General features: G+C 37.4%; 1 protein-coding gene and 1 long non-coding RNA gene across 7 annotated transcripts; both read left to right on the forward strand.

Moving 5' to 3' along the window:
- The first annotated feature begins 13,108 nt into the window (after window positions 1–13,108).
- Window positions 13,109–24,782, forward strand: LOC144283559 (uncharacterized). The gene is made up of 2 exons (XR_013352133.1): window positions 13,109–13,464; window positions 24,650–24,782. It is a non-coding gene; the product is annotated as an uncharacterized LOC144283559 (long non-coding RNA).
- Window positions 24,783–25,912: 1,130 nt separating this feature from the next.
- TAB2 (TGF-beta activated kinase 1 (MAP3K7) binding protein 2) lies at window positions 25,913–116,540 on the forward strand. 6 transcript variants are annotated; one of them, XM_077896463.1, is made up of 9 exons: window positions 25,920–26,063; window positions 49,562–49,710; window positions 58,969–59,069; window positions 67,390–67,580; window positions 78,569–80,084; window positions 103,940–104,100; window positions 104,294–104,387; window positions 105,684–105,764; window positions 114,480–116,540. In XM_077896463.1, the coding sequence occupies exons 4-9, from the start codon at window positions 67,479–67,481 to the stop codon at window positions 114,620–114,622; spliced, it is 2,097 nt and encodes a 698-aa protein (XP_077752589.1). In that variant the 5' UTR covers window positions 25,920–26,063; window positions 49,562–49,710; window positions 58,969–59,069; window positions 67,390–67,478; the 3' UTR covers window positions 114,623–116,540. The 6 variants fall into 6 exon arrangements, with proteins under 6 accessions (XP_077752591.1, XP_077752589.1, XP_077752587.1 ...); XM_077896461.1 differs by lacking the exon at window positions 58,969–59,069; XM_077896471.1 differs by lacking the exon at window positions 58,969–59,069 and having other exon boundaries at window positions 25,921–26,063; window positions 78,569–80,069.
- The last annotated feature ends 22,918 nt before the right edge of the window (window positions 116,541–139,458 follow it).

The following is a 139,458-nucleotide window of genomic DNA, read 5'->3' on the forward strand; positions in this document are numbered from 1 at the left end:
GAGCAATAGAAGACAGTGTCTGCCATCAAGGGTCTACAGTCTAACTATGAAGATAACTCATAAGAACTAAATCATTAGAAAACAAGTTATAAAGCAACATACCCATAAATTTTCCTTGAAATCACATAAATGAGGCACAACTGAGGAACAAAAATGGGTAATCTCAGCAGCCTCCCTAGAGGAAGTGATTGGCAACTGGATTTTTCAGACTTTAAGAGATGGCAAACGAATTGATCCACTGAACAGAAGCATGGTGCTTCTGATTAAAGCAATGCCTTGTAAAGAGTGAGGGTTTTAGTAAAATTTTGACAGCATGGACAAAAGAAGCTCATTTCCTGGTACCTTGTACCACAGACTAAACTCTATCAGTGTTGGCATCAGAAAACTCTTTCTTAATTAGGAGTTTGTGAGAACTGGACATGTCCAGATAAGGAGCAAAATTTTAGATTGAGTGATTGATGCAGTTAAAGTTATTAAGGATTTGGCTATAAAGTAGAAAGTTTAAACAAGTTTAAATGTCCAGTAGCATTTCTAGAATTTTTGCTTACTTTAAGAAAAAGCATTAAATAAACCAAATAGGTTCCTTTTAAATAAAGGAAGAACCAATTATTAAATTTATTTTTAAAACACTAAACTCTATGATTGACAGTGTTCCAACAGGTAAATTAAGAAGCACAAAAGCTACATAGTAAGAAATCCAGCATATTTCTCAGTGGGAACAAGAGTAACTCTGAAGTTTCTACAAATCGATATACCTTAATTAAGCAACAATGAGCTTATTCAAAAGTTAAAGTTATTTCAGAGCTAATCATATGACCTATTTCCTTAACATTCTTAACCTTAATTAAATTCCTTTGTTTTTCTTTAATAAAAATATCATATAACTCAAGCTAATCACAGAAGTTTTCATTGTTATTCAATATATGAGAATTAAATTATAATTTTGGTCAGATGAATAAATTAATTTTTCCAGGCACATATCTTTATTAGTTTCCCTGATTGAAAAGTTGGCAGGTTGGAGGTTTCCAACTGAGTTGTGCTTCCCAATGAAAACAACTATGTGAACTCCAGAAAATGTCTTCTCAGGCTAGGCCTCCTGACTACAGGGCCTTGGTTAGGGGGCTTTCTAATGACAATACAGCATTAGAAAACTTCTGAATTGTCCTTCTTTCTCTTCATTTAGAATTGGAGACAGAGAGGATGGGGGATGGGGAGGAGAAATTTGTGGTGAAAAGTAAATGGAATTGTTTTACTTAGAAAAAAAATCATTGACTATAAAATGTTCTGAAATATTTTCTCCTATGTAATGTAGTATAAATTTGTTTGGTATAAATCTACCATCTCATTCAGGATAATGAGTTAACCCACCTCTTTTAATCCTAGAAGAAGCCTGGAAAATGCAATTGAATTTTTTTTCTTTTTGAGCCATCTCCAGTAAGCTGTCATTAATTCACTTCTTATGTGTATTGCTGTTGTTTATTTGCATGGGTTTTCTGGTTTCAAAATAAAACTTGTCTCAGATGCAGCTGTCCTGGCTTGTTGTCTGAATCTTTGCACATTCCAATAGCATTTTTCACTGGAATGTTGAATTTAATGAATGAAAGACCAGATGTTCCAGGTACATTCAGCCTGAGTTGAGAAGGGTGTATATGACAGGGCCCCAATACCTTTTAGATAGTTAATAAATTAGTATTCATGTCAACTCTTCAAAATTAATCCTCTAACTATAAGCTTAACATATTCTCTTAAAGAGAAATTTGTTATATCTTTCAAAATGCTATCAGATCACTTCACAGATAATATGACTTCATTTATATCATCTGATAATACAAAAAGTCATCATCAAAGTGTTCTACTATAGAGGCACCTGGGTGGCTTAGTCAGTTAAGCCTCTGACTTGATTTTGGCTCAGGTCATGATCTCAGGGTCATGAGATCGAGCCCCACATCAGCTCTGTGCTGGTTGTGAAGCCTGCTTGAGATTCTTTCTCTCACCGTCTCCCTCTCCCTCTGCCACCACTCCCTCTAAAAAAAAAAAAAATCTACTATAAAATGATAATTTAATTGCTACAAAACCCCAATTAATCCAAAGCAATGTTATAAATACAAATGGTTTCAATGGTAAAAAGGCAGATAGAGGCTAGAGAGTATCAAATATTCAATAACAAAGTTACTTTCCCTGAAAAAGCCTTAATTAATAGAAAGTTTTTAAAACCATAAGTGAATAGCCATAAAACTTAAACATCACTGTTCAAATCTAACATCCAACCACATTTTGGTTTTTGTTCAAGAATAATGGTCTTTCTTTCCCTTCCTTTCCTTTCCTTTTTCTCTCTTTTTCTTTCTTCCTTCCTTCTTTCCTTTCTTTCTTTCTTTCTTTCTTTATCACTAGCTGTATTAGTTTGCTAGGGTTGCAGTAATAAAGTACCTTAGACTGGAGTAGCTTAAACAATAGAACTTGATTTCCAAACCATTCTGGAGGCTGCTGCTAGAGTTGGTTCCTTCTAAGGGCCATAATAAAAAATCTGTTCCATGCCTTTCTCTTCAGCTTATAAATTGCCATCTTCTCTTTCTATCTCCACATGGTCTTTCTCCTCTACCCATCTCTATCCAAATTTCCCCTTCTGTCTATGAAGACACCAGTCTGGGTGCCTGGTGGCTTAGTTGGTTAAGCTTCTGACTCTTACTGTTGGCTCAGGTTATGATCTGGGGTTTGTGAGATCAAGCCCCGCATAGAGCTCTGTGCTCAGTGGGGAGTCTGTTTATCTCCCTCTCCCATCTCCCTGTGCCCCTCCCCCCACTCCTGTATACACACACTCTCTTTCTCTCAAATAAATAAATGAATCTTTAAAAAAAGCAAAATACCAGTCATACTGGATTAGGGCCCACCCTAATCACCAAATTTTAACTTTATCTTTTTAGAGATCTTATCTCCAAATACAATCACATTCTAGAGTACTAGGAGTTTGGATTTCAACATACATATAGTGGAGGGGGGGTGCAGAATTCAACCTATGACTTGAATCTTAGCAAAGGCTTTTAACATACTTTAAGCACCTGCTCTCTTGACAAGCAAAGACACTTAAGTAAAGCAGCTGCATTTGTTAACTTATAACTTCTTCCTCCCGTCTAATTCCAAGGTCACATATGGTTTGGTATCCCTCTATAATCAATAACACCCCACATAATGTAAATGATGTTCTTGAATAAACAGATTGCTTTATGGACAATTGTTAATAACATGTATGCCATACTAAAAATGCCTACAAACTGGAAAGGCTCTTAAAGAGTTGGTAGACCTGCGTTCTAACACAGGTTCTGCTACTGACCTGCTTTGTGACCAGACCTCTCTGAATCTTAGCTTCCTCACAGAATTAGAATGATCAAATATGACCCTTAACATAAGATAGCATTGAAAATCATATGTTCAAATACTGTATATGATATTTTTAGCCTTTTAGAGTGAACTGCAACACAGATACAGAGATACAGAAAAGTACATGATTATCTTATCTAAATTTCAGTTTAGTTTCTTCCTTTCTAGTCATTACACTTTTATTTTTCTTTCTCACCTTATCATGCTGCCAAAACCTCCAAAACCATGTTGAATATAATTTTGATCATGAGTAGGTGATATGGCAGTCTTAAAACAGACATAAGATTCTCTAGATAAATTTGTGAAAGATCTGATTTATGTCTTTCATAAATGTTTAGTAGAGCTGCCAGTCAAGTCGTCTAAGACTTTAGTTAGCCCAACTATCTCTCCTTTAAAGATAATCTGTCTTTTTCTTTTTCTGTGCTTGTGTTTAGCACATTTTATTTATGTCACTGTTTTTCTGCTATTTCACTATAATGAGTTTTAAGTGAAAGCTTGGTGTTTGGTTTTGTTGACCTGGCTAAGGAATTGATAATCTGTGGATTGCATCTTTCATCAGCTCTGGGAACTTCTCTTCTATAATTTATTTAAATACTACTCTTTCCTATTGTCTTTCTCCTCTCCTTCTGAAACTCCAATTAAATATAAGTGAGATTTTCTCTCAGTATCCTCTGTGTTTCTAGTTCTCTTTCTCCTTATTTCTCCATGTTGGTCTCAGGATAATTTCTTTTGACCTATTACATAGCTTATCAATTCTATCTTGAGTTGCTTTTGATCTAGTGTTAAAACTATCCGCAAAGATTAAATTTTTCATTTATGTAATTCATCTACTTCTGGTAGTTAATATTTGATAGTTTCAAATCTGCCATAATTACTCTTCTCAGTTATCTTTATACCTGTTTATCTTTGACTATGCGCAATATTTGTGCTTGCTTCTACCAAGAATGGCATTCTACAAACCCAAGACCACTTTCTACCAAATTAAATGCTTAACATTCCTGAAGATTAAAAGGAATTCAAGATGATTAGAAAATTTCAACAGAGCTGGACATCTCACTTGGGTTTGCTCCAAGTTTGAGATCTTAGCTTATTGTGAAGTTTGTCACTAGTCTGGCTCCTCATCTTAAGCAAGCTCTAGACTTTGATATTTGTCCTTCAGATCCTCAAGTCTATTCAAATGAATCTGTTTTAATTTTCTGTATCACAAAATGATTTCAGGCCAAAATGACTTCTTCTTGCTTTCTTTTCATTGTCCTTCCATGTTTGACCCAACTATTTCTTACTGTCCTGTCATCTTGTCAATGTTTCAAGGAGATTTTTAGATTATTGTATCCCCTTTTAGTTGTTTTCAGCCAGGAGGTTGACTATGGACATCTTGACAGTTCACCCCTAACACTTCACCATACGTCTCCTAAAAACAAGGACTTTCTTCCACATCCAATACAATGATCACTCTGAAGAAAGTTAATATTGATATAATACCATTATCAAATGTAGAATCAATTTTAAATTCCTAATAATCTTAATAATATCCTTTATAGTTTTTTTTAATAGACTTGCTATCCTTTTATCTAGACTCTAGTCAAGGATAATGCATTATATTTGGTTGTCATGTCTGTTCCTTTTTATTTTATTATTTTTTAAAGATTTTATTTATTCATGAGAGAACAGAGAGAGAGAGAGAGAGAGAGGCAGAGACACAAGCAGAGAGAGAAGCAGGCTCCATGCAGGGAGCCTGATGTGGGACTTGATCTGGGGACTCCAGGATCAGGCCCTGGGCCTAAGGTGGTGCTAAACCGCTGAGCCATCCAGGGATCCCCTGTTCCTTTTTATTTTAAAAATGAATGAAAAGATCTGGTCAGATACAGACATACAAATAATGATTTGGAGTGTGAATAGGAATGTAAACTTTTCAGTTCATATTCTAATGCATTGTTTTAATTTTTTTCAATGAGTATGTAGAATTCACATAATTTTTAAACCAAGATATTTTTAAATGAAGGACTACACTTTTAGATAATTTATGATGTTCATGAAATTCATGATATTTCTGCTTAATATTTTTTCTTAGTGTACTACATACTATTTATTAAAAATATGTGGCTTTTTGTGGCAATATGTTGGATTATGGAAATTCTGAAAACAATTATTTTATCTTTCACAGTTGATTATCAATTCACTTTGTTTTGCCTAAAAACTAGGGCCACCAACTTAAAACACCCCCCCAAAAAAAAATCAGTACTAAATTATAATTTAGTTGAAAGACAAAATTAACAATTTAAGGGGATTTCAGGGGATTATGTCCAAGCTACTTTAATATTTTATACTGAAGTAGCTACTGTTCTAGATATCTCTGAGAATATGCATGTTATTCTTTGGAAATGCATTTTCTTTAGGGGTAAGACATGTAGTTTTAAAATTGGAAGACATTGTAAACCAAGATTCAGTAAACCAAGATTCTACTACTTACCACGTACAACTTTGAAACAGCCATTTAAACTCTTTGAACTTCATTTTTATTATTTATCAATTGGAAATTATGGTACTTGCTCTTTAAGATTATTCTAGGGAAGAATTCAAACATGGAAGACATTTTCAAAATCTAGGACACACAGAAACACAGAAAGCATTAATTTTTCTCATTTTGGGAGCACGTCCCATACAATGGTATTATATTCTCTTATTTGACAGTACCTGTTTGAGAATTTTGAAGATAATCTCAGCTAGAGGAATTAATTCCATAATTGGCTAAGTACATTTCTTCTACTTCTGTTGTTTTTGAATTAAATAATATGCTTAGCTTCATTATTATTATCAATCATAATCTTGGGGATTTGCTTTAAAAATCTTTTTTCATGCTAAATGAATATAGAGATTTTTTTCCTCTGGACTGGACAGCAAACTAAACATTTTTATGTATTTCACACAACACAGAAATGAAAAGTATTACAATGGAAGGAAAAAAACTATGTTAAAGCTGTCTGATTTTAATGGGAATTCTCATCTATGAATATAGCATTGGTTTGAAATATTTCTCGTCAAGAGATTATAGTAATTGCAGTAGCATCTTTTGTCAGCTACCATTATAATTCACATGAGAAAGGAAGTTAATAGGCCTGATAACACAGTGCAAATTAAGGGGAAATTATTTCTACTCTACCCCTGCTTTTGCTAGATAAAAATGAAGCTGGATAAACTAGACAATGTCTTTGCTAGATAAAGATGAAGTTTCTGGGTGAAGACAGAAGGAGGGTTTTTTTTAACTGTTGAAAAATTTTGGTCTCTAAGTATTAACATTATAGGAATAGTTTCTTGTATAGAACTAGGAAGAGAATAAACTGGGATAGATCCTATAATCCTGATAATTTGCGAGTGAATTAAGGAAGAGGAATTCATTCTAAAATGTCTGTGTTGATAATTACTCTGATTAAACTTTAAGGCTTTATTTATATGTTTGACTTGAGATAACTTAAATATCCTATTTCCCTTACATGTTAGGAAAAACCAGACAGAATGGCTTTGATCAGTAAACCACGCTGGCTGAATCATGGACTCGAGATTAACTAGAGTCAAATTGTAGAACTGGTTCTACCAATAACTCCGACCTTGAGCAAATTGTTTAGTTTTTGCAAAGGTAAAATGAAGAAGTTGCAAATAGTTTTTAAAATCCCTCCCAGTTATAAAATATAAAATTCTACAGTTCTATGGGTTATTCTAAAATTCAATATAGGGCTGAAAGAGACTCTTTTTAGAGTCATTCTCTTTCCTTCAACCTTTTCCTGACTGAATTCTAGTTCTTGAGAATTAGTTTCATGTTATGCAACAGAACCATTTGTCAGTCTCAGGTCTGAAACCATCTCTCCCCCCAATACCACATCCACCTCACCTCAACCCACCCCATTCCACCACACACACATAGTCCACCATGGTTAAAAGTCAGACCCAATGTTAGACCAGGGGCTCTGTCAGGGAATTAAGGAGACAATGACAGGGAGAAGTGGGCAGAAGGCTGAAAGAAGAGACCCAGGTTCCTCGGCTTCAAGGCCTAAGTCATTGGGGTGGAAAGTTCCAGATTTTGCATCCTGCTGCATGAAAAGGAAAGATCCTGACTTAGTCACCCAAGTACATCACTTTGCACCTTAGCAAAAATGAACTCATGTGTGGTGAGTTTTGCTATGAGGAGACTGAGTGAGGACAAGAGGCCACTCTCCCCCTCACCCCTGAACTCATGGTGAACAGCATTAATTGGCAAAGGTCCACAGTAAGATTGGCCAGAGCCACATCTCTGTGGGAGAGTGAGGGCTCTTGACAGAGTCAGCAAACATAGAAAATCACCAGTGACACCAGTGGAAAATCTCTGGCACTTGAGACCACCAAAACCAGAAGGCATGGCAAAAAGCCAACAGTCACAGTTTAACTCAAAGGACATTTGAGTTCTCTCTCCTCTAGTGGACAGTAACAGGGGAACTACAATAGTCAGGGGAGGGGGCAGCAGGGGAAGCCTGCTAATCAAGTTACTAGTTCTTGGGACCATTATAATCAAGAGTATTAAGGTCATTATAATCTTATTTATACATTGAGGTTGTTGAAGCTTGCTCTATATAGACTGTTTTCAACTTTTGTAATTTCTTACAATGAAAGCAAGCAGGAAGTTAGTAAGAGGGTGAAATGGTCATTTCTGCATATTACCCTTAAATATTCATTCCTCAAGAAAATATGGTCAGGAGAAATAAGAACCCATGTTCCTACAAGAACCCTAACTCAATGAATGCCAGTCCATATTAAAATCTCCTTTTAAAAAAAATAAAAAATAAAAAATAAAAAAATAAAATCTCCTTTTATTTGCTTTATCACCTGAGAGTTGTTTTGTGTCATAAGAACTTTACCTTTATTTGAATGTTTCCTATAATACTCCATCTTCAGTCATGTATAGTGTGACTAAAAGAAGTGTTATGTATTCAAGGAATACTTGCCAGCAAACAGTATACTGAACATGTTAATATTCTTTAAAATCTTTTTTTTTAAGATTTCAAAATAAGTCACTTTTATAAAGCTATTATATAAAGTAGTCACTGAGCCACTATTTTGGAAAACAGAAAAAAAACTTTCAAGGATTAAGGCATATTTTCCCATTATATTCATATATAACTTAATACAAAATTGTAAGTGCCATTTGTAAAACAGTTTTGACTAAGAGGTATAAAAGGAAACTTATTTTCAAATCCAAGAAGGAAATCATTTTGGCACATATCATGTCTTAAAGTTGTGTACGTTGCTAACCCCTCAATCAGCTTCTCTAAATTTGCAGCCTATTCTATTTCATATAGCCACTCACAGATCTACCCAAGACAGACTTGCGAGCAGATACCATCATTCTCACAAATGCTGGAAAATTATGATCACATGTATGTGCATATTTTATGCGTGTATGTATGTGTATATATGTATACATTATATACACAAATATATAAGTGTATGTTATATATATACATATAAACATGAATACACATTTTTTAATCTGAAAAGGCATATATCAATGTTAATAGTGTGTAATTGTAGGTTTAGAATTATTTAGTACATTTTATGTTCTTTCAGCTTATTTTCAAGTTTTCCAAAATGGCCAGGTATTACTTGTGAAATAGAAATACTTATTAAAACACTCTAGATGAATATTTTATGGCTTGGAAACATGTTTATAATAAAGAATAACTGCGGGAAAATTTCCCGCAGCAAATTTTCAACTTCAGGAAGCATAATTGGTGAAGGGTCTCACCTGCAGTCCTTTGAAATATTTAACATTTGTGCCAAGGCCACTCTCCCCATGTCTGTTCCCAGCCAATGATAACCTGACAGGATGACTAAGACAGGCCCCCTCCTGAGCGACAAGGGACTCCTCTCATGGCCAATTTTTATTCAAGGATTCCCCCATACACTTGCTGAACTTTCCCTAGACTATATGGAAGTACAAGATGCCACCACCCAACTTTCTGTCCCTCTCCCCTTCACTGGAGTCAGACTTAGGTCATGGTCTGATGCCTTGACCAGCTCTTCCCTATTCCCTCCCCATTTTCTCTCAGAGGTGTTTTCCAATGAAATTTTTACCTCTGTGCCTGCCATGGACCCTGGCACAGGGCTCAGGCATAGCAGGCATAGCAAATGTTTCTGGGAAGAAATGAATGAATAGATAAATTCTTTAATCTGTAAAGTGTAAAATTAGGTATAAATGACTCTGTCACAGCTTCAACTAAATTAGTAACATGTAACCATGAGGGACTCCTAACTCTGGGAAACAAACAAAGGGTTGCCAAAGGGAAGGCGAGTTGGGGGAAGGATGGGGTAACTGGGTGACGGGCACTAAGGAGGGCACTTGATGGGATGAGCACTGGGTGTTATACTACATGTTGGCAAATTGAATTTAAACCAAAAATATAAAGTAAATAATGAAGGAAATAAATATATCAACATAACCAAACAACTAATAATAAATTTGTTTTGCACTTTAAATAAATAAAATTAGTGACATGTAAAAGTTTACTTTGTTATATAACATAGTAATACATACTTATTGTAGAAACTTAAGAAAATACAGACAAGCCAAAAACTACCTATACTTGGGGATCTCTGGGTGGCTCAGCGGTGTAGCGCTTGCCTTCGGCCCAGGGTGTGATCCTGGGGTCCCGGAATCGAGTCCTATGTCGGGCTCCCTGCATGGAGCCTGCTTCTCCCTCTGCCTGTGTCTCTGCCTCTCTCTCTCTCTGTGTGTGTGTGTGTGTGTCTCTCATGAATAAATAAATAAAACCTTTTAAAAAAATTATCTATACTCTTTCTGTCCCAAGGGAGCCACTCTTCCTACTTCATTCTCTTTGTAAATACACTTGGATATATGTGTGTACACATAATGTATACACACTGCACTTCCCAAGGTAAAAATGAATCAATGAAGTCAAGGAAGCAGGAAGCTGAATAGAGATGAGTGGATCTTGGGCAATTTCCTGAGAGAGGCACAAAGCAAGGTCCAAAAGATAGAAAAAAGACACCTGCTTGGAGGACCAGGGAAAGTTGACAGAGATGGCATTTCAGCTAGACCCTGAAGGAACAGGCAATTATTTTTTCTTTTACTTTGGAATTTTATTAAAACAGCCTCAACAGGCAGCCCCCATGGCCCAGCGGTTTGGCGCCGCCTTCAGCCTGGGGTATGATCCTGGAGACCCGGGATCGAGTCCCACCTCCAGTTCCCTGCGTGGAGCCTGCTTCTCCCTCTCCCTGTGTCTCTGCCTCTCTCTCTTCTCTCTCTCTCTCTCTCTCTCTCTCTGTGTCTGTCTGTCTGTCTTGAATAAATGAATAAAATATTTTTTTAAAATAAAATAAAATAAAACAGCCTCAACAGTTTAGATTACAGTTTAGAAGTGCTTCAAAGTTTGAGCCTTATTTTTTATATTCTCTCATATATCTTGGCACAGGTAACATTGTTCATGATACTTTCCACCCCCATTTTCTCATGCACCAACTGTCTCCTTATGGAGGTTTCCTTGCCAGCCCAAGCCTGTACCTGAATCGAGTCATTAGCTAAGGTTACTGGACTCTTGGTTTTCTGGCCAGCTAGTGTGGCCAGAAATTATTCTCTCAGCTTAAAGAAGATCTATTTTATTTTATTTTATTTTATTTTATTTTATTTTATTTTATTTTAAATAAATATTTATTATTTAATTAATTTATATATTTATAATTAATAAATATTATTACACAAATATTTATTATTCCACGCTGGGCATGGAGCCAAATATGAGTCTTGAACTCACAATCCTGAGATCAAAACCTGAGCTGAGATCAAGAGTCAGATGCTTAACCGACTAAGCTACCCAGGCGCCCCAAGATCTCATTAATTTTAAAATTGCTTTTGGTTTTTATAGTGATTACATCTCCATTTGTACTGATGAGCACAGTGGGTTTTACCAAACAGCTTCATTTCCTGATTGTTTCTCTTATTTCTTCAGTAACAAGTCTGGGCATCCCATCTTCAAGTGTCTGTTTCAGTTAATCAACTCTGTATTTGGAGCTTCAAAAGTTGGGCATGTCCCGGTGCATCAGAGGCAGATGTTATAAAATAGGTCACATTTTGGTAGGTAAAGATGGGAAGGCGGGGAATGGCAGGCACAACAGCAAAAGGCGAGGTCCCAATGCTCTAGCTTCAGTTCATGGAAGCAGTTGACTTTACAAATTAATAACACTCACCTGGTTTCTCTATGGAAAACAGTACAGGTCTATCATGATCAGGAGCTCACCAGATTTCTCATCATTTCACCTAAAGGACTAGACTCATTTGTTTAAAAGTAGCTCAGTACTGTAGTCTTTCTAGATTTGGAAACATCCCTTGAAAATGTTGAAAATTATTTTGTCGTTAACAGAACATCTTTCTTCCTGTTCCAATATAATCCTGAAATGTTGATGATTCGTATAAGTGGGGTGGAGTTGGGGCAGCAGTGTGCATTACTAACATCATCAAACATCAAGTTCTGCTGCACGAGCCCACAATGTCCCTTGGCTCACCACAAGCTTGAAATTCATGTACTGCAATGGCCTGTTGCCTTGAATGCATTTCCTTTTTCTAAGAGTTCTATCCAAATCTCACAAGACTCTTCAGACTCAGAACCAGTAAACATATAAAAGCACCTCCTAATCACTCCCTTATCTCCAACGTCCTGCCTGTTCTTTGTTGTCAATAGATGAGCTGTTAGAAACTAAGAATCTTGACACTATCATGTGGAAAGGAAAGTAGTTTGAAGAAAAAACAATAGAACACAAAGTTCTTCAGTGAAATGCTGACTTTGAGTATAACATAGACAAAGCAGTTATTCATAAATCTGAGGTAACATTCTTTTAGATTTTATTTAAAGAACTGCTATAGTAGCTGAAACTGGAGTCTACAAGTATTTCCTTAACATGTCATTTTTTCCTCCAATTCAGATACATAGACTTATTATTATAAAGTTCTTCGGCATTCATAAGGTTTTCCATTTTATAACAGCAAGCATTGCAACATTTATTTTGGAAAAAAATGCTTAGAAAATGTGAATTTTTCTAGTAAGTAAATCAATCACAAGGTCTAGGAACATGCAGATTATCCATCCAGTGCCTCTCCTCACCCACTCCCCTCCAAAATGTCAAAGTTAGTTTTTTCTTTCTTTTTTTGAATTTACATAGGAATTTTGCTCAATGGGAAGGAAAGGTAGGGAAAGAAAAGAGAGTACTCTCCTATAGGTCTATAAAATCTGGACTAAATCGTCTTACTAAAAACTCACTGTGTGCTGGCATCATGTTTCTGCTGGGCTCACTAGGGCAAACAGAGAGGGAATGCAGGCACTCTGTGTACACAGAGATAGGAAGCCTTGAGAGATTATGCAAAGTTTATTATCTGAATTTTGTAATTAGCAAGCTTTTTAAGGATAAGAACGCCTTTTTAATCTAAGTGTATTAAAATGTGGCCCTCTACATAACAGCAATTATACTTTTGTCGGTTTAGTTTTCAGACCATGCTTGAGACCTATATGAAATCACGGAGTCTTTACAATAACCCCACAGTCCCCGGGGCAGTCTCCTCCTCCTGCCCCAGGATCTGAGGCTGAGACACAGCTCTTTTCTGTTCATTGATGAAAAGCATTGTGAGTCACAGAGGGATTCTGTTGCAAATACGATAAGCATTAGGGCCTTGAGTGTCACAAAAGAGTGGGTTGAATTAAAGATTTTCAGCCACTTTCGTGCAATAATGGCTGCAGAGCCAAGAGGACTAGCCAGATACTAGTGCAAATAAGATTAGGTTCAACAAGAATGGGAAAAGAGTGACAGCGGTAAGGGGAGGAGTTCTATGGCATCCTAAAGCCTTATTTACGTGGAAATTTACACACATTGGGCAAGATTGAGGCAGGATGGCAAACGGAGGAAGGGGCGAACTACCCCCCTCCCATTCAACTACACCCCAGCCCTACCAAAGAGACTACTGCATGTATAAGGCCAATTATTGCTCACACTTTTTGTCTTCTGCCCTGTCAAGGTTCCTTTTCCTTCAATTCTTTTTAACCATCGTGGAATGAGGTCAGTACTCTGTGATTGTCATTTCGTTCCAAATTCTTGAAATATTTTATTATTTACAAAAGATTTCCCTACTGACTTAGGACAGGAAAAAATATGAATGTGCAAACCCTGAGATTCCCAATAATAAAAATTTCAGTTGTCATGGCTTTCCTTAAAGATTATTCATAAAGGACCTTTGAAGGAAAATATTTAAGAAACATAGTTTAATTTGTTCATTTTTATTGAAGAGTTTTATTTTGTTTGAATGTGTATAAGGAATATATTTGTTAAAAATTTAGAATACCACCAAAAAAAGCATAAAGACTAAAATGAAGATTATGTCTAATGTTACTGCTCAGTGTTATATTCTGAAGTCTATCTTTCCAAATTTTTTCTACACATACCCACATTCAGGCATACACCCATCAGTTTTAAATGTGATCAGAGTATTTTTCATAATATGGCATGCAATCTACCTTTTTCACTATGTATAATATTGTGGCATCTTTTCATGTCAATGTATATAGATCTACATTATCCTTTTTATTTTTTATTTTTTTAAAGATTTTTATTATCTATTTATTTATGAGAGAGAGAGAGAGAGACAGGGGGAGAAGCAGGCTCCATGCAGAGAGCCTGACATGGAACTCGATCCTGGCTCTCCAGGATCAGGCCCTGGGCTGAGCTCTCCAGGATCAGGCCCTGGGCTGAAGGTGGCCCTAAACCGCTGAGCCACCCGGGCTGCCCTACATTATCCTTTTCAATCACTGCATTATATTCTACGGTCTAGGGCCATACCACCCTGAATGCACTCAATCTTATCTAGTCTCTGAAGTTAAGCAATGATGGATCTTGTTAGTACTTGGATGGGAAACCTTATGATTTTTAATAACTTTGTGTATTAGAGATAGTAACATTACCCTATAGAGACTGTAAACTCTGTGAGGGTCAAGACTATCTTCTTCAGTACCATACAGCCAGCCTTTAGTGTGATGCCTGACACAGAGCAGACACTGCCCATCATATACATTGAAAGTAAATTCTCCCAGTTTATGTTTCTTTTCATACTCTCTTAAAAATTTTTTTCTATCCAAAGTCTTTAAGCTTCCAATAGTAAAAATCTATTGATATATTCCCTTATGGTAGATGAATATTTGAGTCATATAGTTCCCATATGACAATTATAAAAATAACAACAAACATTTATATACACACTGCAAGTGCCAAGAACTGCTGCAAACACTTTACATATGCTCATTCATTTAATCCTTGGAACAAGTCTTTTGTCTAGTAGAGTATGTCCCAATCTGCCCCTGCCTAATTACTTGTCTTTTTAAAACATTTTGTAGCTATTCTTCTCAATCTCCTTAATTTTAATAAGCAATGATTTCATATTTTCTAAATCAGAAGGAGGAGGAGGGATAAAAGGAGATTTCTTACTCTCTCCCCTTTACCTCGGTTGCCCTCACTGTCCTCCCCAATGCATGTGTGCAATTTTCCCTTTACACAAATTATAGAATGATATACACACTATTCTGCATACTGGTTATTTGATTCGCTTAATAAAATATCCAAATGCTCTTTAAAATCACTTTATTAGGGTGCCTTATTGGCTAAGTTGGAAGAACATGCAACTCTTGATTTCGGTGTCGTGAGTTCAAGCCCCATTCAAGAATATGTTATTTCTGTGTTTTTCTGACTTTCTTTTGTGTCCTTCTGTAGTTTTTAGTTTTCTCCTTATAAATCCTGTATATTTCTTAACTTTATTTCTGAATGGTTGGTCTTTTTAATCTTTATCTGATAGGCTGGAAGAAAATATCTCCCTTTTTTTTTTTTTAACTTGCATTTACCTTATTACCAATGAGGTAATACATTTTCATACATTTTTTGGTCATTATAGTCTTTGTAAGTTGAACTTCTCATCCTTATACACTTAAAAGGTAGAGAAGGCTTGAGAGGGTCCCCAAGACAACTAAAATCATTGTTCCACACATGAAAAATTTAATTCATCATTCCCACAAAAGCAATTTGTCCACCTTACTTCTCTGTTTCTGTTAATAGGATCACAATTCCCTGTTATTCAGGCTCAGAATCATATAATCTTCATTGATAACTTTGTTCCCCTTCACCCCTTATTTTATCTCATTGGCCTAAAGTAATTTTTTAAAATCTACTATTGCAATTTCCCTTGCTTCTGTCTCTTCCCTTTCATTGCCACAGGTTTGTTCAGGTTCTCTAACTCTTTGCCCAGAAATAGTGGCTTTCTGGTCTCCTCCCCTCCCTTCTCTTCCTTCTGCACCTGAGAAAGAAGAGATGAAGTCCAGACCCAATTATATTCCATTGTTAATCAAACTTGAATGGTATACCAGTGCCTCCTAAATTTGTCTCCCACCACTATTCTACTTTTTTTCTGCCGTTCAGCAAAACCAAACTACCTAATATTCCCAAAATATTCTCTATGATTTTCTGACTATACCTTTTCTTCTGCCATCACATGCACCTGGAATGTTCTTTTTTTTTTTTTCTTTTGCAAATCCATCATTTCCTCAAGGCTCATCTGAAACATCATCTCCAAGAAACCTTTCCTGTGATCTCCAACTCTTCTGAACTCCCAGAGTAACTATGTTTCTCTTAAACTACTTACCCTATTATTATCACCACTATAAATTGTTTAAGCAAAGAGAGTATGACCTATATGATGGTATGATGAAAAATCCTGGCATATGTGGTCAGAGGATCTGTTGAAATCCCCACTGTTCACTTACTAATTGCTTTAGATTGGGTACGTCATTTAGCCTCTTACCTTAAGATCTTTAGTTGTGAATTGGTGGTGGTAGTAATCATGTCTGTAACAAAAGAAGTTGTAAAGAACAAAGAATATAATGATGTGAAGAAAAAAACCTGTAAATTGTAAAACACTGTAAAATAAATAATGGCTTAGAATTGACACTTTTAGTGTGCCTTGAGTGCCTATTTGCATATCATGCCAATGTATCAAGGTGCCATATTCCACATAAGACAGTAGCAATAATTTTTAATAAGATTTTGCATCACAGTCTAACCTCAAAAATGGAAAGTGTTATTATTAGTTGGTTGAGAAAGAACAGACTTTTTAAACACTGGTTTTATTAAAGGTAAAAAAAAAAGCCTTAAAAATACTGGACACCTATGCCCATGTTAAAAATGTGACATTGTTACAGATTGTAAACAATTGCTAATCATGCTGACAGAAATTTTTCTGAATGAAACATATTTTTATTAAAGAATCTATGATACACACACAAAAAAAGAATCTATGATACATGGTGACAGAGGGAGATAAAAATGAGATTAGCCATTCTAACTCCTGTTTTCAGGTCTAGTCCTGAGGCAAAGGGTAGCTGAGTAAACAAAGAAGACTGTTGATTTCCCATGAACTTCATTGTTATCGTTCTCCTAAAATAAGTTTTTAAATTATTCATAGTAACAATGTCTGGTGCTTCTCCCCACAGTGGCATCACACAACACATATACACCATATTTCGTACACATAAGAGTATATGTACATATACCACCTTATCTATCCTAAAAGAGATAAGACAAAAATGGATGAGTGACTCTTTCTTCCTATCACTATCTTCTTTCCATGAATTTGCAATCTCTCATCCAACACTCTTACTCTGAGCAATAGACCTTGCTTTCTGATATCTGAAAGTTTAGAGGGCCCATAACATGTCTACCATCCCTCTCTTTCTTTTCTTTTCTTTTTTTAAAAGATTTATTTATTTATTTGAGAGAGATAGAGTGCACAAGCAATAATAGAGGGCCAAGGAGAGAGAATCTGAAGCCAACTTCACATTGAGCACACAGCCCAGTGCAGAGCCCCATCTCACAACCCTGAGAGCACAACCTGAGCAGAAACCAAGGGTTGGACATTTAACTGGTTGCGCCACCTAGGTAGCCCCTATCCCTCTCTTTCTAACCTTAAATTTTCTACATTGTCATTCATATTTCTTCATTTTTATAAATTTTTTATTGAAGTAAAAAAAATATTTAGTAAAGTGCTGAACTCACGCTTAATCTTAATGTATAGCTCAATAGGTTTTTTGCAGATGTTTGAATCCAAACAACCACCACTCAGATCAAGTTGTGAAACATTTCTTGTACCCCAGTAGACTTCTTCATAACTCCCCATAATCAAACTCCTTACCCAGTACCCTCTAGAGGTAACCACTATTCTGACTTACATCACTATCAATTAGTTTTGCCTGTTCTTCACATGTACGGAATCATACAGTGTGTATTCTTTTGTGTCTAGCTGCTTTCTCTTCCCAGAATATCTATGATATTCATCTATTTTGTTCATCAGTAATTCATTCTTTTTACATATGTAACAGCTGTATTAAATATAATTCATATGCCATTACATTCACCCTTTCAAATTACAAAATTTTGTGGGTTTTGGTATATTCAGTTATGAAACCATCACAATACATAATTTTAGGACATTTTTATCATCCCCAAAAGAAACCTTATACCTATTAAGCTACTCCAAATTCCTCCCGTTTCTCCAGCACCTGGCAACCACTAATCTACTTTCTGTCTATGGATTTGCCTATTGTGGACCATTTGTATAAATGGGACCAAAGAGTATGCAGTGTTTTGAGTGTGGTTTTTGTCAATTAACATATTTAAAGTTAATCCATGTAGTAGCATGTATCAGTGCCTCATTCCTTTTTATTGCCAAATACTATTCCACTGATAGAAATACTACATTTTGTTTGTTAATTTAAGGGCTTTGGAGTTGTTTCTACTTTTTGATTCTCATGAAAAATGCTGCTATAAATATTTATGTACACATTTTTGTGTGGACACATGTTCTCATTTCTCTCGAATATATATTTTAGTTTCCAATTTTGATGAAGCCCAGTTTACCTATTTTTTAGAAGTGACAAAAGAAATAATAGTGAATGGAGGCTGTCAAGTTCAAAATCTAGCGGATAAGCTGGTAGGTTGAAGGCCTAGGAAGAGCCAATGCCACAGTTTCAGTTCAAAAGCCAGTAGGGTGGAGAACCTGAAAGAACTGATATTCTAGTTCAAGTCAGAAAGCCATCTGCTGAAGAATTTCCCCTAGGTGGGGGAAGATTGGTCATTTATTCTATCAAGTGTTTATAATGATTGGAAGAGGCCCATCCACATTATAGAGGCAATCTGCTTCACTTAGAGTCTACCAATTTAAATGATAATCTCATAGAAAAACACCCTCACAGAAACACTCAGAATAATGTTTGGCCCAGCCAAGTTGACACATAAAATAAACCAACACAGTTGGGTCATAGAGTGGGCATATGTTTAGCTTTAGTAGATACTGCCAAAGAGTTTTCCAACGTGGATGAACCAATTTATACTCCCATCTGTAGTGCATGAAAGTTCAGGTTGCTCTCTGTCCTTCTCTGTCAACGCTTGGCACTGTTGGTCTTTTAAATGTAAGCCATTCTCGTAGGTAAGTAGTGAGTGATATGTCATTGTGTTTGTAATTTGCATTTCCCCAATAAGAAAGTATTTCCCCAATAAGAAAATATGTTAAACACTTTCCTAGGAACCTACTGGCCATTTGGAAGTCATCTTTGTAGAATACTTCTTCAAGAGTTTTTCCTCATTTAAAAATTGCATTCTTTCGTTTTACTTACTGATTTATAGAAAGGTTTTTTTTTTTAAAGGTTTTTTTAAATGTATTCTGAATATGAGTCCATTGTCAATGTATGTACTGAAATACATTCTCTCTTCCTTACCACTCTCTTGATAGTGTCCTTTGATTAATAGAAGCTTTTTTGTTTTTAATTTCCCATTTAGGTCTATGATTCATCTTGAATTAATTTTTATATATGGTGTGAGGTAGGAATGAAGTATCTTTTTTTCCGTATGAGTAGCCAATTGCTCCAGCTCCATTTGTTGAAAATATTATCCTTTCCTCACTGAATTGCTGCAGTGCCTTTGTCATAAATCACGTTCTATTTCTGGATTCTCTATTATGTTCCTTTGGTATATTCATGTATCCTTGTGCCAATACCACACTGTCTTAATTACGGAGTCTTATAATAAGGCTTTAAATTTGGTAGTATAAGTCTTTTAACTTTGTTCTTCTTTTAAATTTATCTTGGATATTCTAGGCCCTTACATTTTCACATAAATATTAGAATCAACTTGCAGTTTGCATGCACATGCACATGTGTGCTCACACACACACACACACATTTGGGGACATTGTCTTCCTTTCTTACTTATTTTTGTCTCAGAAAATATCCCTTCCCCTAAAAAGTTCAGATTCTCCTTTTGTGCCTCTTAATTGTCTAGGTTTCTCTTGCACAGTCAAGCATCATCACCTCATTCCTGCACCTTCAATCTTTCACTGTCCTTTGAATTGTTCCCCTCAGCAGATAAAAGCTGCTAAATGTCTCTTATTTCCTGCCAAAGCAAAACAAACAAGCAAAAACAAATGTTTCTCTCTCTCTTTTTTAAGATTTTATTTATTTATTCACAAGAGACACAGAGAGAGAGAGGCAGAGACATAGGCAGAGGGAGAAGCAGGCTCCCTGTGGGGAGCCTGATGCAGGACTCAATCCCAGGACCCTGGGATCATGACCAGAGCCAAAGGCAGATGTTCAACCACTGAGCCACACAGGCGCCTGACAAATGTTTTTCAACCTTACATTTCCCCCAGTTTCTATGCTCTGTCTTTGTCATCTAATATTTTTAAATATATGCATATGCATTTTAATTTAAAAATTGCTGTAACATTACACAAAATGTGAAACACTCATTGCTCAACCGCTCCAAGACAGTTGTGATTATTTCATAGTATCTTTGTACACACATGCATGTATACTCTTTGGTGTTGTAATCTATGTGTGTTTTTGAGAAGTTTCCTATCTTCTTCTTTCACTTAATATTGTAAAAATTTTTCCATACTGCTCCATAATCTTAATAATTACTTTAAATGACACAATTAATTACACAATAGTATATTCATAAATTTTTGTTTCTTCCAATTTTTAGTCGTGTAAGTAAATATTCCTATAAACATGCTCATTCATGTAGCTCTCCCTTTCATGACTACCAAACCTTTTGAAAGAATAATCTGTACTTCATACTTCTACCTACCTATCTGCTCATTCTTTAACTCCTGAAATCCACCTGCTCCTACACTACTATAAAAAAAAAAAAAAAAAAAAACCTCTCTTAAAGGTCACAATGATCTTCTCTAGTCGGCAACCCAATGCTTCTAAGTCTACATCATCCTGAATCTCTTCATAGCACTAAACAACACTGTGATCTTTTTGAAACTCCATCCATTCTCCTTCATTTCTGTACTATATATAGCCCAATTTTGCCTACTTCTCTTGCTTTCTCTGCTTCTACTTCATCCTCCAGGGGTGTGTTGTAGACCCTCTCCCCTCCTCCTCTCCTTTGGCAATCTCATAGCTTCATTTATTTTCTCTTTGTTGATGACATCCCCAAGTTTGATCTTCTTTCTGAGCTCCAGTCCCATGTTTTTAGATGCTGATCATCTCCATCTAGATAGATCTTTGGCATCTCAAATTAGAAGAACTATCACAAAGATCATCATCTTTCCTTCTACAACTTCTCTTCCTACATACTACAGTCATTTAGGCTTAAACCCTGAGTTATCTTTGACTCTCATCTCTTTGTCTTTGACTCCTCAATATTTGTTTCATCATATAAACCAGGAACTGTTTCATGAATGGGCATGTGATTTAATTTTGGCCTAGGAGATGGGGTGAGGAAGTGGCTCTGAAAAATATTTTCCCTCTTAAGAAGATCTCTCTTATTCCTCTGGACATTATGACTTTGAGATATGATCATTTGAACTGCCGTTATCATCTTGCCATTAGCCAGATAATGATGTCAACACCCAACACATCAGAGCAGAGATGGAAAGAACTTGGTCTTTGATGATATTATCAAACTTCTGGATCTTTTAAACCTGAAGTCTACTCTAGTTTATAATATCCAAATTTATGAGATCCAAATTTCCTTATTGTGTAATCCATTTTAAACTGAGATTTGTTACATGCCAGTGAGAACATCCTTACTGATAGACCACTTTACATCAATTCTTCATTATCTCTCATTTGGGCTATTGCAATGCTATGTGATCTTTACACATTCAAATCTAATCTATTTCATATACCTACTGCTAGATTATCCTTCCTACTGAAATATTTCATCATGTCTTTGGTCTTGTCCAAAGACCTTTTGTAACTTCCTATTGCCTAGAGAATAGTTCAGACTCATCAGCTCAGCATTTGTGGTTTTATGTTTTACATACATCATATTATAGACACACAGAATTAAGCGTTATTCTTCAAATATGCCTCTCCCCTTCCTGCTTTCTTCATGTGTTCTTTCCCTGGAATACTCTTGTTCCACCTACTCCTTTCCATATGCAATTTTTTTCTTGAAACTCTCCCTTCCCTACTTCCATCTCCGGCAAAGTAATCTCTCCTTCCCCTAAACTACTACGGTCTTTATTACTGTCTACCTTGAATCGGCATTATTTATATAGCATAATCTCTTCTACTACCAGTGCTGTCCCATGGAATCTTCTGTGAAGATGGTTAATGAGCATTTAAAATGCAACTGGTGGCCTGGATTTTTCATTTTGTCTCAATTAATTAATTTGAATGTAAATAGCTATAGGTAGGTAGTGGCCACTGTATTAGACAGCATAATCTTAGACTAAAAGGCTCTTGAATGTAGCACACGGATTATATCTTATCTCTGTAATAACCACAGAGAGTACCGGAAAGGCACAGTATGTTTTATTCTCTCTTATTTTCTCCACAGAGCCTTGTGGCTAATAGACACTGAATATCTACTGACTCATTACATTTGGAAAACACATTTACCAAATATAGTATATAAGAAGGGTTCCTAACTATTTTTATTCCAAATTCAAGTAGATTAAATAGGGGAGAAGGGTAAGCTGAACGGACAAAACTCTCACCTATTACTGGGAAACAATGGCTAGCTAGCCCATTGTAAAAGGACCTATTTCTATTGACCTGTTCACCTTTCAACTTTACTCTCTTAATCAAGCAGAGGAATTCTGCAGTTGAAAGCTCTTTGTTTTTTAAAACCTTTAATTTCGCAATATATTTCAAATTCAGTGAGAAACTGCAAGAACAGCGCAGAAATTTCCATATTCACCAGGTTTTAAAAATATTTATAAACATTTCTTAGAATTTAAAAATAATCCTGTAGTTGCCAAAATTTGGGGGAAGGGAGAGAGAATTAATTTTTAGTTGGGTATAGAGTTTCAATGTTGCAAGATGAAAAAGTTTTATAGCTCTGTTGTACAATAATGTGAATATACTTAACACTATTGAACTGCACACTTAAAAATGGTTCGGATGGTTAAGTTTTACGTTACGTGGTTTATTTGTTTACCACACACACACAAAATACACACCACTTTCAAGCACAGGAACAGTTAAACCATCTTTGAAAAATAAGTTATAATTCTGGTATAGACTCCAAAAAATAAAACTTCCCTTATCCTCTGAATTGTTCTTCCAGAAGTCAAACTGTTTTTGTATTTTCAAAGCCTCACTTTTTAAAAGTCCTTCCCTATGGCTCATTTTGAACCCCTCGTTTTACAAGGGAACCCCTTTTTCATCATATTCCAACCTCAGTAGAAATAAAACTCTTTAATAAAAATAACCTAGATACAATAAATTCTAAATTTTATCAATGTATAGGTGTATGGGACACATGAGAAATGTGTATGTGTGCATGTGTGTGTTTGTGCATGTGTGATTTATTTTTTCTGAACCATTTGGGAGAATAGTCCATAATAATGTCCATTTACCTTTGATATTTCACTGTGTTTTCTTATGAATAAGGATATTCTTCGACATATACTCAGGAAATTTAACATTGATACAGTAGTTTTATCTATTCTGCAGTCCATATTCCAACTGCACCAATTATCCCCAATAATGTCCTCTTCTTTTCTTAAAAAGATTTTACTTATTCATGAGAGACACAGAGAGAAGGCAGAGACATAGGGTAAGGGAGAAGCAGGCTCCTCATAGGGTGCGGGATGCAGGGACCCAATCCCGGAACCCCGGATCACACCCTGAGCTAAAGGCAGACGCTCAACCCCTCAGCCACCTCCCAATAATGTCCTTTATTGCAATTTTCTCCTCCGGGAAAGGATCCAGTTCAGGGTCACATTTTGCATTTAATTGTCGTGCTTCTCTAGTTTCATTTATTCTGCAGCTTTTTTTTTTTTTTCATGACATTGACAGTGTTTTAAGAAAACAGGCCAGTTATTTTATAAGAATTTCTTCTTTATGGGTTTGTCTGATGCTCCCTCATAAGTAGGTCGAAGTTAAAGCACTTCAATGAATGTTTGCACCTATCATACTCCTAAGTTTATAAAGCATTGTTTCTATTAAAATATTTGTCTCATTAAATAAGTCTCTAAAATATCTTTGTATAAAATTCACAATTATACCATTTCAAAACCAATTGTTGGTTGTGCTTTTTTACTGATTTCAAAGACGAGGGGGAAATTTACTTAATAATAGATCCAATTTCTCCAAATGCATTGATTCAATTATTATAACATTGGGTATGGAAATAATTCTTCAGGCAAGGACTACTCAAAGTATCAAGGTTTGGTGATTTCTTATTACTCACCAGAGAATAAAACTATATCATATCCATTTTTTTTAACCCTATTTCTACATCTCTTGATGATATCAATGGGAGAGAAAATATTTAAATTGATATTGTAACAAGTACTTTCTCGGCTCTTACAATGAAGGTTTTTTGAAATGGTCCTTTATTCGAAGATTACAGGTATTTTTAAATGATGAATGAGGAAAAAGGAACTAAGAAAAGCTCTTTAACTGTATAGAAACCTGTACTTCTTAAAAGATATTAAAAAAAAAAAGTCATTATAGCTATAGCGCTCATTCTGGAAACAAAAATAAAATGGTCCTTCAGGATTTTTCTGGGGAATAAGTAAGAATCGTTTCAAGGAAGAAACTGGCAGGGATATGGACATCTTGGACAGGGACAGAAAAATGCCGTAGTGTTTTGGACACCATGAAAGCACTAGAATCTTTAAATAAATATTTTACATTGTGAGAAATGTCTGAGTGTTAAACACGTTGTCTTTTTTTTTTTCTCCTAGGGAAAATTAAACAAATATTTCTTTAAGAAGATAGAAACAAGTCTCCCCTTCTCCCCCCAAGTTGAAGTGTCTTTGGCTCTGCTTCTAGGACTTTCTAGGAACGTGCAATTAAAATAAAATCGAAACGACAAAACCCTTGCAGCATCTAGAGTTTTCTTCCGAGCGTTCTAACCCCAACCTCAGGAGTCCGAGGCTTCTCAGGTCTGCAAGGTGGGAGCGCCGGGGCTGCCGGGGCTGCCGGGGCTGCCGGGGCTCCCGCCGCACGCGCTGCGGGCGCTGCGGGCCGCGGCCGGGTCACGCCGTCAGCCGGCGGCCTCCGAGGGGGTGTGTCGCGGGCCCTCCGCCGCCTCCGCCGCCTCCGCCGCGGGCCCACCTGCTGCCCCCGGCGCCCCCCCCCCCCGCCCCCGCGCGGGCGCCGCCGACCCCGGGCCGGTCCCGCTGCCCGCTTCCGGACGGGCCGCGCAGGCGGAGCGGCAGTTCTCGCCTCTCGGCCGCGGCGGGGCGGAGGACTTGCACTTTCTCCGCACGCGCGGACGCACGAACACGCACACGCACACGCACACGCACACGCGCCGCTCTGCAAAGTACGGGAGGTCGGCATTTAAACATGTAGGCTCGCGGGCTCTCCCCGCCTCCCTGCGACCGCGGCCCCTCTCGCACTGCCCCGGCGGCGGCCCGCGCCCGGCCGCGTCGCCGAGCAGCCTCCCGCTCCGGCCTTCGCGAGGCGGGCGTGGAGTCTGCGAGCGTCGGGGGAGGGGTGCAGGGCGGGGAAAGAGCATCCCCGCGCCGCCGCCGCCGCCGCCGCCGCCGGCCGGCTGGGGGAGGCCTCGTCACAGCCGCCGCCTCAGCAGCGGCCGCAGATCTCGCGGTGTTTGCCGGCGCCGCGCCGCCATATTGTGTGGCAGTATTTTGATTTGCACTGGGCTGGCGGAGCCGCGGCGAGAGCGAGCGAGAGCTGGGGGGGTGGGGGGAGGGCAGGCGAGCGCGAGGGGGGTGGGGGCAGAGGGAGGTAGGGAGGCCGAGCGAGCCGGAGTCGAGGAGCGGGGAGCGGGGAGCGGCGACGCCACCCAGCCCGCGGTTTTGATCTGCAGCGGCCGCCGGCGGGGCGACCCAGCCCGACCCCCTCTCCTCCCCTCCCCCTCAGCCACGAGCGGCGGCGGCGGCGGCGGCGGCGGCGGCCGGAGGGAGTTGGCGGCGGCGGCCGATCGGAGGGGCTGAGCGGGGAGGGAGGGAGGACTGAGGTGTCCCCCCTGCCGGGTGGAATCGGCGGCGGCGGCGGCGCTGGCGGCGGCCGTGGTGGCGGAGGCGGCGGCGGCGGCGGCGGCGGCGACGGTGGAGACGGCTGCCCTAGTGGGAGAGGCGGCGGCGGCGGCGGCGGCCGAGGAGGAGGAGGGGGAAGCGGCGGCGGCGAAGGGTAAACGGACAGCTCTGCCGGGCCTCGGCGGGGTCCCCGGTCCCGGCTCTCCCCCCAGCTCCCCGCACCCCCCTTCGTCTGGAAGGGGCTCTGCCGACTCGCAGGGCCCTAGCGGGGCGCCCGCGTCTTGCTCTCAGCCTTCCTCCCTCCGCCTCCTTCCTCCCCCAGTGGCGAGGCGGAGTGGGAGGCCCCCCAAGTCCTCCCGACCGGGTGGGGGTGGGGAGCCTCGGGCTGGGCCTGGGCTCCGGGGAGTTAGTGGGGAGGGGGAGGGGGAGAGGGCATTCATTGGAGTCGGGAGCCGGGGAGAGCCCCGGGTAGGGGAGGGTGCCGGGGGGTGGGGAGGGCCCCCGCCTGCACCGGCGCCCCCGGCCCGCCCCTCCGGCGTGTGTGAGATGGGGGTGGGGGAAGCAAAACTCCTTTTTGGGGAGCCTTGGTTCGGATAAAGATGACTTAGCGAGGGTGTTGGGGAAGAGACTGAACGAGTTGTGCGGGGATCCGGGGAGAGCTGAGCTCGGTTCTCTTTGCAGCGCTGGTTTTCTGCAGCCTTCGGGAACTGGGGGAGCAAGCCCCGCTGTGACTGTGTGGCCCCGTGGTTTCACTGGGTCATCCCCGTGTTGTGCCCGCTCGACCTCCAGCCCCGAGATTGTGGTTGCAGCAGGGAGGCTGAGAAAGGGTGCGGGTGTTGCCGAACAGGTGACAGGTGTATCTTTCTGCTGCTGATGCTGTCGGATTGCTGGGGCAGAGCTGTATACCAAAGTTTCCGAGACCGTGCGAGTTTGTATTTATGTGTTTGGCCACGTTTCATTCCATATATAGTATATTTGAGATGTTAGGTTTCCATTCTTCGAGTCCGCTTAATTGTTGTGGAGAAATTCTTCAAATGCTTCTGATAAGAGGAGTTTCCAGGAGAGCGGCAGCTTCATGGGGGGGGGGGGGGCGTTCTCAGTAGTTCATGAAATTCAGGTCCCCACTGCGAGGCTGTTTTCCAGGGCCTTTTATTCACTGGAAAGTTCTTGAACGCTAAGGTCGTATTGGAGGCAACAGTGAGGCGGTATAATTTTGCATCCATTTTGTCTGTTTTAGGTAAGTTTGCAAAGTGTCCGATTTTAGGGGCAGGTTGATTCACTTTTTATAAAAGGAACTGGTCTGTGCTTTAGCTCACTCAAGAAAATGTTGCTCATTATGCAATATCAGATTTGGTTGGGAGTTTTTGGTGGGCATGGAACAGAATTTTTGCTTTCAGTTTTTACACTCTTAACTGGTTGCCACACTTTTCTTCGTACAGTAGCAGAGTACTGGCACCTTGTGTCTGTGTGTGTGACAGTGAAATTGTGATTGGTTTTAATAAACCCTGCAGTTTGAAACTTTAGTTTTGAAACCATTGCATTTTCTAATAAAGGAAGACATGCTTTTCATCTTATTGTATGTTTTGGCTGAGCACTTAAATTAGAAAGAATGGAAGGAATTGTCAGTTAAATGAGCTACAAATTAAAGTAGGGCCAAGTTGGTTTAAAAGGGATCCTGAAACATTTAAAAATGTGTATGGAACAAATATATTGAATGATGGTACTCTCAGTGTGTTAACAGGAAATAGAGCAAAAATTCCAGTGATTCAGAACTTCTGTTGGGTTTTTTTTTTTCTTTTTTTCCTTTTAAACTAATCAGTTTCTAATATAGGGTCTTATGATTTAAATATTTAAAGGATCAACTGAAAGTTGAATGCGTTAATTAAATGAGTAAGTCACTCACTGAATATACTCCATTATTTCATTTTTTTCTCTTGGGTGCATGGAATAACTTTCTGAGTTAGAAGGTATTCTCAAAGGATACTGGTGAACTGCCACCATTCACCCCTCTTTAATGAACTGTCCAATAGTAGAGCCTGTGTTTTTGTAACTCATTAAGAAGTGAGTAAATGATAGGAGTCTCATCTGATAACTGGTTTCCTGAAAAATATATTTTGACCTAAAGCAATCCTGTTTGATTGAAATAACTGTTATTATTAGTCCTCTTTTTAGTAGAAAGGAATACTTGCCTTCAACTACACATTGTTTTAAGATTTGCATACAATTATTACATCGATGAGGTTCTTAAACTCTGCAGATTAAGTAGACACCACCCAGATCCCCAATTATGTTAATGAGTATTTCCTCATTAGTATTAGTAACATGGATAACTATCTTAACATGATTAGTCTGTTTCTTGACAAATAAAAACTTATTCTGTCATTTTCTCTGTAAGGAAAATTCTTTTTTCAAAATACCATTCAGGATGAAATGTACACATTATGTCTCTGAACATACTGCATTTTGAAAAATAGGTGTAATACAGACCATTCACATGAAACTACAGTTTATGCTAAAAATTCCTTGAGGGATGTCTGAATTTTCTAAACATTTTTTAAGATACATAAACCAATTAAGACTAAAAGTTTATTTATTTTTAACAATCATCAACATACTTTGAGAGGATTTTGGTCTTTTATAGATCTTTTGGGAAAAAGTGTCTGATAATCTTTCCAATATGTAAAATTCATAAGTTAAACTGTAATTCAGAAAGGCTTCAATTCTATTATGTCTCTACCTGGCCAGGCTCCCATGACCCAGAGGAGAATAGTAGTAGCACTTTCCTTTGTTTTACTTATGTCATCTTTATTTGATCCATCTGAGATTGGGACTGTCTGTAATAGAAGAGTTACAAGGTAATTACAGAGGCAAATTGGAGATTGGGGCAAAATAGTAATAAGGAGAAGAAGATAAGGGATTATTAGATGAACAATTTTAAGTAGCTGGAAATAACGTAGATGTGTATAGTGGTGGCTAGGAAAATGATCATGTTGAACTGTACCAAGGAGATTTGCTCTGAATTTTTTGATAGACTCTGACCATATGTATGTCATCTTATTTTAAACCCTCTGTATCAAAATGGTAAGGATTTGGGAGACATTGAAATTAAGTGAAATTTAAATGTATATACGTTCATATTATTTACCCCTGGCTCCTATTGAGAAAACACTTAGAGTAGTTTAACATTTCATTTCTTATGATTCTGGTCCTATAAAATCAAGGACACTAGCTTAATCAGAAAGCTAAAAAACCCAAGGAAGTACTTCAAGGGATAGGTAGCTACTATTGTACTTCCACCAACCTGTGATCTTGATAAGAGTCATAGGTTAAGAATGGCTTTCTTTTTCTTTGTTTTCTAAATATTTCCATCCCTCAAAACACAATGTTTAGTACCAAGTAATACCACTGGCCTTCTGGCATTAAAGTGAAGCATTTCATTTAGACTTTCACTCTGATTTTTTATTGACTCATTTTACCAAATATGCTTAGTTTCTAATTTCTTAATCCTCAGAAAAGGAATGAGCTACTGTTCAAAGCACAGTAAAAAAGTGTCAGCTGGTAAGTTGTTACTTCAGGAGATCCAAGTCAGAATTGCCACAAACTAAAATCATCGATACTAATATCAATAAAACATACCTATGAAAATCAATTAAAGTTTAGGCACTTAAAAGTGTATTTGTTCAAAATATAATTTATATATATATCCCCTATCTCTTGATGTTTGATAAATTGCTGAATGTCTTTTTGATTTGCTTAACATTTTTAGGTAAAACTTTAATAAATTTATTACATTTCTTATCATCTGTTCCAATTCAAAATTTGATTATCAAGGGAACAAAGAAATTTTTTTTTACTTTTAATAACAATATCTTTTTAGTGTTTCTTTCATAGTAAAGGAAAAAAAAAAAAACCCTGATATTTACTAAATGCCTACTGGATGCCAAGCTTTCATTCACCTCACAAATATTTATTGAGCACTTACTATGTGCCAGGGACCTTTGAGGTGTTGGAGATGGCAGCAGTGACTGACAGACAAAATTTCTGTCCTTATATAGTTTACATTTTAGTAGTGAAAGACAAATGAGTAAAATGTATGTCTGGGATGAAAAAGTACTGTGGAGAAAAATAGGAAAGTTGGTTGGAGAATGGATATTGTTTACTTGCTGTTTTCAGAACTGTATTATCAATATTATCCTTGATTTCAAAAACAAGTTACATTATACATAAATTTTTTCTTGAATATACTTTATAACTTGTGAACACAATTACGTTTGTACTTTCGAGTTACAGTTTCCATTGATGGCAGTTTCCTTTTGTTAGTACTTGAGAAAACTGCTCAATAGAAAATCTGGAGACTGCTATTCTGATTTTGCCACTGACTAGCTCTGTGATTTGGAGAGGATTACAATTATAAATTACACATTTTGTGTCGATTATCTGATATGTAGAAGGAGTTCAGTAAATTGTAACATTTTTGTTTACACAGTATGTGTCAATTATCTGATATGTAGAAGGAGTTGAGTAAGTTGTAACATTTTTGTTTACTGTTTATTGGAAAGTTCTGTCAAACAGTTGAAATCAGTGACCCTTCCAAAAAGCTCTCATATGGTGACCCTTCCAAGAAGCTTTCATAACACTGTGGGGCATTGTTTAGTATATATTTCATTTGAACCAAATCTTTCTTGTCTGATAGCATAAGGTTAATTAAAATGCATCTGTAACTTATAGTACTATCTGGGAAATTGGTACAGTTGTCTAGTCAGTGTGATATTGGGTGTAAACCTACAGTGTTTTTCTGGTGACAGAACATTGTGACAGTCCTTATCACTTAGGTTGATGAGCTGGATCTGAGCATTTTGACAAATACAAATACTGTGGAAGATTTCAACTTACACAAATACCTAATGAAACAGTACAGCCTGGCATATTTTAAGTATTTGGTAAATGTTCACCTTTTTCATGATTTATGACTCCTTTATTGTGTGAAGAGGTAATCCAAAGAATTCACAAAGTATTAAGGAAAACTTTTATAAAGATAAAAGAAGAGTGCAGATTTGGTGTTTTTTGTTTGTTTGTTTGTTTGTTTGTTTTTTGAGGGGAAAGTGGAATAGCCAATCAAATTGCAGGGTTTTGGGTTTTGTTTTGTTTTTTTTTTTTTTCCGTTTTCTTTTTTATTCTGGAAGGTCACTAACTGAGCTTCTCAGGGACAGACTGAGCTTATTTTCATTTCAGTCTTGACTTCACCATATCATCAGTGGCTGGCCTCTGCTTAAGAGCTCAAGAAATACTGTGTGTTAAATGTTGAATGGTTTGTAGTTTTTCTGTGTATCACAACTCATTTTGGTGGTAAGCCACTTCTGAGTTTGAAAAGTGACTACTGGACTTAAGTCTTTGAATCTCTAGTTTAGTATAGTTAGTTAGTATAGTTAGTATAGTTTAGTATAATCTCTAGTATAGACTAAGATGTTAGGCAAAGTCTTCCAAATGCTATTTTTTTAAATCTAGCCAACAATTTGGAAAAATATAGAAACTGAAAGGAAGAAATCAATTCTTTGCAGCTAGATTGGCACTTACTAGCCTATTCCTATGAAGTTGTTGACAGTCAAGTGAAAAAGTAAATAGCAGTGTTTATAAGAAGAATAGAAAAAATAATTTATGCATAATTATAAATTCATAAAATTAAAAGACAAGTTTATCTTTCTCTTTAAGGCACTTTCAGTGAAACTGTAGATTTATACTGGCTTTAAATTAAATGGCACAGTCACGTTTTTACATTCTTATGATGTGGGGAATATTGGTGTTTTCACAGAAGAAACATCCCACTCCACCCTACTTTAACAGTAATCATTTTTCATATGTTTACGTCTTAATATCAACTTTTTCCTGTTTTGTGGCAAGTTATCCTCTGCCTAATGAATAGTAATTTTAGCTTTCTTAAAACCTAAGATTTCCTCAAGTTCTGAGGCATTTAGTCATTTATACAAAGTATTTCTTGGCTTTAAAAAAATGTTCTTCAAAGGTATATAGGAGCAAATTGCTTTATTCAAATATGGTATGTTACAATACTGTTTTAGAAATGAGATAGAAATATATACAATTGAGTATTTCTATATTCTTGTGGGGTTTTGTTTGCTTGTTTTGAACTGTAACCTACCACTAAAAAGGGATACTCCTACACAGTGTCAGTTTGAGTGGTTTCAGAAAGCAAGTCTCAATTTATCCACAAACATGTAGAACATAGATGAGGGCATTGTAAGAATCTGTAGTATTTTGACTGTGTTCTTAAAGAAAATGGCATTCTTGTTTCCCTTAAAAAAACAAAAACCGTCTGACCTACTATAAGTCACAGAAGCCAAATAATAGAGGTTGGGAACGTTCTACAGAGAGAGAAATAAGAGTAATGTAGAATTTAACAAAGATTTTGGTGGAAATATGTGAATACTGGTTGTTACTAATAAATTATTCAAAAGAATTAATCCATCAAAGTCTGTGATGCACTCCCCCCCACTCAGTCTTGCCAAAACAGTAAGTCAAAGCAATGCCACATTCCTAGATACATTACAGAGATTAGTGCTACCGTCAGTAGTCTTGAACATTTCTAGAGGGTAATTCTGACTATTTAACTTGCTTTTTTGGCTGGTGCAGAAGATAGATTCTGGGAGAATGACAGCAAATTATTGCCCCTTCCCCCAAAAAATGTGTGGAAGAGTCCTTTTGATTACCAAATTCTACCTATCCCCTGGTACTTCTAATCTGAATTATTAAATAATAGTTACTTTTTTAGCTTAAAGTTTTTCTCAACATTTATATTAAGGGGAAAAAAATTTTGGCCCTTTTTGGTGTCAGCAAAACTGAGCACATCACAGATTTGCTTCTTGTCATTTTGCCAGCTGGGCAGGCCAAAGATACTGCCTGTTTGATCAGTATAGAGCCAATGGCGATTCACTGGGATGATTTTCCATTCCCTATCAATGAGAGAAAATACCTGCCAATACAAAAGAAAACTTGAAATTGGTAACTTGACCTTGCAGAACATGGTTCTCACACCAGGCAAGTTTTGCTTAGTCAGACAAATCAACAAAAACAGTAATTCTGTTATGAACTAGAGAGAGAGGAGTTGAGGGGAGTTTACCTAGTTTTAATTGTCAGCAACTGAAGAAAGTATTACTTTGATTTTGAGTTGGTCTCTCTTAACTTGTCACCTTGTCAGACAAAGTAATTTTAGTTACTTCAATAATATACTCTTCTGTAACTAAATATCTTAATTTTACCATGGTGAGGTTCAGTGAGGTCTAATAAAAGACCTGCGCTTTAAAGTCAGATGAGCCCCTAGTCAACCTCTGGGTTGTATGTATAAACATATATCTGTAAGTATGTGCCCTTGTATGAATGGCTCAAACTCTTTGAGCCTAGCACTAACTTTAGACAAATATGTATCTAATAGCTATCTTGAATGGTAGTTTTAACTACATTATCTGTATTTTTTGTTACTTAGTACTGTACCAACATGGAACCTGGTGTAAGCATAAATAAACGGTCAAAATGCAAAATATATTCTATGTAATCCTGTACTTTTCAAGGCAGCTTTTCTTCTCTAACTTTCTCATGTCAACTTCATATTGAGTACCTTCTATTTAGTTAAGTTTAGTTTTTTAAAGTATTAATCTTTCAAATAGAACAAGGGAAATTCTTGTAGTCACATTAGACATATAGCTTGAATCGTTAGAAGTAGTTTTGCATTCAGAATTTTGCTTTGTTAGAGTTTTTCTTTCAGAGTACTTATTCACTTTATTTTTCCTCAACAAATAGAGTGAAAAGGAAGTAATTTACCTACTGTTTAATTTATTGTTACTCTTTAGAACAAGAATGAAATAAACAGAACATCACCGTTATTTTTTAATCACAAAATAAATGTCTAACTTCTTTGTATTTTCCTTACCCTTTCCTGTGAAGAACCTTACATTTTCAATTTGAAAGTAGTCCACACTCATTATTAAGTTCTTTCTAATGAAAAGCATTAGAAAATTGGCATGGATCATATTTGAAAACACCTTAAATATGAGGTTAGATATAATACCATTAAACTTGTGCTAATTTATATAAAATGATCTTTGTATCTTTTCTGTTTTAAATTCCTAGTTAATTTTTTTTAGTTACTTCAATAATACTCTTCTGTGTCTGTAGGGATATAGTGCTAAGTTTCTTGATGTTTATTACTGGATTAACTGTGAATTTTTGTTTTGATTTTTTTTCCTAAAAGTTTTTTTATTTTAATCTATTGAGTGAACTAATGTGATTGTTGTATTTTGCTCTGCCAATTAGTATTAAGTGCTATCTGCATAAATAATATCTTAACCATATTAATAAATACCATCTGTTTATTGATTGCCCAGTAAGTAAACTTCAGAAGTATCCTTGGTATTCTAAGTAATACAAATAACTTATTACTAAAATATAATTGTAGTTACTGTTTAAACAGAATGAATGAATGAATGAATGCATAAATAAATAAATAAATGCCTGCACTTTAACAAGTATGTTTAGAACGTTTTGTAGTATGTATGTGAAATCTCTAATCCTAGAGGTAGTAGATACACTTTCGTCTTACGCACGTGCAGTTTTTGTGCAGTCTGTAAAATAAAGCCAGAAATACAAAGAATGGAAATCTAGCCATTAATCATTAGTAACATTATTGCAGAAAGGATTGTGAAGTATATATTTTTTTCAGTATTGTTTCTATACCTAAATAATTTTTCTTTCAGCAAGTCCGAATGTAGTGTGTAGGATTATTTATATACACACAAGTTCCAAGTTCCATTTTTGTTTTCCTCAAATACCATTATTTGGAAAATTTAACATGTTTTTAGAACTTTTCAGATGGGTCACTTGATGCCAGTAATTAGGTCAGCAGATTAATTTTGCTTTTTTGCCCTTTGCAAGAGAGCTAATCTTCTATGTAGCAAATCAGTAATCAGTTGCATAAGAATTTAAATTGAAGAATCTTCCCTTTAAACATTCATTACATTCACATTTGTGGTATAAAGATAGATATGTGGGCTGTCCTGTCCTGTCTTTTATGCTAGCATTTCCTGATCATAGGTTTTTATTGGTGCTAAGTCATCCCTAGAAAATAGTTATAGAGAAGATAGCAGTTAGGCCAAAAAAACACTTGCTTTTTGAAGGGAATTCAGAGCACAGTGCATGTTCCATTTTAATCCATTGAGCATATTGTACAGCTACTTGGCTAACTTTTAAAAGGCAATTAGTGACCTGATAAACATGGATGTTTTACTCTTTGGAACTGAAGCAGATGTATGTAGGCATCACAGTTAAGTAGTTGGTAGAATTGAAGAGAAAAGGTACCCAAGGAGATAATCTAAGATACCATTGTCAAACAAAAGTTGGTGGAAATACGAGTACTGTGTATTTGCATTGAGAGTAACTTGCTCTTTTCCTTGGAACTAGCATTTATCTGAATGGTACTTGACTAAGGTACTGTTTGCCACTTTATGATGATTTTCTAAGGAAATGGAAAAATAAGCTTCCATTTCCACATGGAGGATTCTGCTTTTTTACGTAGGAAAATGTATTGACATGAAGGGTTGAGCTTGCTGACTTGTCTTTCTTTCATTTTTGAGGTTGTTTTGTTTTTCAGGGTTTTTGTAGGTGAAGTGATTGGTTGGCCCAAGTAAGACACCCTCATTCTCTTCAGGAGATTTTCCCCTCATGACCAATGGCATGAAATTATAGGATCAGTGTTCAAAGCCATTCCTGTATGTCTGCAAGCAGAACAAGAAGTACTCTTTTGGGGAAGGTAGTTGGTTCATGGGAAAATTGAATGGATGATCTTAGCCAAACCAAGCTATAGGATTAGTACCTCAACTTTTATAGTCAGGCAATCAAAAGAATAGAAAGAAACTCCACAGAGTTTGTTTCAGATGCCTTCTATGATATACTTGTGGAAAACACTGGCTAACCCAAGGACTCATTCTTCCACAGTATCTCATCACTGCATTATTTATTAGTCAACCTAATTCATTTATCCAGTAGTTTTGAGTTAGTTTTGAGTTTCTGCCATGTGTTAGGTACTTTGCTAGGTGAAATGGAAAGATTAATAAGATACAGTTCTTGCCTTCAACAGACGTGTATACAAACTAGTATGCTATTCTGTAACAAATGCAGCAATAGTGTTAAACGTAAAACCCTTAAGGAATCTATAGGAGGGAGTGTCTGACTCAGTGAGGGATAAAGGGATACAGAGGGAAATCTTCATGTGAAAGGTGATATTTAATCTGAGGGTATGTCAGATTAGGAGTACAAGCTGGGAGAAGAGAGGCTCTTTCTGCCAGAGAAAACAACATGTGTGAAGGATGGAGGGAGGGAAGTGCACACACCTTCAGCAACTAAGTAGTTTCACCATGCATGAGCACTAATGAGTTAGTAAGAAATGAGGTGGAAAATTAGAAGACAAAATGAAAACACCTGTGTGTTCTGTAAGGTAGATTTGCCTTCAATCTACAAATGATGGAAGGCTGGTGCTTAAATTAACATTCTAAAAAGATATTTCTGGATGCAGTTTACAGAATATTTAGAAAAGAGCCAGGCTTAGAAGGGAGGGACAGGCCTTATAACCATATATTTGGATAAGGAACTGGATTAGTGAATTAAGGCAATGATTAAAGAAAAGCGTAGGTAATGAATTTGAGAAGAGAATACGGAGTGTGAAATAAAACAAGGTAATGATCACACATGCCCTGGCTTGAGTACCTGAGTGCATGGTGTAGTGCCTGCCATTTACAAATGTAAGAACATACCAAAGCAACAGCAGGTGAGGAATTTGAGTTCTTTTTGTTGGTTTCAAGGTTCCTAATAGAAAAGAGCAGTGAGATACCACTTTATTGGGGAGAGACAGGGAAGTCTTCTCTGATTAGACATTTGAGTAGATACCTGATGAAATGACAAAGGGAAAGAACTTCCAAATAGAGGCAGTAGCAAGCACAGAGGCCTTTAAGTGGGGGCATGCTTGCCATATTCCAAGAGCAGGAAAGCCACCACACTTGGAGCTGAGAGAAAATGGTAGATGAGATCCAAGTATTCATTTCAAGTAGTGTCTTTAGATAGTAGTAAAGAACTTAGATTTTTTTGAGGATGTGATAAGAAACAGTGAAGGGTTTTAAGACATGATCTGTTTGCCTTTTCTCCTCATTTTATAGAACATATGTTTGCATTGTGTATATATGGCTTTTGTTAAGTCTGGGAACTCATTGCTTAACCTGCAATCCCAAATTTTCTTCTGTTTTCTTCTAAAAGTTTTCTAAAAACTTTACATTTTGCATGCACGTAGCACTCTGTGACCCACTTTGACTTAATTTTTATTGAAGATGTGAAATTTTGATTCAGGTTCATTTTTGTCTATGGATGTCCAGATTGTTCCAACAGTGTTTTTTGAAAAATTATATCCTCCTTCCATTGAATTTCTTTTGTACATTGAATTTTTTGTCAAAAATCAGATGATAGTGCTTCTAAGGGTCTATTTCTGGATTCTCTGTTCCATTGATCTTTGTGTCTGTCCCTCCACTACTAACTATCAGTTGTAGCTATAAATAATAAGAATTAAAATCAGATGGTGAAATTCCTCCAGTTTAATTCTCCTTTTTTCAGATTTTTTCTTAGCTACTTCAGTTCCTTTCCATGTAAAAGTTATAAAATTTTGCAGAAGTCCTGGGATTTTGATAGGAACTCCATTAAATCTATAGATCAATCTGAAGAAAATTTGCATTTTTATTTTGTTGAGTGTCTCAGTCCATGAACATGGTATATCTTTCCTTCCAACTAGGTGGTCTTTGATTTCTTTCATCAGCATTGTGTTTTTGCCAACACACAAACCTTGTACATGTTTTGTTAGACTGCTACCTATGTACATTTTTTGGAGCAATTATAAATGATACTGTGTTTTTAATTTTGGTTTCTAGTTGTTGCTAGTTTATAGCAGTATGATTAATTTCTGTTAGTTGACCTTCTATCCTTAGACCTTGGTAAACTAAACAATTTTAGAAGTTCTTTTGTGGATTCCATGGATTTTCTAATGTGTCTGTTTTATTTCTTCTTTGCAATCTGTATGCCTTTTATTTGCTTTTCTTGCCTTACTGCTCTGGCTAGTACTTCCACTGTTGTGTGGAATAGGAATGATGAGATCAGAAAGGCTTATATTGTGCCTGATCTTAGGGGTAATGCATTCAGTTTTTCACTATTAAGAATATGTTCTGGGATCCCTGGGTGGCGCAGCGGTTTGGTGCCTGCCTTTGGCCCAGGGCGCGATCCGGGAGACCCGGGATCGAATCCCACGTCGGGCTCCCGGTGCATGGGGCCTGCTTCTCCTTCTGCCTGTGTCTCTGCCCCTCTCTCTCTCTCTCTCTCTCTGTGACTATCATAAATAAATAAAAAATTAAAAAAATATATGTTCTGTAGGTTTTTTGCAGATGCTGTTTATCAGATTGAGAAAGTTCTCTTTCAAGTTTAAGAATTTTTATCATGACTGGGTATTGAATTTTATCAAGTGCTCGTCCTACATTAATTAATAGAATCAAATTTTTCTTCGTTAAACTCTTAAGTGCTGGTAACTTTTTAAAGATTCACTGAGGCTGCTGTGTAGAATAAACTATGCGGGTGGGGCAAAGATATAAGCAGGGAAACCATATTGGAGATTATTGCAGTAGTCCAAGTGAAAGACGATAATGGCTACTTGTGTGGGCAGGAATTGCTGATGAATTGTATCTGAGGTATAAAAGAGAAGTCAAGGATGACTCCTAAGATTTTTGGCCCAAGCAATTGGAACTATAGAGTAGCTGTTTACTGAGTTGAAGAAGACAGTGAGGTAGCAAGTAGATGATTGCCTGGGCTGGGCAACCAGGAGTTTTGTTTTTGAGTATGTTAACTTTGAAAGGCCTATTAAACTTATAAATATCAAGTAGGTGATATGATATACAAACTAGAATTCCAGCAAGAGATTTACATTAGAAATAGAAATTTGGGAGTTATCAATTGAGTTGATATGTGAGAAATTATAGTGATATTTATTAAAAACGGTATTATAATATTTTTCTTTTTATTATATTTATTATATTTGTATATATTTATTATATTTATATATACCATATTTTATTCTAGCATTTTTCTTTATGGCTTATTAGCAAAAATGCTGTATTTTCTGCCACATGAAGAACTTTGTTTCAATTTGGATTGGTTCTGTTTATCAGCAGACTGTATCTGACATTAAGTGCACCAGAAATTATGAGATTAGGGGATATATATTTCCTGTAATAATGTATTTAACTGCTTATTTGGTGAGAAGATGACTATAATAGTAGTATAGGCACATGTGTCTTACTTATTTTCAGAAATTGGTCCTAAACCTTTATAAAAGAAAGTATTTCCATGTGTATTGTGAAAAAGCTTTGACACTATTATTTAAATGCCTTATAGGCTTTCTGTGGCAATATTTCTCTTGGGGGTAAAAACAGGACAGCCAGAGAGACAGATCAAAAACAAATACTAAAAACAGGGATGCAAAATATCTAGCAAGGAAGAGACTGTGTCTATTTAGACCCAAATATAAATCAGTAAAGGGAGAGGCTGAGCCTCAATTTAGATAATTGGTAAAAAGACAGATCTTCTGAATTCCATTCAGGTATATTTACTTCATATAAACGTATTTCAGAAAGTATTTTTTAAATGCCACAGTCTTTTCTGTTGTAAATGATTAATATTTTCTTATTGATAATTTTTCTATCTCTAGCACTTTTAGTTCCTCTATAGTAGGATTTACCACATTGTGTTATAATATTCTGTTTACTTTCCAGTGTCTCCCACCAAATGTAAGTTTTTACAGCAGTAGTACAATGCCTTAGCACTTAAGCTCTCTGTATTTGTGAATAAATGAGTGAACTCACACACTCAGCTAAAATTTAGAGCTAGTAACCTTGCTTGGTTTTGAAAGTTAATGAGTTTTTGAGATTCCAGAGTATGAGTTAAGGTCATATGTCACTTCCGAGTACCTCATTTTGAGCTGATGCTTTCAAATGAACATTTTATTCTACAGAATGCACATAGCAACAGTACTAAACCAAAGTTAGTGAGGTACATATTTGCTTTTTGTTATCTGTTCTTTTTTTTCCTTGTGGTAATGGATTTATACAAAATCATCTCAACTTTGGCCCAGACATCTTGTGCTAAGTGGGCACACATTGCAAATAGTAGGCTGGGCTTAGAGTTTAGCCCGTAGTAGTATGTCTCATAGAAAATTCCCTGTGCACATTTTAAAAATCTTTTACCTAGTCCTCCCCATTTCCAGGTAGATGGTAGAGTTACAGGCCAAGCTTCTCGTCAGTAATAATTATACTTTATAATTTATTCCTTTCAGCTTTACAAGACAAACATACCCTGAGCCTTTATTGTTCCAATGCAGATTTAAGTACCCTGAGAACATTTATTTTTGCAGCCATGGTATTTTATTTCTAGATCCATAGTGTGTACATGTATGTGAATATATATGTGTGTGTGTGTGTATGTATCTATATATATGTATATGTCACATTAGTCCATAACAGATTAATAAAGTTTATAGAAGAAGCTGTCTCTGATATTGTTGATGCAATAATAAATGCTTATAAATGTTAGCTGTTTATAGAAAATATTTTATATTATAAATTAGCTATAAAATTATTACCAAAATAATGAACTTAAAGCTCTAATCATTATTGTTATGCTTATTTTCACTTGGCTTTCTTGACCCCACTCTTTCCTGAATTTTATCTAACTCTTCTGATTCTTCTGTTGTTAAGTTCTTGGTCTTCAAGTCTCTTTTCCTGCTTATACCGTTTCTGTAATTCCCTAGGTCATTGCCCCCACCTTCTACTGAAACTCATTACTGTATGATTCTACAAATCCTGTTAACCTCTCTCAGGGAGAAATGTGAGTGATTTAGCTGTTTTAAGAGCTGGAGAATTTGTTATCACTAGGAAATAACAGCTTAGGAAGGTCTAAGAGTAGAATAAGCCACCAGATAAGAGACTGTTGTGTTACTGTGATTGTCCAGGTATCGGATACCTGAACAAGGGCACTCTGGGTATAGAGAAGGGGATGAACACAAGAAATATTTGTGGGAGTAATCAGTGGAACTTGGCTATTGATTGTATATAGCAAGGAAAACAATTGAAAACCCTGAAATTGCCAGCTTCAGAATCATACTCTATTATTAATAATTGACATCGAGGTCCATTATTGGTTGGGAGGCAGTGAGATAAGTTTTGGACAGGATAACTTTGGGTTCCTAGCTTGGCATTGTCAGGCTGTTAGTTTTACTTGTTCCAGTCTGTCTACACCCAGCCCTTGCTAGCCTTCCCCCTCACTCACTCTGAATGTTATTGCTATTGATCTAAGAACTTCCCTATAGGAAAAGTAGCTTCTTTTTGGTTACAATCAATAGTAGAAATTGTAATGTGTGGAACATAATTCCTTGTTTCCTACCCACATTGCCATTCTCTTCTTTTAACCCTTCCCTCTAGAGAAAAAGATTATTTAGAATAGTATTTACCACCATCACTACTACAACCTCACCTGACACCCATCCAACCTCTGGGATATTGGTACATAAGTCTGTATATTTTTTAAAATAAATGAATCAACTTAGTAGAGATCTTTGAAGAAAAACTTTGTGAAGTATTCATGATTAAAACAATCAATGAGTAGAGTAACACTCATTCATCTGGTTTCATTAGGTAATAAATATGGTATATAAGATAACTGAAACTTATCCCAAAATGTTTTTTAGTAGATTTTATGAACAGAGATTTTTATATTATATATACACTATGTAGGTTTTACACACATATATATACATGTATGTGTGTGTATACATTAAATAGCTCCAAATATGTTTCTTTATAATGTTTTACATGAGATTTACTACATTCTGAAATAGGGACATTCGCCTTGCTCCACACTTAACCTGTTGTGAAAGATAGAAATAGCTTTTTGTTTCAGAGCTTCAAAATGAAAGTCAGGAGCCCTAAGTTCTAGTCCAAAGTCTAACAGTAAATTCCTGTGTGAGATATTTTGTTTTTTTTTTACCATTGAATTGGTGGAAAGTGGAATAGTGCCTGGCATGTAGTAGGTGCTTAGCAAATATTTTTGAAACAAATCATTGTCTTATGTCTACTTCACTCCTTTTCTGATTTATCACTTGGGACTTCTTTACTACCTAGTAAATAAGCTTCTGAGTTTTTAATATAATAGGAGTATCTAGGTTTTGATTGAAGTGAATTATTAAACTTAATTTATATCGTCTTTTAGCTGTTTAGTGGAATTTTTGGCCTTTTTGATGTGTTTTCTTGTATACTTAAAAGTTGTCAAACAAATGATTTCTAATACTTGATTTATTGAGAATACTTTCCTTAATATAATCTGCATGCCTTTATAATATGTAAGCAGTGTCTTATTTACAAGGATATAACCCATGTCCCCAGGGGTCTTTTAATACAGATGAAGAGACATACAAGTGGAACTGTATGAGAATAATTAAATATTAGATGATGAAGAATTAATCCACAGGTATAGATGGGAGTTCTAGGAATAGAGAGAGCCACGTGGGCTGAAGCAGTAACAAAAGAATTCAAGAAGTAGATGAGACTTGAATTGGTTTTGGAGAGTAGTTAAGACTTTGATAAGCATCAAGATGGAGAAATGACATTCTAAGCCAGGGCAGTAGCTTAATCAGGAAAGAAAACTGGATTAAACATGTTCAGACAAGCCTGACTGGATTCCTATGGGTGTGAGGACTAGTTGGAAATAAAAGTTAAGTGGACTTAGTATGAGTTTTCCTCTAGACTTTATGAAACTGCAGGGGTCAGAGGATAGAATTTAGAGAAATCCTGCGTTTAGATGAGAAAAAAAAAAATACCTCACATCTTTATGTTTTCACTAACAGGAACCTGTAACTGAAATTTAACATTTCCTTGTATTGACAGTCCCCTATTTACAGTGGTTTGGCTTACAATTTTTTGACTTTCTGATGGTGCAAATGAGATACGCATTCAATAAAGATCATACTTTACATGTTGAATTTAGATCTTTTCCTTGGCTACTAATAGGCAGTGCCAGACTCTTTTGTATGTTGGGCCGTGGCAGCAAGCCACAGCAAGCCTTCCCCCTATCCCTCTCCCACCCCCCCACCTCCTTTAGCCACAAAATCATGACTGTAAACAACCAATGCACTTATAACCATTCTGCACCCAAACAGCCATTCTGTTTTTCACTTTCAGTGCATATTCAATAAATTAAATGAGATATTCAACAATTTATTATAAAATAGACTTTTTGTTAGGTGATTTTGCCCTCATGTAAATGTTCTGAGCACATTCAAGGTAGGCTAAGCTAACCTGTGATGGTATGTTAGGTGTATTCAATGCATTTTTGACTTACAATGCTTTCAGTTTACAATGCGTTGGGAAGTAACCTCATGGTAACTCAAGGAAGATCTGTATTATGATTTTAAGCAGTAAAGCACAGTAGAATTAGCAGTGCCTGTGACTTTATTACTAATAGTAAAGCACAGATATTTTCATATTACTTTATAATTGTTGATATTTCTGAATATAATTTATGTAGATTACTACTTCAAAATTATGATTATTAGACTTTTAGATTTTATTTTGTTGAGTGTTAATAAAGAAGTATATATATTAACATTGCAAATACAGGTTTTAAAAGAAACTTGGTAACTTTCAGCATAATTGGTTTTGTTTGTAATCATTTATGCATTTAATACCATATTTTTAAAAGATAATTAGATTTTTAGTAAAAGTGACTTTCTTTGTAATCCTGTGTACTGCATTTAATGCATTTAGAACTATTCTGAGAGAATATCTGTAGCCAAAGAGGTCAGTGATACCAGATCTAGTAAAACCAGATGGGAAAAGGCTTTAAAAACCATACCAAAGAATTTTAGTTGGAATGATAAGTAGAGGAGGAGGCTAATAAGTTTTTTAATTTGTTTAATTACAGAATGAATACGAGTTAACTTAGAAAATTAAAAAAAAATTTTTTTGTTTTAATTTCATTAAGCTTAAAAAAGGAATTATTTCACAGATATAGATAAAGTTTACAAGGTAACAAAAACATGTCAGTAATCTCACACTCATTACTCTTATCTTCTTTTCATGTGTCTGTTCCAGTTTATTAAGTTCTTATGCAGAGGAGTGAAGTATTAAAGTGATTATATAGGAGTATTTTTAATCTTCTGTACTATACTTGATAGGTCAAGTGGAATGACGGTGGTGGTGGGGAGTTAAGCTTTGGGTCTGGTCATTTAGATGTGGGATGATTTGGGTAGTGTGGTGGTGGTAGGGGTAGAATAGAATTGGTGATTCTAAGAGGTATTAAGAAAGAAAGGGCTTGGTGGTAAATATGGGGACTGAAATGCATGGAGTGGTTTAAGGGAAAGTAACAAAGTTAAGAACAGAATGCCTAATTTAGGATAGAAATAATAATAACTGTACAGGTTCACAATACTTTATCTGTAACCCAAGGCCAGCTGTGTTTTGGAATTCAGAATTTTTTAAATTTTAGAAAGGCAAGATGGTATTTATATTGTGTATTACGTAACACCTCCAGCAAGGCCTGAGACATCACCCAATAATTAAACACTAATATTTCTGCAGTGAAACATAGAAATAGTCACAGTAAGCAGGTTAACTAATGCCTATAAATAGCCTCAAGTCAGTTCAAAACAGCTTTTGCCACTACCAGATGAAGTGTTTTATTTATTTATGTATTTATTTTATAGATTTTAAGTAATCTCTAGACCCAATGTAGGGCTGCAACTTACAACCTTGAAATCAAGAGCCACATGTTCCACCGATGCCAGGCACCCTGTCCAGATGAGTTTTGACATGAAGCTTCATGAAAAAAATCTCTTACGAACTTTTTAGATTTCAGAACTATGGAAGTTCTTGTAGACTAGTGACTATGACATCCAACGAGGAGAGTCTTAAGAGTTGTGTTTTGAGGAATGTTGATGATGAAATGGATTAGATTTGAAAGAAAGAGGGGGAAAGAAAGGCAAGAGAAGAGTTTAGGTTACTTCAGTTTTCAGGCTAAAAGAGAAAATTACTATTGATATAAATGGGAAGTTGAGGAGGAAAGCTATTTTGGTAAGGAATTTAAACTTCTCTTTTATTTTTCCAAGTATTCCATATTGGTAGAATGAGCTTAAAAGTTTACAAATGGAGTGTAAAACTTCTTTTAAAATGAACTCTTAATTTTCAGAACCCATGATTCTGACTTTGAGACATGGAAGTATTTCACGGTTGAGACATGGAAGTATTTCAAGGTTGAGAGTCATTGAAGAGGTGTTCCTAGATAATTACGGATTGTGGTCCTACTCACCAAAACAAAACCTGGAAATAGACCGAAGGAAGTAGAGTGAGATACTTGTACCCTAATAGGATTCTTTTCCACGTGGTTGAATCTGATACGGCCATAATAATTTATAATGATGTGAACACACACAGAAGTAGTAACTGTTGCAGCGGCAGTGGTAGCTGACATGTTCTGTTTGCTTTCTACATGCCAGGCAGTGTTCTGAACGTTTACAGCAAACCTAGTGGGGTCATGAAGGCAACTAGGCAGGAAGCATTAACATAGGTAGTATTATTTTGATTCCCAGTTCACTTTAAAAATCTGGAATATAGATAATTCATGAATATATAGAATTGAGTAGGTTTGTTTTTTTTTTTTTTTGATGGAGTAGGTTTTAACTCAATTGCCATTCTGTGATTTCTTTAAAAATCTACTTCAATAAGTGGACTCCTACATTAATACTGTCATATAAATAAAATCTCTTAGAAATAGGAACAGACAAGTCTTTAACAAAAATGAAATCAAGTTCAGTAGTTACTCTTAAAATTAGTTTAATTACTTTATATCTACTGTATATAAATGTATTCATTTACTTTATGATTCATAGTTTAAAAAGGCAAATTTTGTCTTAAGCCTTTATTCAGATTCTGCTACTGACTTGTATAATTCAAACTTCATATTTTTATTAAATAAGGACGTTGGTCTAGATAATACATAAGGTTCCTTTCAACATCAGTCTCTACGATTCTGAATGTTTAGGTTTCATCAAGTAGAAGAGAAAGATTGAACTACAACTTAAAGGAGATTCTCCTTTGATTTTGCTGTAAGTGCAGATGAGATGCCTAAGGAAGACAAGCGAGGATGTGTCCTACTGCACCTGCATCCTTTTGACAAATGTTAAGAAGCATAGAAATAACGAGAAGAATGTGTACGCTCTTGACCAGAACAATTTTCAAGGAAAGAATGATCAGTAATCATTCAAGTTAGTAGTCAATCAATCAAGTTAATACAACATAGAGGAAGGCACTGTGGACCTGTAGTTAGAAAGACACAAACACATTTCTGGCCCTCACTCTCTCACTGATTGAAGTTTGGTAATTAGTAGATTACTTAATTTTCTGAAGCTTGCAAAATGGAGAGTAATAACTACCTAGCCTGCTCAGTGGTTTTTCATGAGGATCAAATGATATGATGAATTAGAAAGTACCCAATAAAATTTAAAATATTCTATGGAGTTATGTTATTGCAAAATGGTGGATGAGAATCCTGAAAGGGTTATTTATTGTATTTGATCCGAATAAAACGATTATCAAGGAGGAAACTTAGAGGCAGATTAAAATTGAAGCCATAGTAATGACTAAGTAGAGAAATTTGGCAAGAGGTGAATGGTAAAGACAGATGGCCTAGCATAGCATGTTCAGTCCTTACATTGCTATTGCAGTTTTTTGTATGTGTATGTTTGTGTTTCTCACTTGAGGAGGAAGAGGGTAGGAAGTACACTTATTCTCTTTCCTCAGTGCATTGAATAAAGTAGCAATTTTAAGAAATAGTTTTGTGAATACTTTCTGGACAAGACTTAACTGGTAAGGAAATACTTTGTGGTATGAGTGTATACATGGATGTATGTTTTAAATGGTTAAGACTTAAATATGTTCATAGATTGAAGGGCGAGATCGAAAAGGTGGTTGGTTTCCTCAAGGAGATGTGGCCAAAGGAGATAGCATTGGGAGCTATAGATGAAAATGCTGGTCTTACTAGTAAGAGACTATTCCCTGTAAAAAGCACCAGACCCAGTAGATTTTACCATTGAATTCTTAAAACTTCAAGCCCTAGATAACTATTTCAGAGTGTAGAGGAAGAAGGGAAGCTTCCCAGTTCTTTTTACAAAGCCAACATAACATGATAAAATGTGAGTGTAAAAGATTATACACCAGTCTCAAAAAAGTCGGTGCAAAAAATGTTTAATAAAACTGTCAAATGGAAATTGTCGTTATGTTAACAGAATAATACTGTAATGAAGTAGTATTCACTCTAGAAGGTGTAATGATAAATTTATTCATATGTTAGTAGGTGAGAGGGGGTTATAAATATCTTAAGGGATACCAAAAACAGGGAGATCAACATTTATTTCTAATAATCCTTCATGAAACAGTTATAAATGAATAGATCTAAGATTCTACATATCTCAGACCAGAAGTCTGCATTTTGTTATTAGAAATATTAGTATTTAGTGAAATATTAAACTTTTTAAAAGTCATTAATCAAGAAAAGTCTGGCCAGTATTAACTATTCTATGGTATTGTCTTTGGAATACTGTCCAAAGTAATTAGACCAAAAAACAAAATAATTATTGAAAGGGAAGAGGCAGATTTATTAGTTGTAGATGACATTGTATATATGGAAAGATAAATCTATTTACACATTACTGTGAGTAATGAGATTTCATTATAGCTAGTTAAAAATTGTTTAAGATTTTTCTTGATGGTCTGTAAACTAAAAGCCCATTGATATGGATTAATGAATGGGAATCCTCATTCTTAAATACTTTTTTTTTTCTTTGCCTTCTAGGGAATACAGACTGAATTTAATCCTGTCATCTCCAAGTAAATTGCAGTGTGTTTTGAATGAGACACTTTCCATGTTAACTTTTAAAAACTATTTTGAAATAACATTGTAGCAGTGAATACAGTGACTTTAAGGAAATCTTTTTTTTTTTTTTTTTTTAAATTCCTTGTTACTTTTGATACTTGCTGTATTGCTTGGTAATGCTAGGGAAGGTGTAATCTGATCTTTGAGCCATATTTGGTAAATAATAATTTTGTATGGAACCCACAGTTCTATCAGTAAGAGGAAAATTATTGCCCAAATGTAAGGCTTTTCTTTGCCCTTACAGCATTTCCTGACTTAAAGACCAAGTTATATCATGCATGGAATTGTTTTTGTTTTGTTTGTTTTTAATGTATGGCATATACCAGGGCAAGGTATTTTTTAACAGGAGTATGTGGACAAAGGTATTTTCTACTTGTAGGGAGAAGAATTACTTGTCTCCTTGTTTACCACTGATTCTGTTTTTATTCTGAAAGTTAATTGTTACATTTTTATTCATTGTCAGCTCTTGACTTGAGCTCTTACACATTTCCTTTGTAGAAACGACTGCAGAGTTTTAGTTCAAGGCCATCCTGAAACCAGATTTGAACCTAGATCTGTCTCTCCCAGAATATTTTCATCAACAACATGCCATCACACAAGATGGGACATTTACATTTTTCTTAAGAACTACTTAAATTCTGTTTCACTGTGTTGTGTTCCTAGTCACTAGAAATGCAGGGAGTTAAGTTCTTTGAATCCTCGTCTTCACTATTTTTTTTCCTGTTAGAGTTCTCAGTCTGCCATCATTTTGACAGTAGCAGAGCATTCAATTTATTTTGACTGCTCTGACATTTGTTTCTTAGAGAAATTCCTATGGGTGCCAGTTCAGCTCACCAAGCATAAAGACATTGTTTCCCGGCCCTCATACAACAGTCTGCCAATTTTAATACCCCTCCATTTCTGTAACCTTTGTAGTTACTGGGTTTTTTTTTTTTTTTTTTTTCTAATATGGACCTAACAAATTTACACACACAAAAAAAATTGAATCTATTTTGGTAATGGAAAAAAAGAATTTCCAGTGTGGTTATGAACCACATCTTATGAGCTGTTCTTTGCCTCCCACTTTTAGAATTACCAAGTATTTTTAAAAATTGGAACCTGAAATTCAGTTCATTGCTTGGACTCATTTCTTAAGAAATGTCTGAGAATTGATTGTAGGAAATTAGGGGAGCAGTTAGAAGATGATTGGAAATAAGATAGCAAAAGGAGCAAAATGACCTGAAAATGAGGACTTTACACTTTTACCCGTGAAAATGGATTTGTTGTATTTCTTCTATACTCTGTAGTCCCATATTGGACAGTCTGTTGCCAAAAAGTACCACAGATAACAAACACATAAGCCACTGTTTCAGCATCTGGAACTGGGAGTCTAGAGTAGAATTGGGTAAAGTAAGACAATGACTTTAACTCACGTAAATAGCATTTTCTGGTAGCTTGTAACTTAAGAGATCCTTTTTCTACCTCAGAATATTTTATGTGAGACACACTGGGAACTACCTCTCTGCTATTAGATCTCATAATGTTATCTGGTCACGTTTCTTATTCTGCCTACCTCTAGTTTACTCTAGTTTCTCTTCTGCTTTCAAGGCTCCAGACCCAGTTCCTGGACCTGCCCTGGAAAAGAAGTATCCAGTAGAGATGAGCTCACTGCAGTTACTTAATTAAAAATTTGTAAGCTGCAAAAATGGCAATGGGCCAACCAAGAACAGCTACAATTTGAATTTTTCTATTTCCAGGTATGCTAAAGTCCATGGCACCAGTCAAGCTTAGCCTGCGTAACTGCCTTACTATGACATCTATAATAACCAAAACTTTACTTTCAAAATCTGTGGTCCTCTTGCTTTCAAGTACAGTAACATTCCTAACATCTAGGTAACATGCAGCTACTCTTGACTTTAACATACCTTTTGCCTGAATATTTCTAATTTAACTTGTTTGCTAGTAGTAGCAAACTAATGCAAAAACAATTTAAGAAAAATAGATTTGAAATGCTATTGAGTTAGGCCCTATATATGTACAAAAAATACTCCAGTCTTCATTGAAAAGTAGATCTTAATGACAACAAAACTGTCTTCCTTTAAGAGGTTCACATACAGTACAAGTATTACTGGGAGTTAAATAAATGACCCTAGTTCTCTCAACTGTTCTACACTACTAGTAGCCTTTACATAGAGTTAATGTATTCTTCAGTAATTGGAAATCATAAGATTTCTAATGGAACCAGATACTGTATTATGTAGTACTTTTTACCTGAAGAATTTTAAATGTAAGTATATAACTATTATTTGCTGTATTTTTACTTGGTTCAAAATAAATCAGGTGAGAAAGTCATAGTACTTGGAATTGTCCTGGAAAATAACAAAACCAAAAACTGAGGTTTCCTGTTGCCTTAGATTTTAACGGAATCAAAACTGTTTATGGATAGCTAGAGGGCAGAGGGCAGTTAGCTTTTAGGGACTTTTATTGCTTTTACCCACTTTTATAGATTTAGAAACAAGATTAATTCATAAAAGGTGACTTTTATTTACTAAACTGACAGCCATACAAATCTTTGTTTTTATTTTTTCTAAAGATTTATTTGAGAAAGAGTGGGAGGGGGTCTAGCAGAAGTAGAGAATCCCCAAGCAAACTCCTTGCCAAGTGTGGAGTCCAGCATAGGGCTCAGTCCCACGGCCTGTGAGATCATGCATGACCTAGCCGAAGCCAAGAGTTGGGTGCTTAATTGACTGAGCCACTCCCCATATCTTTTGTTTTTCAAGTTCAATTCAGAGGAATTGAACAGAGGAATTTTATATCCTAAGTGTGAATTTAAAAGATGATTCTAATATCCTAGCTTGTACTTTAAAAACTCTCTCCTTTATGTTAACATATATTGAATTTAATGTCAGTCAGTGTAGTAAGCATTGGGTCACTGATTATGTCCCACATGATTTGTTTGGTACTGAAAGGATTGTATCTTATGAAGTGTTGAATTAGGACTGGAAAGGGTTACTATAGGATCATTAGGGAATTGGAGGGGAAATTCAAGAGACAACTGCATTTGAATTTCAAGTCTTAACTAGTTATCACTGTGACTAGTAATGGTGAAACTTTTCTACATTACTGAATGTGAATTTTGTGTAAAATACCATACTAGACACAGAAGGGATGTGGAAATGAATAAACCTTGCTTTGAGTGATCTTACAGACAAGTAATACTAAAAAAGTACCAGAATAGGAGTGTGAACAGTGTACTGGAGAATACCGGAGAGAATCAACTTTGTGGGGAAGGTAACACTTCTACCAAGCCTTGAAAGATAGAAAAAATTCTTTTGAGAGAATGGCAAGAATATTTCCAAGTTATGGTATTGAAAAGTGTGTAACATGTTTTAGAAATTGTAAGCAATCCATTGTGCATAGAGAATAAGTATACAGGATATGTTAGAAGATCTATATCATGCATGCTCTCAAATAGGTGAATAAGTTGGGACTTAAGTAGTAGGTAATGAGAATCTGTTGAAGATTTCTTAGCATCGGTGCACTTAAGTAAGTGAGTCTTTTTGAAAAGCTGACTGTGGTAGAGTAAGGGTTGACTTGATGAAGTCAGAAATTAGACAGTTATAATACCTAATTAAGGATAGCATTTATTGGTCTATGTGCCAGAGTTCTCTGTGTGTGAAGAGTTTTACCTACAAATTTCTCATTTAATCCTTATTACAGGAATGTGAGAAGCAACTGAAAATTACTTATTGCTAGGCATTTAGCACAGGACCTGGGCAACAGTAATAGTAAACTTAGTAATGCTACATTGTGATTATACTATAAACTCAGAAAAGTATTGTCCACTTTTATGTGTGATAACTTTCTATAAGATACTGTGTTTATTGAGGGACTCATAGTAACAATAAACCTCCTTTTTCTACTACCACCTGCCTTTTTCTTTTAAACAGTTAAACCATCCCATTGGTGGATGAGTACTTTCTCAGTTTGAAAGCTGCACATTAGTTACATTGAGTTAGCCTTGGTTGAAAAAAAAGGGGGGGAGGAGGACGGGCCTTTTTTGTTTCAACAGGACTGAACCTAAACTTACAGCCCATACATAACATTTAAATCAAAATGTAACTATAGATCTCATCTGTCAGATATCTGGAAAAGACAGAATTGTTGCAGCTGTTAACTGAAACAGTAACAGTTTCAGCATTGATAACCATAGGTTCTATTTGGAAGTATATATAGTTGGCTAAGTACAGGTACTTTGAAATTATTCTACTCTTATTCTCCTGCCTATATATCAGAATACAAAGAATGATGGATCGTCTACCATCCACGTGTCCCTTTACCTTGCCCTCTCCAAAATAGTGTGTTCTTTCAGAACTTTTCCTGTGTATTCATATAACAGCTTTTTAAAATCTATTTTTTGTATCCCCCCTCTTTTTTTCCCCTAACCACAAAGGATATCCTTACACATGAATTCTGCATCTTTTTTCTTTCATTAAAGTCATAAAAGGTCTTTCCATTTAATTGTTTGGATATCTTAGTCCACTTAAAAAAAAAAAAAAAAACAGCTGCATGGTATTCCTTCATATTGCTATACAATAATGTACTTATTCATGCCTCGATAGAGGTTGTTTTTAGTAATACACATTGAAATTAAACGTGTTTGTCTCAAGATTAGATTCTTTTATCGATAAAGGAGACCTCCAGTACTTTAGTATTTGTAACAGATTTCATTCAGCCCACCTCACAGCTGATTGCAGTAGCAGTGGGTTAGGGACACCACAGTTATGAACTGATGGTTTAGAATTCTGATCCACAACTCACTTAGTGGGAGCTGTGTATATATCTCCTAATGTGTCTACATATGATTCTCTTCCGTTAAAAGGAATGGTGTAACAGTTGTCTCTGCTTCACATGTGGGGAAGATAAAGTGAGATAATAGATACATATGTTTATAGGAAGTCCAGTATAAATCTGAATTCTAAATTATAATCTTTTCAAAAGCAAGGATTCTATTTTATTCATCTTTGCTGATTTAGAGCACACTGCATGGGATAGAGCGGGCAGTGTTTATAGAATGGTCCCCAGAAATAAAGGTGGCCAAAAAGTAGTTCAGGCCAGTAGAATTTTTTTTAGATGTATTTTCTGCATTATCAGGAATCTGTACAGTTTTCACTGAAGATTACACACCTTTTCAACCTTATTTCTCTGCTCCACTCAGCCATAATTCTTCAAATTTATCATGTTCTTTCATGGCCTTTGCCCCAATAACCAACAGTTGTCAGAGATAACCTGTAAGACCTTTATTATTCCTGACTAAACTCAAGCACAACATTCTTTGTGATGTTTCCCCTGCCTTTCCTTAGTAAGTTTTAGGCACTTCTTCCTCTTAAGCTTCATTGTAGCTCATATACCTGCAAATGGCATAGAGTACCTGTTGCTGGCTGAAGACATGCCCGCCACTGGGGCATGGTGGTGGGTTTTGGTGGCAGGGCCTGGAACTTCAGAGATAAATCACATGAATCGAGAAAGTGAGAGGCATATTGTTTGTGCTGACTTGTGGGAGGCAGCATGTATGATGCAGAGAAGGGCCATTAAAATCTTGTGTGATATGCCCATCCTTACCTCACTTCTACAGCCTCCTCTTGCATCACACTGTCTCCCTGTGAATCTCACTCCCTGCACTTTAACATTAGCCAACTACTTAGGGCTTCCTGAACTTCCATGCCATTTCACTCCTTTAAATCTTCCCTCAGCAACTGCCTGTGCCTGAAATATTCTTTCCCTCTCACCTGTCTACCTAGTGAACACATTTTATCTTCCAAGACCCTGCTTAGGTGTGCCCTGGTATAATGAATCCTTTCCTTAAGTCCTCCCCTTCCCTCAAAATAGACTGGCCCTTCGTTTCCCCTTTTCTGCACATTTTATCTGTAACAACTTCTTATTACATTTATTTATTGAATGTTTTGTCTTCCCCTACTAAAATGTAAATTTCTTGAACATATGCAACTGTGCCTTTATTTTATTCTCTCAGCACCCACTGTAGTGTAGAATAAGTAGCAGGCACTCAACAAAGCTTGAGTAAGCAGTGCATATAGTACATATTGAAAAATATAAAAATGATAAATAAGAAAATAGGTTCATAAATAAAAATGTTAAGTAGATTGTCACCTTTATGTATATTTTACAGTTCAAATTTCCTATTAGGAAACTCCAGATTTATGGGTGTTTGTAGGATGGGATTTCTGGTTCTTTATTCAGTTATATTATACAATTAAAAATATTAAATCAAAATTCTTTAAGGGTATCTAAATTGAATTATGAAATAGATTTAAATATATGTATATTATATATATATATATATAATAAATTTGCTAATAAAAGTTTCTGTATAGTTCTGAGATTACTCTTGACCATCTAATAAAAAATTCATTCACCGGAACTATAACAAGACTAATAGCCAACTACATAGAACAGTTTCACAGTGTAAGATTTCAAAGATAGGCACATGCAAAACAAAATGAGATTGCATTGTGTTGTGTTTTATTTTATTTTATTTTTTATTTATTTATTTTTTGCATTGTGTTGTGTTTTAGAGATTTGGTTCAATTTAATAATTTTACCAATTTTACCTTTGTTCATTTGAATTCTCTGTAATTTCTTTTTAAAGTTCTGAATACTGTTATAGTAATGAAGTATTATTATTTAATTGTTCTTTACAGATAAATTTTTATATATTTTCTCCATTAGCAGGCTTGGTAGTCTCCATTCACCACAATCATATTACCAAGCAGGTTTATACGTATAATTTCAAAATTGCCAATTTAAAATACCTATCTATTTACACTATGTCTAATTCATGAACATAATTGACACATGCCCAATGCGGTAGCACGACACATATCTAGTACCTGACCAGAAGTCCACTCTGGGGAGAAGTCTGTTGAGGGCCATGACATTAGAAGGAAGATGGATAAAGTTCTAGGAGATGTACCAAAAAAAACATGGGGCCCAGTAAATTTTTTTTTTAAAGATTTTTATTTATTTATTCATGAGAGACATAGAGAGAGAGAGGCAGAGACACAGGCAGAGGGAGAAGCAGGCTCCATGCAGGGAACCCGACATGGGACTCCCATCCCGGGTCTCCAGGATCCCTGGGCTGAAGGCGGTGCTAAACCGCTGAGCCACCCAGGCTGCCCCCCAGTAAGTATTTAGAACTGCATGGGGATCAGTTGATGAAACTTCTCGTAGGTTTCTCTCACTCTTCATATTAAGATGCCATTTTAGATTATATTTTAACTAGCTTATTAGAATCTTCACATGCCATTGAGTTCGTTGATTCATTACAGATGTTTATGGTTGATATAAGATGCAAACCAGTCCTTCCAAGTACTTTTATCTTCCTTTATCCTCTCTTTTTCCCTCTTATCCATAATAGGAACTTATTGTCATCATTTATTTATATTATATTTTCTTTTAAAGATATTATGCACAGGATGGATTATCCAAAAATTACAGTAGAAAGGAGACACTGAAAAATAATTTTGTCTCCCATCTTAAAGCCCTAATGTATTGGAAAAAAGTAATGAGATATGAATTGGAAAATACACACAAGGTAGTTAGTTATATAATATGTTTTGATGAATTATAACCATTCTGTCTTAGATTTATTGCACTTTTCTTGATCTTTAGAAAATGGTAGCACTCACCACAAAACCACAATACATAAATTGCCAAGTGTGGCTGACTTGCACATTCTTTTAGAAGAACTTATAACTAGTAGACCTTTTAACCATAAGAAATTCATGGACTTGAGGCAATGTATTAAAAGAAATTGGAACATTTTCTTTTTAAGAGGAGGTAGTGTATAGATCATTATGTACTTCAACCTTTGATGTTTGTTTTTTCCTTTACAAAGTAAATTATTGCAGGATTTTAAAGTTGAGAAATCAATTTTCTGCTAACATAATCCTTTGCTCCTTTCAGGCTTTTAAATAACACAAAAGCCGAACATGATAGCTAAATTTAAAGTAAGTAGCATTTAGATGACTGAGATGGTATGTTTCTGTTACTTTATTTTTATGCAAATAACTGCCTATGTAAAGTGGTTCAATATTACAACTGTTTCATGCTAAAGTTTATGTTAAATGTGGGTTATAATTATCTTACTCTTAGGCTTAAATAGTGATAGTATTTGAATTTTAGATTTTAACTGCATAGCTATAGTTGCATTTTAACTCTTGAAAATAACAATATTGTAGATTTGGTGGAGGTGGGGTTTGCTTTGCCTTAGTAAAGTGGTAACATAATGCTCCAAGAAATATAATTCTAATAATTTGCTCTTAAAACTTTGTTGAAATTTTTCACGTTCAATTAATGACATTTGTAAATTCTTTTGAGATTAATCGGATGTGAAGTGCATCAACTATTACCTAACTAGAGCATTTGATGACATGCTTAGATAAGGTATCAGTAGAGTAAAAAGTAATTAAAATAGTGTATGTAATTAGAAAATATATATATTTTTAAGGTTTAATTCTGAAATCATATTAAGCCTAGAAGGTTTCAAAATTTGCTTTAACCTTAATTTTTTAAATGATAGCATCATTCAACTATTCTTACTGCATTACCAATGCTTCTTTCTCTGATGAAGATACTCTTTAAGAATAGCTCATCCACAGTCTGATAATGTCAGCCAATCCACAGAAGACACACAAACTGTCATAGTTATGAAAAACTATTAACATCATTTTGACAATAAATAGAGAAGTTGAAACATTCTGCCTCGCAGTAGGCATCTTGGAGAAGTTCACAGTCGTTGAGGGTCAGAAGGGCTTTGCAGTACATAGTTCTGTTAAAATTTAACATACGTGTTTCTAAAAATCACTGTGCTATGTAAATCATGAAGGAAAAAAGCCACAGGGCTTATGGAAAAAGTGGAATTCAGGATACAACACTCAATGACTATCAGAGAACATTAAAAAAAGATAGGAACCTTAAAAAATGACAGTATAGTTTTAAACATGTTAAATGATTAAGAAATATGTACTCATACACAATATACAAAAGATATTGTACTTTGATAAAGTCTTGAAGTTTGCTTGTGGAAGTGAGCATAGATGTGGCAGCTTGTTATTGGAAGTGGTTGAAGAAGTGTTTCCTAAAATCAGGAGGAAAGTTGTAACACAAGATGTGGATAGGTGGGACCATATGAAGACATGGTGAACTGAGATGGCAGGTATTTGAGGTGTGTTCATAGTTATATTTTGTGTATTTACAAGCAGCTTGTTTCAGCTAAGTGTGGTTTTTCTGTATTCACCTAGTGTTTCTTGCTGGTGAAATCATAGCAAAATTCACTTAATGCTGAAATTGTTCCCTACTATATCAATTGCATAAGAACAAATTTGCAGTTCCAAAACAAGTAACTATAGCAGCATTGACTTACAGCTGAGGGTAATGGATAGATACATGCCACTTTTTATAGTCGTCTTCAAAATCTAGACATTATCTGATGCATGGAGATTTATTGCAGCAAGTATTTACTGAGCATCTATTATTTGGTGTATACTTTCTAAGTATTTAGGATACAGCAGTGGACAATGTAGTCTTTCCATTTTGGGACTAACAGTACTTGTATAAAGAATTTTGTTTGTTGTCAAGGATTGGTTTTAAGAAATAAAATTAGATGGAAGAGGAAGTCTAACAAAGTCTACTGGGCAACAGGCTTTTCTCTAAAGTTTTATATAAAATATTAAAACTTTAATGTTCTTGTATCTCAATGAAGGTCTTCTATAATAAAGGCCTTTCTCATCTTCTGTAACCACTTTCCACCCCTTCTGTCCCTCCTTTCTTCTAGCCAAGCAGATGACTGGTTCACTATCTCCAGAATCTGCCTCCTATTTAGTTGTCTTCATACTTTAACCTTTAAAAAAAAAAAAAGTTAGTTTCCAGGGCACCTGGGTGGCTCAGTCAGTTAAGCATCTGCTTCCCAGGGTCCTGGGATTGAGCCCCACGTTCGGGGCTCCCTGCTCAATGGGGAGCCTGCTTCTCCCTCTCCCTCTGTCTGCTGCTCCCCCTACTTGTGCTTTCACTCTGTCAAATAAATAAAATCCTTTTCTAATGTTAATTTCAATTTAGTTAGCATATAGTTCTATTAGTTTCAAGTGTACAGTATATGAACTCACCAGTTCTGTACACAATAAGTATACTCTTAATCCCCTTCACCTGTTTCATTCATCCCCCTACCCACTGCCCCTCTGGTAACTACCACTTTGTTCTGTATAGTTAAGAATCTGTTTTTGGTTTCTCTCTTTTTTTTGTTTTATTTCTTAGTGCACACATAGAGTGAAATCATGTGGTGTTTGTTTGGTCTTTCTTTGACTTATTTCACTCAGTATTATACACCTTTAGATCCATCCGTGTTGTTGCAAATGGCCAGATTTCATTCTTTTTTATATTCTTAAACTTCCTAAGTACCCATGATTATAGATCCCTACCCCCCCACCCCCACCTTCCTTCAGCCCAGAGTCCTTTAAACACATATAACACAATTTATACCACTTCTCTGGCACTTGTGTACAGCCTAGTACTGTTTGGTTTTTCAGGGAGCTTTGCCTGAGTTTCCTAGTTACATGAGTTATTTGTCCATATACTTGGAAGAGGAAGGCTTCAAAGGTTCAGTCAACTTTTTCAGTATTCTACAGCCAGGTTAGCATGCAGTCCTGTTTGCTAAGGTTTTGTTCCTTTGTACTTTGTAGGAATTCATGGTATTTAGCATAAATAATTATTACTACCAATGTGTATTTTTTTGCTACAGGCCAGGCAAGTGCATTGCAATTTACTTTTACTGTGTTACCACTAATCCTTGAAATTCCTTGAGCTCTTTTCTCCTTTTACAAAGAAGAAATGATAGTATTAGTGACTAGTACTTGCATAAGCTATTTTATTTACTTGTTTGCTTACTCTCGCTATTTAAAAATTATTTTATATGTATTATTTAATTTCATAATATGAGGTAGCTACTCTATCATCGCCACTTTATAGATGAGGAGACTGAGGCACAGAGAAGTTAAATGATTTGCCCAAGAAGATACTGCAAGTGGCAGATTCAGTTTCCTAAGTAAGTAACCACAAATTACAGAATCCTAAATTTATATTTAAGCAGCCACCACTATGTGTCCGATACTGTGCATTTTATATACATTATCTCATTTGTCTCGTTAAATGAAACAGTGCCCACTAATACAGAATTGAGGTTGAAATATGTAGCAATGTTTCTCTGCTTTTAACCATTAGCATAGCATGTTCTTTCACCAGAGAATTTTAGAAAAGGATGGCTAAAATAGAATACTGTTTCTTGAAATTCTATTCTTTGGGAAATTTTTAAGTCTATCTCAGAGTAACATTTAATTTATTCACTGATTTCTTTTTTTGATAAGATCTTACACTAGCAAAAGTCAGTACTTTGTCAGGTTTAAATTTTGTAGATCTAAGTAGTTTATACAAGGTACATTATCAATTACTCCTTTTATTTTTAAAGTTGGATCTCATCATTTGTTCTTTTCATTTTAATAAAACTTTACTTTGTATGGCACCTCCTGAACAGGAGCAGTCAACTTTAATCTTTGATACACTTTTACTATGTCCATAGTCACTGTCAAGGCAGTTTGCTAGAAAGCAGTGTATCTCATCTGAATCTGTAACTTCAGTAGAATAGTAGTGATTCCTCTTAACCTCACCTCACCCTATCTTACCCCCTTTTTCTCATTTCCCATGGGATGAGAATTGTAAAAGCTTTGTTGTTTATTGTACTTGATGGAAAACTAATTTTTGGCCACATGTGATTAATATTCTATATTTTTTCATTAAGAACACTCACACTTTTCTTCCCAAATGCCAGTATGAGAAAGTACCTTGGAGATGGAGCTCATCCCCTATAGTAGACCAACTGGCTAGGCTAACAGTATTTACCCAAAAAAAAGTAATATAAACTCTGAATATGGATTTAAGCAAAAATTGTGAAATAAGTAATTGGGCAGATAGGCATAGGAGTCGAGAAGCATGGTGGTGTGTATATATGGGAACTGAGTTGCAAAGCTAAATCTTCATTATCTACAGTAGGAAATCCATAGATAATGTGTAAAATCGAAAAACCAAGAAATAACCTTATGATCGTCTTATGTAGGAATATGGAGAAACAGCCCAGTGTTGATAGGGTTTACTCTATAGAACAGAATAAGAGTAGGAAGGCATGAGGTCTTAGAAGTTGATGGTTTCCTGATAAATTTTATAGTACTATTTGACTTGTAAACTGTGTACATGTTTTTGTCTTTACAGTTTTATTTAAATTTTTCATTATAGAATATGTCCTGTTAAAATATTTTCTAGATAAATAAGGTCTTTTAATTTTTTTTTTTTTTTGGTATATACTGTTTAGTTGTTTAGACTGAAAGGAATGTTGACCTTTAGGGAAGAATTAATAATGACTGTATAATGTTTTATATATAATATAACCAAGAATATTTTTCTTTAGGTGTTCTTAAATTATATAGTAGGATTATTTACAGCACTCAGGTTTTAATTAATGCCAGCACCAGAGATGCTTCTCAGATGTTTATCTGCAGCCCAGACCTACTCTCTGAGCCCTGGACCCATCAATCTCTATTCCTTCTGTGATAACATCTTTTTGGGTGTTTTAAAGGTGCCTGAGACTCAGTGTGTTCAAAACCACACCAAGTAATCTGCTCTTTTGTTTTCTTGGTCCTATTCTATCAGTCATTATCCGAAACCAACCTTGTCACCTACTTCTTCACCCCAATATTTAATCCAACAAATTGCATTAATTTTTACTTCCTAAATATCCCTTCAGGTTTTCCTTCTGCTCAGCCTCCACTGCTGTTTCTGCAGACACAAGCTATTAGCATTTCCCAGCTAGCCTCCAGCAGTGGTTTTCTAACAGGGCTTCTCATATATTTTGCCCTTTTCTGCATACGGTAGCCATTTGTCATGCATACATGATTTCTTGATAGGGTCCCCTTCCCTGACTCTGAGCTTAAATCTTCAGTGGTCGTCCATTACTCTGAAGATAAAACTTCCAAATTGTAATAGCCTCGAAGGTACCTCATGACTTGGGCCCTTTTTCTTGCTCTCTGCTCTCCACAGTTTTTCCTCATGTACCATACTCTCTGTCTCTGAATATGAACAAATATGATAGCCACAAGCTAGACTAAGCTGGCAGCAGGAAGCAGACAGAAGATAAAATAGTGTGCAAGTTCCAATAAGCTATCTGAATTAGAAACTTGTGTCGATGTGCCTCTGATACAGGAGTTTCTGTGACTGGAGAGCAAGGACATGGAGTATACTTTATCTTTGGCACAGTATCTGCTGCATTTTAGGCACTCTTTGAATGTATGGGTTGTGGATAATTAGAGGAGGATTATTCCAGTTTTTGTATCTAGTTGCCTCATAAATGAATCAGACCTATAAGTCCTGTTGCTTTTCTCTTTGTTGTTTTTTTCATCGAGGACCATGGTCTCTCTTCTTGTGGGTACAGTTTAAAAAATTAGCTGTGTTACATACTTACAGTCCTGGAAAAAATCACTATGACAAATGATGGTGAACATGAAGACTTGCTAACTATCATAGCTTAAGGTGTCGGTGAGCTGTTTTACTGTACTTAGTACTCTGCACCGACACGATAATTGTTGAGAGGTCAGAAACAAATTGTTTACATAATCTTTAAGAAAGGAAAAAATAAGGCACATTTTTATAAGGCTTTCCAGTATATTTACTGTTAGATTCTGTAGTATTGTATCTATTCTACTATTTAGAAACCTTAAGAAATTAATTCTCTCAGATCACTTGAGGTGGTGACAGTTCATGTGCCAACACTTTGTACCAAATGCTAGAAACATTTCTAGAAAGTATGATTATTTTCTCCAAAGATCAGTCATGCTGCATCTCAGTTATAGAAAATATGTTTCCATTTATTATTAGAAATAATTTTCCAGATTAAGTTATATTGCATGGTTTTCCTTTTGAAATTAAATCCCACCTATTGTTTGTTTCAATAATGAATTTAGTTGTAAAATTTATTTACTCACCACAAAGGCTACATTAAAAACACTTATCTTGCCTTGTCCTTAGAGATTACTCTCACTTCTTGGGATGCCTGGGTGGCTTAGCGGTTAAGCATTTGCCTTCTGCCCAGGAAGTGATCCTGGAGTCCCCAGATCGAGTCCCATATCGGGCTTTCTGCATGGAGCCTATTTCTCTCTCTGCCTGTCTCTCATGAATAAATAAATAAAAATAAAGAAAGCATTAAAAAAAAAAAGTTTACTCTTGCTGGATATAGAATGTGAGTTGATGTTTTTTCTTTCAGCACATACATAATGTCATTTGACTGTCTTTTGACCTCCATAATTTCTGATGACAAGTCGACATCATTGGAATTGTTTCCCTCTGTCATTTCTTTTGCTGCTTTCAACATTTTCTTTGCTTTTCAGCAGTTGGACAGTTAGGCCTATGTGTGGTTTTTCTGGGCTTTTCCTCTTGAGGGCTTGAGCCTAACCTGTTTAGGCTTTGATATTCTTGAGTAAGATCTTTTTATTTGTTTTTGTGTTGTTGTTGTTGAAAACAAGCTCTGGCTGGTTTTATTAAGCATTTTGCTTTTTACCAGTGTGTTCTAATGTACTTCTAGTGATATTAGAATCCCCTGGATCAGTGATAGTATATATATACTCTGCAGAGTTTTCCACATGCCGAGCCCCAATTCAGTAGTATCGCCACCATAGTGACGGACACCATTTTTGGCCCTTGGGGTGTAATACTGTTTCAGATTTCCTCAAGGCTGGGCAGTTGTTAGTGAGGGTGACTGGTTCTGATCATCTTTAGCATTGGCTCCTGCCCTAGCAAGGACTTTCACTTTTCATGAGGAGTTTGAGCCTTGAGTTGATCTGGAGAGCCTAGAGTTGATTGATTCTAGCAACTGTTTTGTCATCTTTGCAGCCACCATCTTCTGCCTTATGTGTGGGATGACCCCCAACCAGTGGCAGCCACCAGAGTGTCCGGGGAGGTAATCAAGATCTTCATGATCTGTAAATTTATCTTTTACTAACTTGAAGAAATTTTTAGCCACTGTTTCTTCAAATAGTTATTTTCTATCTCACTGTCCCCTATCCTTCTGGCTCTCCAGTTTTAAGTACCTTAGACTTTGTGATATTTTCCCACAGGTCCCTGACATTCTCTTCCTCCCCACCCTCAGTCATTAATTTTTCCTCCATGGAAAAATTTCTGATTGGAATAATTTCTATGGCTTTATCTTCAAGTTCACTAACTATTCTGGTATTTCCAACATATGGTTAAATCTACCTAGTAAATTTTTTATCTCAGGCATTTTATTTTTCATTTTTTGAACTTGTATTTGGTTCTCCTCTCTTTTTTAACAAGTTTTTTGTTTTTTGTTTTTTTCTTTTTCTTTTTAACTGAGATTCAAGCATATTTGCCCTCACATCTTTCAACATAAAGTAGCTGCTTTAGAATCCTTATGTGCTAGTAATTCTAGCCTCTGGGTCATCTTGGTCTCTCTTGGTTGCCTTCTCTCTTGAGTATGGGTCAGTTTTTCCTATTTTTTACATGTTTCTTTTGAATGACATGTAGAGACTCTGGATTCTATTTTGTTCCTCCAGTAGTGAGTATTGATGTTTGGTTGGTTTCCTTGCTTGCTTGCTTGTTTGCTTGCTTGCCTGCTTACATTAGTAGGCAGTTAACTTGGCTGAACTTCTAGCTACAAACTCTGAAATCTGTTATTTTAGCTTTGGCCAGGTTGCTTGGAATCTCACATATGTGTAATTTGGGATCAGAGATGTGTGCAGAATTTATACATAGGATTTGGTGCTCCTTTCTTTCTTTCTGTGATTTACTTACTAGGCTTTCAGCTGTTGCGATTATGCCAAAGTCTAACCTTTGGCTAATTAAGTGAGTAAGGCTGTAGGTTCTCTGTCTAGGTTTCAGCTACCCAAACCATCTGGGGCCTACTCTTTGGCTAAACGCCATTAAAAAAAAAAAAAAGGAAAATCACTCCATGCTGTTTGTTACCTTCTAAGTACTGACTCCCCCCGACTTCTCCTGCCTATCATCCTTCTATTGCTGTTTATGCCTTCTGCCTTCAAGTAGTTGCTTTTATGCTTTGTCTGGTGTTTAAAGTTGTTTATGAGTTGACCTAGTAGGAGCTACTCAGCCATTATGGGAAATATAATCCCTAAAATACAGTTGTATGTTTGAACAATCTTCTTGTTTGTGTACTTGATGATCTTTGTAAGGAAAGCAAGTGTGATAAGAGTTTTTCAAAAAATCTTGGAAATTTGTGTTTTAATAATGGAAATAAGTCTGAATTTATATTCATGATTCATTATCCTCTAATAAATGTCCTCAATTATACCGAAAATGTATTTGCCTGTCTCTCAAAGGGTGTAAAAATTTCCAGATCTAGATCATTTGAAATGTGTTTTAGAAGCAAAGTAACATGAAGAAACCATGCAATAAAACCTTCATTTCATCCAACAAATGTTACATCTTTGACCTAGGTCCTGGGGTATGGCAGTGAACTTCAAAGTTCTTGATCCTGTGGAGTTAATGTTTTGGGAATAGATAGATAAGTAATAAATAAATACATATCAGGTACTGACTTGCTATGAAGAAAAGCAAGGTATGAGGATGTGATGGGCATTATTTTAGAGAGATTGGTCGAAGAAACTTTCCGAGAAAGTGACATTTGATCAGAGATCTTAATGAAGTAAGAGCGGAGGCCACACATGTATCTGAGGGTATAAAATGTTTTAGGCAGAAGGAGCAGCAAATGCAAAAACCCTACAGGAGGAAAGAGTGGCTTTTTTAGAACCAACTAGAGCTTAGACAACCTGGAGAGTGGTAGAAGTGAAGTCCAAAGGGGTGGCATTTAGCCAGGGGCCTTGTATTGTAAGATCTTTAGCAGGGGATTTTGCCCAAATTTACTTTACACAAAGATCACTAAACTCAGTAGAGTAAGGGGCAGGTGTGGAACAGAAAGTGAAGGCAAGGAGGAAAGCAGTTGAGAGACCTTTGCAGCGGCACTCTAGGTAAATTACAGCGATAGCTCAGATGAGAACAATAACAGAGGTGGGAGAAAGTGATCAGATTCTAAATATTGTTTATAGATACAGCCAATGAGACTTGATGCTGGATTCGAAATGGGATATGAAAGAAAGATCAACTGGATAAATGATGGCACCATTTACTGGGATGAAAAAAGACTACGGAAGCATTGGTTTGGATGGCGGAGGGAATTAAGAGTTTAATTTTGGACATACTAAGTTTGAAGTGAGTTTTAGTTGTCCAAAAGGAGCTGTCAGGCAGGTAACTGGCTATATTAGTGTGCAACTCAAGGAAGAATGCTCCCTTGGCCTTGCAGATAGAAATTTGTAAAGCCTGTGTGTAAGGCAGTATATTGGGATGGAATTACCTGCAGAGGAATGTAGGTGTAGTTGAAAAGAAACTAGTTCTGAACTCCATTGTCTACCAACATTTAGATGTCCAGAAAAGGAAGAAGGTCTAACAAAACTGAGAGGGAGCTGCCAGCGGTAGGAGAAACACCAGAAGAGTATAAATCTCAGAAGCCAAGTGAAGCACTTGTTTAAAAAGGGATTGGCTGACTGGGTCCTAAGCTGTGGTTGGACAGGCACTGAGGACTGCTCTCTTTAGGTCTGACAACCTGAAGTTTTCTGACAGCTTTGATAAGTATAGTTTTAGTGGAGAAAAACTGTGAAAGCCTGATTGGGTTTAAGAGAGATTAGTAGGGAGGAAAGGAAGACACTTAAGTATAAACATCCCTGTCAAGTAGTTTTAGCCCAGAGGAGGGAAGGGGCAGAGAAATGAGCCCATCACTGAAATGAAGTCAAGGGTAGCTTTCTCAAGTTGAGCAGTGCTGTAGCTCGTTCACATCTTAAGTAATTTTTAAGTATCCTTTACTAATTTTCAGTACTTCTTTTTTCTTTTATACCCCATTGTCACTTTTACCTCTGAGATGTAACTAAGCCAAAGTCACAGAGACAAAAGAATTAAGGAGTTTAATTAAATAATGATAAACTAAAAGGCTTTATTTACTGTGAATGGTATCTAAATGAACTTCTATTCTGTTGAGGACTCAGGATTCTACCATAACTGAATTTAATAAAAAATATTTTAATATCCACTGCTCCACTGAACACTGCCTACACAGTGCTAGTTACACAAAAAGGGACAAAGAGATCTAATTCCTATATTCATGGTGTTTACAAATTTGGTCTTTTTTAAGCTTATGTTAGCAAAATTAAAAGAAATACTACAGATAAGTCTGTCTTAAAAAGATTGTCTCATTGTTAAATTTATCATAAACTGAAATGATTAAGCAAGTAGCATGATATTTAAATATTATAATATGTTATTTAGGTTTAATATACTTACATACTATTTATATCCCAAAGAGGCTTTCGGTACTAAACATGGTTTACATTAAGAACAAAAACTAGGTAGATAGTTCTCCACTTTGGCCACACATGAGAATTACTTGGGGAAGTTTTAAAAATCTGTGTACCCAGGCTGCTCTCCCGCCAACTAAATCAGGACCTTTGAGGTTGAGGCTCTAACATTAGTATTTTTTAAATGCTGATTTTATAACAACAATAACATCAGGAAGTAAGTTGCTACTAATTCCCTGAGGATGAATTCATTGCACATTTAAGAATTGATATATCTGAAAATTAAGATATCAAGTGCATTGGGTTATAGGTCATTTTTAGACAAAGCATGCAAAGTCATTTGTAGAGCCAGACTTTATCAGGATCCAAACTTTAAAAAATTTTAAGTAGAGTAAATAAGATTACTCATCTAGGGCTGTCCTATGATTATTAAGAAAAATGTCAATAAAGTTATTCATTTTCCCCTTTTAGAAGAATGAGGGAAGACATCTTTGATGATAATTTCTTAAATGCCTTTTGGAACAGCCATCCTAAATCATACAAATAGGAATTCAACAGTCTAAAAGTTTGCCAGTAAGAGTTATAATTGAAAATTATTGTATGGAGAGCATTATAGGACTAAATAATATTTTGATAACTTATATGAAATGTTAGGTACTAGGGACTCCTGGGTGGCTCAGTGGTTGAGCGTCTGCCTTTGGCTCAGGTTGTGATCCCGGAGTCCCGGGATCGAGTCCCACATTGGGCTCTCTGCATGGAGCCTGCTTCTCCCTCTTCTTATGTCTCTGCCTCTCTCTCTGTGTCTTTCATGAATAAATAAATAAATTCTTAAAAAAAAATAAATGTTAGGTACTAAAGCAAGTACCCTATGTATTGAAATTTTTAAACCCACAACAATATTCATTCTCTAATCAGTTGTCATTAAAATTTTTTTTCTTTCTTTCACAGAAAATGCTTGGACAGAAGAGATGAGTACTATTTCCACTAAGGCCTAGAATTGCCTACTGTACAAATAGTCCTGATCAGGCAATATACGAATGGCCCAAGGAAGCCACCAAATTGATTTTCAGGTTTTACATGACCTGCGACAAAAATTCCCTGAAGTACCTGAAGTTGTTGTATCCAGGTGCATGTTACAGGTCAGTGTGCAATGATTTCTGAACTCATTCATACAAACCTGGGTTGCTGGTTTTTTGTTTTTGTTTTTTTTTTTTTTTTTAACATTGGAAGAAAACTTTTATCTTCTTGTTGGCATTAGTGTGCTATGATGAAAAGAAATGAACTCTGGTATCTGATAGTCTGGTGGCCTTTCACAAGGTATTTCAGCTCTCTGGCATACAGACCATACCTACCTTGTAAAGGAGGGTTGAGGACTACATGGGTGCCCAATAGAAAGCTTTGGTACGTGGTCCATGCTTACTATGAGCTTGCTTCACTTTTCCCCCACCTGTTTGCCAGAACATTTTTCAATTCCATCTTCGTATGAAAGTGAGAAAACCATTAAATAAAGAGTCAGGAAACATGGGTTCTAATCCCAAATGAGCACTCCAAGCAGATTTGACAAGTAATATGTCTCCTTTATACCCTAGTTTGCTTTGTCTGTAAAACAAAGGAATTTGACTTAAATGATGCCTCAGGTCCCAATTCAAAAGAAAAAAGTGTTGTTTTTTTTTTATTTTTCAATTTAATCTTGTAGGTTTTCCAATTAATATTGCTAACCATCTAATAAATTTTTACATCTTTCTTGTATGTACAATTTTAGAAATCCATAATTCCAAATATTTAGTGAGAGTTGTACCCTCTCATTTGATTAAATTAGAAGTCTTTCTATCACAAACTATCTTTCAGCTTGTAAAAAAATAGAGATATAAAAAAGTAATTTGGGCTCATATATTTACTCGACAAATTATTTTTAAAGTTTGAAATTGTATGAAATTTTTAAAGGCTCAAGTACATCTGTACTTGACACCAAGTGACTACATTTTGTTCATGCCCTTATCACCTTTTATATGTACATTTTAGTGCTCCGCCTGCCCTTAGTCTTGTCCAGTTTTGTTCTCCAATCTATCATCACTTCTGCCAAAGTGTCTTTCTAAATGCAGATATTGTCATGTATTTGCCTGCATAAAAACCTCATGATTGTTTTCCATACCCTTGAGTAAAGTTCATATATTGTGACTAGGGCATACTAGGTCTGTGATCTGGAATCCTGCCTCCTTCTGCAGCTTCGTCTCTTGCCTCATCCTTCCTCCTCACATTCTGTGCTGCAGACATCGTCAACTAATTGGAATTCTCTGAACATCCCTGGCTTTTTCTAGAGTATAGTGTTTAAGAGCATATGTTTTGAGTTAATGGTACCATACTGTGTACTTGAAATTTGCAAAGAGTGGATCTTAAATGTTCTCACCACCACTAAAAACATACAGAGATGAGGGATGGGTACTGTGAAGTGGTAGATGACTGATTAACCTGGTTGTGATAATCATTTCACAATGTATAAATATATTAAATCATAACATTGTATATACCTTTTAAAAATCACATTGTACAGCCTAATATTATACAATTTTTGTTAATCATACCTTAGTCAAATTGGAGGGAAATAGGGCAGCCCAGGTGGCTCAGTGGTTTAGCACCGCCTTCAGCCCAGGGCATGATCCTGGAGACCCGGGATTGTGTCCCACATCAGGCTCCCTGCATGGAGCCTGCTTCTCCTTCTGCCTGTGTCTCTGCCTCTCTCTGTGTGTCTCATGAATAAATAAATAATATCTTTTAAAAAAATGGGGGGGGGGGAATAAGTAACAAGTAGCATAGGTTTTATTGATAAACAGACTTGAGTTCAAGCTTTAACAGTTACTAGCAGTAATTTAATTAACCTCTCTGACCCTCATTTTCCTCATCTCTATAGTGGGAATAAAAACTTCACAGTGAATTAAATATAGGTAAATGCAGGTAAAATAACTGGCAGGATACTTGATTCATGATGAGTGCTCAATAAATGTTAGCAGTCGTTACTAATAACAGTAATAATAGTAGTAGACCTATAATAAATATTTGGTGAATTAATCAGTCCACATTAGTTGATACAGTATGTAAAATAAAAAATGAAAAGTAAAAAAAAAAAAGAGTGGGGTCAGAAGTTAAAGTATGGGGAGGAACAGAGATAGTGAGAGGGAAGGTGTTTCCCCCTAGAACACAGGTACTTCTTTCTAACTTTTCAAGTAGACTTTTATAATAAATTAATACTATATTGAGAGAGTTTAGTGAGTAACTGAAAAATAGAAAAATAATATAGGTCCTTCAATAAAATGTTATAAGGCTTGATATGAAGGAACTATCCAGAATACTCTCCCATAGCACAGCTGTAGAGATTTTAAAGAACCTTAACTGAGAGTAATAGAGCATTTTGTAGAATTTAAAATATTTTCAGAAAAAAATAGTGCTGCAGTATGGTTTTTCCGTGTATTTAAAACAAAACGCAGGATAGTATGTATAAATGAGGATGAGGGGCATCTGGGTGGCTCGGTCGGTTATGTGTCTGCCTTCAGCTCAGGTCCTGGGATCAAGCCCCGCAGCAACAGGGGCTCCCTGCTCAGCAGGGAGTCTGCTTCTCCCTTTCCCTCTGCCCCTCCCTCACTCTCCTGAGCACACTCTCTGTCAAATAAATAAAATCTTTTAAAAATAAATGAGGATGGGAGAATAAATATAAGTGTGTATATCTGCCTCTATTTGCATAAAGAAATACCAGAAAGATTAAAGACAAAATTAATAAAAATAGCCACCCATAGTGAGCAAGAGGGAACAGGCCAGATAGGGATGGAGGTAGAAGTGAGACACCTCAACATTAATCTTTCCCTATTGTTTTGATCTATATAAATTATCTATTTTTTTAAATTAATAAGCATGTGTTCAATTTTACTAAAAAAAAAAACAAATGATTTTGAATTTCTTTTGGGCGCCTGGTAATAACACCTTCATAGTGTTTATCTGGTTTTACAAAGATAAACCGCCCTGAGGCATGCCTCCCAACATCTAATGATAACTAAAATGAAATCCATTTTGCTTGCAAATTACCTGTGAGACCACATTATTTTAAATTGAATTGATAATCATTCTGGGCATTCAAGTAATGTGGGTTTTAGCTGCTATAACAAGAAATGTTCAAAGAAAGGAATGGGAATGCTCCTCTGGGAACACATCTTCCAAAACCTGGGGAAATATTTTTAAACTGTAAAGGTAAATTTAGCTACCTCTGAATGTACTTGTAAACATCTTTTATTTGGTGACAGCCTTTTCTTTTGGGAGCTGCTCTCCCTTTCTCGGTTGGGTAGGCTTCTCTTCTTTCTCTGGAGAGAGCTTCCCTATAAAATACTCCTTCAGAACTTTTCTAGGTGAAAAAAGCATGGCATAGGAAATAGAAGAAATTAGTCGTCAAAGAATGCTATGCTGCCCTTTGTGTATATGCTCTTAAACATCTTGCTTCTTAAAAGAAGAATGGAGGTATCTATCCTCTGCTTGCTGCTTTATTTACTGCTCAGATTCCTCTTTTTGGAACTACTCCTATCCTTTCTATTTGATAATTAAATCTTAGAATACTGTAAAAATATTGCATAGTTGACACTGATTTTTTTCCTTTTTTTAACTGAATTTTTCAATTCTCTTAAAATGACAATTGAATCTACAAGTTAAAAATTTGCTATTTCTTTTCAAAGTAATGCATTAATAGTGTTTACTCAGTATTTCTAAGACTTAGTATTTAAGTCCTGTAACCTTAGTTGAAGGCTTTTCAGATGACCTCCACCAATAGTCCATATCCATATTCTTATTAAAACAACTGTCATGGGGATCCCTGGGTGGCTCAGTAGTTTGGCCCCTGCCTTCGGCCCAGGGCGTGATCCTGGAGTCCGGGGTCAAGTCCCACGCCAGACTCCTTGCATGAAGTCTGCTTCTCCCTCTGCCTGTCTCTCTCTCTCTGTCTCTCTCTCTCTCTCTCTTTCTCTCTCTGTCTCTCATGAATAAATGAATAAAATCTTTTAAAAATAAAATAAAAAACACCTGTCATTCTGTATTATATTTATTTGTGAATATATTAATGTCCTCTACTAGACTAGGAGATCCTTTGCAGCAGTTGTATTCCTTTCTGCTTGCCTAATGGAAGCTCAGTAAATTGAAGAAGCAAATGAATCAGAGTTAGAAAAATGATCGTAGGGGATATTTTGATCCTATCTGTAATCTCCATGTCTGTGCAAGAAGCTTGGGGAAAAATTAAAGAACTGGAAATAATGAGTCAGACCTTTTGTAACTTTGAAGAGAATGCAGATTTGCATATATACAAAAAAAGCAATGATTTTCAACCTTTTAGAAACTCATCCCACACCTTTTGTTACACTTAAAGGAAGTCTCACTAAAAATAACCAGAGTGTCTTTGAGAAATAGGTGATTCCAGGTCTAGGATAGGAAGTGTTCAAAGATGATTTTGGACTTGTTATATCAGAAAACAAGCTGTGAAAGACTCCTAGGTTCATGTCATGTATACATGAGCCAACTTGAAGTCATTCCCGCTAGCCTAAAGATAGGATATAATGATCATAATCAATTGATACACATCAAAATGTTAAAGATACTGAAAAAAATTTTAGGTTGGTAGGGACACCAATTCATTGTTCTAAAAACCAGTAGAGAGGGAATTTATTTATTTATCTTGTTTCTTCTGTGCAAAGAGTACTAAGTAGTTGAAGAGAGCAAGTTCTTTGAAGACGGATTGCAGCTAGTACATGAAGAAGGAATCTTATAATTGAGATAACACCAATATCATCATTTTGCAACCCCTAATGAAATAAAGATTCTAAACGTGATTATCAGTAACTGCTAGAAATCAAGCTGGATCAGGCTGATAACATCAGAATCTGCCAGTCAGCTTTAAGATCACAAAAGGCCAGGCAGACATTATTGTGTCTCCTTGTGTGACTCAGTAAGAAACAGACCCTATTAAAGAGACTTGCCAAAAATTCACACGTGAACCTGCTTACACATAGAGTTACAACTACTAGTTCCCAATGAAATACAGCGTATGTTGACCCCACGGAGTGCATCCATCCGGTCTAGATGGGAAATTCAACTGCACAAGTTATCAAGTTTTCAACAAACAAATGGCTCAAAAATTTTTAGGAGGAGGAGGATTGATATTAGAAATAATAATAAAAGGCATATCAGCCAAATTAAATATGTGGACCTTCCTTAGATCCTCATTCAGACTAACTAAAAAGATATTTATGACACAAATGGAATTTCGACACTGTTTAGATATTAGATGTACTAAATATTGAATATTTTAAGTGTGACTTAAGTCCCTTTTTTAAGAGAAACATACTAAAGTATTTACAGATGAAAACGAAATGTCAGAGACTTGATCTAGCTTGGTGAGGGGAGTAGTTGGGGCACATACATTAGATGAGAAAAGATTTGCCATATATTAATATTGTTAAAGATTGGTGATGAATAGAGGTGAGTTTGTCATATTTACTCTTTATTTTTGAATATGTTTAAATTTTTTTTTAATAAAAAGTACATTTTCTTTTATCCTATTGTGGCTTTATAAAAATCCCTGTAAGTACTTATCAGTGTTTTGCTGATAAAGTGAGATCTGTAGAGGGTGAATAACCTAAGGACATGTGAGTTACTGGCATAGCTGGGACTAGAATATATTAAATCATCAGATTTTATAAAGAATTGAAGGGATTTTTGAGAGCTCGAGAGAATTAAGGAGGAAAACTTTATAAAAAGGAGTATCCACTTTTAAAAAGGAAGCGTGAGATTGGGTTTAGCAGACAATACACATTTTAATTTGAGGATGTTGGCAGAGGAGATGAGAAGAACGGGATCTTTGTGAGCTTTGGTTTAGTAGATGGAATTTACTAAGAATATCAATAAAGTTCGTTTGAAGCAAAAAGCAAAAAGGTTTGGCAAAAGATAAGATCTAACTAATAAGTAACTGATAAAGATTGTGGTGAATTTTTAAATTTTATTTGAAAAACTAATAATCAATTCAGAATTACGAATAGGGTAAAATTTTTATAGCATGAGAAATTTGAACTGTTAGTTTGGGAGGGAAAAAAGTCAAACCTTGCTCACTAACTTTGTTTTGCATTACCCGTTCAAACTGTGAAATAGTTTGAACAATACTTCAAGATGCATTTGGAAGTTCAGTTTCCTTTAATAAGATTTTATCTCCTATCAAACCACCTGTAGACATTTTAACTTGATTATTCATTTTTTATGTCCAAACCTGACCTTTTTCTGTCAAGCTCCTAATCTTCCAACCCTCTTTGAAGTCTCTTTCTCTCTTTTCTTTTTTTTAAAGATTTTATTTATTTATTCATGAGAGAGACAGAGAGAGAGAGAGAGGCAGAGACACAGGCAGAGGGAGAAGTAGGCTCCCGGCAAGGAGCCCAATGCGAGACTTGATCCATGGGATCAAGGACCTGAGGCAAAGACAGACGCTCAACTGCTGAGCCATCCAGGCATCCCAAAATCTCTCTTATAGCCAAATTGTATTGATATTTATTTGTAGTCTTTCATAATTTGTGTCCACTATCAACAGTCATTATTTTCGTGTCTTCCAATGATAGTCTTGTCAAGAGGTTTTCCTTTTCCTATTCATCTTGAGTATCAACAGACTACTTTCCCAAAATAACCCTTTGTCTTTACTTCTCAGTTCATTCATGTTCGTTCAGTGGTTCTCCCTGTTGCCTATCTCAGAGTCCAGACTTTAGTGTGACTCATTTTTCAAAATCCTCAATTATAGGCATACCTTGGAAATATTGTGGGTTTGGTTCCAAACCACCACAATAAAGTGAATATCATAACAAAGCAAGTCAAGTGAATTTTTTGTTTTCCCAGTGCATATAAAAATGTATACTATTTTGTCTGTTGATAGTACAATAGCATTATATCTAAAAAGACAATGAACATACCTTAATTTAAAAATGCTTTAGTGGGGTTCCTTCATGATTCAGTTGGTTAAGTGGCTGCCTTTGGCTCAGGTCATAATCTCATGATCCTGGGATCTAGCCCCTCGTAGAGTTCCTGCTCAGCGGGGGGTCTGTGCCCCTCTCCCCACTGGTGCTTTATCTTTCTCCCTTTCAAATGAGTAAATAAAAACCTTAAAAAATACTTCATTGCTAAAAAATGCACCATTATCTGAGCTTTCATTGAGCTATAATTTTTTACTGCAAGGGTCTTGCCTCCATGTTGTTGATGGCTGGTGACTGATAGGGTGGTGGTTGCTGAAGGTTGGGGTGGCTGCGGCAGTTTCTTAAATTAAGACAACAGTGAAGTTTGCCACATCAGCTGACTCTTGCACAAATGATTTCTCTGTAGCATCCAAGGCTATTTGATGGCATTTTACCCACAGGAGAACTTCTTTCTAAATGGAAATCAGTCAGATCCTGCCGCTGCTTTCTCAACTAAGTTTATGTAATATTCTAAATCTTTTATTGTCATTTCAACAATCTTCCCAGCATGATCACCAGCAGTAGATTATATCTCAAAAAGACCACTTTTTCTCTTCCATTCATGAGAAGGAACTCCTAGTTTGTTAAAGTTTTATCATGAGATTACACAAATCAGTCATATCTTCAGGCTCTGCTTCTAGTTCTCTTGCTGTTTCCACCATATCTGCAGTTACTTCCTCCTCTGAAGTCTTGAACCCTTCAAAGTCATTCATGAGTGTTAGAATCAGCTTCTTCCTCACTTCTCTTAATGTTGCTATTTTGACCTCTTCCTGTGAATCAAATGTTCTCATGGTTTTCAATTTACTTTGCCTGGATCTATCAGAGGAATCACTGACTATGGCAGCTATACCCTTACAAAATATATTTCTTAAATAAAAAGACTTGAAAGTCTAAATCACTCCTTGATCCATGGGCTGTAGAATGGATATTATGTTAGCAGACATGAAAACAAGATAACTCTCTATACATCTCCATCAAGCTCTTGGGTGACCAGGTGAATTGTCAGTAAGCAGTAACATTTTGAAAGGAATCTTTTCTGTTCAGTAGGTCTCAACAATGGACTTAAAATATTCAGCAATCATGTTGTAAACAGATGTGCTGTTATCCAACCTTTGTTGTTCCCTTTATAGAGCAAAAACAGATTTACCATAATTGTTAAAGGCCCTATGGTTTTCAGACTCGTAAATGAGCATTGGCTTCAACTTAAAGTCTTCAGCTGCATTAGCCTCTAACAACAGAGTCAGCCTGTCCTTTGAAGCTCTGAAGCCAGGCATTGGCTTTTCCTCTATAGTTATGAAAGTCCTAGATGGAATCTTCTTCCAATATAAGGCTGTTTCATCTACACTGAAAATTTGTTGTTTAGTGTAGCCACTTTTATTAATTATCTTAGCTAGATAACTTGCTGCAGCTTCTACATCAGCACTCATTGCTTCACCTTGTACTCGATATTATAGAGATGGCTTCTTTCCTTAAACCTCATACACCAACCTCTGCTAGCTTTAGACTTTTCTTCAGCTTCCTCACCTCTCTCAGCCTTCACAGAATTGAAGAGAGATTAGAGCCTTGCTCTGGATTACACTTTGCCTCAAGGGAATGGTGAAACTGGTTTGATCTCCTATCCGGACCACTAAAACTTTCTTATATCAGCAATAAGACAGTTCTGCTTTCTTATCATTACTGTGTTCACTGGAGTAGCACTTTTAATTTCCTTCAAGAACTTTTCCTTTGCATTTACAACCTGGCTCTTTGGCACAAGAGACCTAGCTTCCGACCTCCCTGGCTTTTGACCTGCCTCACTAATCAGTTGTAGCTTTTGAAAGTTGAGATACGTGCAGCTCTTCCTTTCACTTGAACACTTAGAAGCCATTGTAGGGTTATTATTATTCATTAGCATAATTTCAGTATTGTTGTCAAAGGGAATAGGGAAGTCTAAGGAGAGGGAAGGAGATGGGGAAACAGCCAGCAGTCAGAATAGTCAGAACACACGCATTTATCAGTGAAGTTCACTGTCTTATATGGGTGTGGATCATAGCACCCCAAAACAATTAGAGTAATAACATCAAAGATCCCTGGATTGGATGCCTAGTAGCTCAGTCAGTTGAGCATCTGACTCTCGGTCTCAGCTCAGCTTGTGATACGGGGTTCATGGGATCAAGCCTCAGGTCAGGCTCTGGGCTCCGCACAGAGACTGCTTGAGATTGTCTCTCTCTCTCTCCCTCTGCGGCCCCACCCTCACCACCCCCACCCCCACCCCCGCGCTCATGCACATGTTCTCTCTTTCTCTGTGATATAAATAAGTAAATCTTAAAAAAAAAAAATCACTGGATCATGGATTGCCATAAGAAATATAATAGTAATGAAAAGGTTTGAAATATTCTAATGTGACACAGAGACTTGAAGTGAGCAAATGCTATTAGAAATACGGTGCCAATAAATTCACTTAATGCCAGGTTGCCACAAACTTTCAATTTGTGAAAAAACACAGTATCTGCAAAGTGCAATAAAATGAGGTATGCCTGTATTTAATCCCAATCTACTTTTCTTAAAATTTGTTCCACAAAATCTCCTATACAAACCTTTATCTCCAACTAAGTCTATTCCAGTTAGCTTGTTTAGAATATGCTTTTACTTATTATCACATTTATGTCTGTCTTTACTCATCCCATTCCCTTTACCAGGAATTCTTTTTTTCCTAGCCAAGTCCTGCATATACTACTATATATGAATATGAAGCCCATCAGACTATGCCTTTGTATAGTAGTCTACAGTACTAACTCTGTTGAACTTAAAAACCATTTATTATTTGGCACATCATGTTTTAATAATGTTACCTTTTCATAAATCCATGGTTTGTCTCTAAATTGAGTTGCAGAATTCTTCTAGGGAAAATTTTGGTTTTATATGTCATTGAGTCTTCCACAATCTCAGAGTACAGTGCATATTTTAGGTGTCCAGTAAATATTTTTATGGATGATTTATGAGTAGTGATCAGTCTCTTGAGGATTATTTAGAAATAATCTGTTGCTGTTTTTTGTTTTCATTTCTGTGGAATAGATTTATATGGTGCTGTTTAAGGAAGAGAGATGAGCTCAGTTGTTCTAGGTGCTACCTTGAGTCTATATTTCATATATATATATATATATGTGGGAGGTTTTTTTTACACAAATTAAGAGGAAGCATATACAGAATTGAAATGACTTTGTTGTGTATTTTAGGGCTTTTTATATTTAAATACTATATATATAATTTTTTAAGATTTTATTTATTTACAGAGTGCGAGCATGAGCAAGGATGGGAGAGAGAATCCTTAGCAGATGTCATGCTGAGCATGGAGCCCAACACAGGGCCTAGTCTCACAATCCTGAGATTATGATCTAAGTGGAAATCAAGAGTCAGATGCTTAACCGACTGAGCCACCCAGGCACCACCCAACATATATAATTTTTTAAAAGGTCATAAGTTTAAAACAATTCATATAGCACTTGAATGTGCAGAATATTTAATTATATGGTATTATATGCTAAGGAATATATTACTTGAATGGTTATGTTTTGTTCATTATTCAAATCATGTTTTTAATTAGGTTATCATTTTACTATATTTGCATGAATCCATTTTACTGTAAAATAGCTCCTAAAACAGAACAGTGATTTGGTTTGCTGTCAGCTATTGCTTTTTATTTTATTTTATTTTATTTTTTAATTTTTATTTATTTATGATAGTCACAGAGAGAGAGAGAGAGAGAGAGAGAGAGGCGCAGAGACACAGGCAGAGGAAGAAGCAGGCTCCATGCACCGGGAGCCTGATGTGGGATTCGATCCCGGGTCTCCAGGATCGCGCCCTGGGCCAAAGGCAGGCGCCAAACCACTGCGCCACCCAGGGATCCCCAGCTATTGCTTTTTAGAAAGCTTTTCCATTACATTTGTAGTGAGGATTTGTAATTCAAGTATTTGCACAAGAAATACCTTCTTCTTCTCAAATAAAAAGATTCAAATATGTCTGTTAGAATTGTATTAACTAATCACTTGTTAATCATGTAATATTTTAGTAATGATGAGAATATAAGCGTTACCTTCTGGTGATTAACATCAAGCTATTTTTATTTTGTTTTATAGAATAATAATAACCTGGATGCCTGCTGTGCTGTTCTCTCTCAGGAGAGTACAAGGTATCTTTATGGTGAAGGAGACTTGAATTTCTCGGATGACTCTGGAATTTCTGGCTTACGAAATCACATGACTTCTCTCAACTTGGACTTGCAGTCACAGAATGTTTACCACCATGGAAGAGAAGGAAATAGAATGAATGGAAGCAGGACTCTAACGCACAGCATTAGTGATGGACAACTTCAAGGTGGTCAGTCCAATAATGAACTCTTTCAGCAAGAACCACAGACAGCACCAGCTCAAGTTCCTCAAGGCTTTAATGTTTTTGGAATGTCTAGTACATCTGGTGCTTCAAATTCAGCACCACATCTTGGATTTTACTTAGGCAGCAAAGGAACATCTAACCTTTCTCAACAAACTCCCAGATTTAATCCCATTATGGTAACTTTAGCCCCAAATATCCAGACTGGTCGTAATACTCCTACTTCTTTGCACATACATGGTGTACCTCCACCTGTACTTAACAGTCCACAGGGAAATTCTATCTATATTAGGCCTTACATTACAACTCCTAGTGGTACAACTCGACAGGCGCAGCAGCATTCTGGCTGGGTATCTCAGTTTAATCCTCTGAACCCTCAACAAGTTTATCAACCTTCACAACCTGGTCCCTGGACTCCTTATCCTGCATCTAGTCCTATGTCACATACCTCAGCCCAGCAGCCAAATCAGCAAGGCCACCAGACCTCTCATGTCTACATGCCCATCAGTTCACCTACTACTCCACAACCACCAACAATTCATTCATCTGGTAGCTCACAATCTTCTGCCCATAGCCAATATAACATTCAAAATATTTCAACAGGACCTCGAAAAAACCAGATTGAAATCAAACTTGAACCCCCACAAAGAAACAGCTCTTCAAAATTGCGTTCTTCTGGACCTCGAACCTCCAGCAGTTCCTCTTCAGTCAACAGCCAGACCTTAAATAGAAATCAACCCACTGTTTACATAGCTGCCAGCCCCCCAAATACTGACGAGGTGATGTCCCGTAGTCAACCCAAGGTCTATATTTCAGCTAATACTGCCCCAGGAGATGAACAGATCATGCGGAATCAGCCCACCCTCTTCATATCCACAAACTCTGGAGCATCTTCTGCCTCCAGGAATATGTCTGGGCAAGTGAGCATGGGCCCTGCCTTTATTCATCACCACCCTCCCAAAAGTCGAGCAATAGGCAATAACTCTGCAACTTCTCCTCGAGTGGTCGTCACTCAACCCAATACAAAATATACTTTCAAAATTACAGTTTCTCCTAATAAACCCCCTGCAGTTTCTCCAGGGGTGGTATCCCCTACCTTTGAACTTACAAATCTTCTAAACCATCCTGATCATTATGTAGAAACAGAGAACATTCAGCACCTCACGGACCCTACTTTAGCACATGTGGATAGAATAAGTGAAGCACGGAAGTTGAGTATGGGATCTGATGATGCTGCCTACACTCAAGGTAATAATACTGAAGGTGGGGCACGTTCCTTGCCGGGCTTTTTGGTGTACGTTTGGTTTCACTGTAGAAATGGCTATCCCCATTATTATTTCATCTTTTAAGTGTTGCCCCAAATCATACTATTTTTAAAACCTCTTGAGAATATGCAGATAAATTTTGAATTTTAATTTTACTATCCTATAACTTAAAGTTTGGAGTATAGGTTTATTACATCTTCAGAATAATCCACTCTGGTTTGTCTACTTTCTTAATGTTTTAACACTTTCTTTTCAGTTAACTCTCTTCTTGGTGGTGATATTGACTTGCCCTTTCAAATTTCTGCAAATAAAAATTCATAAAAACACATCTTAGTAAGAGATTAGTGGCCTTGTTTAACCAGGCAAATTCTCTATTTAGCTATTTTCATTTTTCTGATATGACATTGTTAGTCTTATTTAATATCAAAATCTAACTTCCTACAAATCCTAGAATAATTACATCTAAGAGAGTTTTTAATTCCGTTCTTGATAATTAGTTCTTTCATCCTCCCTCAAACATCAGTTAATTCAGCCTTTCTTTTTATTTGGAATTGTGGATAAAAACATGAATCTATCTGACTTGATTATCCCTTTCTGAAATAGACTAGTTGATATTGGCATAATACTAAGTTATATCTGCACTAATTCAGGTAGTGATCATTTCTGTCATATATTTTACTTGGTCACTTAAGTTACTTAATCTTCAGGAGGAAATCATTAAACTCATTCAGATAAGAAAGTAGAGGTTAAGTGTTTGTTTTCTTGAGTTTTGATGCAGGCTTGTAGATTAGCTGGGAGTCCTTTAGAGCAACAACATATTGTAGTCATCTTTGCATATCCAGTGAGTTGTTGCAAGTATGTAGGTGGAAAATACTAAATTATCACCCCCTTGCAACATGCACCCTAATACTACCTCTAGTATCACTTGTCCTTTTAAAAATTTCTAAAAAGAATGATTTTACCTGCTGAGTTTCTCAGAGGAGCCTGATTGCTTGGGCTTATTTTATGTTTTAAACTATTATATTCTTGTGATTCTCAACTTAAGCTGGGCTTTGGTTCTTTCAGATTTATAAACATCTATAGGGCTTTCAAAGAAGGATGCCCAAGGCTCATCCCAAACTTGCTCAGTTAGAAGGTGAAGCTTAGGTCTGCATGTGTGTTTTAAAGGTCCATGGGTAATTCTGATTGCTCTAGAAATTGTGCTAAAACTTTTGTTTGTTTTCCATATATCTCTGATGAAATTGGAAACCTTTTTGTTTCACTTTAGGTAGTACATAAATTTTAATATACCATTATTCATTTCACTGATACTTAATTCCTATTCTTCTCCCAAAGTCTTCTCCTATTCTCCTTCCATCAAAATAACAGATTTCCTGTATTTAGATAGTTGCTGTTTCTTAAATAGAGGGTAAATTATTATATGAAGATAACTTGATGTGGGGAATTTTCTATTGAAAGAGACATAGTCACATTTAACTGGAATATGAATAAACAGTATTGCTTAAATTTGCTAGCTCCAGTTTCTCTCATTCTCTTCTGAATCTGCTCCAGTCAGGATTTTACCATTGTAGTCACCCAGAATTGCATTTGTCAAGGTCATGAGTGACAGGATTGTTACAAAATCCACAGTCTCGGGATCCCTGGGTGGCACAGCGGTTTAGAGCCTGCCTTTGGCCCAGGGCGCAATCCTGGAGATCCAGGATCGAATCCCACGTCGGGCTCCCGGTGCATGGAGCCTGCTTCTCCCTCTGCCTGTGTCTCTGCCTCTCTCTCTCTCACTGTGTGCCTATCATAAGTAAATAAAAATTAAAAAAAAAAATCCACAGTCTCCTTTCAGCCCTCATCTTCCTTGATATATGTATCAGCAGCATTTACCAGTCAAGCACCCTTTTTACTGTGAAATATTTTGTTCTTTTGACTTTTAGGATACTACTCTAGAATTTCCATCTCTCTTTTTATTCTTAGCTGGTTCTCTGTCCCTCATCTCTTATCTCTTTATCCTTCCACTTCTCAAAGAAGTGAGATCAAAGCCTCAAAGCTTAATCTCAGCCTTTTTTCTGTCTGTATCATTCCCTAGGTGATCTCATTCAGCCTCATGACTCTAAATATTATGTGCTAGTGCTGGAATGCCTGGGTGGCTCGGTTAAGCATCCAGCTCTTGATTTCTGCTCAGGTCATGATCTCAGTGTTGTGGGATCAAACCCCACCTCAGGCTCTGCACTCCGCACAATCTGCATAGAGATTCTCTCTCCCTCTGCCCCTCCCACCCCCATTCTCCCACGTGTGTGCTCTCCCTCTAAATAAATAAATAAAACCTTTTTTAAAAATAAATATTATGTGCTTATGATTCCCGAATTTTAACTCTAATCTGGACTTAGTCCCCAAATTTCAAGGCAGTTTATTTAACTGGTTATTTAACATCTCTATTTGAATGTTTACTAGGCATCTCAAATTTTCTATATCTGAAATACTTTCTGACATTCCTCCCAGCTTACTTTTCTATAATCAGTCCTCCCACCTCAGTTAATGGCAACTTAACTCAGAAACTTCACAAACACCCTTGACTCCTTCTTTCTTTCAGATTTCAAATCTAATTTGAGAATAAAATCTATCAATTCTAACCTTCAAGGCATATCAAGAGTTCTCCCTCTTCATACCACCCTATTGTCACCATTCTGGTCTGAGCTAATGTCATCTCTCAAGTGGATATTGCAGTAGCTTACATGCTTTCACTCTTTCTTCCTTATGGTCTTCTTTCAACTCAACAGCCAGAGAGACACTGTTAAAAAACATAAGTCAGATTATATCACTCTTTTGCATATGATGGCTGTTTCATTCACAGTAAAAGCTGTGAAGCCTTACATGATCTATTGCACATCCCTCATCTCTTTGCCTTCTATTTACCACTTCAGTCACTCTGTTCCAGCCCTACTGGCCTTCTTGCTATTCCTTAAACATGGAAGACATGCCTTAGGACCTTAGTACTTGCTATTCTTTCTGTCTGAAATTCTCTTCTCCCAGAAACCACAGTTAACTCCCTTCAGATCCTTACTCAAATGATGCTTTTTTCTGTGAGATTATCTCAGGGCTTCCTATGTTACTCTCCACCCCAGTGCTTCCTGTCTTTCCATCCTTGCTTATATTTGCTGAGAGGGGGAAAAATCTAATATTAAGATACATAATAAGTAATACTTACCGGAAGCTTACTGTGTGCTAGGCAATTTTCTGAATGCCCATTTATTTCTCACAACCAACTATTATTGGTATTATTCCTATTATTTTATTTTCAGATTAAAATATTTAGGAACAGGGACCACCTCAGTTAAGCGTCCAACTCTTAATTTCAACTCAGGTCATAATTTCAGGGTCGTGAAATGGAGCCCCATGCGGGGCTCTGCACTGAGCATGGAACCTGTTGGGATTGTCTTCTCCCTTTGCCCCTCTTCCTGCTCGCTTGCCCTTTCTCTGTCTCTGTCTCTCTGTCTCTCTCTCTTTCTCTCTCTTACGTAAGTAAAATAATAAAATACAGTACATACTTAGGAAGAGACTGGGTAAGTACCTTGTCAAAGGACAAGTAGCAGAGTCAAAGATTCTAACCTAGGGAGTTGACAGTGGAGCCCACAGTCTTAATCACAGCACTTTAACATCTTTGCACATTTTCAAAATAAACCCTCTGGAAAGATGCTTCAACTTTGTATTGTAGCTTCACATAACCCCTGGTACATCATTGTGTGGTTCACATGTGCCCCTATTTAAGAAATGTGAAGCTAAAAGATCATTTAGTAAAAATAAGTAAAACAAAAGCAGCCAAAAGGAAAGAAATCACAACATACAGATATAATTAGAAAAAGAACTTGAAAAATAAAGTAATACCCTGAGAAGATACAGGGAGCACCTTCTAAAGGCACCTAAACATTGAAAAAAGTTGCTGAAGGGCACCTGGATGGCCCAGTCCGTTGAGAATCTGCTTCTGAGTCAGGTCATAATCCCAGAAGCCTGGAATTGAGCACCATGTCGGGCTCCCTGCCCTGCTAGGAGCCTGCTTCTCCCTCTGCCTCTGCTCTTCCCCCCTGCTTGTATGCTCTCTCTCTCTCTCTCTCTTGAATAGATAAATAAAATCTTTAAAAATTAAAAATTAGGATGCCTGGGTGGCTCAATGTTGAGTGCCTACCTTTGGCTCAGGGCATGATCCTGGGATCCTGAGATCGAGTTCTGCATTGAGCTCCTCACAGGGAGCCTGCTTCTCCCTCTGCCTACATCTCTGCCTCTCTTTGTGTGTCTCTCATGAATAAATAAATAAAATCTTTAAAAAACTTTAAATTTAAATTTAAAAAAATTTGTTTTAAGTTTCTGATGAGTGAAGCCTCTGGTTTGAGAGTTTGAAGCCTACCCAAATAGCAAATAGCAGAGTTCCTTAGAATCTGCCACTCAAATTACTTCTCTTCACTAATAGCCTTCAGACAGCTTAAACAACCATACTCACTTTCTTTAGGCATATCTACATACCTGTGGAATTTCTTAACATCCGTGTGGCTGTGTATCCTTGTATTATCTGTCTCCGCACACACTGTTTTGGGGTAGGTACTGTACTGCAACCTTTCATCTTGTTTCCTTCTGTTTAGTATGGAACTGCTGTTGACCCAGATTTACGTATCATCCAGTGACAAAGTCTTGATCTAGTGTTTCTTTGACTTGGTTCTATTAAAATCAAAGGATTTTTCTTTTCTAAAATTCTGTCTTATATGATGTTAACTTACACGTTTGTGATGCCTTGTAGTTTATACATATGGTGACCCAAATAATACTGATTTTTTTAAAAAGATTTTTAAAATTTATTCATGAGACACAAGAGAGGCAGTGACATAGGCAGAAGGAGAAACAGATTTCCTGCAGGGAGCCCAATGTGGGACTTGATCCCAGGACTCCAAGATCACAACCTGAGCCAAAGGCAGACGCTCAACCACTGAGCCACCCAGGTGCCCCAATACTGATTTTTAAGCAAGGATCTTTTGTGAACTCTTGATTTATGTAGTGTGGGTAATAAAGAGAAAAGAAATCTGCCTGCTTCCTGCAGTGAAATTGATCTTTCTAAAGCTCCTGGAACATACTATTTCAGAATAGGAAAAGAAGTTGAGCCAGGTACTAGAGTCATAGGAAAATATTTTTCTCAGATTGAGGAGGGAACATACGTAAGTAAACAAACTGCATATTTTTCATTTGTATTCCATCTAACATTTTAGATCTACAACAAAACATTTCAAAAATGAGAATGTATGTTTATAAAAGATACATTGTTTGATATGCCCTCTGCTATAGAATGAGCAGAAGAAAAAGATAAATTGAAACTTCTACCCCGATCCTGCTCATTTCATCACCAAGGCTCCAACCACCACTACAAAAGGAAATAAATTACACTTGAGCCTTTAAACTACCACAGGAATCAGAGACACAAATGAGTGCCCAGTAGAAGAGAAAAATTCAGGTTAGAGAGAAATTCCATTTCAAAGTATATGGATATGAAGAAGACTCACTCTTCTTTACCTGCTGAGAACAAACATTGAACTCAAAATTCTCATTAGTAAGGTTATTGTGTGGCCAAATAGCCTCATTTTCCCCTTGAGTCATAGTACCTGACTCTATCTAACTTCTGAAAGTGCCAGTAAATACCTGATCATTCACTGTATTCTGAGACTTTCTGGTGTCCTCTCCCATTCATAGAAGTATGCTTTTAGTAACATTGGCAACTCCTATGAATATGGAGAACAAATGTTTCACTCATTCAAACCAGTTTTCATGGCAAGGCAGGGAAAGGGCCTGCTTTCTATGCCAGAGGCTTTTACCAGACTACCACTGCTGTCAAAATGATTTCTTCTTCTTTGTTATTTCTACAAAAATCCATCGTGGTATTGGCCTAAATGGTACTCTACAGTGTTAAAAATTACATATGTAAGGTCATAAACATTTTTAATGGTACCTCAACACTTGTTTTCCAGTTATATTTGTGATACTATCATATTGTTAAAGCAGTACTCTTGACTTAGAACCTAAAATAGAAAAATAAGAAAAATAACAAGATGAAAATTAGCTTCTTGAACTTTGTATTTCTCATTCCTAGTTTTTTTTTTTTTTTTCTAATATGTCTCAATCACAACATCTTTCTATTTAACAAGATTTAATAAAAATGTTTAATCATGGGACACTGGGACACCTGGGTGGCTCAGTTAAGCATCTGCCTTTTGCTCAGGTCATGATCCCAGAGTCCTGGGATCAAGCCCCATGTTGGGCTCCTGCTCAACAGTCTCAGAAGAGACTGCTTCTCTCTCTCCCTGCTCGTGCTCACTTTGCTTGCTCTCTCTCTCTCTCTCTCTCTGATAAATAGATAGATAGATAGATAGATAGATAGATAGATAGATAGATAGATAAATTTTTGAAAATGCTTAATCATGACAAAAATTGAGAGGGCTAAATGTTCTTTTCAAGAGGAAATATAACTTCAGTTCAAATTTTTAAATTTGCGTTTTGCCTTTATGCATCTGCTGATTGGAAATGCCTTTTTTTACAATGTTGACTTACTATGTTGACTTTGAAATTATGTTTTTTTTTTAATAAAGATTTTATTTGTTTATTCATGAGAGACAGAGAGAGAGAAGCAGGCTCCCTGTAAGGAGCCCGACGTGGGACTCGATCCCAGATTCCTGGATCACGCCCTGGGCCAAAGGCAGACGTTCAACCACTGAGCCACTCAGGCGTCCCTGAAATTATGTTAAATAATTACATCAAAATTAAGCTTAACTAACATCAAACCTGTACTTCAGAATTTTCATAGGTTCTTCCCTGTCTCCAGACTACCTTTTTTAATTTGAAATAAATCTCAGGGTTGGAAGAGACTTTAAAAGTCATCTCAAATTCTACAACCAAGCTTACCCAGTCCACTTGCCTATCTAACACTTAGTCCTTACAAGATTCCTAGTAAGTATAAATCCATTCTGTACATGCTTACATATCTTGAGAGAAACAAGCTGCCTCCCGAAGTAGCACACTCCACTTGTGTACAGCTCTGCCTCCCAGCAAGTTATTTCCTATATTAAACTGATGTCTTTAAAAAGTATTAGGCAAGTAACATACGCATATGATAAAAGAAATTTCAACTCCTTCCCAACAAGGAAGATAGAATGAAAATGTGTCTCCTTTCAACTCCTGCCTATAACATCCCACCAGCCCTCCCACCACTTAACTCTCAGAAGTAACCTCTGTTAGCTGTTTTTATCCTCCTTGTCTTCATAATCACATGCACACAGTATCCATATATGGGTATACATAAATACACCTATGCAGAATTTTATAATCTACACATACCCTACAATATATATAAAAAACATTTTAGAGTGCGACTACACAGTTTTTGCTTAACCTCTTAAGATCATTGCATTTCAGCATGCACAAATCTATTTCATTCTTCTAACTTTTTAAAACAGGTTATTTTTTTTTAATTTATTTATTCATGAGAGACACAGAGGCAGAGACATAGGCAGAGGGAGAAGCAGGCTCCTCGCAGGGAGCCCGTGTGAGACTCAGTCCCAGACTCTGGGATCATACCATGAGCCAAAGGCTCATGCTCAACCGCTGAGCCACCCAGGCATCGCAGGTTAGTTAATTTTAATAGCTTTATTAAAATAGAGTTAATCCATGAAGTTCACTTATTTACAGTGATTTTTGGTATAGCCACATACAAGTCACCATAACCACAACCAACATAAGCATTTTTATCACCTCAGCAGAAACTCCATACTCTTTAGCCATTACCTGCCTATCCCATTACATCCCCACCCTTAGCCCTAAGCAGCCAAGCACTCATCTACTTTTCTGTCTCTAGGTTTTCATATTCTGGACACTTCGTATAAATGGAATTACATAATAGTCTTTTGTGACTGGCTTTTTTCACCTAGCATAATGTTTTAGAAGTTCATCCGTGTTGTAGCATGTGTTAGTACTTAATTCTTTTTTATAGCCAAATAATGTGCTATTCCATAGGTATATACTACATTTTTGTTCACTCATCAGTTGGTGGACATTTGGTTGTTTCCATCTTTTGGCTATTATGAATAATAATATGAATACATATACATATTATGAATAATGCTGTAAACATTCATGTACACTTTTTTTGTGGACTTTTTTTTTTTATTTCTCTTGAATATATACTGGGAGTGAAATTCCTGATTCATATGGTAATTCTTTTTAACCATTGAGGAACTGCCAGACTGTTTTCCAAAGTGGCTGCACCATTTTGCATTTCCACCAGCTGTATATGAGGATTTTTATTTCTCCACATCATAAACAGTATATGCCATCATTTGACTTTGAATCTTGCCATTCTAGTAACTATAAAGTGGTATTTCATTGTGGTTTTGATTTACATTTCTCTGATGGCTAATGACCTTGAGGATTACTGCATGTATTTATTAATCATTTCTGTATTTTCTTTGGAGAAATGCCTATTTATATCCTGTGCCCCCCCCCCTTTTTTTTTTCTGTGCCCCCTTTTAAATTGGGTAATTTGGCTTTATTACTGAGTTGTATGAATTTTTTGAATATTCTAAGTGTAAGTCTCTTATGTGATTTGTAATTATTTTTTCCCGTTCTGTGAGAGTTTTTTTGTTTTGTTTTTTGTTTTCATTTTAAAAACTCTATGCCCGATGTGGGGCTTAAGCTCACAACCCCCGTGATCAGGAGTTGCAGGCTCTACTGACTGAGCCAGTCAGACTCCCCTATCTTTTCATTTCCTTGATAATGTCCTTTGAGGCACAGAAGTTAATTTAGTGAAGTCCCAACTTACTTAGTTTGCCATTTCTCCTTTCATTGCTCATATTTTTGGTGTTATATCTAAGAATCAGTTGCCATATCAGAGGTCATGAGAATTTACTCCTATGTTTTCCCCTAAGAGATTTATAGTTTTAATGCTTGTATGTTGGTCTTTGATGTATTTTGAGTTAATTTCTATATAATAGTATGAGGTAAAAGTCTAACTTCATTCTTTCACATGTGGCTTATCCAGATATTCCAGCACCATTTGTTGAAAAGACTTTTCTTTCCTCATTGAATGGTCTTGGCACCCTCATAGAAAATCAGTTGACCATAAACCCATGTGTTTATTTCTGGACTCTTAATTACTTTTCACTGATCTACATGTCTATCTTTATGCCAGTACTACACTGTCTAGATTATTGTTGCTTTGTAGTAAGTTTCGAAATCGAGACATGTAAATTCTACATTGTTTTTTTTCCAAGATTATTTTGGCTATTTGTAGTACCATGATGTTCCATATAAATTTTAGAATCACTTTGTCAATTTCTACAAAGTCAGTTGGGATTCTGATAGGAATTGCACTAAAATATTTTTCTACGTGTACTTGATTAAAAAAAAAAAAAAAGCAACCAGAACAAAAGGATGCGTAGAGAAAAGCTCCCCTCACCAGACAACAAATATTTCATTTTGTATTCTTTTAGAAATTGAAGTTTTTATACAAATGAAATATAGCGTTTTGCCTTTTGTCTTACCAGTATTTTTGTCTGTATCTCTGAGAGTATTCTATGTCAACAGGTACAGATCTCTTTTCTTAAAAAATGGCTGCATAGTATTTTGTACCATAATCCATAACCAGGATTTTCTTGATAGACCTATGGTCTTGTTTTTAGAAACTGCTTCAGTAAAAATCATGTACATACATATTTATACCCATGTACAAGTATGTTGGCAGAAGACATTACCAGGAGTGAAGCTTCTGTGTCAAAGGATATGTGTATTTTTAATTTTGATAGATATATCATTTAGGCTTCCTTATGCTTCAGTAACAAACTGTGTTTAACAACCAAGGTTTATTTCTAGCTCACTTGCCACTATAGATTAGGTGATGGGCTCTGTTCTATATCATCCTCACTTAAGGACCCAGGTTGAGGGAAGCTCTATGATTGTTCAGGCAAGACAGAGGAAATATAACAAATCAGTACTGACTCCTTAAGCTTCTACGTTGACCTGTTACTCTTTAGTAAAACAAGTTACAGAGCCACACCTAACTATATCTGATTCCTAGAGAATGGGGAGGCATAATTCTCCCGTATACACCTGGAAGGCAGAAAGCCAGAAATATTTGGTGCAGGACACGGATGACTACCACAGAACATGTTGCCAATTTTGAGATTCTATCTACCAGTTTATACTCTCTCATATTTGTAAATAGGAAACACTTTGAGCAACACTTATAAGAATGTTCAATTCCTCCTTCCCGCCCCTGCCCATCACTATAAATGATTGAAAAAAAAAAAAATATTTGTCACTCTGATAAGTGAAAATGTATCGTTTTGGTTTTTAAAAATTTGTATCTTTAAATATGAGTGAGGTTGAGCATCTTTTCCTGTATTTTTAAGCTGTATTTTGTGAACTTGCCTGTTTATGTAGGATACATAGTCTTTTTTTCCTAATACATAATTACTTTTAACATGGTCAATAAATTTTTTTGTTTTATTTATTTATTTTTTACTTTTACATATTCAAACTTACCAATCTTTTTTCTTTCTGGCTTTTCAGTTTTATGTCTTATTTAGAAACTAGCCCTTCACAACATTCCAAGATTGCAAAAGACCAGAGAAATCTTACACATATCCTCTCTTAAATTGTAGTGATAATCTTTGAAACCATATTGAACTGGCCTCATTTTTCTGTGGTGACCTTTCAAAAACTTGAAAGTAACTACCATATCCCCCTTTAAAGGATAAGCCTTTCTAAGCTATAATATAAAAGTCCCCATTTCCTTTAATGGTTCATCCATTTGTGGAAACTCTTTTGGTATCTCTAGGTCTGGTTTTCTTGTTCTCTAAAACAAAAATAGTAGCCAGTGTCTGTATGTCTTAATGCTATAAGATTGCATTTAGAATCTTACATACAAATAAAGGACAACAAAGTATTTATCTACCAGAAGCCTCTTACTCATCTATATCTATTTAATATGAGTGTATAAATAATTTGTTTCTTAAAAATAATTACAGGACTTTAGCATCATTCCTCATAGTTTTATTATATCTATTGCCCAGATACAGACCTAATTGCAGCACTGTTGAAAGATCTGATTTCAGACTGTCCTTAAAAATGGCAAAGTAGGTATGCCTGAGTGGCTCAGTGATTGAGCATCTGCCTTCAGCTCAGGGAGTGATCCTGGAGTCCCAGGATCCAGCCTCTATGCAGGCTCCCTGCATGGACTCTGCTTCTCTCTCTGCCTGTGTCTCTGCCTCTCTCTCTCTATCTCTCATGAATAAATAAATAAAATCTTTAACAAAAAAATGGCAAAGTAGATGAAAACATCAAGATACTTTATTTTAATGAGTAATTGCCATCTTTGAATCTTTTGTGATTCCATCACTGAGTGACAATAATTATACATTGGTGCATAGAACAGATACCCCTACTCTCAACAGTTACAGTCTAGAATAGCCTTGATTTATTTTAGAAGCAGACATTTTACCTCATTAGGTATAGTGACGTAAGCATGTACTTGACTTAGGCATATAAAATTGTTATGACAAAAGTATAAAAGACTTTAGAAATAAGTACCTATTATATTTCCAGTGGCAAATTTCTCTCTCTCTTTTTAATAAGCCATAGATCTTTGTATCCATAAATACTTGATACATTTTCCAGTAGCAAAGGTATTCTTTTAATATGTACATTGCATCCTTGTACTATTTTTTTTAACTTTTGGAGAAATTAGATGTTATTTAGGCTGTTGAATACCTAAAATTAGTAAAATTAACACCATCTAAAACTTGGAAGCGTGTTTTTCTGATTACAAATAAAGTTGAGAAAGAAACTGTTTACATCATTCACTGGAAGTTGACAAAAACTGGGTAAAAACTAGGCTTTTCAAAACTACTACTTAAAAAAATGCCTAGAAATAAATAAATAAATAAATAATAAATATAAATAAAAATATAAAAAAATAAATATAAAGAAAAAATAAATAAAAAGGGCTCAAATATTTGAATTAACTAATAGTTATTTTAACAACCACAAAAGGGAGTTGCGTGCTTAAATTATTTAAAATTTATTAAATGCAATTTGCTAAAATGCAATTTTGGTGGGTTTTTTTTTCTTTTTTCTTTTTTTAAAATTTAAATTCAGTTAATTAACATATAATGTGTTATTGGTTTCAAAAGTAGAGGTCAGTAATTCCTCAGTCTTCTATAACACCCAGTGCTCATCACATCACGTGCCCTCCTTTAAAGTCCATCCACCGGTTACCCCAGCGCCATACCCTCCAGCAACCCTTATTCCTATGCTAAAGAGTCTCTTACTGTTTGTCTCCCCCTCTGATTTCATCTTGTTTTATTTTTTTCCTCTCTTCCCCTATGAATCCTCTGTTTTGTTTCTTTATTTCTAAAATGTAATTTTAGAAAAGAGGATTTAAAAGGTACTGACTGTTGTCAGTCCTCCTTGCATGTGTATTTCAAAGTAAAGTAGATAGGTTTAGAAAACAAAGTCAGTGTGTGATTAAGATGTTAAACACATCAGTTATTTTCTTGGTAGAACTCGCATATTTTTAAAAAGCCACCTTTCTGCATTGTGAGCAATCTAAAAGTCTTACCATATTTCAAACTGTATTCTGTTGTGCTAAGTGATAAATAAATACTAAAACTGAACATTCAAGGAGACTCTAAAATAAATGTCACGTTTTTGTTTTATCAATATTTCTATTTCTTGGACCTAAAATTAGTATTTTACTCTATCATTCATTAAAAGTCAAATTGTTGTCATTATTTTTCATTTAATAGGTATTTATCAAGTGCCTACAATTATCAGGGTTTAATAATAGATACCCAGTGGGTACAAACTTGAATTCAGTGTTTACTGTCAAGAAGCTTGAGGTTTAGTTGAGAGATGTACTTGATAATGGAAAATAGAAAATGCAGAATTTTTCCAGTGTAAAATGAAATGAACTCATATAATAAAGTTTCTCCTTTAGTGAAATACTGATCTATAAATACAAAGTAATAATACATAAGTTATTGAAATAGTTTAACTTTGCTTCCTTCACACTTTACTCATGATGTTAATTTATTCAATGCCCTTTGAACAGGTAGTACAGAAATTAACTTAAGCTCCTTTACTATTAAAATTATCTTGGGGTCACCTGTGTGGTTCAGTTGGTGAAGCATCTGACTCTTCAGCCCAGGTCTTCATCTCACGGTTGTGAGTCCCAGCCCCACTTTGGGTTCCACGCCGGGCAAGGAGCCTTTGTTTTTTTAAAACAAACCAATAAACTTAGATTCCAGAATAATGAAAATTTAATTAATGTGGTTTTGGCTGAACGAAATATTGTTATAATGCAAATATTACAAAAGTATAGCACAGTCTTTATCAATGCCTTATTATAGTTTACTCATATATGACTGGATATTTTAATTTTATCAAGGTATACATACTTGTATATATATACTTTTATATGTATTTTATAATATATGTTATGTTTTCTGTCTTCTGTGTAGAAACACAATGTGTCTAGGTTTAGGTTTTTCTTTAAATCATCTTTGTTCCACATTCAGTGAATTCCTTCAGTTTAAAGACTGGTGTCTCGCTTTAGTTCTGCAAATCCCCTCCTGATTCCTAGCTTGTCCATTGTCTCTTTCTAGAACTTGTTCAGCTATTTGGCAGCCAAGACCAATTTTCTACTTCTCATCATTATATCCTCAAATATTCTACCTCCTTATCTTTCTGGTCTATTCTATAATTCAGTAGATTTCCTTAATTTGTGTTCTAACCTATGTATGAAATTTTCATTTCAGCAATGATGTTTTTAATTTCTAAGAGCTAGTTCTCTAATTCCTTTCTCATAGCAGATTGTTTTATGGATGTATGTATGAATATCTCAGATCTCTTAATGATGCTAATTAAGTTTTTGTCTATCTCCTGAGTTATCTCTGCTTAATCTGGGTTTAGTCTTTCTCTTTATCTAGAACTTTCACATGTCAGAAGTTATTGCAGTACATGGTGAGCCATGGCTATTGGTTTAAGGACTGTGAAAGCTAACTGGAAACCTTGTGTAATAACAAGAGACTTGTCACTTGAGAGACTTTGCTTTGCGAGGAATAAGTGAGGAGCCCCAGCTAGTAGGAGAGAACGCTCTGCGATCATGACCTGGCATTTGTATATGGGGACTAGCTTGAGAAATGTGTGTTGTGGGGCCTTACAAATAAACATGCAGCTACTTATCCTGCAAGATAGGGTAAGGTTGACTGTTCCATAAACAGATACCAATTAAGGCCCTGTTTTCTGGCCCATTCTTTACTTACTTCCACCTCCTGTCCTCAGGTGCATTCTCCAGTCTGAAACTTCTTTGGGTTTCTGCAGTGCAAATTAGCTGCTGCTTTGTCAGCAGTGCCCTCCTTGTCTTTGAGATTATGGCTTTCCCTACCCTCCTTCATTAGGCTGCTATTCCATCTGCTTTCAGTCTTCCAAAAATGTCTTGAAATCTCTTATCCATTAATTGCCTTCTTTTTCTTGTTTATAATTGGATTGTACTGTCTTATTCCTCCTTGCCATTTTCTTGGGGTTTCAGGAGGTAGAAGATTATGTATTGTTTAGTCATCTTTAAATGAAAGTCCTGGCTAGTATAAATGATTCTTCAAAACTTGGCTTTTTTTTTTTTTTTTTTTTTTAAGATTTTATTTATTTATCATGAGAGACACAGAGAAAGAGAGGCAGAGGGAGAAGCAGACTCCATGCAGGGAGCCTGATGTGGGACTCCATTCGGGACTCTAGGATCACGCCCTGGGCTGAAGGCAGGCGCTAAACTGCTGAGCCCCCCAGGGATCCCCCATAGTTTGGCTTATTAAGTCCATATTAGTCTATATATAAATAAATGACAAGAAAGGAGAGAGAATTTTTCCTTTAGCTTACCCACTGAAGTCTGTGTTACAAATCACCCCTCCTCCCATATAAGTACATATTACTAGATAGCATATGAGCCCAAATCATCTGTATGTGTGGTTGATGTGATCTTGTTTGTAACATTTTCTTCACATGTCAAAACAAAGAAACAAAACCCAAAAGCCAGTCTCAGGTTTCTCAAATCCTTTTCAAAGTAATTTCTTATAACAGAGGTAGAATTTTCTAACCTCACCCTGTGGCTACAGCCCAGTTTGTAAGGCTGCCTGACTCTCTTTCTAAGCTTCCTAAGCTTTGTTTGGACCCCGGAAGTATAATCGTCATGTTTCTTTCTCTGGAAGCTAGCACCCAACCCTTCTCATTTAGTAGAGCCTGATTCAGAGCAAAAGTGATTTTATAAATGAACACTTCAATTACTTTTCTTCATTATGAGTCTAATAATGGTTCTTAATGGATATGTCCTTTATGATAGTTTATACAGTGAAGGTTAAAATTGGAGACAGACCACAACTAGAGAAAGAGTTCATTGGCTTTAGCTGAGTTTTCAGTGATTCACCTTGAAACCTTCTTTTCTTTGTCATTCATCTTTCTCAGATTCCTATCTAAAAATCCCAAGCCACATATGAAAAATTAACTAGACACATAAAAATCCAGGCACTTAGAAGAAAGAATTGCTAAGAAATAGAGGGTCATATCTCTTTCCTACTATCTTCAGAGCACTTTTTATTCTGTTTATAATCAACAGACATACTTAAGAGATCCTGAATAGTCCATAAACTACATTTGTCATTTCTAAGTAATACAGTCATTGTAACTCTTCTCTAAGATTTTGTTTTCACTGGAAAGAAACCTCTCATAAATTCTGAGAACATGGATTCACAGTATTTTACTTTAGGGCTTCAGTCTAATCATAGGCTATATCTTGCCATTTTTTGCAAAGGCAAGCCATGTTTTTAGCCATTGCAAAAACTCCTTTCTTTGTGAATCCCAGGGATGTATATTTTTTCAGTTTCAGAAATGTTCTGAAGAATTTACTCTTTAACTTCAAAATATCTCCACAATCTCAGCAACTCTGGCTCCTTCATTTCACCTAAGTCTTTTTTTAATCAAATTTCTGCCTGTTGTTAAAGGGTATCTCCTACTAGTGTTGGTCTTCTGTATAGCTCTCAACTCTGTCGTATACTTCCCTATTTTGATAGAAACATTAAAAATACCATATTAGGGATTACTAATGAAGCTATTATGACAGAGAGAGTGTGCAGCCCCTGTCCCAGAATGTCTGAGTGTTCTGAGATACATTGGTTGGAAAATTTGAACTATTTCTATGGTTTTCCAAACAGAATTAAAGTTCGATGCTTAGCCTCGCCCCCCCCCCCCCGCCATCATTAAGTAAAGAACCCTCTTTATTTCATAACATATTTTGCCCTATCTGAAATGAATATTACTATACTTGCTTTATTTTGATTCTATATTTGCTTGGTATTATCACTTTCAAAACTTCTCTTGTAGGGATACCTGGTAGCTCAGTCCATTGTGTGGCTGGCTTTTGATTTCAGCTCAGGTCATGATCTCTGTGTCCTGGGATTCAGCTCCCTGTTGGGCTCTGCACTCAGCAGAGAGTCTGCTTGAGGATTCTGTCTCCCCTCTCCCTCCGCCCCTACCCTCACTCACACACTCTCTTCAGCTCTCTCCAGTAAATAAATAAATTTTTAAAAAAGGAAAAAGGAAAAAAAAACACTTCTCTGGTGGCCTTGAAGATTTTCTCAGTATTTTTGGTTTTCAGTAGTTTGACTATAGTTGGTCTGGTTTGTTTTGTTTTAATACTACTTGGAGATCTCTGGGCTTCTCTATCTATGATTTATTGTCTTTAATTAATTTTGGAAAATATTTGCCCATTTTTTCTTCAAATATTTCTTCTGACTGACTTTTCACTGATTACAAGTATATTTAAACTGTTTGATATTTCCTGCATCTCTTGGACGCTTTGTTCTTTTTTCTACTTTTTTCTTTGTGTTTGAGTAATTTCTGTCTTTCAAGTTCACTGATTCTTCTGTATCCAGTGTGCTGGTAACCTGTTGAAGGAATTCTTTATCTCTGATGCCATAGTTAATTTCTAGCATTTGACTTTTTTTTTTTTATAATTTCCATATCTCAGATTATCTTTTTGTTCCTGACTCTTGTGCCCCTTTTTAACTAGATCCTTTAAAATTAATCTTAGTTATTTATAAAATCCCTGTCAGGTAATTCTAGCATCTTGGTCATCTTCTATTGATTGCCTTATCTCTTGGTGATCAGTTGGATTTTTCTCTTGCTTTTCTGTGTATCTCGTAATTTTTTGTTGAATGCCAAATATTGTGTGGGGGAAAAAAAAACAGAAGAGACTGGGATAAGTAGTGTTTGAACCCAGAAACAAAAACACCTTTCTTTTCTGCAGGTTATTAGTGTAAACGGTTGAGTCAGTTTAGTCAAGAGTGGAGCTGGCTTCAGGTTTTGATGTTGCCTTTCACATAGCACAGTCTTCGAATATCCCCAGCAATTGGTTGCTCTTACTTTGTGTCTCTTAGAGTGGTACCCAAAATACAAAATATTTATTTTACTTTAATCCTTTTACTCCTGACCTTTCTGTGCTGTGATGGGTCCCCTTTTATTCAAATGTCCTAATGTGATCAAGTCTCCACATGATTTGATAAAGGACCAAATGGTAAACTATATGATTTTACAAGCTATGCAGTTTCTGTCACAACTGTTCAGTTCTGCTGCTGTAATACAAAGCAACCACAGACAAGAAGTAAACATGCGAGCTTGGCTGTACTCCAGTAAAACTTTTTTCACAGAACAGGCAATGGGCCATATTGTCCAGTGGTCCATAGTTTGTTGACCACTTGTTTAGAGCCTTGTTCTGGCACACCACCACCACCACCCTACCTCTATAATACAAGCTCCACAAGGGCAGGGATTTGTGCCTATTCATTGATTTCACAAGTAAGCTCTCAATATATTAAAAGAATGTGTGAGTAAATGGTTTTAAATGTGCTTCATAAGAACAGCATATAGCTAAATTTTAGAAATCTAGTGTGCTGATCTCTTGTATCTAAACTACATTTAATTGTAGTTGTGATTACTGATATATTTGGAATTATTCTTGTCATAATTTTTTATTTTCTATTTCTTTCCCCTTTTTCCCCCTTTCCTGCCATCTAAGTTTAATCAGATCTCCATTATTTCTCCTTTTGTTTGGTCTTTTAATTTAGAAACTACATTCTATTTAGCTTCTTACAGTAGTGATCCCTAAATATTTAACATGTCTGTATGTATGTGTGTGTGTATATATATATACAGTTATGTTTTGTTTTGTTTTGTTTTGTTTTAAATATTTTATTTATTTATTCATGATAGTCACACAGAGAGAGAGAGAGAGAGGCAGAGACACAGGCAGAGAGAGAAGCAGGCTCCATGCACCAGGAGCCCGACATGGGACTCGATCCCGGGTCTCCAGGATCACACCCTGGGCCAAAGGCAGGCGCCAAACCACTGCGCCACCCAGGGATCCCATGTTTTGTTTTTTATAGTTATGTTTTAAGTAGGCTCCATGCCCAACATGGGGGGTGTGAACTCATGACCCCAAAAGATCAAGAGTCACAGTTTCTATTCACTGACTGTGCGGGTCAGGCACTCCTAATATGCATATTTGGTTTAGCAACATTTGCGAGTGTTCTTCCTAAATACATCTAAGACCTTAGAAAGCTTCTCTAGTCTTCCTATTTCCAATTTCTCATTATTTGGCAATGTTTTACTTTTTTCTAAGCAATTTATGCCACCCCACCCACTGCCATGGTCTTTCTCCTTAGTTATAGAATTAGAACTTTATTTGGGTTTATTCATCTCTTCTTTCCTTTTATAATAATTTCCTTTTTATCAAAAAACATCATTAGTAGTTCAGCAGCAGTCTGTAGTCAATAAATTCCCCTAAACTTTATCTAAAAATGTATTTATTTATCCATGCTCTGATAACCTAGTTAGATGATCAGATTTTGCCATTATCTTCTGGAATCTGTTATTTCTTTTCTTTAGTTTTGGAAAATTTTCAGCAAGCGTCTCTTCAAATTTTGCCACTCCTCCATTCTTGCTGTTGTCTCCTTCTGGAACTCCTTTGTAGATTTATATGAGATTTTTTTAATCCCTTTCAGGTCTATTGTCACTTTATCTCTGTGTGTTCTGGGGAAAGATCTTAGATTTATCTTCTAGGTCATTAACCATGTCTTTAACCATGTCTGATCTGTGGTTTAATCTATTTGACTTTTTCTTTTCAATGACCATTTTTCATTTCTAGGGTTGTTTATGATACTTTTCCTCCCCCCCCCCCAATTTTTTTTTTAAGATTTTATTTATTTATGAGAGATACACAGAGAGAGAGGCAGAGACACAGGCAGAGAGAAGCAGGCTCCATGTGGGGAACCCAACGTGGGGCTCAATCCCCGGTCTCCAGGATCACACCTGGGCTGAAGGCGGTGCTAAACCACTGAACCACCCGGGCTGCCCCCCACCCCAAATTTTTATTTAAATTCTAGTTTAGCATATAGTGTAATATTGGTTTCAGGTGTAGAATTTATGGATTCATCACTTACATACAACACCCAGTGTTCATCAACAACAAGTGCCCTCTTTAATGCCCATCACCCATCTAGCCCATCCTTACCTAACTCCCTCCATCAACCCTCAGTTTGTTCTTTGTTAAGAGTCTCTTATAGTTTGCTACCCTCTTTCTCTTTTTTTTCCCTTCCCATATGTTCATCTGTTTTGTTTCCTAAATTCCACATGTAAGTGAAATACGGTATTTGTCTTTCTCTGAGTGACTTATTTTGCTTTAGTATATCCCCTATGGCTACATCCACATCGTTGCAAATAGCAAGATTTCATTCTTTCTGATGGCTGAGTAGTATTCCATTATACACACACACACACACACATATGCCACAGCTTCTTTATTCATTCATCAGTTGATGGACACTTGAGCTCTTTTCATAGTTGGCTATTGTTGATACTGCTGCCATAAACATCAGCATACCCCTTCAAATCTGTATTTTTTTTATCCTTTGGGTAAATACCTAGTGGTGTAACTTGCTGGATTGGAGGGTAGTTCTATTTTTACCTTTCTGAGGAACCTCCATTCTGTCTTTTAGAGTAGCTCCACCATTTTGCATTCCCACCAGCAGTTTGAGAGGGTTCCCCATTCTTTGCATCCTCTCCAATATCTGTTGTTTTCTTTGTTGTTAATTTTAGCCATTCTGACGGGTATGAGGTGGTATTTCATTGTGATTTTGATTTGTATTTCCCTGATGCCAAGTGATGTTGATCATCTTTCATGTGTCTATTAGCCATCTGGATGTCTTCTTTGAAAGAATGTCTATTCATGTCTCCTGCCCATTTCTTAACTAGATGGATTATTTGTTTTTTGGGTGTTGAGTTTTATAACTTTTTCATAGATTTTGGATACTAATCCTTTACCAGATATGTCATTTACAAATTTCCGTAGACTACCTTTTAGTTTTGTTGATTGTTTCTTTCACTGTGTAGAAGCTTATCTTGATGAAGCCCTAGTAGTTCATTTTTGCTTTAGTTTCTGTTGCCTCCAGTGATGTGTCTAGTGAGAAGTTGCTATGGCCGAGGTCAAAGAGATTGCTGTTTTTATGGTACTTTTCCAAATCTATTCTTTTATTCATGGTATCTTTTGTTACATTATTACTTACTCTGTTATCACTGTAGTCATCTTAGACTTTTCCACAGCTTCTTTCAGGCTATCTTATAATCTTTAAGTTTAGAGAGCTCTTTCTGGGCATTGATTCTCATGGTAGATCATTTTCTTGTTTGGTCATAACTTTTCTATTGAGAGCTTCTCTTCGTTGAGGATTTTTCCTTACGGATTCCCATAGTAATAGCTCCTTGGTAGTGGAAGTGAGTTGCCAGAGCACTTTGCATTTGCTTCTGCCAAACATTCCAGGAAAATCACTATCCTGGAGATAATTGTCATAATACACTGTGAGGTTCTCTTTCTGCCCTTATAATATAAATTTTGATCCCCCAAATATGATATAAGCTGGGTTTCAGTTTTTCAGGAAATCTGATCTCATCCCTGCTTCATATATAATATTGAATAATACCACAAATGTATGTCTTGTTTTATAATCTCATGCATATAAACCACCATTATTTAGTCATTAGAGACTATTGAAGGATTTAGTCATTAGGGAGAAAATCTTCATTAATTTTAAGGAATGCTACTTTTAAATAAAATAATCACTAATTTGAACAAACTTCTAACTAATGCCACTTGAGAGACATTGTTGGTAGATGGTTGGAGTTTAGAAGTGAAGATAAGTATATTATTTCTTTTTCTTTTGCCTTGTCCTTTATTCTTACTGCAGTCCTGCCTCCATCTTTTCTTCTTTTTGTCCCATCAAAAAATAACAACCCACATCCTCATCTTCTTTTAGAATAATGAACAACCCCTAATGTAGAATTCTTATATTTTACAGGATAAAACTGCAGTTTAAATAAATAAGCCAAATTGATATAACTTTGACAAAACAAGTTTGATAGGGAAGTAACAAACGTACAGCAATTTTCAACCAGGAACATGTATATCTCCAAAAACATCTCCCTGCAGGCACAGAATATATCTTAAAATGGAGAAAGCTTTTATCGTTTATCAAAAAGAATCAGCCATGGTTTTTAAAACTTGAAATGTAACTCCCTAGTATTTATTTCTTCTAGTAAAAAAGAATTACAGAGAGAAGCATCTGTAGATTATAACAGTGTTAGATTCTGTTGGGAAAAAATTATCTACTACTTAAGGTTAATTTTGAAGTACTTGAGCCTAACAGCCTCTCCTCCTCCACATCCTAATTCTGATCTAGAACGTACTACTAAATTGAATGGCCCGAATATACTTTAATATGCCAGAGTTTTTTTCTTATTTTTGAGATTCATGGAAATTTGAGATTAGTTGAAGACAGTTGTTCAGCATTAACCTAATCTGGTCACTCTACTTGATTTCTTCGTTTTAGTAACTAGTTTTCATTTTTAAAGGTTATTAATTGTACTTTTCTAAATCTGCCTGTTTTCTCATGGTAGAATCATTGCAAGCTGACTTTTTATAGAAATAGATACAGGTATCTGAACTTCTAGTCCAGTATCCTAAAAAAATGAGGCCTACATTGTCCAAGGACTAATCACAAGAACATACACTGATTTTTATGGCTTAATAAGATTTCCCAAGCACTTTATCATTCATGCTACAAGAATGATTGCATAATTTCTTTCTTTTTTTAAATATTTTATTTATTTATTCATGAGAGACACAGAATGAGAGAGAGAGGCAGAGACACAGGCAGAGGGAGAAGCAGGTTCCATGCAGGGAGCCCGATGTGGGACTCGATCTCAGGTCTCCAGGATCAGGCCCTGGGCTGAAGGCGGCACTAAACCCCTGAGCCACCTAGGCTACCTGCATAATTTCTTTGTTTAACAATCTTTGGACAGGGCAGCCCAGGTGGCTCAACGGTTTAGCGCCGCCTTCAGCCCAGCGCCTGATCCTGGAGACCCAGGATCAAGTCCCATGTCAGGCTCCCTGCATGGAGCCTGCTTCTCCCTCTGCCTGTGCCTCTGCCTATCTCTCTGTCTGTGTCTCTCATGAATAAATAAAATCTTTAAAAAAAAAAAAAAATTTTTTTTTTGAACAATAGGGGCACCTGGGTAGCTCAGTAGGTTAAGCACATGACTGTTGATTTTAGCTCAGATCATGATCCTCAGGGTCATGAGATTGAGCCCCATGTTGTGCTCCCTCTCCCTTGCCTCTGCCCTTCCCTACCCTGTGCTTGCTCACACTCTCTTTCTCTTTCTCTCTTAAAAAAAAAAAAAAAAAAAAATTTACAAAATATAAGTGATTTCTCTAAGTAGTATCATTTTTGTTTTGTAATTTGAACAATTAAATTACTAACCTTTAACAATTTGGAGCACCGTATGGCTCAGTTGGTTAAGCATCCAACTCTTAATTTTGGTTAGGATCATGATCTTGGGGTCTTGGGATTGAGACCTACATCGGGCTCTGTACTGAGGGCTCTCTCTCTCCCTTTGCCCCTCTCCCCACCCCACCCCTGTTCATATGCACAGCTCTCTCTCTTAAAAAAATTTTGACAGTGTTAACATTCATCTGGATTGAAATCTGTTTTATTTGTTGCTTACATCAAAATGGACTTAGCTTAACCCACATACCCTTTTAAAATGTCCATAAGGTGTTCATACTAGAATACCTTATGCAGAGTCCAAACATGTCAGGCTTCTTGGAGTGAGAAGGTTTTATCCTTTCAAAGGGTCAAAGTATGAATTAAATGGTAGTTAGTGGAGCCTTTAGAGAAGTAACAGGCTAAAAATACCGTCGTTAGCCATAAAGTGGATTTATCCAAACACTTTATCACTCGTATGTGGACTATAAGAAATAGTGAAGGTGAGGGAAGGACTGAGTGGGGAAAATTTAGAAAGGAAGACAAACCATGAGAGACTCCTAATTCTGGGAAACAAACAAAGGGTTGCAAAAGAGGAAGTGGGTGGAGGGATAGGGTAACTGGGTGATGGGCAGTAAGGAGGGCACATGATGAGATGAGCACTGGGTGTTAAACTCTATGTTGACAAATTAAATTTAAATTTAAAAATTTAAACAACTAGCAACATTTGCTTAAATAATTGAAATAATTTTCAAGTTAAAAATTTTGAGATTTCAAGCATTTAAACTCAGAATATCTTAAGGTATCTTGGCATACTCTTATTTGTCACAGAAATATTCACTTGTTTTGTTTTCCCAAGGCTGCTTCAAGGTTAGTTGACTAAAAGTGGGTGGGTCCTCATGTTCACTAATATGTATTGCAGCTCTGTTGGTACACCAGAAGGCCAGAATGGAACGGCTTCAAAGAGAACTCGAGATTCAAAAGAAAAAGCTGGATAAACTAAAATCTGAGGTCAACGAGATGGAAAATAATCTAACTAGAAGGCGCCTGAAAAGATCAAATTCCATATCCCAAATACCTTCAGTAAGTCTTTCTGCAACTCTTGTGACCTCTCTGCTTGAACATGAGAATAGGCATTCTGGCATAAGTTTTCTAGAAATGCTTTTAATTCATAGTTGTTTCTTTGCCCTTATCTTTTCCTGCCAAACTCCACTCTTTCTTAGCTGATGATAAGAGAATTCAATGTAGATCCTTCTCACATGGAATTATTTTTCAGCTCGAAGAAATGCAGCAGTTGAGAAGTTGTAATAGACAACTCCAGATTGACATTGACTGCTTAACCAAAGAAATTGATCTTTTTCAAGCCCGAGGTAAAGTTCAGTATATATTCAACTGAAATTCATTGTATTAATTTATCAACTCTTTTCCTGAGCTGAAAACAAATTTAGCAATTACAATCATATTGTCTCAGATTTGACTTTGGAGCCAGGTAGTACTAAAAAACTATTGGGTTTTTCTCCCTGTCCCCCTTCCAAAAGAAATTATGTATTTGATTTAGGAGTAATTTGATAAAATTTATATTCAAATTCACTTCAGTCTTGTGTTAAGGGAAGACAATGATTAGTATGTCTGGCTGTATTGTCAAAAGTATTGCTGTTATATATTAATAGAATCTATAATATTATTGTATTTATTAAGATTAAAAAATAGGTACTCCTGTCTTTTTCCTATTTCCCTTTTTCATTTTACCTTTCAAGAATCATAAGTAAAAAGGCATCCCTTCCCTAATGGCACTATCTTAATTGATAAAATAGAGAAGAGAATAAAAATATGGCTTATACATTTTTAGAACAGCTTATTATGAAAACTTGAGCTATTAGTGATAAGCGATACTTGGTTCTTATAGCAAAAAATCTTGACAATTTAATTCAGTTCCATAGACAACTAAAAAGAAATTTTATAACTTAAATCTGGTTTTGAAGTTAGGGAAATAATAGAAATATATGAAGTGGAAAAGACAAGAGAAAGAAGCCAACAAAAAAAAGTCCTTAATTACTCTTTTGAGTGTGTACTAAAAATCCGTCACACTGAAAGTTGACAATGTTGTATTTTCTCTTAAAACTTGTTAGTCCTGTATCTTGAAACATGCATAGAAAATACCACAGTTTAACTTTAAGGAGAGAAAAAGGAATTTAGTGCTGTGCTAGCTAGCAACTGTAGTTCTTGAACTTTTTCCTTTTATCATCTGAACTATTATTTTAAGTTAGTGCAAGATGTTTAATACTTATTTGGGGCCAAGCTATGTAGTTGCCTAAGACCATGTCTGATCATTTGAAATTATATTTTAAATTGTTACATTTTAAGTTATTTTACCTTGTCACATAGAACAGTGGTCTAGTTCTAATTCTTTTATTGTCTTACTAACAGTTTGATTTGACCTCTTACCCCAATTACCATTTAGACCTCTGTTATGAGTACTGTATTATACCTACCTCAGCTGTTTTGACATCCTTATATGTAATTTGAGATTAGATGTGCAAAATAAGTGAAAAGCATTTCTTCTATTTATACTGTGATCTTTTTTAAGAAAGAAAATATTTGCTTTTTAAAAAATTAAATATTTTTGAGCTATAAACATTGATGTATTTACTTTTTATATATTTCAGGACCACATTTTAATCCCAGCGCTATTCATAACTTTTATGACAATATTGGATTTGTAGGTCCTGTGCCACCAAAACCCAAAGGTTAGTGTATCCATTAAGTGTGAAAACCGTTACATTTGAAAAGCAAGATTTTAGAAAATTTTGTTTGTAGCAACCTTCCACTCTAGAAGTGCCTCAAGCTTTGGCATTTTTGGATTAATTCATTAGGAAGATAGTTGTTTATTTTCACTTAAATGCTGGGGATGGGGGGGATGCAAAAGTAAAAGGATTACTCTTTAAAAGTAATATTGCATGTCCTTAGGAGTCATTATATACTCCTAAAATAGCAAGTCTTGGAAATAAAATAATCAGGTGCAAAAATTTGTACTCTTTAAAATTTTAGATAACTAATGAAGAAAACACCTTAGGGAAGTTTATTTTTCATGAGTATTCTGCTTATGCATGATTCTGTATAATCAAAATACTCTGAATTTCAAATGAATTGTTTTTGAAAAATCGCTACCTATCATTTTACACCATTGGTACTTTTGTATGCATACAAAACTCTAAGGTGTGGATTTTTTTACTCAAGGAATTAAAGTATAGAGAGAAATGAGGACAAAGAAGAATAAGGATGTTACTAGCTCTTTGGCTTGTTACAAGGCTTTTCACATTCTCACCAGGTATCCTATTCTCTCTATTCCCTCTTTTTATAAAAAAAAAAAAAAAAAAAAAAAAAAAATTTGATTAGGACTCGTATCTTCATGAGTTTTTTGGTTTTTGTTTTTTTTAATATTTCTAAATGTAGTTAGCTGGAATGCAATGAATGATTACTACAGAAGAGCAAAAGTGATAATAGGGCATTTGTCACAGTAAGTAGTGGTTAAAATACTGGATGCTGTTTGGATATTAATTGAATAAAGGAATAAAGAAAATAGTGGCATACCCTAGTTCCTTAAAGTAAGCAAAGTATTTCTAGATTTTGAATGAGTTGCTTTAATATAATTTTTTCATTCTCAAAAACTAGTTTTTCTTATAAAAGGATTCCTGTTTTGCTTCAACATAATCTAGTACTGATGTGTTGAGTATAGGAGAGAATATAGATGGAGGGTAGGTGGAAAATAATGAAATAAGATTAGTCTTGACAGTTTGAACCAGGATAAGAACATGAGGATTTATTTTACTATTCTATTTCTATATATGTTTAAATTTTTTCATGATAAAAAGTAAGGAAAGGTAGAACAGTAAAAAGCACAGATGGAAGCTTTTCCTTAAATTTATAATATGTCAGGGGGAGGGGTCCAAGATAGTGTCATAGAAAGATCCTGAACCCACCTCTTCTCAAAGACATACTATATATACACCTATGTATAGAGCAGTTCCTTTGATGAAGAACTGTGGTCTGATTTAACAGCTTCTTCAGAACAAAGGATAGAAGGACCATATAGAGATTAGGAGAAATAGAGAAACAGAACCATGGGAACCCCACCCCCTGTGTGAACTCAGTGGAGAGAGAGAGCACTTGAGGGACCCATGCACCAATTTGCCCACCTTGGCCCCCTAAAAAACTATAAAGGGTAGCTAGAGGAGTTCCTGGGTGGCTCAGTTGGTTAAGCGTCTGCCTTCAGCTCAGTCGTGGCCCTGGGGTCCTGGTGTTGAGCCCTGGATCAGGCTCCCTGCTTGGTGCAGAATCTGCTTCTTCCTCTGCCCCTACCCCCGCCCTGCTTGTGGTCTCTCAATCTCTATAAAATAAATAAAAAGCTGCTTTAAAGAAATAAAATTAAGGGCAACTAGAATATAAGTGAATACAACCCATTTACCAAGTATCTGTCAAATGGGAGAACTGTTGGAACTCTCTCTAGGGTCTGAAGTGCAGGCAAGCACCATGTTTACCTTCTCCCACCACCTTGACAGCATACATGGCAGCAGAGTCTAGCCACTCTAGTCACCCTGCCCTCTCAGCAAAACTTGGACCTCTTTCCACACAAGCTCCAGCCATTTTTCCAGAATAGCCCCCCTGTCCTTGTGCCCACCTGAGCTCTAGCTATCCCACTAAGGTGGCCAACAGTTCAGTGCACACTAGTACTCCCTCAGCCTGCACCCACTACAGCTCCAGCCATCCTACCAGGGCATTCCTGCATGGAGTACTCTAAGACTTCATTCATACTTGGTATAGCTCCAACAAGCCAGCCAAAGCTGCCAGGCACATGTGGTCTATACAGGGACATTCCTACACAGAGCTTCTCCTTCATGACTGGGAAAGGTAGCTATGTTGCCTAATTCATAGAAACAAACACAGAAAGTCAAACAAAATGAGACAGGAATGTGTTCCAAACCAAAAAAAAAATTACAGAAAAGGAACTAAATGAAACAGAAATAATAAACAATCTACTTGATAAAGAATTAAAAGTAATGGTCATAAAGATGCTCATCAAATTTGAGAGAAGAGTGGGTGAGTTCAGTGAGAACTTTAACAAAGAGATACAAAATATTAAGAGTTGAAGAATACAATTAGTGAAATGAAAAATACACTAGAGGAAATCAGATTAGAGGATGCAGAACAGATAAACCATCTGGAGCCAGGGTAATGGAAAGGACCCAAGCAAAAGAAAAAAGAATATTAAGAAATGAGCAAAAAGAAAAAAGAACATTAAGAAATGAGGATAGATTAAGGGACCTCTGGGACATCAAGAATAGAGACATTCATATTATAGAGGTCCCAGATGGAGGAGAGCAAGAGAAAGGCAGAAAACTTATTTAAAGAGTTGAAAGTGTTCCTAACCTAGGGAAGAAAATAGATATCTAGGTTCAGGAAGCACAGAGAGTCCCAAATAAGATGAGCCCAAAGAGGTCCACACCAAGACACATAATTAAGATGTTAAAGATTAAAGATAGAGAATCTTAAAGCAGTAAAAGAACAGGAACTAGTTATATATAAGGAAAAATCCCATGAGACTGTCAGCTGATTTTGCTACAGAAACTCTGAAGCCAGAAGGAAGTAGCATGATATAGTCAAAGTGCTGAAAGGAAAAAACCTGCAACCAAGACTACTACTCCACAAGATTATCATTTAGAATTGAAGAGCTAGAGTTTTCCAAACGAAGGTTAGAGCTCATCACCACTAATCCAGCATAATAAGAAATGTTAAAGGGATAAGAAAAAGCCATAACTAGAAATAAGAAAATAATGAAATGAAAAAATTTCCCAGGTGAAAGCAAACATTAGAGCACATGGACTTAACAAATAGAGAATATTTCATCCAAAACCAGCAGAATACATATGGTCAAGTATGCATGGAACATTCTCCAGGATAGATTACATTAGGCCACAAAACAAGTCTCAGTGAATTTAAGAACACCAAAATCATGTCAAGCATCTTTCCAACCACAATGCTATGAAACTAGAAGCCCAAAGTTAGTAGAAGGAAGGAAGGAAATAATAAAGATCAGAGTAGAAATAAATAAAATGGAGTCTAAGAAAAATGGAAAAGATCAATGAAACCAAGATCTAGTTCTTTGAAAACATAAGCAAACTGATAAACCTTTAATCAGACACATCAGGAAAAAAGGAGAGTGGATAAAACAGAAATGAAAGAGAAGTAAAAACCAACATCACAGAAATACAAAGGATTATAAGGGATTACTATGAAAAATTTCAAGCCAAGATTTCAGCAACCTAGAAGAAATGGATAAATTCCTAGAAATAAATTTGCACTATTCCAGGACTGAAGAAACAGAAAATCTGAACCGACCTATTACTAATAACGAAATCAGATCTGGAATCAAAAAACTCTCAACAAACAAAAGTCCAGGAGCAGATGGCTTCACAGGTGAATTCTGCCAAACATTTAAAGAAGAGTTAGTATCTTTCTTAAACTATTCCAAAAAATAAAAGAGGAAGGAAAACTTCCAAATTTATTCTACAAGGCTAGCATTATGCTGATAAAACCAAAGACACTACAAAAAAAGAAAATGACAGGCTAGTATCCCAGATGAACTTAGATCAAAGAATCCTCAACAAAATATTAGCAAATGCAATTCAACAATACACTAAAAGGATCATTGACCATAGTCAGGTGGGACTTATGCCAGGGATCCAAGGATGGTTTAAAATCAATCAACATGATACACCATATTAACAAAGTGATGCAAAAAACGCATTTGCCTAATTCAATCTCTTCATGATAAAAACTCAGTATTTGGAAAGAACATACTTCAACAAAATAAAAGCAATATATGACAGACCCATAGCTAACATTGTAACCATTGGTGGAGAACTGGAAGCATTTCCTCTAAGATCAGGAACAAGACAGGGATGTCCATTTTTGACATTTTTATTCAACATTTATTCAATTGGAAATTCATACCTGCAGCAATCACACAGAAAAAGAAAAGGTATCTAAACTGATACGGAAGGATTAAAACTGTCACTATTTGCAAATGACATGATTCTTTATGTAGAAAATCCTGAAGAGGCACACCTGAGTGGCTCAGTGATTGAGCGTCTGCCTTCGGCTCAGGCCATGATCTTGGCATCCTAATTAAGTCCCACATCAGGTTTCCTGCAGGGAGACTGCTTCTCCTTCTGCCTAGGTCTCTGCCTCTCTGTCTGTCTCTCTGTGTCTCTCATGAATAAATAAAATCTTAAAAAAAAAAATCCTGAAGACTCCAAAAATACTATTAGAACTAATAAATGAATTCAAAGTTGCAGGATACAAAATTAATATGCAGAAATCCGTTGCATTTCTGTACACTAACAACAATGTAGCAGAAATTAAGACAACAATCCCATTCATAATTGCATGAAAGAAAACTAAAATACCTATGAATAAATTTAACCAAGAAGGAAAAAATACTTGTTCTCTGAAAACTGTAAGACATTGATGAAAGAAATTGAAAACAACACAAACAAATGGAAAGGTATACCATGCTCATGAATTGGAAGAATTGTTACTGTTAAATGTCTGTACTACCAAAGGAATCTACATTGAGATTCAGTGTAGTCCATACCAGAACACCAATGGGATTTTTCACAGAACTAGAACAAATAAGGTATGGAACCCAAAAGACCCCAAATAGCCAAAGCAGTCTTGAGAAAGAACAAAGCTGGAAGTATCACAGTCCCAGATTTCAGATACGGTACTGGGACAAAAATAGACACATAGATCAATGAAACAGAGTAGAGTGCCCAGAAATAAACCCACACTTATATCATCCATTAATCTACAAAAAAGAGGAAAGAATGTACAATGGAGAAAAAAATAGTTTCTTCAGTAAATTGAGACTATTAGACTGCTATAAGCTCAAAATGGATTAAAGACCTAAATGTAAGACCTGAAATGAAAAAATTCTTAAAACAGGCAGTTACCTCTTAGACATTGGCCTTAGTGACATTTTTCTAGATATGTCTCCTCAGACAAAGGAAACAAAAGCAATTATCAAACTGAAAAGCTTTTGCACAGCAAGGAAATCATCAATAAAAGGAACAGGGGGCAGCCCCGGTGGCGCAGCGGTTTAGCGCCGCCTGCAGCCCAGGGCATGATCCTGGAGTCCCGGGATCAAGTCCCACGTCAGGCTCTCTGCACGGAGCCTGCTTCTCCCTCTGCCTGTGTCTCTGCCTCTCTCTCTCTCTCTCTCTCTCTCTGCATCTCTATGAATAAATAAATAAAATCTTAAAAAAATAAAAGGAACAGGCAACTACTGAATGGGAGAAAAAATTCACAAACCATATATCTGATAAGAGATTAATATCCAAAATATATAAAGAACTCCTATAACTCAACACCAAAAAAACCCAAATAACCCAATTTTAAAATGGACAGAGGACCTGAATAGACATTTTTCCAACAAAGACCTGCAGATGGCCAACAGACATGAAAAGATGCTCAGTACCACTCATCATGAGGGAAAGGCAAATCAAAACTACAGTGAGATAACACCTCACACCAGTCAGGAGTGGCTAGTATTAAAAACACAAGAAATAACAAGTATTGATGAGGATGTGGAGAACAGGGGAAGCCTTTGTGTACTATTGGTGGGAATCTAAATAGGTGTAGCTTCTGTGGAAAATAGGATGGAATTCCCTCAAAAATTAGAAATCCCACACAGTTCAGTAATTCCACTGCCGGGTATTTACCCAAAGAAAATGAAAACACTAGCTTGAAAAGATACATGCACACCTATGTTTATTGCAGCATTATTTAAAATAACCAAAATACGGAAGGAACCTAAGAGCCTGTTGATAGATAAATGAATAAAGGTGTGGGGGGGAGGGGGGGGTGCAATGGAATATTATTCAGCCATAAGAATGAAATCTTGCCATTCATAACAGCATGGTGGACCTAGATAGTATTATGCTAAGTGAAATAAGTCAGACAAAGATAATACACCATATGATTTCACTTATATTTGGAATCAAAAAAAAAAACTGCCAAAACAAAGCAGATGCAGACTAATAAACAGAGAACAAACTAATGGTCACTGGGGTGGGAAGAAATGAACAAACTAGGTGAAGGAGATTAAGTGGTACAAACTTCCAGTTATAAAATAAGTCACAGGGATGAAAAGTACAGCATAGGGAATATAGTCAATAATATTGTAATAACTTTGTATGGTGATAGATGGTAACTACATTGTGGTGAGCATTGTATAACGTATAGAATTGTTGAATCACTGCGCTGTATGCCTGAAACTAATACAACAGTGTACATCAACTATACTTCAATTTAAAAAGTTTATAACATGTCAAATACGATGAAATATGGCAATTATTACCCCAAAAAGGAAAAAAAAATCCATTAAAAGCTTTTTCAGAAACAATAGAAGCTTGTATGCTATTTTGGAGAAATATGAATCAAATATTTTTGCCTTCAGGCTAAAATAGAGAATTTACTAGTTTCATTTGTAGAGGTTTATTTAGTTAGAACTGATTTTGCAGTTCTGCTTTACACTGCAGTGTTTTATTTTTTTAAATAGCTAAAATTAGTGTGGAAATCACATGCCATTCTTTACAATCTAACTTCCTCTAAATTCTGGTTTCCAAATATCTGTAATAAAAAGATTTGTAAGTTTAAATACCAAATGAGATTGTGCAGACATAGGAAAATCATTGGAGATTTTTCATTTAAAAAAACTCTGTAGGTCTCCTGTTGATTACCTTAGATATTAATAATAGTGTTAATACAAGTAGTCTACCTTCCTAAAAGTCTTTGTAGTTAAAAAGGTTAGACAGTTTTTTAAATGTGCCAGGTGGGAATGTTTTCTAACACCTAAGTGAGACCAAAATTCTAGTAAGTAGGATGGAGGCCCGGATTAAAACAATCATCCTATAAAATGTTTCCCAAGTATGAAGTATAAAATTATTTTATGTGGTAAAAAGTCCAAACAAAATTTTAACTATTTATTTTAACTAGTATTATCAGACCCTCAATTTTTCAAGTATTTTTATTTAAATGAGCCTTAACTAGATATTTTTAAATTACTCAATTTAAAGAAAATTATTGTATAAATAGCACTCTCAGGTTGCTCTTGCCTGTGTCAAAAATGGTCATGATGCCTGAAAATTGTGACTATTTCCTCAGGTTGACAATTTTGCAATAAAGTGTTCCTTTGGACTAATCAGTAAATAATAGTGCTGCTAAATAGGTCAGAATGCCAAACATCACTTAATTATTTTAGATTTGTTGTAAAAGCTTGATTTTCTCTATTTTACCTGTTTATCTTTTAAATTAACAGAAAAGTTATATAGTTACCAACTCAGTAGAGTAGTGGAGTAGGTGGAATTTGCAAATTAATACACAGTGTTTTAACATAGTTTGAATCTTTACATGGTTAACCTTGACAGGAGAGCTCTAGCAATGCATGCTGCATTTTTTTTATACCTCCCTAAACTAATTTGTAGGAATATTACCCTAAATTTCTAATGGGATCTGCCCCCTTCCAAAAAAAGTAGTTTCATAAATGTAATTTTCATCTTAGGCACAACCTTGGAAGAGGAATGTAATTATCCCTTACATTTAAGCTATGTTAATCCTTCCAAACACTGTAGAACATCAGCCTCAAGGCTGCAGTGGCTTCACTTTCTAGGAAGGAGTAGACCTGAAGACCTGGTTTATCTAAGATCAGAGAACAAAGAAGAGTGAGAAGCAGAGCCAGGAGCAGAACTCCACTCTTGCAGCCCTCAACCTCTATTGTTCTATAATAAATAATGATTTCAAACTAAACTAAGAAATAAAGTAAGGTAGAATTTTTACACAGATTTACTTCCCGAAGTCTACTATTGAGATACAGTTAAGACTTTAGAAATTAGCTCATGTTTCTCTTTTATTTGTGTTGTTCAAGGCTTATATTTTTAGCAGATAGAGAACATTTAACAAAAACATCCATTCCTGATAGAAAACAAATATAAATACTTCTTCAGTGGGGAACAAAAATCTAAGTTCAGTTCAGTAGGCTCACTGTCTACTACTGTATGGTAGTAGGACATTTTTCACAGTCTCAAGGTGACATGGGAATCGTTGCTGTTGGTTCCCATATGGATTGATTTCCCTTTTCTCCTGCTATCAACTCAAGAAAAGAATGCTCTTTTCCCCCTGAAGGAGATAGTGAGGGGACCCCATCACGTCCATGTTGGTATTCCCCAGCAGAGAAGCGCCAGAGGTTGGTGAGAATGGAGCACGTGTGTCAGCTTCAGCTAGCTGCATTATTTGGTTGAACAGGCTGCTTCATGCTTTGCAATCCAAATGGTGCTTAAAGTTGCCAGTAATTTATGACTTTGTGATTTTTTTGCTTCTAAAATAATTCGTTTGCTTCCTTACAGATCAAAGGTCCACCATCAAAACACCAAAGACTCAAGACACAGAAGACGATGAGGGGGCTCAGTGGAATTGTACTGCCTGTACTTTTTTGAACCATCCAGCCTTAATCCGCTGTGAACAGTGTGAGATGCCAAGGCATTTCTGAGCCAAAAGGCACTATAGCTCTAAAACCACATTGGAAGTTCAAGAAACCTAGTCTGTCATCAGGGGAAAAGTTTCACTGCTACATAGGATTTTGTCAAATTGAAGGTGTGACGAGATGGTGTGTGCTAATGTTAAATGTCAGCCCACAGAGCTAATAATACCTCAGTCTAATGTCATGGGCAGTTGAAATTCATCACATGAGGGAATCTGCTGAGAGACTTGGTTGCCCGCTGCCTAACTACGTACAGTGTTACCAGTAGCCCATTGTGGATAATTGTCGATATATTAATGCCTAGGTGTGCCCAGTACCTTGTCCCCTCATGTCACTACTGAATTTTGACAGGAGGAAGGAATAGAACGATGGCCTTTTTTTTTTTTTTTTTTTTTTTTGAAAGCTTTCGGTGAAACACTACAAACATGAAGAAAAGGAACAAGGTATAACTATTGAAAAACTGTTTGCTGCCGCAAGGTGCCAATGGGTAGGGGAAGAACTCCATGAATCTGTGGTACTCTTGGCCTCGTCTTTGTCTTCCCTGAAAACGTCTCCACTCTGTGAAGCCAGCATCTGGGGTCTAAAGATGAAAAGGAAAGCAGCATGCATTGTCTGTACAAACATGCAGTGAAATATCCCGAAGCTTTTCCTACTGTACAGATCTCTCGAGTCTGCTTTAAGTGATTTCTTTTCTTTATTATTTTCTTATATTTCTATATGTATAGTGTAATAGTCTTTTGTTAACTAATTTTCTTTTTTCCTTTTAGTGATTAAGCACGATCATGTCCCTTTTTAAGCCTTACCTGAGAGAAGCAGTGCCTTAAAATAAAAAAGCATTAATGAAATGAAACTGTGCACAAAATAACTTTCCTCTACTTATTCTGTACTTTGCCCTCATGAGTACCGCTGTTCTGTGAAGACATGCAGATGCTGCACACTGCATTGCAGGAGATACTACAAGGCTTCTGTCTGTAAGTCACACTATATCTGCCGACTTCAGCAGTGGGTGGCACGACACACTGATTTTCCACAGGGAAGCTTAAAACAAAAGATATTTTTAACCCACTGACAGAGCAACAGGTTAAGCTTGCTTCATCTGCCTGGTGTCCCACAGAACTTTCACAAGAGATTACTATTGGGAAAGTACAGTTTTCAAAACCAGCAACAGCAGCAGTTACCTACAGCCCTGGTTTGGGGAGAAGTTTAAATGCTTTACTGTCGGGGCAATCCATTTCTAAACCTGACTTGGTGGCAGTATCATGTGTATTTATAAAACGAGGCTAGTCATATTTAGGACAACTGAAGGAAAGCTGGAAAAAAAGAAAAACGAGCAAACTTGAACACTGAAGCAACCTCAAGCATCTCTTTATTTTGATGATATATTTTTATAAGGAAAATAAATATTCAGATGATCGGGAATGTATATAACTAAATGAAATCAAGAAAAGGAAATAACAGTATGCATTTAAAAAACAGAATTATGAAATTATATATCAGTGCTTAGAATGGGGCTAAGGGAAGTGCTGAAATGTAGCAAAAGGTAGGAGATGATGTTGACTGTCACCCATTGTAAATGTCTGCAAATGGATATTTGTTATACAAGCAGGATTATTACAAGTGATCTATATGAATGTCAAAGCCGTGACTTCCAGGCTTTGCATCTTGTATATGGGAAGAAATATGACAATCCTAGTTAATTAGACCATAGACCCAAAGCCCTTACATTTGATGCATTTTGTTTTAAAAGTAGGCCTTGTTTTTCAGCTTCATCTGCAGTTCTATGTGAAGATTGATAAATCAGTTTTTACTTGTTTTATTAATAAAACGTAATTTGGATATCTTGAGTTGATGGTTTTGTGATTTAGCTGGGTAAACTATCTTTGTAACAGATAAGTTATTTATAAAAATTAAAAAACTTATATTCTAATTTGGATTTTGTGACTTGTTTTTAAAGTTTGTGGGATAGAAGACAATTTATACCTCAGCAGAACATTTGATAGTTAATTGAAATCAGAGAAAACTCATTCTCTAGAGTCTTCTCGTGACATCATGGCATTCAGCTGCCTTTCTTGGATTATTTTTCTCCATTCCCCCAGGCTTTTTAACTAATGGAAGAGAGTGACCATTGTTTCAGCTGAACCTCCTCCCCAAAAGGATATTGCTTTTTCATACTTATTATTTCTCCTTTCATTTCTTTTGGGTTTTTAAAGCTTACCTCACTGAAAACAGGATATCTTGGGGTCACTTGGCCTGAGGAGTCATTCAGTTAACAATGTTTGATTCCATAATGTGTAGGTGCTGAGGATCCCAGTGGTGCTTCTCTTGAAGAGAACCTCTATATTAAGAGTTTTCAAGAGACATAACTTGGTTTTTCTGAGCTTGAAAAAGGCGGAGTAGCATTCGCTGGTCTCTTTGCCATGACTGTAGAAAGCCCTACCTTGCCTCCATTGGTCTTTTAAACTTAGTGGGACAGAAATACTCTTTGCCGAGGAATATGAAGCTGGTGGTCTGGAAACCACCTTCAGGAATTACTGCACTAAAATAGAATTATAGGTACTAAGAACCTCAGATGGAAAGATAAACTTCTGTTTCTCATCACTAATTATCCTTGGGTGCGGATATTCTCTATATTTAAGGGGGAGGTGGGCAATTGGCAGTTCATGTAACTTGACTTCTCAGGAAAACCTCTGTATTAACAGAATAGTGGCCAGTATGTGCTATTATAACTAATACATTATGCAAAGATGCATGTTGTATTGCAGATTTTTCTGGGAAATAGGAAAATTAATTTTTTCTTGTAAAATTTCCATTTACTTCTTTAAATGACTGATCTAGATCAATCTGCAGCCTAATATTAATTGACTTTATGTTGGAGAATTTAAATTATGCAGACAGTCCTATCCATAGACAGTCAAAACTGTGTTAGCCATTAACTTCAAACATATTTTGATCCAAGCACAATAAATTGCAGACTTTACTGACATTTCAATTACCTCTATCCTGGTTGAATATTGTTGGGACAGTTTAGTGAGCAGTGATGGGTTTAAGAAGTGAATGGCTTAAGGTCTAATATCCCCTCCATGAGTAATTGAAGTTGGCTCTACTGCCTTAGAAAATGCATAGTTTCCCTTATAATATTACAAAATACTTACATTTCTCTATGATAAATGAACATATTTTTGGCACCAGTTTTTAGATGCTACAATTATTATATCCATATTACTTGAAGATGAAATGGTTCAGGGCTGCATTTTAATTTTTATTGCTTCCATCTGAAAATAAGGCAACTTGAGAGAAAAGACTTTTAAAGAAAACAGTTTTGTAGCTTTATATTTGTTAAAAGTGGGGAAAAAAACAGTATGTTTTGGTTGGTTTTTTTAAGGGAGTGTCATACAAAAATGATCAGTAATGCATTGTCTTTGCAACTACAGATTCCTATATTATAGGTTCAAAAATAGAACTGCTGTGTTACATTATAATAGTTTGACTTGCCTAGTTATTTAGAAAGATTATGAAAGCGCTTGCATTTTTTTATTTTTTAAACTCCAGTAGAGTTAACATACAATGTTATATTAGTTCCAGATGTAGAATATAGTGATTCATCAATTCTATATTCAGTGCCTTTGCATTTTTAACACCACGGCACCTTGTTTCCTAGGTGGACCACTCAGGCCCTACTAATCAGCACAGTTGAAGTCCAATTCAGGCATCTCCCTACATTGACCCTGTAACCCTAGGAGAGTTCTTTGCTTTTATTTCCCTTCGTTGTTAAATGAAGATAATTATATTAATTATGTTAAACCGGCCTCATAGGAGCACTGAGGACATTAATGTGAAACTAACTGAGCCAACCCCTTCTCACTAGGAATTTCATTGTCCTAAAACAGTGGGCCATGTTTTTGAATGAATGGTTTTGATGCATTTTTCTCAACAGTATCAGTGAATAAAACGGTAAGTTTGCTGTTATTTGTCTAAATTGGTCTAGGGACATCTCAGTGGACCAGAATTTGGTATTTCAGTGACTGCCTTTTAATGTCAAAAGGTTAGTTGCTTTGCAAAAATTACAAAATTATCAAAGGTTGACCTAAAGATCAGGTGTGTTTATATTTCTGTTGTATGTCCAGCTATCTAAAGAATGTACAGGCATGCCCGGGTGGCTCAGCGGTTGGGCGCCTGCCTTCGGCCCAGGGCGTGATCCTGGAGACCCGGGATTGAGTCCCACATCAGGCTCCCTGCGTGGAGCCTGCTTCTCCCTCTGCCTGTGTCTCTGCCTCTCTCTGTGTCTCTCATGAATAAATGAATAAAATATTTTAAAAAAATAAATGTACATTTTATGATGGAGTATAACAAATTCTTCAAAGGACTTACTCCAATGTTTGCACATTAGCATTTGTTTTAAGACTAAAATTGACCAAGGTACACTTTGTTCTAGCCTCTCTCTCTTTACCAGTCCCCTTCTTTTAGCCTCCTTTTTCACCCCTTAGGGCAGGAATACATCCGTCCCCTGATCCCAACTACATTCCAAAAATGTATGGATCCTCGTAGCACAGAGAACAAATACTATAGTATTTTCACCATGGAAGTGCTTTCCAGAGATTTTTGAGGGAAACACTCCCACCCGTGAGCCCACCCATCACTTCCTGGCAGCTCAGTGCCTTTTCCACACTGCTCTAAGTGGTTCTCCTGCCTCCAGTTTAACTCTCACCTGGCCCAGTGCAGCTAGGATTGGGATTAGAAGACCACACCCATACGCTCCTGTTTGGAGATCTTTATCGTCTCCCCATTGCTGACTGGGCTTACTTACAATATTCTGTAGCCTCTCACCCACATCTTCAAGATGGTTTCTTACTTTCTGACAATACTCTTCAACTAAATTGGCCTGTTCACTTCCTTTAATCTTGCACGTCCCCACTAGTGTACTTTCATCCGTCCCATTTCCTCTACTTAAGTTTAAACCTTGAAGGATCAGGTCAGGGGTCAAGGTTATGAGGCCTTCCCAAACTACCTTCTTGTAGCACTTGCTATATTTTGTGCCCACGTGGCATTTATTGCTGCCTTGACCTGTCCATTTACTGACAGGGTTGGTATTAGGAGCCCTTTGTGTCTCCACAGTAAATGATTCTTGAGGACCAGTTCTCTTAATTCCAAGTTAATCAATGGGTACAGCCATTTTGAATTTGGTATATGTTCTCCCATTGGATCAATAGTTGAAGATTCCCAGGCCAGGCCAGGAATGCTTTGCATTTTAAATACTGGGAGATAGCACAATACTATTGGGATATGTAAATGTAACTAATTAATGGGATGTTTCCGTTATCGTCTGTGTGGTTCTGCAAGAGTATAGAGAAGTAGAGACCTTATGGAAACTGTGGGAATATAGAAATTGGCATTTGAAACGGAGGCTTCTGATTTATATCCAATTTTACTTGAAAGCTTAAATTTTGCCTTTTCTTGGATTCGGATATTTGAGTGGCTGCTTGTTCTTAGACATCATGAGGATCGAATGTTTTAAATATTTTATTTGAGAAAGAGCATGGGTGGGGTTGGGGGTAGGCAGAGGAAGCAGCAAACTCCCCACTGAGCAGGGAGCCCAACGTGGGGCTCAACCCTGATCCTAGGACCCTGAGTTCATAACCTGAGCTGAAGATGCTTAACTGATTGAGCCACCCAAACACCCCTCAATTCTTTTTAATCTCACAAAGCAGAAGGACGTGGAAGAATTTTTTTCCTGAGAAGACTAATCAAGAGAAGAAGGAAACCAGAAAATTGAATGCTAAGGATGTAATAACCCTCTCCTCCCCTTTTCCAAGAAAGGTGAAAAGGACCCAGACTGCCTATATGATGCATGCTGTAAAACAAGTGTATGTTTTATACAAATTGGCTTGGAGTCTATTATTACCTTTTGGTTTTTAACAGAATTATTTCACAAACCCATATGCTGAAGAACCAGATACTTTTCATAGACAGTCTACACATCTTAGAACACTGCTAACCCAGGCAGCCACCCTCTACTAAGTGACTGAGAAGCAAGTCGTGCAATCTCATTGCAATGAATGATAGGTGTTCTTTGTTAAGACTGAAGTATCCTAATAAAAAAATGCATAATTATATTTAATATCAAGTGGCAAAAACATGACAGCAAAGTTTTTGAAACTTGCCACTTGCATTTCTCTCAACCACAAACTCTTACCGTTCACAACCATTAATAACCTACAGCTAAATGCAGTGGGTTCACATTACACGAAACAAATGGCCCCCACATTCTAAGACAAGTGAAATAAAGAATAAGCAGGACTCGCTGAAAACCTTAGGCCAACTGTCATTTTTTTTTCTCTGAGCATCTGTGCTGTGGAATCTACATTTGCTGCAGTGCAGAGATCTTGAGACTCCCTTGGATTTGTACAAGGCTTTCATTTTCATAGCATTTTGACAGACTCATCCATCCACAAGTAAAAGGATTTTATAATTGTAAGGAACTTCATTGATTCTACTTTCTCAGTTTTCTACAAGCATGATACTCAGAAATTCCCTTTCATTCTCAAAAAGTACAACTTAGTAACATTTTGGCTTTTTCTTCTCTAGACAAAATAAGTACCTTCGGTTGTTCCTCATACACTTTCACTTAGGGACTAGCTTCCTCTAACCATTTTTTGGAATTATGCTGGGATGTGGGGACTTGGGCATCCTGGTTGACTTAGAGAATGGGCTTAATGCTTGTCTTCTGGCACTTGCATGTCATATGCTTTTGCATTGGAGATTTCTTACTGTGGGGGTGACCAGCAGAGCACACTGCCTATGCTTTTCAGAGCGGTTCCATGGAACCTAGCTGACCTTAGAAGGATGCTATCCAGTCACTCCCCCTGCTCTTTGCTTTTGTTGTCTGTTTTCATTCCGTCAGTGCTTTTATCTCGTGGCTGTTGACAGTTTTATAGAAACACTTTTTCTAGTGTTTTAGATTAAACTTTAATTTCTCTCTCAGTGTTTACTGTAAAGAGAATCCTAAATTAATCCTTCTCTACACATCTGGGCATTTTTTCAGTAGGTTTGTATGTCACTCACCAAGGGACTGAGCAGTATGGCTGTGCCGATTCTTAGCCTCAGGACCAACCATGGTTCAGTCCTGTGGGGTCAGAACATCTCACGATCTTGGGTGGCCAAGACTGCATTTTCCATGTAGATGTAACTACCTCATGTTCCATTTACCTGTTTCTCTCACAAACATAATTAAATTGATCTGACAAGATCTACTTCTTCAGCAAATTGGATGCTATGCATCTTTTTAGATAATGACCAACATGCGCTTTGTGCCTCACTCTGTGAGGCACTATTCTAAGTGCTCTACAAATAGGAACTCATGTAATCCCCAGAAGAGCCCAAAGAGGTAGATGTTATAGTATCCCCATTTCATAGTTGAGGAACTGAGGCAGAGAGAGATTGAGTGACTTGCCCAGGGTCACACAGCTGGTAAGACTCAGGGCCAGAATTTCAAATCAGGCAGTCTAACTCCAGTCCCACTTTTAACCAAATTGATGTTTATTCCTACTTATTCCAAGATGGCTACAGTGAGTTATCAGCTCTCGATCTCTGGAATCATCTTTATTATTTTAGTAGACAGTTTACATTTCAACTCGTGCTTCTCCCTCCTTTGCCAGTCTTCCTAATCCTATTCTAACTTGCGAGGCCAAGGCCTCTTCCTGTGCTCGCCACTGCACATCCTGTTCCCAACGTGGACCTGGCACTCAGCAGATGCACAACAAATTTTAAGTTCACCTTATAAACTCAGTGACCTAGCATGGCTTTATTTTTCAGCTACTTCCCTCAAATGCTTCCCAGCAGCACATTCCTACCATCAGCCAGGCAGTGTTACTTGACAAGGGAGGGAAAGTCGCTGCCTTAGAGCTTCAAAGGGGAAATAAGTGTGCACGCACAGCCAATCCTCACAATCTCAGATCCCGTAGCCTGTGAATTTGCCTGCTCACTATATAGCCATTCATGGACGTGTGCAGCCCGGTGAAAAATCCAAGTCTCCTGACTCTCACATTCCCAGCTGAGGTCAAAGGGCCAGTGCTCTGCCTTCTTGCTCCAGCCTTCCTACCATAAACAAGTGTCTGTTTTTACGGTTCAGTTAGTGCCACGCTTTGTGCACTTGTGTGCTTTCTTGTCAGTGATTTTGCTGTTTAAAATGATCCCAAGCATAGTAGTGCTGTGTAGTGCTCCTGAGCGCAAGCAGACTGTGATGTGTCTCACCGAGAAAATGCACTTTGTTCAGGCATAAGTCATGGTGTCCTGGCCTGTGAGTTCAGTGTTAATGAGTCAATAATACACATTAAACAGGAACACAGAAAACAAGGGCACGTATCAACTGGTTGATGAAATCGCGACCAGAGGCTGTGGGAACTTCACCATGTATTTGCCCTAGGCACAGTGGTTTAGTACTTACTAATTCAGTGTTTGTGATGACTTTATAGGACTTACAGAACATAAGGCAAGTGCTGAACACAGAGATCCAAAGCCCTGGCAGATCCCAGAAACCACAGGGGCTTCACGGAGATCTGCAGGTAACCTCACATGGCTGAAAGGTGAGTACAGGAAAGAAAAGTCATTTGAATCATGCCGTGAAGCAAGATTAAGAGTGTACTTGATTTGATAAGTAAAAAGAGCAATGAGAATGTAAGTCCATAAACATGGACAGTGGCTGTATTCGTAGTAGCCAAAAAGTAGAGACCAACCCACATTGAATAGGTGAAGGGATAAACAGATTGCAGCCTCTCTGTTGGGGATGCTCAGCATTCAAAAGCAATAAATACTGTGCAATGATATCCATGAATCTCAATGCTATGCTGAGTGAAAGGAGCCAGACACAGGAGTACATCTTCATGACTTCATTTATATAACATTATAGAAAGGGCAAAACTATACTGTGTGCAGAAGCAGTGGAATAGGATTCGCTGAAAGGAGGCACAAGGGAACTTTCTTGGGGTGATGTGTATGTTCTACATCTTGATTATGGCAAGCCTCCATGGGTATTTGCATTTGTCAAAACTCATTTAAAAATGGATGCATTTGAGGGTGCCTGTGTGGCTCAGTCAGGTAAGCATCTATCTGACTCTTGATGTTAGCTCAGATCATAATCTCAGGTTCGTGAGATCAAGCCACAAGTCAGGCTCTGTGCTGAGTGTGGAGCCTGCTTAGGATTCTCCTCCCTCTCCCTCTGCCCCTTCCCCCAGCTCTCATGCACTCTTGCTCTCTCTAGAGAGAAAGAAAGAGAAAGAGAGAGGAAGGAAGGAAGGAAGGAAGGAAGGAAGGAAGGAAGGAAGGAAGGAAGGAAGGAAGGAAGGAAGGAAAAGGGAAGGGGAAAGGGAAGGGAAGGGAAGGGAAGGGAAGGGAAGGGAAGGGAAGGGAAGGGAAGGGAAGGGAAGGGAAGGGAAGGAAAGGAAGAAAGAAAGAGAAAGAGAAAGAAAGAAAGAAAGAAAGAAAGAAAGAAAGAAAGAAAGAAAGAAAGAAAGAAAGAAAGAAAGAAAGAAAGAAAGAAAGAAAGAAAGAAAGAAAAGAAAAAGAAAGAAAGAAAGAAAGAAAGAAGAAAAAGAAAGAAAGAAAGGAGAAAAGGAAGAAAGAAAAAGAAAGTTTTTAGAAGTGTATGCATTTTGCCACTCTGGAGAACAGTTTGGAGGTTCTTCAAAAGGTCAAAAATAGAACTACCCTATGATCCAGCAATTGCACTGCTAGGTATTTACTCAAAGGATATAAAAATACAGATTTGAAACAGTGCATGAACTCCACTGTTTATAGCAGTATTATCAACAATAGCCAAACTATGGAGAGAGCCCAAATGTCCATCAACTGATGAATGGATAAAGTAGATGTGGTATATGGATGCAACGGAATATTACTCAGCCATCAAAAAGAATGAGATCTTTCCATTTGCAATGACATAGATAGAACTAGGGTGCATGATGCTAAGTAAAATAAGAGAAAAAAAATACTATATGATCTCATTCATATGTGGAATTTAAGAAGGAAAATAGATGGGATTCCTGGGTGGCTCAGTCAGTTAAGCATCCAACTCCGGGTTTGGCTCCACTCATGATCTTGGCTTCTCAGATTGAGCAGTGCATGGGGCTCTGCACTCAGCAGGGAATCTGCCTCCCTTCTCCCTCTCCCTCTGCTTCTCTCATGCTTTCTCTCTGAACTGAATGGATAAATCTTTTTTTTTTTTAATGGGAAAAAAAGAAAGATAACAGATGTACATATAGGAAGGGGAAAAGGAAAAAAGGAGAGAGGGAAATGAGACATAAGTGACTCTTAGCAATAGAAAGAAAATTGAGGGTTGCTGGAGGGAGATGGGGGGGTGGGCTAGATAGGGAACGGGGATTAAGAAGGGCAGGTGTTATGATGAGCACTGGGTGCTGTATGTAACTGATGAATCTCTTAATTCTACTGCAGAAACCAATATTGCACTATATGTTAACTAACAAAATTTAAATTAAAAAAATAAATGGATGCTTTTGTTACATAAAATTGTGTAATTTATATGAGTGTATTTTTATTATATATAAATTAAAATGGTAAATTTGTTTTAAAAGAAGCCTTGGGAGGGAAAACATCTGATATATATTTCAATACCTTTCCCCCATCCCGATGAACAAACACCCATGAGAAAGGCAAGTAAGTGGAAAAGCAAAAATACAAAACAAGTGACCAACAGATGCTCCCTTAGTAATTATTAGGCATAAAGTAAAACCTTGACATATCCAACGCTCAAGACTCCAGACATCATCCAAACGGGGAATTTCTATTATTCACACTGTTGCTGACTTGTATTTGATTTACAACTTTCTACTAATAGTATATATACCAATTCTTCTCTATCACCACTATATCTATCTGGTGACCAATATATCTGGTTGATCTTCTTCTCAAACTGTAAAACTATTGAATTAAGATAACTGCATGAAGTCATCCTGTGTTTAGGAGCATTGTGTTGTCATCTTGTTCTAAGGGAGCTCAGTGTGAAATCGGTACATACTTGTGCACTGTGAAGAGGCCAAGTGAACTGTGCCATACGTATACCAAAATCAGTGCCACCCTAGTACTTTGGCTCTTCTGGTTCTTCCAAAGGATCGTTCAGTATTGGGGAGGGAAGAGCCACCTTGTTCTGGTGGTGCTCACACACCCATACAGCCACCATCTGATGTTCCATAGTCACCAGCATCAGGAATGGACACAACGGAGGCACAGCCTCTGGCCTTCTAGTAGCTTCAACTCTGCAGTACAAATAGAATTCTGCAGGGAGCTACCCACCTTTAGTTTTCCCAGCTTTAAATATGTTTTCATTAAGATATATGTTTAATTTTAGTAATTCTCTTATATGTAAAATTAATGTCTCTGGTTATACTCACTATGCAGTATCTTATGCTGACAAATCCCAAACAACTTTCTCCAGTTAAACCTTGATTTAGAAATTTTATTTCTTTTTTATCCATTCAAAAAATGCTATGTGCTAAACATACTGGGTTTCGGTGATGTGACAGTAAGTGAGACCCAGTGATACTCTTGGGCTCTCCCATAGCTCTGGACTGTCATGCCATCTGCTTCATTATGTCCCTTCTCTAGATGTTGCCCAATTGCTTTGAGAGTGGTCTTGTCATATATATTTTGTTCTCAGATTCCCTCTTAAATAGCATATGCTCAAACTCAGAATAAACTTCTGTGAGCAAACATTGCCTTTATTGAAAACTATACACTTTAGTGCTCTCTGCCTTCTGCTTTTGTGATATAGTGGAGAACCTCGTTAGTCACGGGATGTTACTAAATGCTCAGAACATTAGCTTTTAATCACTTCAGAACTGGTTTTCGTGGCGATACTGGTGAGGTGGGGTGGAAAGGGAAATAATCAGGTAAGCCGCACTGACATTGCAGCTCCCAAACGCTGGTACATTTTGCTCTAAATACTGCACTCTTTGGATCTTGCATTTGTGGTATGCTGAGCAGCATCTGATTTTCTTTAAGTTGGATGGATTCCCAAATCCAACATCGTTTTTTGTTGTTGTTGCTTTCTTGCTGTCTTTGAGTCCATATTGTGTTTAACAAGGACAGGGGTATGGAGGGTACCTCAAAAAGTTGATTCTTGCCCGCCTAATGCCGCACTGGGAAACCGCACGTGTGGTTTCTTTCCTGGGGCTCGGCGTTCCTGCTTTCTAAGCACATCCCGAGGGCGTCTTTCATCAGCTGAGCCCTATGTGGCACCGTTCCTAACTGCTGAATGAACAGAATGGAAGTCAAGCAAAAGAAAAGCACGAATACACACACAGGCATAATTACAAGGGAACATTTTTAAGTTAAAAACATTGCTCACCCGGAAAAAACTTGACAGAGAGAAATTTAAGCTGTTTTCAGTTTTCCCTTCAGAACTATTCTCTTACAGGGCTGATATTTTCCACAGCTCAAAAGAAACTATGAGCAGAGAGCAGAGGATTAAAGTTTCGATTAATTCCAAAAGACAGCACAAACATGGGCTGGTGGGCCCCAAGGCACCTGATGTTGATCAAGGCCTCGAATGTCAAGCGGAGGAAGCCGCGGGGGGATGGGTGGCGGGGGGGGGGGTCCTGGGCCCCCGGGGAGCCGTCGGCATCCCCACACCCGCCCCTCTCAACTCCATCCCAGGTGGCACTGCCTGCAAATGCACGCGAAGCTGTCACCGCGCAGCCTGCGAGTACAGGCCTTGTCGGCCGCGGGCGTTCACCCACCGCCTATGCGGGCCCGCGGGGGCCTCAACCCGCGCCCGACCCATCCCCGTCCTCGCGGACAGCGGCAGCTGTGCCGGGGCCCCGGACGGACGGACGGACGGACCCACGGACACGGACGGCGACCTTGGCCGCCGCTCCCAGGTGCCGAGCTCCGGCCTCCCGCCTCCCGCCTCCAGCCCCGCTTCCCTGGCCGTCCGCGACCCCACAACCCCGGGCGCGATGTGCTGAATTTGCATAAAGCAGGATCCCTTTGGGTCCGCAGGCTGCGGTTTCGGTTCTAACACTCCGCGTTCCAAGACCCTCGGCCCCTGAGAAGCGGCCGGACGCGAGCTTTCCCGCCCCCGGACCCCGGGGGGGCCCAGCCTCCTGGGGGGGGGGGAGGAGGGAGGGGAGCCCGCGCCCCCGGGGCTGGGCCTGAGGACCCGGGGAGGGCGGCGGGGGGGCCTCGACCCCCGCGCCCCCGCCGCCCCCCCGCGCCCCCCCGCGCCCCCCCGCGCCCCCGCCCGAGGACCAGGTCGGCCGCGCGGTCCGCGGAGGGGGCGGGGCCACACGGGCGGCCTCCGGGTCCTCCGCCGCCGACCGAGCGATCATCATGATCAAGGGACGATCTTGTTTCGTTTGCTGCGTGGGATTCTGCGTGGGTGGGTGAGGCCCTCGGGAAGCGCCTGCAAGGACGCTGCTGGAGCTCTCTGGGCAGCACAGCCAGCCCCAGCAAGAGCAAGTGTCTATGAAGAACAACCGCTGGCCCCTCCAGGACAGGGTGGGTCAAATGTCGACGACTACCCGCAGGCTGGGGCTCGTCCTTCAAGAAAAGGACTAGACCGCACCAGGGGCTCGACTTTGGCCCCCAGGGCTGAGAGCCTAGAGAGGCAGAGGCAGTAAGTAACTCGGTTGGCCTTGGCAACTGACACTTCTGTGCTGGGCATGCACTAACCTCCATCGTTGCCCCCACAGCCCCTCCACTCGTGTGCCCATCATGCCAGTTCCAGGGGGTCAATAACAAAATCTGACCAATGGCAACTGGCTGAGTCATTTTGTCTGCTTGATTGTTCATCGCCTCTTCTGTAGTGATGCTTTCCAGTGCACATAATGTGTGATGCAAAAACCTTATTTCACGCCCACTCCCATATAGCCATCACATGCCTCCACCCCAGACCTCCTTTTCTCCCGTTGTCCAGTCCTTTTCTTTGCAAGCACCTCATCAGACAGTCGGACCATTGGCTACTGCCCAGGGATCAGTATTAGTCTCTTAGGGCACTTCTCCTTCGGCTCAAAGGGAATGGCCATGTGCACCGCTCACAGCTCCCCACACCAGAAGATTTTCCCTCTCCGTTGTCTTTCGGGATCACCCTGAGGGCCACCATAATGTAGCCATCCAGCATTTTCAGCTCACACCCACATACCACAGTGACCCCATTCTTTTTTTTTTTTTAAGATTTTATTTATTTATTTATTTATTCATGACAGACACAGAGAGAGAGAGGCAGAGACACAGGCAGAGGGAGAAGCAGGCTCCCTGCAGGGAGCTTGATGTGGGACTCGATCCCGGGGCTCCAGGATCACACCCTGGGCTGAAGGCAGCGCTAAACCACTGGGCCACCCCCAAACTGACCCCATTCATAAACCAAGCTTGGGCTTTTTCTTCCTCCTTTGCTGGTCATACAGGACCCACCCACCCCCATTTAAGGCCATAAGTGTGAGCTGGGTCCCACTGGTGTCGTGGGGCCTGGCTACCTGCTCATGTAGCCTACATGTGCCCTCTGGTCCTGCTTGGGCTTGATCCTGGGTGGATTGCTTCCACCTAAAAATGAACTGAGGTGGGTCCATTCAGTTTTATGATTTGATGAGTCTGACGGAACCCAGCTTGTATTAGACAGTTCTAGATGCATGGTCAGTTGGTGCCCCACAATCAAGGCCCAGTAACACCCGATGCTATTTCTCAAAAGAAGTATAATTCTCTGCTGTGGCCAGCACCGCCTTGCGCGCAGGGGTCTGTGCTGTGATTCTCCCACTGGGACTTGCCGTAAGTCCTATCTTGCTTCTTGTTCCACCGCTGACACCTTCAACAACACCTTATGGTCCAGGCAGCAGGTTGCTTACACTGCCTCCTAGGCCTGCTACAAAGCCCTTTCCCATCCCTACCCCACCCGAGCTGGCAGTCTTTCATACCACCTGGTATATGGGCTGGCGGAGTATTTGTATGGGATGTGTGGCCTCCAAACCCCAAGGAAGGGGCACTTGTGTGTGGCTCAGTCGGTGAAGCCTCTGCCTTCAGCTCGGGTCGCAATCTCAGGGTTCTGGGATCGAGTCCCACGTCTAGCTCTCTGCTCAGTGGGGAGGCTGCTTCTCCTTCTCCCTCTCCCTCAGTGCTCTCCCTCTCTCTCTAATAAAATGCATTTTAAAAATCTTTTAAAACAACAAAACAAAACCCAAAGAAGCCCATCAGGCACTGTGCTTTCTTTGTGATAGATGATGTAACATAACAGCAGTGTGTCCTCTATTTTGAAAGAGACATCTGAGCATGCCCCTGCCCATGACTAAAAACTTCACTGAAGTAAGCCCCTGAAACTTCACAGGGTTTATCTCCTACCTCTGGTGAGCCTCTTACCAAGCCTTCTGCTTACTGGTCACCTGCTGCTCCTCCCCTCTGATCAGCGTGAGATCATCAATGTAATGGATCAGCGTGCTGCTCCGTGGACATTGCAGACAGCTCGGATTCCTTAGACTGCATCCTGACAGAAGGCAGGAGAGCTAACACAGCCCTTAGGCAAAATTGTAAATGAATATTTTCCGTCCAACATGAATACAAATTGTTTCTGATCCTCTTTCCTAATTGGAAAAGAATGCATTTGCCCGCTCAATGACTGCACACCGTGTACGTGAGGCCTTATTAACCTGTATTACTCTGGCGTAGTATCGTATGCGACCCAACAGTTGAAATCAGGGCTCCGGCTCCATAGAGCCTACTGTAGTCTCTGGTCAGTCTCCAAGGTGCAACCAGTTTCTGCAAGAGCCAGACTGCTAAGTTAAATGCAGCTATGATGGGGACCATCATCTCTGCACTCCAAGTCTTCAGTGGGTTTACTAATCTCCACCCTTTCCCCTAGGATGCAATATTGTGTTTTATTTACTTTCTTGGCAGGGAGTGGAGGTGGCAAGGATGAGAGGGGGAAAATCCCATAGGCCTAGGACCCAATGTGGTGGTGACTTCAACTGCCAAGTATATCAACTCCAATTATATACTCAGGGACTGGGGAAATGATCACTGGATAGGTCCATGGACCAGACTTTAGCCAGGACTTCATTGATCATCTGACCTCAATGAGTCACATCTCTAACAGAGCATCATAATGACACTTCAGATCATGCATATTAAAGTTAACTCAGACCCTGTGTCCATAGTCCTCCAAATGTCTAGGTTTTGTCCTTTCCCAGTATCTAGTTACCTGAGTAAATGCTACAGGTCCCTTTATGGAAGGACTAGGGGAATATTACTATATATATTTGTCATGGTTTTAGAGGATCCTTCTTCCCAGGGACATGGCACCTCTTCAGTTAATGGGTTGAAAATTTGAAAATAAACTCTGTTCCAGGAACGAAGAAGGGGCCATGACTTTATTTAGGCAACTTCCCTTAGCTTTCTCACTTCCATTCTTGACTTTCTATTATAGATGTAAAGCAGCAACCATATGATTCCTTGCTGGCCAGGTCCCCGTGGCCACCCCTTCCCTCTTGCTGGTCATTATAGTCTTTGCAACCTCCCAGCTTCTGGTGGCAAGTGCTGCCACTGGCATCTATTACTTCATGGGGGTGGGAAGCCAAGTATTAATGAGCCCAGCTCTGTGGCCATCCCTTTTACCATCAACCCTGGGCTGCAGAGGAAAGCCACCACTGAACTTCCTAGCAATGCTGGGTCCATCACCAGTGCATTCCCAATGGCCTTGGGGAACCCCAGAGCCCTCCCTGGAACATTTTCTCTGGCAAGCCTTCCACCCTTATATAAGATATGCTTTCCAGCATGACCACTCTCCTCTGTCTCTTCATTCCTTCCTTTACCATCTGGGGCAACTCAAGCATTTTCATTTCACTCTGTGTTGGCCACCACACTTCCAGGCTTCTATCAGCCATTCAGCAGGACTTTGCCCCCTCCTCTGGAAGCCTTGCTAGGGTATTAAATCCTGTGTCCAACAAAGTGCCCCCAATCAATAAATTCTGCTTATCCAATCTCAAATTCTAGCTCCTTTAATCAAGCTCCTTAAAATCCAATGCTGGGGATACTCCCTAGCTCCTGGCAGTGCACTAATTCTTGCAACTCCTTTAGCATATAATCATTTTCCTCCCTAGTGAAGTGCTGTCTATATACAACCAAATTATACCGGGATTGAACCCTAGTTATCCGTCTGTAGGCAGGAGAAGGTTTGAGGGTGGCTCTGTAGGACAGAAGCCTCTGCAGCGTCTTCAGCTCAGGGAAGTGTCACTTCCCACTAGGGAAGGGCTGGTCACCTCTGCAAGCCCAGAGGGTTTGAGGGAGTCTGCAGAGCCAACATCCTCAGAAGCATCCCCCCCACCCCCAGTTATCCCCACCCCATGCTTGTGAGCCAGGTTCTCCAGCCAGGGCAATGATCTTGGCAACATGACAGATCTGCCTTGACCAAGTATTTAAACGTCTTTGGAGCTGTGACTTTGTGACTGTTGGGTCCTCCATTCCCTGTTTGCCTGTGTCAGTTCTTCCTCTACAAGGAGACAAAGGCCTCTTTGTAAGGAGGCCCTCTGGCTCTCACCCCCAGCCTCTATCTGCTCATAAGAGCCTTACCGTCTCCCTGCAAGGCATCAATATGGTGTGGGGGTTGCCAGCTGACCCTGCTCCCCCTGTAGACGTTGTCCTCCCTTCTTTCCATCTGAAGGATGGGTCCCTCCACCAGGACCTTCTCCTCAGGTCACCACTGGTGGGATCTTTAGCAGCGGGGCTGCCACCAAGTACCAGGCACTCTGTGTCTCACAGGCCACTCAGAAGGGTAGCCTTGTCGCCCTCCAGAGAGTGAGTGGGTCATCCAGTCCTTAACTGCCTCTCGTTTCCTTGGGCCTCTCCCAGCAACACTTGTGTTGGTTCAGGTCCCATGAGAAGGAGATACTAAGATGGGTGAGATGTGGGAGAGATGCAGTGGGGGCAGAGCTGTGAAGGATAAAGAAGGAAGAAGCCAGAGAAGGCAGGAGAACCTCCAGAGGCCAATACACACCTCACCCCCTGAAGGTGAGAGGGCAGGAAGGAGGGCTGAGCTAACCTCAGTCCTTGCTCAGAGTCCTGGAAAGAAAGTTGTGGAACAGAGGAGAGCTGTATCCCAGGAAAGGGTCTGAATGAGTGCTCCTGTCATGCTGTCGTCCTTGGCTGGGAGCAGCTCGTCAGAAAAGGGCCTTAGCACAAGGACGGTGTGAACCTGGAGAGGAGTGGCTGGGGCTGTCATCTGTGCTACCTGTAGTGAGGGGTCTGAGGGGTGCATTTCTGTGGCCGCCACAGCCAAATCCCCCGCCCACCTCCACCATTAGCTCCAAGGATGGCTGACTCTCAAAGAGCAGCGGATTTTGACAGCTCCCACGGGAGGTGCTCCATGACCGATAGACGGGTGCTCTTCCTGGCCAGTGGGGAGCAGGGTGATTCAACACAGATCTGGTCTAAGTGAGATAATTCAGAGAAAAACAAATTCCATATGACCTCACTTATATGTAGAATCTTAAAAAGCCAAACTGGGAAACTGAGCCAGGAATAGGAGGAGAGGGATAAGTACTGGGAGATGCTGGTCAAAGGGCATGAACTTCCAGCTATGAGGTGAAATAGGTTCTGGGGATCTAATGCACTGCATGGCGATTGTAGTTTACAAGACCAAATGACACACTTGACAGTTGCTCAAAGAGTAAATCTTCAATGTTTTCATCACACACACAACAAAAAAGGGTAAATACGTGAGGAATAGAGGTGTTAACTAGCCCTACTATAGTTACCATTTCACAGTGTGTACGAGAAGGAAGTCATCACATTGTGTAGTTTTAAACTCATATCGTGTTCTAATATCACAGTAAAGCTTGGGTGGGGGACGTCAAGCTGGTAGACAAAGCTGCATTTTTTCAGGCTCTCTTGGTCTAGTATCAATAACGCAGCACCATGATTTGGTTTTTTCTATTGTGAAGCACAGTGTGTATGAGATTTAATGACATTCTGAGAAACTCATCTTCATTAGCCATGAAAGAGAATGGCAAGTATGGTACCTCAGACAGTTTTGGTGCAAATATTTGTCATTATATGTATTTTTAAATCTTGTGACAGCTTACAGCCTTCACATATTTAGAAACGATATCTCTTCTTCCCAACTCTGACCCGCCTTATCCAGCAAGGGCTTGAGGAGAAGAAGTAGATGCGGCACCAGCTTAATGAGGAGAACTGGAAGGGGAGAGATCTAGCACCTGTATGCCTGGTGCCTTGGCCTGCCATAAACAAGACAAGCAGACTCTCAGAATTCAGGTTCACCGGGTGGGGTGTGAGAATCCAGGAGGAGGGAGGCTGCCAGGAGGGCAGTGACTAGTGAAGGTACCCTGAGGCTCCATGCTGTTCTGGGCTTGGAGAATTTCAGGAGTTTGGTTGGGAGGTGGGGAATGAGAGCAGAGACCCTGTGGCAGGAGAAACCTGGTCTCTCTGAGGAGCTGACGGACTGGCAGGCAGCCTGGGGTCCAGAGAGAGGAAGGGAGTGTGGCCTGCACGAAGGTCACAGTGGGAGATGCTGGCTGGATATGCAAGTCTGTGGCCACATTATGAGTTTGGAGTTTCAAGAGGCCTAGGGGGCACTAAACAGAGTGGGTGCCTGGTCAGAACTGCCTTTCCTAGAAGCTTGCTATGGCAGCAAGTGTGAATGGAGTAGAGGGGCAACAGGCTCTTATATGGGCAAAGGTCACAAACAGGCAATTCTCAGACATGGAAAACATGACAGCCAAGGCTCAAGGGAGAAGAGCTAAACCTCACTGTAAACAGGAAAGTGCAAATCAGAACCACAGTGACATCAACATGAGAAAGGATAAAAACCATATGATCATTTCAATAGATGCAGAAAAAGCATTTGACCAAGTACAGCATCCATTCATGATAAAAACCCTCAACAAAGTTGGGTTAGGGGGAAACATACCTCAACGTAATAAAGGTCTGAGATAAAGAAAACCCACAGCTAACTCATATCCATTGGGGAAAAATTGATAGCTTTTCCCCTAAAGTCAGTAACAAGATAAAGATGTCTACTCTCCCTGTTTTTTTCAACATGGTACTGGAAGTCCTAGCCTCACCAATCAGACAACAAAAATAAATAAAAGGCATATAAATAAAAAGGAAGAAGTAGAACTTTCACTATTTGCAAATGACTTGATAATGTATGTAGAAAACCGTAGATACTCCACCAAACAATTGCTAAACCTGATAAATGAATTCAGTAAAGTTGCAGGATACAAAATCAATGTGCAGAAATCTGTTGTATTTCTGTACACTAATAATTAAGCAGCAGAAAGAGAAATTAAGAAAATAACCCCATTTATAATTGTAGCACATATAATAAAATATCTAGGAATAAACTTAACCAAAGAGGTGAAAGACCTGTACTCTGAAACTATAAAACATTGATGAAAGGCATTAAAGATGAAACAAAGAAATGGAAAAATATTCCACACTCATGAACTGGAAGAACAAATGTCGTTAAAACATCTATAGTACTTAAAGCAATCTACAGATTTCATGTAATCTCTATCAAAATGCCAGTAACATTTTTCACAAAACTGGAACAATCCTAAAATTTATATAGAACCACAGAAGACCCCAAATAGCCAAAGCAATCTTGAAAAAGAAGAACAAAGCTGGAGACATCACAATTCTAGACTTTAAGTTCTTTTTTTTTTTTTTTTTAATTTTTATTTATTTATGATAGTCACAGAGAGAGAGAGAGACAGAGACAGAGACACAGGCAGAGGGAGAAGCAGGCTCCATGCAGGGAGCCTGACCTGGGATTCGATCCCGGGTCTCCAGGATCGCGCCCTGGGCCAAAGGCAGGCGCCAAACCGCTGCGCCACCCAGGGATCCCTAGACTTTAAGTTCTATTACAAAGTTGTAGTCACCAAGACAATATGGTACGGGCACAAAAATAGACACTTAGATTAATAGAACAGAATAGAAAGCCCAGAAATAAACCCACAATTATATAGTCAATTAATCTTTGACAAAGGAGGAAAGAATATGCAATGGGAAAAAGTCTTTTCAACGAGGGGTGTTGGGAAAAGTGGACAGCTATATGCAAAAGAATGAAACTGGATCACTTTCTTACACCACACGCAAAAATAAACTCAGAATGGATTAAAGACCTAAGTGTGAGATCTGAAACCATAAAAATCCTAGAAGAGAGCTTAGGCAGTAATTTCTCTGACATCAGCCATAGTAACATGGCTTCTAGATATGTTTCCTAAGGCAAGGGAAACAAAAGCAAAAATAAACTATTAGGACTACACCAAAATAAAAACTTCTGCACAGCAGAGGAAATTATCAACAAAACTAAAAGGCAACCAACCTATGGAGTGGGAGAAGATATTTGCAAATGACATATATGATAAAAGGTTAGTGTTATGAAACTCACCCAAAAAACAAATATTTCAATTTTAAACACGAGCAGAAGACATGAACAAACATTTCTCCAAAGAAGACGTGCAGATAGGGCGCTGGGTGGCTCGGTTGGCTAAGCATCTGCCTTCGACTCAGGTTGTGATCTTGGGGTCCTGGGATCAAGCCCCATTATTTACAATAGCCAAATTATGGAAGCAGCCCAAGTGTCCATCAATAGATGAATAGATAAAGAAGTGATATATCATCTATCTATCTATCTATCTATCTATAGAATGGAATATTACTCATTAAGAGGCTGATTTTTTTCTTGTCATTTTCCTGTAGTTCCTGTGTTTTCTATAACGAGTATGTATTTCTTTAATAATGCAATGTACATGCACATTATTTTCCAAAGAGAAATCAATCTTAGGAGTCTTCAGTGGATGCGTACATTGCGTGGTTATAGGAGGTAGGGCACAACTCCCCTGCTTAGTAGAAGGAAGGCAGAGCAGTAAATTCTGGGGTGGCAGCTACGCCGGCCATCAGGTGACATTTTTCACTGCATTGTTATTTGGGTTCAGCTTCAGTTGCTTGTTTATGTTTCCCCAGGAAATATGATAGTCTTGCATCGTTTATCACATTTCTTGAAGAGCCCATTTTAGCGAGGAGAACAGGGAATACAAAGACAAAGTTACACCCCAGGCCAGCACCACACACACAGCTGGATTTTGTACAGTACAGCAACCATGAGCCATGTGTGGCTATTTAAATTTGTAAGTAAATTAAATAAAATTCAGAGTTCAATTCCTCAGTCACAGGAGCCACATTTCAAATGCTCAATAGCCACATATGTGTAATGACTACTCTCTTGGACAGAGCAGAACATTTCTGTCATCATGGAAACTTCTATTGGTCGGTTCCAATGGAGAAAAGTAACTGGCTTTTCCCATATACAAAGATGGCTCAACAGTAAAAAAAAATTATAAATGCACACTAACAGATTAAAGGGGGAGATGTGATCATCTTAATAGATGAAGACAAAACAGGGAATTAAACATTTGTTCATGCAAAAATAAATAACACCAATAATAAACCATGGGAGTGTGTAAAGAAAAAAAAAACAGAACTAATTCATAATAACAATAAAACTCTAAGGTACCCAGGAATTATTTCAATAAGATATGCACGCATACCTTTGTAGAGAAAAAGATAAATCACTACTACAGAAAATAAAGGCAACCTAAATAAATCTACAGATATGCCATATTCTTAGCAAGATTCAGTATCACCGAGACGTCAATCCTCCACAAATTAGTACATAAACTCAAAAAAAGTATAATAAAATTTCTAGTAAGATGTTTTGTAGAACTTGACCAACTGACCCTGACATCACCCAGAACAATTGAGGACCAAATATAGCCAAGACTTTCCTTAAAAAAAAAAAAAAAAAATAGAGAAGAGACCTGCCCTATCATTCATCCGTTCATATACTCATTCAACAAATACTGAGCACCCACTGTGTACTCTAGCTTAAAGAGCCGGGAACATAGCAGTGAACAAAACAGTAATTCCTACCCTCATAGGGCTTGGTCGCATTCCGAATATGAAGACCTGCTCTAAAGCTATAATAATGAAGATGCTGTGATGTTAGCACAGGCACAGATGAACAGAATAGGGAGACCAGGAAAAAAAAAAAAAAAACTTGACATTGGATGGGGTTTGAGAGAGGAACACATTGCCCACATGGAGAAAAGGATTTCTCACCACCCACAAAACCCAACTATAGGTGAAGACCTAAGGGGAGATGAAAAACTTTAAAACTTTGAGAAGAAAATACAGAAGAATATCTTTGTAACCTTAGGATAGGGAAATACTTCTTATAAGACATGAAAAGCACAATCTACTAAGAAATTGTTGATTATCTGGCTACATAAAAAACTACAACTTCTGTTCAACAGAAGTCCCTAGAGTTTAAATAAACCACAAACTGGGAGAAGATATTTCCAAAGCATATAACTGGGGGGAAAAAAATCATTACCTGGTATATATAAGAGATTGCTCCATATCAATAGGAAAAAGGTAATACATTAGAAGATGAGCAAACGGTATGAATAGGCAATTCACAGAATAGGAAACTCAAAAAGCCAACAAACACCAAAAGATAGAAATTAGGAAAATGCAAATCGAAACAACAATATGGTTAAAATCAGATTGGCAAGGAAAAGAACAAAACTAATGAAAGGGACAAAAGAAATATGTTACGAGTGTGGCCAAAAATAAGTCCGCACACCACTGGTTAAAAGTGGAAGTTAGTTCAACCACACAACACACAATGAGGCAGAATTTGAGAATCAAAGTGCATGTTCCCTTGGCCTTTGCACATGAGCACAGAGACTTGTGTAAGAACAGCCATTGCACAGAAAGTGGATTAGTGGTTGCCTAGGCTAGGCTGGGAAATAACTTTAAATGGGCGTTAGAGAAGTGATAGAAAGGATAGGGAGTGATAGAACTGTTTGAAACTTGACTGTGGTGATGGTTGAACAACTTTGTTAATTTACTAAGAAAAAAATCACTGAATTGTATACACTTTAAAGGGGACACACCATATAGTATGTAACTTATACCTAAATAAAATTGTTTTTAAATTGTCATTTCAGGGTGTCTGGGTGGCTCAGTCGATTAAACATCTGCCTTTGGCTCAGGTCATGATCTGAGGGTCTTAGGATGGAGTCCTGCATAGGGCTCCCTGCTCTGTGAGGAGTCTGCTTCTCTCTCTCCCTTTGCCCCTCCTCCCTGCTTGCTCGCTCTCTATCTCTCTCACTCTCTCAAAGAAATAAATACAATCTTTAAAAAAATAGTCATTTCAGCCTTATCTGCAATGATAACAAAATTGAAAACGGCCAATAATTTTATAAATTGACTGTCGTAGAGACCCAATCGAATACAATGCAGTGGTTCAAAAATAAATAAATCAGAGCTACTTACAGTGACAGGAATAAACCTCCAAAATGAAAAGTAATGGCCAAGGTGGTAAAAGCCACTTGCCAAATGATATAACGGAAATGGAAATATTTACATAAAATTTGAAAACATACAGAACGATGCTATATAATGTTTATGAATACATATAAATATAGTGATGGCATTCAAATATGCACAAGAATGATAAACACCAAATTCAAGATAATGACGGTCTCTGGAGAGCAAGGAATGAGAATACAACTGCATCTGCAATGTTTCATTTCTTTAGAATAAAGCAAAACACTGAAGCAAACATGGCAATTCAGGAGTTTGTTATAATGTTCTCTGTAATTTTCCTGTACATTCGACATGGTTTATTACGAATTTAAAAATACAACATAAAAGTACATTTTATTTGTCCTTCCAGCTGCTCCAGATTCTGGCTGCTTTTACATCTCCCATCACAAAGAGCTGTAACTGCCAGGGTGCAGAGTATTGGTAAGTGTTCCCTATATTTT

The sequence above is a fragment of the Canis aureus genome, chromosome 1, assembly GCF_053574225.1.
Source record: "Canis aureus isolate CA01 chromosome 1, VMU_Caureus_v.1.0, whole genome shotgun sequence".
Classification (NCBI taxonomy): Eukaryota; Metazoa; Chordata; class Mammalia; order Carnivora; family Canidae; genus Canis; species Canis aureus.

Bases quoted from the DNA above. Each gene is read 5' to 3' on its own strand.
- TAB2 (XM_077896465.1), top strand. From the start codon at position 67,479: ATGGCCCAAGGAAGCCACCAAATTGATTTTCAGGTTTTACATGACCTG. The intron at 67,581-78,568 runs GTCAGTGTGCAA...TTTGTTTTATAG, and splicing joins TATCCAGGTGCATGTTACAG to AATAATAATAACCTGGATGC. The intron at 104,101-104,293 runs GTAAGTCTTTCT...ATTATTTTTCAG, and splicing joins CCATATCCCAAATACCTTCA to CTCGAAGAAATGCAGCAGTT.